A 144,179-nucleotide genomic window follows, 5' to 3' on the forward strand; every position below is an offset into this window, starting at 1 on the left:
AAATTTGGCACTATATAGGTTCAGCTCCCAAAGGCCAGATACCTGTTTCTTCTGGTCCCTACCTATTAGGGGAGTAATCTTTACAACATAAAACTACAGCCTTGTCATGAAGACACAGGACTCTTTGGAACCTGCTTAGGTGGCCACGGTGGCAGAATCCAGTGTCCCAGACCGGAGGCCACGGCAGCATCCTCTGCACACTCGGCTTCCCGTCCCAGACCTTGCCCTCTGGTCATTCCATCAGTCTGAGAACTACCAGCGACCCTTCCAATTATTCCCTTTTTGGCCCAAGTTAGCTCATCTCCATTTCTTTTGTTTGTAACTGAAAAAACTGGAGTGGCACATTTTGCTCCTTCTTTTATTTCATTATGTCATGGAAACGGCAGGCTCATTACAGTGAGAGGGACATGGGATCAAATTCCCCCATTTACTCGGTGGCAACCTTGGAGAGTTCAGTTAGCATCTCTGAGCCCCAGCCTTCCCATCTGAAACAAGGGAAAAGCAACAGCAAGCTCACAGAATTATTGAAGGCGTTCAATGAAGCTTTATGTGGAAAACTCTTGGACTTTTCTTACAATTAAAATTTGGTTTTGACTTTCAGAAACTTCCAATGTAGTTGGGGAACTGTGGCATGCACACATATCAATTGTAGGCAGCGTTTACATGGATGCCTAACAGTATCTCATGCTGTCGCATTTATTGGCCCACTTCACCTTGGCAATAACCCTATAAAGTAGGTATCAGTACTTACAGTTGAAGAAACGGAAGCTTGTAGACAGTCTAGGAGGTAGTGAACTGTCACACAGGTGGAATTCAAACCCAGAGCAAATCCAGGGACCTGTCCCCCAGACCCTGTGACCCTAACTGGCTCACCCATATGACAAGTTATTCTGCTTCCTGAGGATCACACAGAAGGGCCAACAACAGATGCAGGCGACTCATTCTGCTGAGTCCACAGCACAGAAGAGAGCACAACGGTACCAGAATCCCAGACTATTGGACATGATGTTGTCGTGTTTTTTTTCTTCTGTCAATTCCTTCCCACCTTTCTCATTTATGCTGAAAACTCAGCCCAGCACCTGATTTTCATGGACTGGGTCAGGTTTTCTTCTAGGTTCACCCATAATGTACACATCCCTACACGCATGTCCTGTAAGTAGTGGCTCATTTGTCTGCTTATAGCCACTAGTCAGTGGACCCCATGAATACAGGGACCACATCTGTCTAATCTCTCTACTCACAACTTCAAACACAGTACCTGGCACACAGGAAGTTGTCAATCAGTATTTGTGGAGTGAAATCCCCAGCAGAGAAAACCACACAGACAAATATGGCTGTAGATAGACTGTTTGGAGTAAAAATATTTTGCAATTTCACAAAGTCAAAATATCCTGGTCCCTTCCAGAACTTGATTGCAAAAATATAGATGATCAAGATAATTAGAACATAGGCCAAAGCAAACTTAGGGGAGGGTGTATACAAGAGATAAGGAAATGAAGTTTTATGAGCGTGTTTAATCTGAAAATAGAAAGCTACCACTTTACCTCACTATGATCACAAACAGTCATTTTGAACAGATAGTGGGAATTATAAATTTAGTACAGGTGTGTGTGTGTGTGTGTGTGTGTGTGTGTGTGTGTATGCACGCGTGTTTATGTGTTCCCACATTCTTCTATGAAATTTTGTGATTAATCATTGTGTAGACAATTGGAATTTCATGAGCCCTGGTATTTTTGTCCTAAGCTATTCTCCCGAAAGTCTCACACTCATAGAAATAATTTTGGCTCTTTTTTCGACATAACGTTTTGATTACTCTGGCTCCAGCAAGTCTGGGGTTTGTCCTCTATCTGCATGCTTTTTGAGGACAAAGCTTTTTGGTCATGACAGACCAATATATGCACCTGAAACAGTTTTTGAATAATCAAAGTGTTAGACTATGTGCCAAGAAGAAGGATACAGAAAGAGTTATAGGAGTGGAGATCAGGCAGGGCAGCCCTGGCTGGTATGGCTGAGTTGGTTGGGCATCATCCCATGCACTGAAAGATTACCAGTTCGATTCCCGGTCAGGGAACATGCCCGGTTTTTGGGTTCGATCCTAGGTAGGGAGCATACAGGAGGCAGGCAATTGATGTACCACTTTCACATTGATGTTTCTCTCTCTCTCTCCCTCTACATTCTTCTTTCTATAAAATTCCATTTAAAAGTCTTAAAAAAAGACATGGTAAGTAGCCAGCTGGAATTATTAGGGAAGTCCTCCTGGGTAGGAGAGTAGGGGTCATGAATGCCTTTGTGTGGTAATTTAGTGAGACAGAGAACAACATGGCAAATATTCTGGAGTAGGTAGAAGAAGTGGGTGTGGATCGCTTTTGGAAAAGATGGCAATGTAGCAACAGAATGTAAGGACAGGATGGCATTTGGTGACACAGAGAGCCTGGGAGGGTGCTGGTTCTACCACTTTTATTATTGTTAACACACAGTAAAATTGACTTTCATCATGTGCAGTTCTGTGAGTGTCACACATGCGAAGATTCATGTAGCCCCACGACAGTCAAGACAGAGAGCTGTTTCAGCACCCCTGCTAACTCCTTGTACGGGATACCTCTCTGTCCCTACTCCCTCTCCCTGTCCCTAGCCCCTGGTAACCACTCATCTCTTTGTCACTATACCTTTGTCTTCTCAAGAATATCATACTGATAGGGTCACACAGTACGAACATTTTGAAACTAGCTTTTTTCCATCAAATCATAAACAAAGGCTTGAAAGCCATCTCCCAGGCATCGTCTACCAACTGGTCTACAATGCCAGGGCATTCCACCATTCATTGAAGCTCCCCTTGCTCACTAGCATATGACAAAGTCAGAGCAGGTTCTGAATACAAGTCTGCTTGACCACAGAATCAGTGCATTTTTATATAGCAAAGAAAGTAAAGCCAGAGACCTTGTAGCCACAAAGAACCCTATTTGAATCCTACCTCTTTCACTTACTTTGATGGATTTCTTAAACTCTCTAAGCCTCACTTTTTTATGTAAAAAATAGGGATAATAATAACTACCCCATGGAATTGTTAAGAGTAGGAATGGAGTCAGCATGCAAAGTTTTTAATCCTGTCCCTTCCTCAATAAATGTCAATTGCTATTGATTTATTAATTAATAATTATATTTTGAACATATTAGGTAATATATTAAATATATACTTGGACATATTAGATAAATTGTATTCAATATATCTTCTCTTTTATGAGCAAGAATACATTATCATGGGTAATAAGTTTCCACAATTCACGTGGTCTCCAACATTTGCAATTAAATCAATTTTGAAAACAGCACTCAGGGTAGCTCCAAATTAGACTGCAGGGTAGGATTCAGGAAATGAGACATAAAGAAGAAAGTTTCCTCAAAAAATGAATTAAAATCTGGTTAGGATTTATGCCATTCAGGATGTATTGGAAATGATAGAGGGTTAAATCTCAGCCATCCTTACTCCAAAGAAGTATATGAAGCAAAAGTTAATTTCAGAAACGTTTTCATTTCAAAATATTATTTTAAAATTTCATTATTAGCATTCTCACTCTGTTTGCTGCTGGGAAGTAAAATAAAGCCATCAGCCCTGTCCCTCAGAATCAGCTGTTCACACCCTTTCGGCAAACGCTATAAGCGAAGGCTTTCCCTAAGGCACGTGTCCTTTTTCTTTTCTATTTTCTGGAAGAAAACAACTGATGAAGAAACAAAAGACCCCTTTTTCTAATAGTCATATTTAGTGACTATAATCATTATAGAAAGATAATGTTGAAAATCAATCTGTAAAGAATTTATCAGGTGCACTTATTCTGTGTTGAGCAATATTGTGAATTTAGATTAATACAGTACAGAGCATTACTTGTTTAGTTAAGACAGGACTGGAACACATAAAGCAATAAGAAGAAGGTTTTTTAAGATAATTAAACACTGGAGATGAAACATAAAAGTAACAGAAAATGGCCCTAACCGGTTTGGCTCAGTGGATCGAGCGTTGGCCTGCGGACTGAAAGGTCCCAGGCTCGATTCCGGTCAAGGGCATGTACCTTGGTTGTGGACACATCCCCGGTAGGTGTGCAGGAGGCAGCTGATCGACGTTTCTCTCTCATCGATGTTTCTAACTCTCTATCCCTCTCCCTTCCTCTCTGTAAAAAAATCAATAAAATATATATATATTTTTAAAAAAAGTAACACAAAACGAAGGCCTCAGACCTCCATGAAGCTAACTTGGAGAGACAGAACCACTCCCTGACCAAGTATAACAAAACACATAATGTGTTTCTAAAGGGAGAAAATGTCAGTCGGAAGGGACAGTCTGTCAGATCATAGACGTCTGAAGGCACAATGGGCTGCATTGGCTTAGGGATCAGGCAACAATGCCAAATGGAGAACAGATACATTTCCAGGAATGACATCTTATCATATTCATGTCCGTATCTCCAGTGCATAGTACTTTAGAAGGCTCTGAGGATACAGTGCTGGACATGAGAGATAAGTCCCAAACTCTCATAGAGCTTAGATAAATAAAGAATGTCTCAGATAGTGCTGAAAGCTATGAAAGTCCATGTTATTTAAAAAAAGAAACAGAGGGGAGGAAGATGATCAGGGTGCCTACTCTGAGCAGATGACAGATGTCTCTACTGAGACCTGAATGACAGAAGAAGCCAGCCAATGAAGGATCTGGACAAGTGCTGCAGGCAATGTGAACAGCTAATGGGAAGGTCCTAATAGGGAACAAGCTTGGTGTGGTGGTGGAACAGAAAGAAAACAACTGTGATTTTGATATCAAGCAAGGAGTAATACAAAATGGAGTTGGAGAAAGAGCAGGGGCTATATCTCTAGGTGCTGATGAGTTGAAGTAAATTATTCTAAGTGTGCTAAGGCACTGGACATTAGGCAATGTCCTGATGTTATTAATATTTTTGAAAGACGACTTTGGCTGATGTCTGCAGAATGAATTATAGATGGGCAAAAGAGAAGGTAATTGCAGTGTTCAAAGGGAAAGCTGATGGTAATTTGGACAAGGATGACGATTTGTTGCATAAATGAGTAATAAACACGTATTGGTACCCAGACACATAAAGAAGAATCAAAGATAATGACAAGATGTGACACCTGGGTGACAGACATTTGAAAGATTCTGTGAAGGCTAGGGTCACAAAAGTTGGAAGGGTGGGTGCCATCAGGGAAAAAGGTAAACCTTGTTTGGGATATACTAAGACAGAAGTGGTGATGAGATACATATTCCAAGGAGTTTGTGGTTAATACCAGATTGAAACTCATAAAAACTAAGAAAAAAATAGAAATGGTTGTTAATAAATCATTCTAATAAATGTGATGGTAAATTCAGGAGAGTGAAAAGGGATTAAGGGACAAGAAGAGAAAGGGAGATCTCCTTAAGAATACGTTTAGATATTTAATAAAGAATGTTATAGTATTTCATGTAAAACTACAGAATCATTTCTCTAGTAGGTGAGGGCTGCACCTGTATCAGCCGGGCGTGCCAAGCTGACCTTGAATAGGGACCTGCCATTTGTTGCCTTGTCACTTTTTTACCCTAAGAGACAGTAGGATCACAACAGTCCCCAATTTACATCAAAGATATTATGTGTCCAATCCCCCTCGATGAAATGTTAAGTTCTTTAATGTCTAGATTTATATTTCATTCATCTTTATGTACGCTGAATTTTCTCACCTAGGGCCTTGCATATCAGGTGGGGCAAATGTAGGTTTACAGTTGTGAGGGTGCAAAACACAGTTTATTTATTAATGATTGTATTATTTTGCAAATTAACAACTGTAAATCTACTTTTGCCCCACCCTGCATATTACCAAACAAGATGCTGACTTAAGCTGACACAGTCTAGCCACTCTTTAAATGGATAGTTCTCACTATGGATATTGCTGCCAACCTAGGCTATTTTTGACCTGATTTGTATGGATAACGGAACCTTATGAGGAAAGATGTCAGGTTGTTATAGAAGTCCTGAATAGTTGGTCCTGGGCAATACAGAAAAGGAATTAAAGGTCTGTCCTCCTAAAGGATGATCCCAAGAGAAGGTAAGAAAAATACCACACTAAATCAGGCAATACTGGTAACCCAAGAGTCTTACACACAAAGAATTGAGAAAAAGTCCAGAATGCTACAAATATAACAGTGGATGCAAAATCTGAAGACTTGGACTTGTGTCTTAGACTTGTGACTGCTATTAGGGACAAATAAATCCAAGAAATGGTCAAAAGTATGTCCACTGCTACTTAGGAGTACCACCTAAAAATAAGGTGCTAACAGGAGACACGCAATATCCCCATGAAATTCAGAGATCCAGGTGCCAGATGGCAGTGGCCACCAAAATGTCACCCAAAAGCACAAGCAACCACAACCCTTGGGCCTCCAAAGAAGCTATTCTTGCCTCATGGATTCCTTCTACATTCACCCATATTCATTCCTAGCTTGTGACTCCCTGGGGGCCTTCCCATGATGAGTCAGAGAAGAACTTACTCTTTTCTCTTGAGTGATGTGGCCTCACTCAGAGAGGATGTTGTCCAGTTACCTTACTTTCTCCTAATCCTGGCCATGCCGAGGGGTTCAAGTGGAAACCAGCCCAATGGTAAATATGTGTTTCATAGTCGTATGCCTGCCATTAGAAGGTGTGTTAGACACCACATTCGTATCCCATAATAGAATGTGTTTCTCTCCGCTGGTATGTGGCTTAACCTTTCCCATTTCTCTGTGCTAGGAGCAGTTTATCTCCCAAAGAAAACAAATAACACTGTCAGAAAGTTTATCCTAATAATTAGCTTGAATTTATTGCTCTAAAAGCACTGAATCGTTCTCCTTCATAGGCATTGGGAACTTGAAAACATTCGTGCACCATTACCCACATCCCTCCTGAATTATGGTTTAGCCATGCAGAGTTGAATCTCTCATTATTTCCTCAACCCTACTCCCAATCCTGCAAATCACTCCTGTTTTTCTATATGTTCTCCATCAATCACCAGCATCTCTGTGCATTGAGGGCCCCAACATTTAAACCTCTCAGATGCAGGGCCTCATTGGAAAGCCCCTATTTCTTTCCCAAAACTCAGCAATGCCCTTAATGATATATCAGATGCTGACTTAAAATTCTCTGTAATGTACTCCATGGGTGGTTTCCATAACTCACATTTCTTGATGGATAACAGGATAAAAGGAAGTCTGCTTTACTGTAATGCCCGAGAGAAGGAACTTCTGATATACCCATCTAGCTCTTTTTCCATTCTGCTTTGTTCATTTACTCAGTGAGGTTCACATCTTTTTGTGTCTCTAGCTTTGAAATATTCCTAACACTCTTCCCTGGGCGATGCAATCGGTGTATTTTATTTGTTTCTTTAATCCAGCTTCAGGCTGTGTCAACTGACGCAGTCAAGTGAAACTTCACCTTCAAGACTAAGCCATACTGATTGGGACAGACACTTGACAGTTTATCAGTTCACCAGTATTCTTGGAATTCTACCAATGGTGACTTTTCTTACTTAAAATGTCTCCCTTATTGCTCTGAGCGCATTCATTTGATTGGCAACACTCCCCGCTGTGACATTATTCCTTAGTTTTGCTTTGCTTGGCAGAAGCTCTCACATTATTTGACACCACCTAATCACTAATTTAAAACTTACAGTCAAAGATGACACACAAGGATTTGAATTCTGTAGCAGCAACTCCAGTCATTAGCTTAGATCTTTGTTTCCCTTGGAATTCATCGAGTTCTAAATATTCTGACCAAAAACTTAAAAACAGAGAAAAAAAATATTCTCTGTGGTCTTCTTTGCTTACCAACAGATAAATGTTCATTTTAAATGTGTAAGTTGAATAATAGCTACCAAGCCAAAAGTGGGATGAAATCTAAACACTAAGGGAAAAGAAAATCCGTGTCTGACCAGCTTGTTATTTGAGACCATGAGAACCTAGATTGTGCCAAATATGAGATTCTTACTAACCTTACCACATACCTGACATCAGAATAAGTCACTCAGAAAGAGTCTAGCCAACACCACGACTTTCTCTAAACATTTCCTTCAAGCATCCTTTAGTGGAAGTTTAAATTTCACATCTTCAGGCTAAAATGAAATTCCTTAAATCTTTCCTTGCATGACTTGTTTTGAAACACAATAAGCTTTCTCCTGATTGACCAAAATTATTATGCCTGTGTGCAGTTTCCAAGATTTAAATTGGAAATAAATCTTAGCAGGATAAAATGTCTGGCACTTTTCTTTGCTGGGTATACAGAAGGGGATGGGTGGGGAATATGCCCCTTGGAGATTTTAAAGGGCATTCAAAGTCTTGGACACTGACTGCCCCGCCACCTCTCGAATACCTCCGCCATCACTAGCTCCAAATCACTCAGGTTTGAGCAACGCCTGAGCATTCCTTCCCCACAAGCTCGCAGGGACATTCCATTGTCTTCATGTTTAAAAGACTTTATTCATTCTCAGATATTTCCAATACTTTTTTTCTAAGTTTTTTTTCATGGTTCCTTTTTTAAAAACACTATCCTTCCCCCAGCTGACTAGTCTTTTTACTTTATCGGTATAGAGATTTTAAAAAATCAATAGTTGAGCCATCAGATTTCTAAGTGACCTACTAACATATCAATCAAAGCCTTTACTAATAAAACAATCTAAGTAACTACCTATTTGCACAAGGATGGTTGAAAAAGTCATTTAAGCCCGTATCTATAATAATAAAAGCATAATATGCTAATTAGGCTGGACGTCCTTCCGGACGTCCTTCTGGATGACCTTCTGGATGAAGCTGCGGTGACGCGGGCTGAGGCAGAGGCCCCTGGCTGCCACACTGAGGCAGAGGCAGCTGCAGCAGTGGCAGGAGCCAAGCCTCTTGCATGAATTTTGTGCCTCAGGCCTCTAGTCTATAATAATAAAAGCATAATATGCTAATTATACCAGAGGGCCGAACGACCTTCCGGACAACATTCAAGATGACCTTCCGGATGAAGCCGGGCTGCGAGGGCCGAGGCCAGCCGCTGTGGCTGCGAGGGCTGAGCCCCTTGCACGAATTTCGTACTTTGGGTCTCTAGTATGAATTATAACTGTCCCAGCTCCTGTTATTAAATAGTTCCTCCTTTCCCATGGAATCTGTCATACCACCTCTATCATGTATTGAAATTCCATGCATACATGCTCTGTTTTGTGAGCTGTCTAATTTGTTCTATCAATTAGTCCATTCATATACAATACCATTTTAACTTTAAAATAACTTTCTGATCATTATATTCAGAACCACAAATATTGCCTCCCTTTCTTTTAGAAACAAATTGGCTATCTTTTTGCCCTTTGTTGTTTTACGTAAATGTTAGAATCAGCCTACCAAAAAATCCTGTTAAGCTTTTTTTAAAATTTGAGAATACAGAGCTTATTTATCTATATTTATAATTGTTATACACTTATGTTATTTCATCAGAAACATTTTGACGAAATTTTGACACTATCACTAATTTCTTAGGACAATTTCCTAGAAAATAAACAGTTAAGTAGAATATGTTCGCTCCCACACCAAATAGTGTGCTATGAAAAAAAAATAAATGTGAAGAATGGGTTGAAAGAGTAATATAATACATTTCATGCATCAAACATCTAGATGGAACAAGTGGTAATATTTTGCCATTTTAAAGTAAGATGCAGACATTGTGACACTCCTAAAAATTAAGATATCCTGACATCTGTTAAAAATAAGGAAATTTTCCTTTATAACTATAATACTATTATTGCCCTAGATAAATTAATCATAAGTTTTTAATATAACTTAATACCAGTGCATATTTAAATTTTCTCATATTTTCCACAAATATCTTAATATGTTGGGGGGCTTTTAATGAACAAAAATCCAACTGAAGTTTAGCCATCGTATTTGGTTCGTATCTTTTTTAAAAAAAAAATATTTTTATTGATTTTTTACAGAGCGGAAGGGAGAGGGATAAAGAGTTAGAAACATCGATGAGAGAGAGACATCGACCAGCTGCCTCCTGCACACCTCCTACTGGGGATGTGTCCGCAACCAAGGTACATGCGCTTGACCGGAATCGAACCTGGGACCTTTCAGTCCACAGGCCGACGCTCTATCCACTGAGCCAAACTGGTTTGGCAGTTCGTATCTTTTTAAATCTTTATTAATTGAGAACAGTCCCAATACCTGTTTTCCTTCTTTTTAAAAAATATATTTTGTCTTGATTTCAGAGAAAAAGGAAGAGGGGGAGAGAGAGAGAAACATCAGTGATGAGAGAGAATCATTGATTGGCTACCTTCTGCGTCCCCTACTGGGGATCAAGCCCCCAATCTGGTCATGTGCCCTAAATGGGAATCAAACTGCGACCTCCTGCTGGCTCACAATGTTCAACCACTGAGCCACACCTGGGACACCTGTTTTCTTTTTAATAATATTGAATTTTGAAGAAACTGGACCACTTGTCTTGTAAAACACCTCCAATCTGAATTTGCTCGGCTAATTCCTTCCATCTGGATGATAATTATCTTGCTTATTTTATCTCCTATTTTCCTATAAACTGGAAGTTGGGTTTAAAGGAGTAATTAGCTTCAGGTTAGACATGTTCAGTAAAGATATTTTTTATAGGGAATGCTGTGCACAACACCTCATATTATACCAGGTAGCACTTACTATTGGTGATGCCAAATGTGAGCACTTGATTAAGATGGTGAGGGTCAGATCTTTCCATTGTGAAGTCATTTTTTTATTATTACAAATAGGAAGTTAAATGTGGGAAATAATGTCATTTGTTTTTCAGTTTTATTGAAGTATAACTGACAAATAGAATTGTAAGATATTTAAAGTATGCATGATGATTTTATATACATATGTAGCAGGAAAGGATTCCCATCATCAAATCACTTAACATATTCATCACCTTACATATTTATTTTATTTTGTTTGTGAAAATACAAGTTCTACTCTCTTAGCAAATTTTAATTAAACAACACCGTATTATCTACTATAGGCACCATGTTATGTATTAAATTTTCACTCTTTATTCATTTGCTAACTGAATGTTTTTACATTTTTATCAGCTTCTCCTTTTCCCCTCCTCATCCAACCCCTAACAATAAGCGTTCTACTCTGTGTTCCTGACTTTTTTTTAATCCGCAAAAGTGATACCATGTAGTATTTGTTTTTTATCTGTCTGGCTTATTTCACTTAGCATCATGCCCTCCAGATTTACTCAGGCTATTGCAAATGGCAGATTTTCTTTCTTTTTAAGGCTGAATAATATTCCATTGTATAGTTATACACCACATTTTTTTATTCACTCATCTGTTGGTGGACACTTAGGTTGTTATATTTTATTTTAAAGAAAAAATACAGGTATTGGGGCTGTTCTCAATTAATAGAACATGCCTTAGCAATTATGAATAATGCTACAATAAACACAAAAGTACAAATGTCTCCCAGATAGTGATTGTATTTCCTTTGGATTATACCCTGAAGTGGAATTGCTAGATCATATGGTAGTTCTATTTTTAATTTCTTGGGGAACCTGCATCCTGTTTTTAGTGGCTAAACCAATTTATATTTCCAGCAGTAGTGCACAAGGATTCCTTTTCTCGACATTCTCTCCAGCATTTGTTCTCTTGTCTTTTGATAATAGTCATCCTAGCAGGTGTGAGGTGATATGGTTTTGATTTGCATTTTCCTGATGATTAATGATAAGTACATTGTCATGTGCTTGTCTGCCATTTGAATGTTTTCTTTAGAGAGATATCTATTCAGGTTCTTTGTCTATTTTTAAATTGCGTTATTTGTTTTCTTGCTATTGAGTTGTATGAGTTCCATTTATATTTTGCATATTAACCCCTTATCAGATATGTGGGTTGCAATTATTTTCTTTCATAGGTTTCTTTTTCATTTTCTTGTTAGTTTATTTTGCTGTGCAGAAATGTTGTTTGATGTAGTTCCACTTGTTTATTTTGTTTTGTTGCCTTTGCTTTTGTTGTCAAATGCATGTTATCAAGATGCATGTTAAGGAAATTACTTCCTATGTTTTCTGCTAGGAGTTTTAATCTCATCACTCTAGACATGTTTCCTTTCTTTCATAGCTTCACTTTCCATGTCTATGCTAATGGTTCTCAAATAATTTCCTAAACCAAGATCTCTTATCCAAATCTTAAGTCATACACCTAACAGCCTATTGGACATTTCTATTTTGTGACTCAAAGACACCTCAAACTCATCATGTCCCACATAAATTCATTACTACCTAAGCCTTCAGCATTCCCAATCCTATGCATCCTCATAAGCACTGCACTGAATGGTTTATCTGCAACCATACAATTATCCAAGCCCAAAACCTGGTGATCATTCCTGCCTCTTTCCCCTCTACCTTCCTTAATGCCTATATAATTCTTCCTCTTTGATATCTGTTGACTTTGTCCACCCATTAAAATTATTACTGCCATTACCTGAGGTGATGTCTTCATCATTTTTCAGCTGGATTATATCACACCCTTTATCTTCTTGTCTGCAATAATTTCCCCTTTCCAATCTATTACTCATACTGTAGTCAGAGTAAATTTCCTAAACCATGACTTAATCATGTTCCTCAACTGCTAACAATTTTACGACTCAATATGCCCTCAGAATAACTTCCTTAACAGGACTTACAAAACCAGTAGTTTAGCCCCTTTCTAATTCACTACTCTCCTACCTCACACTCTACATTATAGTCACACTGAATCTTATGCAGCGTTTATGAACAATTCTAGGACTTCATTCATGTTTTTCTTCCTTTTTACATAGTGAATTCCCCATAATCTTTTAGGTCTCACTTTAGATCTTCCTTTGTCTTTAAAACCCTTTTTGATCCCCTGTCTCAAGAATGAATTAGGCTCACTTTCTGTTGATTCCATTTACTTGGTATTTATTTCTCTCATATATATTTTTTATCATATTCTATTTGATAATGAGTTATTGGAGATAAATGGCATCTTCACCAGTTTCCTATCATCTGGCACAGAACCTGACATGTGATAAGTACTCAATGAATAACTATTAAATGAATAAATGAATGCATGTATACATATACAAATGAATTACTAGTCTTAAAATTTTATTCCCAGTTGGTAAGCTATCTATTGGTACGTCCCTTTATATATTAAAAAGTATGAGCATTATTTCAGGTTGATATGATTTATAAAACTCAAAATGTCAAAAAATTCAAAATTATCTTTATTTTGGTCTGAAAGTTTTCTAAATCCTTTGAAGTTGCAGGAACATATTTTCAAATGAAAGTGGAACTTTGCTAAGTTCTTTGTAGATAATAGTAAGTAATACTTATTGAGCACTGTTTCAATCAATGTTCTTAGCACTTAATATGTACTAAGTTATTGAATCCTCACAACAGCCCAATGATATTGCTGTTATACCATTTTATAGATGATAATTTGAAGCAGAGTTAGATTTAGCAACTTCCCCAAAGTTACACAGCTAGTAAGCAGAGCTGGGATTTGAACCCAGCCAGTCTAGATGTAAAATGCTTTTGGCTTGAGAGCTTTTATATGTGAATGCTCTTGCTGTCCTTTGATTTGTCTTCCAATCCTTGCTATAGTTACATATGTGGAACCTCTTCCATTTAGTCTCTATAAAACCAACTCAGAACTTTATCCTTTGAAACCAAAAGCACAAGTGCTAATATGTATTAATTATAAAGCAGAGTAATGCCTCCACATTATTTTCCATAAATTTGAGCAAGCATGCATGCAGCGCTGAATTTCCTTCCTAAGTGTCAGGACTGACTAAATACTTTGCAGGGACCACTGCAAGATGAAAATGCAGGGCCCCTTGTTAAACAGATTGTGAAGAATTCCAAGGTGTCGACAGCAGAGCACTAAAACCAGGAGGGGGACCCTCCTGAGCACAGGGCCCTCCACAGCTGCACAGGAGGCACGCCTATGGAGCCAGCCCTGCGAAGTCTGCTTCCTCAGATGCATGGACAACAATCCCCTGCCTGCAGGTGACAGTCACCTAACAATGCTGCTTAGCGTTTCTGCGCGTCAGACTAAAAATTCTATCCTCTCCTTTAGAATGAGACCTTTAAGTTATTGGAGAGAGCAACCCCTCATTGCCATGTTCACAACACAGAACTTAGGTAATCTAGCACACATAAAGCATCTACATCAGCAGTTCTCAAGCTGTGGGTCGCGACCCCTTTGGCGGTCGTACGACCCTTTCACAGAGGTCACCTAAGACCATCCTGCATATCAGATATTTACATTACAATTCATAACAGTAGCAACATGACAGTTATGAAGTAGCAACGATGATAATTTTATGGTTGGGTCACCACATGAGGAACTGTATGTAAAGGGCCAGAAGGTAGAGAACCACTGATCTACATGTTTTACCCACCAAAGCACTTCTTTCACAACTCGTGTGACAGAAATGTGTTCCCATTTTACAGATGGAAAAGCAGACAGAGATTAAGTCATCTCTATAAGAGCACTTAGCTAGTAAATTTGAGGAGCTGCTAGTGAAGCCCAGAGCCACCTACCCTCAAAGACCATGGTTCTTCCATTATACCAACTGCTTTTGTGGCAGTGGAAAAGAGCCCACTCTGTTATGGACTAAGAAGTTGGGTTCTGAGGAAGGTTTTGTCCTAAGCCGATAAGACCTTCCTCTTATTTGCCCTGTGTATCTTCCCTGTCAATCCCATAATTTTCAACCATGGGTGCCTGTGCACAAGACAATGTATGATTTTTTAAAAGAGCAAGGCTATCTTCTGAGGTTTGGCGAGATCCCTGCTGGGGTGCTGTCACGGTCACTCGTAAATATCAGGGGCAAATGCAGACTATTAGGAATTACAAGGCCAGCTGTTGTGTTATATCATTAGACTTTTGAAACCAACTGGGGAAAATCTACTTCTGCCAAGAGGCAAGTCTCCAGGCTCTGCAACAAATATCAATTCCAATTTGCTTGAAGTTGTGCAGGGTTATTATTTCTTCTTTTCTGTTTCTCATGGTTCCAGAAGTGAATTCTCTGAACATTGGTGGAAGTTTAACCTGAACTATGTCACATTTTTCATCTAGATTGAAGAGGATGGGCATTTACTTGTGCCCTCTAAAACAGTGCTGGGCACACATTTTCCATTTAAATGGAGGAAAATGTGTGTTTATTCCTGCCCTCTAAACCACAGCTGGGCATAAAACGAGAACAGTGCATAATTTGCAGAACCAATCATCTGGCCTTCGACAATGGAAAAAAGGAATTGTAATTTGTTATTCTCTCTTGCGAACAGTTATGTTGTCCAGTTAAGGTTATTAGCCATCCAGAAATTCACACGTGGTTCTCCTTGGCAAAACTGGATTGTGAGTCTGACGGCAACTCTGATGATTTCATAGTGTTTTAGAATCATGAAGTGTTACCACTGGAAAAGATCTTGATGATCACATAACCAAAATACCTCATTTTGCAGATGAAGACATTGATGTTCAGAGATGTTTCAAGGTGGCTGAAGTCATAAAGCCAGCATCTGAGCTGGTCCTGGAAACCAGAGCTTCTGAGCCCAGTTGAGTTCTCTTTCCACTACCCCAAAGCTGCCTCACTGGACTTAGCTGAGATGTCAAACTCCATTTGCTTTTACTCTGCCAGTGATTTCCAGTTTAGCAGAGAAACCCTTTGAAATAAGAACACATAAATGAATCAAGTGTTATTGAGCATATACTTATTTTTTTTATATTAACATAGCATTCAGTATGGTGCCTTTTACATAAGGAGACTTCAGTAATTCTTCTGTTTATGTATTCAGTCAATGCATAACCCATAACAGGTGCTTATGAGGCTGGAATTTGTCATGCATTTCTAGGAAGATAAATAAGATATGATCCCTGCCTTCAAGGAGCTTACCTACAGTCCAGTGGGACAGAGGCTAAGCAATTAATAATTGTTAAATTAATAGTAATTACATGAACATATAACCAATAATAAAGACACAATAAAAACATCACAGGAAGAAAGATGAACTTGGCAAAGGGCTTTACTGAGTAAGTGGCATGTGGAGTCAAGTAATGTTCCAATCCAATGAGACGTGAGGAGTAGCCCCACAGACAGGAAAATGCAGGACCAAAGGCACAGGGCATGGAGGTCACACGATATTCTGGAATCTGGGAGGAGGAGAGGCTGAACAGCAGGTGAGCTGGATGGTCCCATCAAGTTCAAAAATAGCTCTGATGTGGCACAGTCAGAATGATTGCTGGACACCCTATTCTAATCCAGTGCCCTTTGCATTCCCTTTCTCATCTTTCTGTAGAAAATAGGGCCACTCTTCAAAATAAAACCGGCCGCTGCAAGAAGACATAGTAAAATCTTGAATAATTTGCTGTAATGCAAGAGTGAGGGACATGACTGCTCAGAATAATAAACTATTTTTTTAACAGATTTTTAAACTCAGGTGGTAACAAAAAGTAAGTTTAAAAGGTGTTAAACACTGGTGCTTCAGGGTCTATTTTTAATTAATATGCTATTGTTAATATATAAATACATCACATCAATACATAAATAGTTGCTATCTAACTATTCTTTCATAAGTAACTAAAAACTGCTTTCTTTCTTAAATTTCAAACCATTTCCATGGGCTCTGATCTGCCTCCTAGTCTAGCAGGTAGGCACTGATATATGTATGTACCTTGTCTCTGAGCATGCCAGGGATATGAACTCATTTCCCAGATTCCGAGACTGCCCCACCCATGTATATTTATGGCCATCAGAGCTTTGGGCAGGCTGGGCAGGTCCTTAGCATGAAGCTGCTTTCCAGAGTACCAGGTTCTCCTCTCCTCTCTGGAATTAGGGATTCCACTCTGGCTGGGTGAAAAACAGCCATGACTGCTACAAAATGGAAATGCAAGAAGGTAAGAATGGATCTCTGAGGACCTTCTCCTGGGTTCAAGTCTCTTGGGTGAAACTATAGCACAACACTAAGAAATATTAGTCTCTCCTCAATTAATTTTCTATAGAACAAATCAGAAAAAAAATGCTTTCTTCTCAAATTAAATAAGCTAATGCACCATAAAGTGTTACTTATGGTGCACTATAAGGAATGTTTCTTGACCTCAAAAGAAAGTCGGCTAGGATATCTGCTTCCCTGGAATAGGGCATCTATCCATTTTTAATTTATATAATATGAATATCCTTAAATTCGCTTGGAATTATACAATGATATAGTTGTACCATAATTATACAGTGATATAATTTTCCTGTATTTTGCACCTACTTGCTCATGGGGTAAAGACCTTTGGGGAGACTCACTTCTTTTGACAAAACTAAATAAACTCTGGCTCTAGATCTAGGACATAGAACTTTTATTCTTAAAAAGCAAGTTTGTTAAAAATAAAATGATAATAATAAGATTTTAAATGTCTGGGAAATGTAGTGATTACAATGTCATTGGAGATGTTCAAGAGTATGATTAGTTTCTGTAGTATAGTGGGTAATTAAAGCACTTTGGAAAGTTTAGAGTATATCTTCACAGTGAAGAAATGGAAGGAGAAATTAATTTGAGAATTTTTATAGTAAAATGAAGGAAGAGAAAAGATTAGGTTGATGGAGTTGCAGGTTAAGGAAATATTTTCAAGTCATAAATTTAGCAGCATATTGACATATGCAATAAATGAAAGATTGAAGAAAGGTAGGCTAGGACAATGACATAGACACAGTACAAGGTGTATCTTCCTGAAGGGGTGATAGGAGAGGAGGTCAGAATAAAGGACAAGCCCTGGCTGATGTTGCTCAGTGGTTAGAGTGTCAGCCCACACACTTAAGGGTCTTGGGTTCGATTCCTGGTCAAGGATGTATACCTGGGTTGCAGGTTCAATCCCTGGTGCTCTGGGGCGAGTGCGGGAGGCAACCAATCAATATGTCTCTCTCACATTTATGTTTTTTTCTCTCTCTCTTTCTTTCTTCCTCTCCTGCTCTCCCTCCCTTCCACTCTCTAAAAATTAATGGGAAACTATCCTCACGTGAGGATTGGCAAAAAATAAAATACGAAAGGAAAACATGGTCTAGAAAGGGAAAATTAAAAAATACTTCCTTTTTATTTCTTTTGGAAACAAAAATACTGCAATCACAAGTTTTAAAATAAAAAAATACAAGCAGACGTTTGCAGATGCAAACATTCAACAAATATTAAGTATCTGCTATATACTTAGCACTGTTCACCCATGAACTTATCTTCCTGGCAATGACTCTGAAGTATTTCTTCTGCTCCCCACTTTTCCAATTAAGAAACTGAGTCTAATCAGGGCACTATCCATGGTTTTTCTTTCTGAAGTTTCAGTCATGTGCAGTCAACCGTGGTCCAGAAATATTAAATGGAAAATGCCAGATATTTTGAGAGAGAAACCATATTCATATAACTTTTATTAGCGTATGTTATTACCATTGTTATTATTGTGGCTAATCTCTCACTGTGCCTAATATATAAATATGAAGTTAGGTATGCGTGGGGAAAAACATAGTATATATATAGGGTTTGGTGCTATCTGTGGTTTCAGGCATCCACTGAGGGTCTTGGAATGTATCCCCATGAGTAAGGGGGGGGGGGGACTACTGTACCTAATTTTCCTAAGGTCACACCGTTAACTCTGAAACAGGCCGGTGTCTCCCAGGAGCTTTTTCCCCCGAACTAGCCTGCCTTTCAGAGATGAAGGACACAGTGCTGTCCTCCATGGACTCACCACCTACTGGGTGAGAAAGACAAGTGGGCAATTACTATACACACCCGTGCTGGGAACTGCTAGCCACCTGGGGACCGTCAGAGAAAGCCCCATAAGATATAATTGTTCAACCTATTTCTTTGAAATATTTAGTAAGAAGCTATTTCTGCTCTTCAGCACATTTTGATTTTTAGCTGCACCTGCTTTTGTGAAATTCTCGAAGCCTTGGAGAAAGGCGCCGTCTGGGGCAACTGGGTTAGACACCTTGTCCTCCCCATGCAGTTCTCCCTGGAGCCACCGTGTGGTATTGTTGTTCAATTCAAACATCTGCTTCTTTTAGCCATGTGGCCTTCCCCAGGACTGGTTCTCATCTAAGGAGCATCTTTTCTGAGTCGTGTCTGTCAGTTTTGTATGGGCGCCTATATTCTCCCCCGGAAGTGGGCCTTTTAAAATCTCCGCGTTGTCGAATTTCTCTGGAAGCTGAGGGGAATGGCTGACCCAATGTATGTGTTCAGACAGAGCCAGCCGGGCACATTTGCCCACGTCACAGCTTCAAGGAAGGAGGCCAGCTCTGTATTTGTTGGCTGGCCACCTTTCATCACAGCAGCCTGGGGATAGCAGTGCTCGGCCTGCAGTCCAATCGGGGGCGCCCTCATGACCGGCCCTGCGTAGCGCTATGTGGATGCATGGCCAAGCTGCTTCCTCAATGCTCTTCAGCTCTTCCCTCGTGACAGCCATGGAACAGCCCATGAAAAATGAGGTCTCACCTGGTAACTCCATGAGGCAGGACTACCGCTGGGAGTGGGCAGTGCAGTAAAAGGAGCACCCTGGGCTTTGAAATTGACATCGAAAGTCATGGAATCTCCTTGGAAAGCTCTGGAATATTTCAGGCCTCAAATTGCCCATCTATGCTCAAAAGATTACCATTGTTTCCTACCCACGGCCATCACCAAAATTACTGTTTATTAAGCTTTTATCAACATAGTATCTTGCTGTTACCTCTGACACCCAGGGGACAATTACTCAGATGCCATCTCTGCTTGTTTGTGAAGAGAGCCGACACGTGCATGCACTAAGGCTAATAATAATGACCCCTGGTACTCTGGTTTTACTCAGGAGTCTTCCAAGTGCCTCTCATGCCTCCTCCCAGCAACTCTGTAAGGAAGGTATTGCTAATTGCAGACCAGGACACCGAGCTTCTAAGAGGTTGAATGACTTCTCAAATCACCAAGCGACAGAGGGAAGGTGGAACTCTGGCTTCCGATTGTCAGTGCGCCTCAGCCACACCAAGCTAAGAGGCAGAATGTTACAAACAAAACTCCTAATATTTCAAATAATGAACAAATGCACATTCAATAAATAGAGTTTGGGATCAAAGACAAAGACATAACAAGGGGTGGGAAATGAGGGAAACAGACTTCCATGAAATGAATGGGATTTTAATAATCAAAATGTCGTACATGCTTTGAACTTCCTTTAAGCAGAATTCTTATAAAAAAAACCAAACCGTAGCTTGGGAGGCAGCAGGCAAGTTGATTCCATGGTTAAAAAAAAAACAACACACACAAAACCTCTCATCCGCTAATGTTTGTCATGATGTCTTCCATTTGAAAATGTGCTTTGCACATGTGAGTGCCTAATAAGTGCTCGTTGCTAATGACAATGAAGACTGATGAACTGAAATCACCTTTGGCACCAAACTTGTCAGCTTCCCCGTGAGTAGCACATGCGGAAGAACGCTGCATCCCATTAACAGCTTGCTGAGCGTTCGGGTCTGCAAGAGTCACTTTTTGAACCCACTGCGGTGGGGGTCCTAGGGCTGATAACACAAGGCCCTATACGCACCGTGCCAATCATTCCGATGAAAACTGAAAAATTCCGTCAGTCATCTGGGGTTTTATCCACATGACGCGGAACATCTGGATGAGTGAGTGTTTCCAGTTCTCACCGGGATAGTGCCATGTCCATGCTGACATCCACTCTCAGAGACCGGTATTGCTCCAAGATAAATAAACATTTACATAGCATGGCACGTTTGGGGCCACAAGAGTATGCTTCATGCATTCATTCCCACAATAAACATATTAGTAGGAGGAAGTGCCATGTGTCGCCAAGCGTTCTGTTGATACAAGAGAACAAATGTGCACAAAGCACTCCAGCCTAGTGGAGGAAGACAGTGATGCCAATACAAGGTCATAAAGGCTGTGATAGAGGCATAAACAAAATGCCAAAGGAATGCAAAGCAGCAACAAACTCTTTGTGCCTAAGAGAGTTTGCAAAGCTTGGAAGATGGGGTAGCATTTGAACAAGGTCATATGATACTAAACGGAGTAGGTGTGAGTGTCCTAGGTGAAGAAGAAAGGCAGACAGAGTGATGTACATGGAGACAAAGAGATACTTGAAAACACTTCCTAAGGAAAAGGAGAAATTCGGAGGTGGGGAGGGAGAGCATAGGGTATATCTGCTTGAGGGCCTGTGTGTTACAGGGCCAGGAGGTCCATGGGCAAGAGGACATGCTCACTCTCTCCTCTCCCCTCTCCTCACTCCTGCCCTTTGCAGACCACAGTCTGATTTTCCAGTATGCACAATGCCTTGCCCAAATGGCCCCCCAAGTATGCTTGAGGACCTACACGGTTCTTGCCCCAAAATTCATCTTCCAAAGGTAGATCATGCTACACAGAATTGAGAGAGATGAACGAGCTTGGATGTGTGAGCTGAGTCCACATGGTGTGTATGAGATCCCTCAGACATGGGCTGGAGCTGGATTTAGTGAGGGAAGGGGAGCAGGCTGGGACCTGGGCTGGGAGCCAGTGATCCCCACTCCACCATGAGCAAGAGTGGAATTCCCAGGAGTCAGGAAAGCTAAATTAGGGCCTAGCCTTGCAGATTGTTATAAAGGTAAGATAATCAACATCAGTATTATACGACATGTATTATTTAACACTTTGTTACCTTGCTTCATAACTTGTAAGTAGCTAAATACATGGTACATGAGCCTTCACTGATACCCTGGACCGGGGTTTTGTCAATTTTAGGAATAGTTTGTATTTGAGGAAACTGATTAATGAAGAGGCTGGGGAGATATGTCGGGACTAGTCTGTGAAGGGTTTTATGAGACAGGCTTAGCACAGACATTTATAAAACTAGATATGATATGTTACATGGCTCAAATCTTTCCTTTTCATGTTCCCTCCAACTGCTCCTGCCCTCAGAGATACCTCTCTTTTCTAAACTATTGTTATAATTATTATCCACAGCATACAATTTGGTTCTTAATTATGGAATATCCAGTGGATTAATGAATATCATCTTAATTTCCCAACCTGACTATAAGCTCTAATATAAGATAAGAAATATGTAGCATTTTTTAAATCTTCCATGAATATCTTATATAGTTTTAGGGTGGTGGTTTTGCTAATAACTGCTTAACAATCCATTGCAAAAAGTTGTTGATGAAAAACAAATTTCAGGGTCACAGCGGAGCCATGTTACAGTGTCAACCCTACTATATTCCTTTTTCCCTTCTGGACTGGCTATATAATTTGCAGCACCTGGTGCAAAATGAAAATATGGGGCTTCTTGTCCAAAAAATTATTAAGAATTATCAAGGTGATAGTAGAGCATTAAACAAAGTCTGGGGCACTTCTAAGAGTAGGGTCCCCTGTGACTGACTGCCTCGGTCTGTTTCCCTTTATGTGTTTAAGAAAAGATGCCTTTCCTTTATGCTTTGTTAGTAAACTTGGTGGAAATGATCTTTATAAGTCTTTCCCAAAGGGTGGTCCAGTAGGAGGCGAGACAATTTTCCATGGTACAGAGATGGGCATTTGTTTAGTATCATATTTATGTACCAATGTGTTATGATATATATAAATAGAGGCCCAGTGCACGAAATTCGTGCACGGGTAGGGTCCCTAGGCCTGGCCAGCGATCAGGGCCAATTGGGGCCTTCCGGCTGCCAGCCAGGGCCTCCCTTCCTCAGCTGCCAGCTGCTGGCCGGGGCCTTCCTTTGTTCCAACCTGCCCCTGGTGGTCATGCATGTCACAGTGAGCGATCAGTCTCCTGGTCAAACTCCCGTAGGGACAATTTGCATATTAGGCTTTTATATATATAGACTAGAGGCCCAGTGCACAAAATTTTGTGCACTTGGGGGTGGGGGTCCCTCAGCCCAGCCTGTGCCCTCTCACAGTCTGGGACCCCTCAGGGGATGACCACCTGCTGGCTTAGGCCCGCTCCCCGGGGGATTGGGCCTAAGCTGGCAATCAGACATCCCTCTGGCAGCCCGGGAGCCCTTGGAGGATGTCCACTTGCCAGTGGGGAGCAGGCCTAAGCTGTAGTCGGACATCCTTAGTGCTGCTGAGGAGGCGGGAGAGGCTCCCGCCACCACCTCTGTACTGGCAGCCGTCAGCCTGGCTTGTGGCTGAGCAGAGCTCCCTCTGTGGGAGCGCACTGACCACCAGGGGGCAGCTCCTGCATTGAGCGCATCTGCCCCCTGGTGGTCAGTGTGTGTTATAGTGACCAATCATTCCAGTCGTTCTGCTTTTAGGGTCAGTTTGCATATTACCCTTTTATTATATAGGATAGAGGCCTGGTGCATGGATGGGGGCCAGCTGGTTTGCCCTGAAGGGTATCCAGGATCAGGGTGGGGGTCCAGCTGGGGTGCCTGGCCAGTCTGGGTGAGGGGTTGATGGGTGTTTGCAGGCTGGTCACACCCCCTTCAGGGTGGAGGGTCCCCACTGGGGTGCCTGGCCAGTCTGGGTGAGGGGCTGAGAGCCGTTTTCAGGCTGGCCAAGCCCCCCCGGCGACGGAAGCTCCCAGCCTCTCCTTTTTTTCTTTTTTTTTTTATTCTGGGATTTATTTACCTTCTGTAATTGAAACTTTGCAACCTTGAGAGGAGCTCAGAGCTGGCCAGGGCAGGCGGGAGGGAAGCTTGGCTTCCTCCATCATTGGGGCAACCAAGCCTCCTGCTTGCTCCAGCTCTGTGGCTGCCGGCCACCATCTTGGTTAGGGTAATTTTCATATAGTCGCTCTGATTGGCTGGTGGGCGTGGCTTAAGGCGTAGCAAAGGTACGATCAATTTGCATGTTTGTCCTTTATTAGTGTAGATAGTTATGCAAATGTGCTATGGGGAAATATAATTTGCACACTAAGCAATAATTTCATGTTTATTATTGTTTGGGACAGGGCTACTTTAAAAAAATGGACTGAATTAAAGAAAATATTAAGTAAGAGTACAAATGCTATGCAGATGTTATGGGGAGTATGATATGGTGCTTGACTGACTGAAGTTTGGAAACAGTGGAAAAATTGCTTAGTTAAGGTGGCCTAATGACCTAAAGTAATTGTGGCGAGGCATTCTTAGGCCACAACTGACCTTTGATTTTCTGTTCTGGCTGATCCATTTTTTTGTGTTTGCCCGTTTGGCTGGTAAGATGTTTTAGTTTTGAAAAAAATAAAGGCCACTGAATCTAGGGCCTGGGGAAGGCAGTCACCAGACATCTCCAGGACCTCAGAGTCCATCAGCCATTCACCACGCCCTTTCCTGATCCTATTTTGTAGATGGAAAAGACTAGGAGCAGAATACTTGAAACTAGCCACAAAGCTCTTCCTACCAATTTTCCAATAAGCCCGCCACCCCAGTTTTTGCTCTTTCCAGTTTTATACATGTACATGCAAAATTTAGCAGAGATTATTTGAGATAATTGTCTGAATTGATACCTCTTTTAAAAATCTAAAGTGCATAAAAGGGTACAAAGTGAAATTCCTAATTGTATTTGATCTTATCAGCAATCCAGTAAAGTATCAATATATTCATATTGCCAAGTGGCTTGCCCAAGGTCACCTAGAGGGCAAGTCTCTGAGGGAAGGCTTATACCTCGCTCTTCTAATTCCCAAGTTCAAACCATTTTCACCATTCTTTGGTAGGCCACTGAACACCAAGGCCCCATTATTCCATCCTAGAATGATGTTTCTTCCTAAATTCACCTAGGACTAGTGCTCCAAATTCCTAACAGATTCCCATCTTCCCTAAAGACTGTACCTTCGCTACGCCTTTAGAAACAAGAGACCAGAATTCCTAGGAAATCTTGGGAATTCCCAAAGTCACATTATTCTTCAAATATTCTCAATATTCTTTATGTTCTTTACTCATCACTATGGATGTCTTAAAATATTTAATAAATTCACATTGATTATCAATTATGAATTTATTGTTAAAAATAATAGATATTAAGTCTGGTACTACTAAAAAGAATATAGCCTTATGGCAAATATTCAAACACTGGAAAATACCAGAAAACATAATTAGGTAATATTTGAATAATATAACATTTAGATCTTCTAACAAGGTTAACAGGAGTGCATGAAAATCACATGTCAATATTATTAATTTAAAGGCTTATTTTGCTTCCAAAAATCTGCTATTTTTAGAAATTCTACTCACAGAATTTGTATAATTCCATGTGATTAAACTTGCTATTATTTATTTTATTTCCAAGAATGACTCACTATTAGCAGCACACAGGGTCACGAGCAAACACTTGGCTTGGAAACAGCTACAAGCAAGACTGACGAGGCTGTGATCTCTCCTGTGCGCTCCTGTCCTGGTCCAAAAACGCCTGTCTTAAACTCCCACACCACATGTCACCATTTCCTGCGATTCTTTTGACTCAGCAACTTCTCTGTGTTGTTTATTAATTTTAATTCTCTCAGGAGATAATACTTTTCTTCCCATTTTCCTCATTCCTCAGCCTATTTTGCTTGGGATTCAGGATTTAGAAGAAACTATAAAGGTGTAAAAGAAAGGCTGGGAAGAAATTTCCATGTGTAAACACTACCTAGGACAGGCAGTGATCAGGGTCATGAGCGTTTGGATGGAGCAGTCAGGTCAAATTATTTGTGTTCCAACAAAGAGAGGAGGAACAACTACATAAGGTTTTTAACAGCACTTCCTCCGTTTTGAAATAAAGAGCCTTTTAAAACTTATATTAGGCAACGAGTGTTCTACATAGATTTAAAATGCACTGTCTTCCCAAGAAGAACTATTATTTAGGAGTTAATTGCTAGTTGCTTGTTTAGTCTTTTCTGTCGCTGTCAGATTACTGCTGAGTCCCCCCTCATAAACAAGACACTTCCTAGCATGTCCTCTGCCGACCAAACGGACATATGTTTCCCATTTAGACATTTCATTACCCCAACTGAAAACAAATCAGCTGTGTCTTTGGGATCTTATGGGGAGAAGGTTGGGATTTATTCCTGGACAAGCCTGAGGAAAACATTACCCTAATGGATGAAATATGTTTGGACTAAAGGTTTCTTAAAAGTGTTCAGTGGGTCTTTCCCAACTTGATCTGCTGTTCCTTGAAAAGGCAGAAAAATGCAGAAAAGTCCATTGGCATTATCCTAGCTTTGTCCTTAAATGAGGATTAATGGATAAACCTTGCTTTGGTTTAGATAAGCATCAGCAAGAGTAGTCACTCTCTCTCTAGAGGTTACTCACACACCGTGGACAACGTGGTCTAGAACTCCTGTTCTCTCTTGGCTGTCTACAGCAACAGAAACCCACTTCCTGTTTTCCAAAGCCAAATTCCTTCTTCAATTCAGTTTTTTCCAAGAAGACTCTCACTGATGTCTCAATGCTCAATGTGGTCAGCAAGAAAATTAGTTCTGGAAAAAATATTTGACTTTCTGCATAGAAAATAATAGTCTCCTTAAGACTGCAAGCCCACTGTGGAGGAATTTTGGCTTGTTTTATGTTTTGTACCCTGATGGGGCACAGGAAATAGGAAAATAGATTATTTTCCTTGGCCCCCTGGTGTGTGTTAGGTTTAGCAGTTAGACAGTTTTTAGAGCTCACGCTGGGCAACAACAACATGAAGCCACTCTGAAAACGGTGTCGGGGTCTGAAGCATAATGAGGAAAGTTCATCAAGGCTAATGGTTTTATTCTGAAATCTACGTGGTAAGAATACCCAGTGAGCAAAATATATTGGTGGTGTGTGTGTGTGTGTTTTTTACAGTGGGGCCTTGACTTACGAGTGTCCCGACTAACGAGTTTTTTGAGATACCAGCTGTCTCTCGGCCAATTTTTTGCATTGAGTTGACAGAGTAATTTGAGTTAACGAGCTCCTTAACGAGCTCGGTCTCGGAACGAATTAAACTCGTAAGTCAAGGCCCCACTGTAGTTTGATTTTGCCGTAAAGAAACTTGAGAGCTGATATACTCTTCTACCGTGCACCTGGAGAACAGCTAGCTACCAGGTGCTGGCATCTTGCTGGCATCCTGCTCATATTGGTGCCATGCCATTCAAGCACTGGAAATACATAAGGATGGTGGGAAAAGTGTATTTAAAAATTAACCTCAGATAGATATTTAATTCAAATTTGGAATGAAATGTAGACGTCCTTTCTCTGTCACTCGCATTGGTGAGCCTCCATCTGGAAAGAGTGGAAAGAGTACAGGATACAAGTCTTCCCATTTCAGGCAAGGCCCTACAACGAGCCTGCGTCTCTTAGCCGAGAACATTTTAGCAGAACCATTTGTCTGTAGTTTTATCTAAATTATTTTCTAGCTTTCATATTCCATAGTTTGAAATCTATCCTTTTACATTTTAATTTTTAAAAGTAAGACTCAGCTGCTCAGTTCAGGTTTCCTTATAATTGTCATTCTGTGTTATCAGGTGACACCTTACTAACACCATGACTTGCATTCATGTGAAGTGTAAGCATGTTATCAAGTACATTAGCTATTCTCTCAAGGCATGGATCATTTGAAATTTCGACAAGCATAAAGTTTTTGGTTTTTGGTTTTTGGTTATTGTTTGTTTTTTACCTTTGCACAAGTAATTGATTAAAATATTGAGCAAAGTGGCCCTAGCTGGTTTGGCTCAGTAGATAGAGTGTCAGTCTGCAGACTGAAGGGTCCCAGGTTTGATTCCAGCCAAGGGCACATGTCTGGGTTGTGGGCTCGATCCCCAGTAGGGGGTGTGCAGGAGGCAGTCAATCAGTGATTCTCTCTCATCATTGATGTTTCTATCTCTCCTCCCTCTCCCTTCCTCTCTTAAATCAATAAAAATATATTTTAAAAAATATAGAGTATATTGAGCAAAGTGGACCTACCACAAAGTCTTGAAGTATGCTAATGAAGAAAGACAGTCTTTGGCTATGGTTATTCAGCCAGTCAAAAATTATAGCCAGTGATACTATATTATTATCTATCTCAGATTCCTTTTATTTTTTCTGTTGAGAAATACAAAACTTACTCAAAATCCTCTTGGACATTTTCAATTTTCTAGCTACCCACCTGAGGCTAAAACCATCGAGTAGAATGCAGAAGTCCTGCCATAGTGAATTTCCTAATTTTTAAAAGGCTTCCAAAAATGAAGATGAATATGTACTTTAAAATATTCTAATCTACCAGTTTGCTAATCCTGACCATTTGAAGGGGTATAATGAATACATCCTATCTTAGGAACATATTCTCTCTCTCTTCTCCCCCCACCCCCGCCACCCCCTTAAAAATCACCCATTTAATTGTTTTCTAGGAAGCAAAGTTATACAGGACTTCATTTCAGCAGGGCCTTGGACTAACTGAAAGATCACAGATGTTGCTTCAAGCTGGGTTCACTTTTCTAAAGGATCCTTAAGAAAGTTAGTGCTGTCAGGATGCACAACAGGACAGATGGAAGGACAAATGTCCACACCCAACGATCCTGCACAGTCACGGGTTATAGTGTCTGAGAGTATGAGGCTAACAGCTTTTAGGAAGCTCAGCTGCTCAGTTCAGGTTTATATAGACCAGAGCAGGCCTGAGCATAGGCTGGTCTGAATATTTGCCAAGATGATCAAACTTATTGTTATACAATATATTATACAATACTAGAGGCCCAGTGCACAAAAATTTTTGCACTCGGGGGGTGGGGGGAATCCCTCAGCCCAGCCTGTGCCCTCTCACAGTCTGGGACCCCTTGGGGGATGACCACCTGCTGGCTTAGGCCCTCTCCCTGGGGGATTGGGCCTAAGCTGGCAATCAGACATCCCTCTGGCAGCCTGGGAGCCCTTGGAGGATGTCCACTTGCCAGCGGGGAGCAGGCCTAAGCTGCAGTAGGACATCCTTAGTGCTGCTGAGGAGGCGGGAGAGGCTCCCACCACCACCGCTGTACTGGCAGCCATCAGCCTGGCTTGTGGCTGAGCAGAGCTCCCCCTGTGGGAGTGCACTGACCACCAGGGGGCAGCTCCTGCATTGAGCGCGTCTGCCCCCTGGTGGTCAGTGTGTGTCATAGTGACCAGTCATTCCCAGTCTTTCTGCTGTTAGGGTCAGTTTGCATATTACCTTTTTATTATATAGGATAGAGGCCTGGTGCACGGAAGGGGGCCGGCTGGTTTGCCCTGAAGGGTATCCAGGATCAGGGTGGGGGTCCCACTGGGGTGCCTGGCCAGCTTGGGTGAGGGGCTGATGGCTGTTTGCAGGCTGGTCACACCTCCTTCAGGGTGGGGTCCCCACTGGGGTGCCTGGCCAGCCTGGGTGAGGGGCTGATGGCTGTTTGCAGGCTGGTCAAGCCCCCACCTCCAGTGGGGACCCTCACCCCATGGAGGTTTGGCCTGCTTGCGTGAGGGGCTGATGGCTGTTTTCAGGCTGGCCAAACCCCCCGGTGACGGAAGCTCCCAGCCTCTCCTTTTTTACTTTTTCTTTTTTTTTTTTTATTCTGGGATTTATTTACCTTCTATAATTGAAATTCTGTTGCCTTTAGTGGAGCTCAGAGCCAGCTGCGGCAGGCGGGAAGCTTGGCTTCCTGCTTGCTCCAGCTCCGTGGCCACGGCCAGCTGAAAGCAGGTATCTGGGGTTTATTTATCTTCTATAATTGAAACTTTGTTGCCTTCAGTGGAGCTCAGAGCCAGCCGCGGCATGTGGGAAGCTTGGCTTCCTCCATCACTGGAGCAGCCAAGCCTCCTGCTTGCTCCAGCTCCGTGGCTGCCGGCCATCATCTTGGTTGGGTTAATTTGCATATAGCCGCTCTGATTGGCTGGTGGGCATGGCTTAAGGCATAGCAAAGGTACAGCCAATTTGCATGTTTGTCTTTTATTAGATTAGATACTGTATTATTATTATTGGGTACAGTTAAGTACAGTACATTCGGGCATCTCCCTCAACCTCCAAGGCTCAATGTCCAGGTATGTTCCTGAACTTAGTACAGTGGGATAAGGACAAGGGTCTTCCATCACTGTTCTTTAGAATTTCTTTTGGGGAAGGGGACTTCTAAACTTTGGAGGGACATTTTTGTATCCTGGCAAAAAAAGGGGGGAAAAACCAACCCTCCAGTTTAAGAGTAGCTAGGCAACAGGAAAAACATCATGTGTGTGCTACTTGTGGGGAGCAGGGCCACTGTGCACATTCTATACATTCCTTCTTTTCCTTTCTGCATTTTCCTCCTCTTGCTGCCTCACTTCCCTTGTCTTTGAGTCCCTTCTGCTCTGATGCTGCAGAGAGAAGCCTGGGCCTCCGAACCTATGTCCCAGGTCTCTTTCCTCTGCGACTGAGCGGTCCTTTGAGAGTACGGAAGAAAATGGAAATCCACGATGTGATTCAAGTAGTTCATTCATGCTTTGGGTATGTTGTCTCACTTCTGATCTGTAGCCTAAGTATCATTTTACAAGAGAAGAAAAAAGACTCATAGGGGATAAGCAACTTCCCAGGATTACCGTGCAGTGACACAATAAGCAGGGACTGGAAACAGGGCCATGCTTTCTTATTACATCACCGGATGTCCAGAAACCTCCTATAGAGTGCCTGCAATGTCTGCTCTGCAATGGGACTCACACTTTTGCCACAGCTCATACTTCACAACTATGTTCTTCCTGTTCCTTCGGGACCATTCGGGAATGATAGTGGCCAATAATAACTTCTAGGTACGAGTGCCTGCTGCAGCCCAGGTAGTGGGAGACCCCTGGAAACCCAAACTGTGAAGGCAGGAATTCAGGTGCAGTAGTTAAATGTGGGAGATATTTGTGGTAGATGTTTTTCAGTTTGTTTAGGTGAGTTAGATTATAGGCAGGATTCTTTTCTTTTTTTTTTTTTTTAGTCTTCTTAAAAATGTATTTAACATACTTCCTCCCTGCCTGACTAAGGCAAAGTTTAGGGTTACAAACACACCCATCCTGGCCTCACATCTCCCTCTGCTGAGGTTGCAAGGTATACATTACCCATTTTTTTTTCTTTTCTTTTCACATTTAATAAATTTTGAAACATCATAAGCACAGAAAAGTACAGGGCTGACTATCAGGAACATGCTGTGCTTACCACCAGCTATTGTCAAACTTTAATAATTTGTCATCTTTGCTTCTCATATTTCTTTTATTTACCTTCTTTTTAAAAAATTATTTTTTGTTGATAGTATTACAGATGTGCCCCATTTCCTCCCCCCCCCCCCACAACCAGGCTTTGTCTCCCTTCCCCCAGCCCCTGCCCCACCCCAGGCCTACAGGGAACTATTGTCTGTGTCTATGGGATATTGTCTGTGTATGCATATGGGATATGCATACATGTATATAAATTCTTTGGTTAATCTCTTCCTGCCCCATCCAACCCCCTTCCCTCTGAGATCAGTCAGTCTGTTCCATGTATTCATGTCTCTGGACCTATTTTGTTCGTCAGTCTATTTTGTTGATTAGATTCCACATATAAGTGAGATTATGTGATATTTGTCTTTTTCTGACTGGCTTATTTCACTTAACATATTTCTGCTTCTCATCTTTTTAAAGAAATAAAACATTTCAGATGTATTTGAAGCACCCAAATGTGCCCTTCCCAATCCTATCTCCTACCTCCTCACTCAGAAATGTTTTTTTCTGAAATTATTATTCTGAAATTGTTTTCATTTCTATTGCATCTTTTTTATATTTGTATTACATATATGTTCATAAACAATATATGATAACAGTGTGCATCTTCACATTTTATATAAATAGTATCATATATCTTTCTGCAATTTGTTTTTTATTTTTCCCCTTCAAAGTTATGTTTCTGAGAGATATCAAAGCGCACGTGGGTAGCCATGGTTCATTTATTCATTTTTTAAATTTCTGAATCGTATTCCATTGTATGACTATATCCCAGTTTATTTATTCTCCAGCTGATGGACATTTTGTTTGTTTCCAATATTTTGCTATTGCAAACCATTCTGCAATGAACATTTCTGGTCATGTGTTCCTGTGCACATGTGTGAGTTTCTCTAGTTGTCCAGTTTTGCTAGCCTTATTTTACCTCTGCTGAACTGAATGACACTAAGCAGATAAATATGTGAGACTCCACAAAATAGTTTTCAGATGCCTTCAATTTGTAGATGACCTGTAGAAAAAGGATTCTCTCTTTTTATAACTACAATAATATTTTGAGCCATTTTGTAGGGACTCTAGAGTGTCAGGCATTAATTTATTGAAAGTGTTATTTATTGAAAGTGTTAAGTATTTATTTGCTATAACATTTAATTTTAATACCCAAAGGGCACAAGATGCCAACTAAATATTACAATATTTGAATACTCAACGTGGAAAAATTAGAATGTGTGGTCATTGAGAGTTGTAAGTCTATGAATTACAACAAGGATCTTGAAATGCAGGTGGTATAGAAGGAAGGATAAAAGGAAGGAAGGAAGGAAGGAAGGAAGGAAGGAAGGAAGGAAGGGAGGGAGGGAGGGAGGGAGGGAGGGAGGGAGGGAGGGAGGGAAAGAAGGAACAAAAAAGAGAGAGAAGAAAAGGAGGTGTGTTAGGTTGGGATGAGTTGCAGTAACAAATAGATGTTGTCATGCAATGCTTCATAAGAATACAGCTTTATTTCTCTGTCATATAACACTCAAATATGGTTCCAGGTCAGCGAGGGTAGCAGCTTTGCTTTCTGTCGTCACTTTTCAGGGTCCCAGGTTGGCTGCTGCTTTTTTGTCTTTAAAATTTGTCCCCCAACTTTGATCAGAGGTTGTCAGATCAGTCAGGCAGATGGAAGAAACAAAGAAGAGTTCTAATGGGAGCCAGGAGCCCGGGTTGAAATCATCAAATAGCACTTTGGCTTGCATTCCATTGGCCAGACATGAGTCACAAGACCACATCTAACTATAAGGGATGCTGGGCAATGAAGTGTACCTGTGCGCCCAGAAAGATGAGTAAACTGTCCAAATTCTAGTTCTCTCTTCCACAGGAAAGAGGAAAGAAGTTGGTATGGTTTTAATTGAAAATATTGCAGCCGACATTTGTAAGAAGAAATAGTTAATACCAGTTGAAATGGAAACCAATTTACAGTTAACGTGCTTTCTCTCTTCCTCCTTGCTCTGTGCTATTTTTGTCTGCCTACATTTCCTTTCCTTCCTCTTCTGGGCAGAAAAGGTCCCACTACTCAATCCACATAGTTTTGGTGAGAATGCCTCTGACAAAAGAGAATAGAGCTTTATCTTAGCCTGGGCCCCATAGAAATTATAATTGGTGGTAATGGCTGACATGCCGGTAGTTTATTTGGATAATGATCCCATGGAACAGGAATGAGCAGCCAGGGGAATAATAAGGTAAAAAGGGAAAACCAACACAGGGAGGTGTTGTCAAGGTGGACACCACTGCTATGGGGACTGTAGTTTGTGTGCCTATAGATGGACGTGGGGAGCATTTATCCATTGGCTCATTGAGGTTTTGTTTGCAAAGCTGATGGAAATAGCCTGGGGACTGAGTGCTACAGTAGCGCTACAGTAATGACTAGAACTAGAGGTGGCGACAAGAGGAGCTGCACTGATGCACCGTGGTGCCTGATGCAGGCAAGTAGCCCTGCTCCGGATGCTCAGTACACCTCCACCCCCAGGGCACAGTGCGGGTCATGGGTGTGCACCAACCAAGGCAGGATGCTAGAGTTCTCTCCCAGCATTTCTATAACAGGAGCTTGTTTCTCAGATCTTTCTTCCAAAGCTGAATGGATGTCAGTCTGCATCTGCACTTGCCCTACTACTACTTGGAGAAAACCTGCCTGCAGACGTGAGAGACAGACAGAGAGTTCTGTGGTGTCAAATCTCATCTCCAGCTCTTGAGGTTCTAGAGCTTCCATGATTCCTATAGCTCCTCCTTTCATTCTATGACCTACTCCCATCCATCTAATAAATCCCCTAATTAAACCATCTCAACCTAATTTGAATTGGGTTTCTGCCAGTTGCAATGGAAATGTCCCTGGCCGTATAGAAACTGATGGGTAAAAGTGGAGTGTTATTTATCAATGGCCTTCTATCTCTGTCCTTGGTTCCAGGCCCAACTTTCATATCTTCACTTATTCGATATTTATATTTCGGTTTTCAAATTCAATGATACATCTAAAACTGAAATTGTCATCTCCTGTTTTTGTTGATTTTTTGTCAGTGATTCATTCTCCTACTCCCCAGGTTCGAAACCAGTGTTGCCTTGGACTCTATTCTCTTTTTCTTGCCATGAAGTCTTATTGATTCTTTCTTTGCAAGATGTTTCCAATTCATCTTTTTGTTGTTTTGTTGTTTTTGTGTGTGTGTCCCCTCTATGTTCTTCTGCTTCTAGTTCCTGTTCTGATCTAATTTGCCTTCATTTTTTACCACAATAATTCTGCTAAAAAATTTTTTTGCCTGACTTTTTTTCTGCTTAATAATTTTCAATGGATCTCTATAGCCTGAGGAAAAGTCCAAACTCCTTTGACACACAGTACCCTGCAAGATGAAGGCTCTACCTCAGTTTCCAGTGTTTTCTTTCACTCTGCTTCAAAATTAGCTCTTCATCCCATTAGCCATGGTCCCTGAACACAAATTCCCCATTCCTGTATCTCTGCCTTCATCCCACTTCACCTTCCCACTTGAAAGGCCACTCCCTCCTCTTCTCCTGCTCAAATCCTGGCTGATGAAACTCAGGTCCCTGTGCTGCTCCAGCCCATAATGCTTTCTTTCTCTCTCTTCTTCCCTCCTGTCTGTGTTATGTGTTTAATACATTTATTATCTTGAACTGTGGCATACATTTTGTTCTTGCCAGAGTTGCCCTTTATTCAGACTTTAATTTGTATGAAAACAGAACCCATGTCTCCTAACTTGGGTTTTCTATTCCTCCATTTCTACACACCCAACACTATGCATAATAGGTGCTTAAGAAATTTTACTTTGTTATTTCTTTACTCTAAAATAAAAGGCTATGCTTTGTCTGAGGTCTGTTTTTGTCATGTGATATCAGTATTGTGGATGATAAAGATGTAGGTGGAAAAATAGCTAAACACCCCTAAGTTTCTCTCTATACTTCCCTGCTGTACTAATAAATGTGCCCTGTTCTTCCCACCATTGTCTTTGCTTTTTAGGAACAACAGGCTATTTTCCTTTTAAGGAAATAATATCACACTCTGATAAAAAGTTCTCTTGTTTATAAATCTCTCTTCCATTCACTCTTCTCCAAATGTAATTTTAGACAGGCAGATCTGTTTTTGAAGTTCAAAGAGAAAAGAATCAGCAGACTCAATGGCACATAACGAAAGACAATGTGTGGTATCCTTATTTCTTTTTATTGGAAAGGAATCATTTCTATTCTAGCGCAAACAATGTATATTTTACATCATAAAGCAAGATATAATTTACATATTACATTTCTTACGAGACCTTTATACCCTAAATGTCATTCCCCTTTTTATTCGGTCACCTCTTCTGGTTCCATTTAACGTGCCACATACCCCATAAATCAGCACCTTGTTTCCAAGGGATTGGGGACACCGACAGAGAGTTTGTAAGTATTCATCCGTATCTGAGTATAATGATGGTGAGGAGCAGGGGTATGCCTTTGAACTCTGGCTCTGAGACCCTCTCTTGATGCCTGGCTCAGGAGCCAGAAGGCTACTCCTCCAAATCACATATGAACTCCTACTTATGTCAAGTCAATAATAAATGAACAACACCGAGTGCTTATACCATGGGTATACTTCTTGATCAAGTGCTTAGATAATAGATGCTTGTGGTATGCATTCACCAACAATGCCAGTTCCTATGCCTGACCAGTACTGGTTCTTCCATGATATTCCCAGACATCTCTTGCTCAGGGAATATTGCAATATTGGGTAAAACTGCCCAGTTTCACCTAACATTAGGGTTATGGGTTCAGACTTGTCTGTTCACCACTAAAAATGGATGTCAAGATAGAAGCTTCAAGTGACTTTACATGACCCTCTATCTCTTGGCTGCCTCTTCTAAGATTTCGTCCCTTTTAGCAATTTTTTAAATGTATGATTTCTCTTCCCTGCACTGTAATCCAAATCCTCTTTCAGCCATTCTTCCCAAACCTCCAACTCCAAAAGTTTACCAATTTCTTGGGTTGCACTGATTTCACAAAGAATGTTTTAATCTGTTAGGATGCACTGTTCCTTTGAAACTCAATAATCCACAGCAGCTAATGGGACAAAAGAATCCAGGGACTCTTTGGGAAGCAAGTAATATGTGTTGTTAGCCAGCTTATGTGAACCATTTGGTAAGAAATGTTTGAATAGTAGGTGAAAAGAAACATACACAGGAAATTGGTTGATGAGAGCAAAATGCATCAGATGGGCTTCCTTCTTGTTATAGAGAAAAGTACAGAATCAACATTCAAAATACATTTTCAGATTGGGGGATATTTGACTGAAAAAATAACGCCATGAGCTCAATCTGGTAGGCCAAGGCAAGAAACAAATATGTTCTCAAAGTGCATCTTAAACCCCATTTCCTTGCCTGTCACTGAAAGTTGACATATTTGGCCAAAATATATCTGAAACTTTTAAATCACTGCTAACTAAAGTTATTACAACCAAGCTGGCGAGGATGAAAATGTAAATTGAAAATGTGTTTGTTCTGTGTATCTTAAGGTTACTTTGGTCAAATGATGTGAATTCTGAGAGGTCTATAAATATAAACCTACTTCTCATTTCCAAATGCAAAATGATAAGCATTAAAAGCAAGGTAGCATTTCCTTGCTAGAAAACAAGGTACTGTATCCTTCCATTAGCCTTGAAAACTTTTATAGTCCCCTTCCTTTCATGGCTACAAAGTGCTGGAAATACAGAGAATATGGGAAAGAATGAAGGAGCAAATGAATAGGGCCTCACAACACCCCTGTGAGGTAGGTAAGTATTGTTAAACCCATTTTACAAAAAGGTAAACTGAGGTACCACTTGGTAATGGGGTTTGGTCAAGTCCACCTGACAAGTCACAAAAGCACAGCTGGAAACAAAGAGAAAGAAACAAAGAAAGGTCAGTCCTGGCTCCCAGCCCTAGCCACTAACCTTTATTTCAAAACATTAGAAAATAAAATAATTGCCGTTTTGAAGTTTAGACAAACCTTTAAGTATTCCAATAAACATGTGTCTTTCAGATTCCTGTTGAGTAGAAAAAGGGCAGATGGCCAAATGGCTTTTCCTCCGCTCTCTAAGTGTAATTCCCATGACAGATCAGGACGGACCAGCATTCCACCAGAGCTCAGCCTCTAAACTCAAGGACATTCTTAAAGCTTCACATACTTTCTCATTTATTTAAAGCCTTACTGTGAAAACAAGACCTGTTCTCCAACAGCTGCTCTATAAGTTGCTCTGTGGACCTTAATGAGAATTTTGTGGAGAGCAAGAAAGGAAACAAAATCCCCAATAAAACGTCTCATCACTGTAGAGAGAAGGACAGTGGTGATGGCGTGAAATTTGCTTTTTGTTGTGTTTGAGAAACTGCAAACTTGAGCTTGCAAGAATATTTTATATATATATAAAATATATAAATATATACAGTATATATATAAGTGTGCATCTGATGACCCTTAAGGCATCAATGAGATATAGGCTATGCCTTTCACAACTCGGTCTTTGTTTTCCGAGAGAAATTTCTCTCCCTCATTAAAATGAAAAATAGTTCGTCTACCAAATAGTCCATGACGGCAAATCCTTCAAAAACAACAAACATCTTTAACTTAAGATGGCTGATTATTAAGATAGGGAAGATGGTGATATCATCTATAGCTTAGAGCTTAAATCTAGAGCTTAGGTCTAGAGCTTATTGCTTAGAATGAGCCAGGCACAGCCAATCAAACTGGAACAGACTGGCCAGCAACCAGATGTTGCACATGACTATTTCTCTCCCCGCCCCCCTACTCCCCAGTAGCTGATGGAAAAACCTTTCCGCGACCAACAGAGATGGAGACAGGGAGAAAGAAAATCATGTCTGGCACAGATTCTTTAGAAAGACTGGCTTTTCAGAGGTTCCTAGAGCTTCTGGGCAGAGAACTGGGAAGGAGGACGGGGCAAGGCACTGAGGTTTCAACTCATCGATGAGGAGACTATAGGCAATTATTCTGATATATATGGCTTCTTTAGCTATCATAGACTTTTTAAAACCCATGTAATCATAGGGAGGGGTGGGGGGCTGAACCCAACTGAGGAAGCTCCGAGTATATGAAGCAAAGCATGGAAAGAAGGGAAAACAAAACGAACACACCCAGAAACAAGTGTTGCTGGTGTCCCAGAGGGAGGAGGAGTGTTTGGTAACTAATTTTCATTTGGCTCCTCTCCTGTGCTTCTCTGCCATGGTCCCAATAGTTTAGTTCTGTTTTTTTGGTTTGTTTATTTTTATTATTTTTTCCAGCAGATGAAGAAATGACAGAACAGGATAGGTGTCTTATGGTTTTGTGTGTTTTTTGATTTCTTCTTAGGCCTGTTTAATTATTTTTTTCCTCAGTTGACTGTTGGCACCTGGTTCCTCTGTAAACTATATTCCTTGGCCTTCAGTCTCAGGTTGGCAATGCTGTTGGCCATGTTGATGCCCTGTGCAGGGCTATTGTTGGCACATGTGGCAGAATAAGTAGCCATGGCACTGTAGGGACAAAGGAGAGAGCAGGGAGAATAACAGGCATTAGTTTCACAAAGCTGTAAGTCTGTGCCCCAGATGGGTGTGACTCTTAGAACGGGGGGCCGGCAGGGGCAGGAGGGTTGGACGAGATGACCTCTGAGGTCCCTTACAGCCCCAGATTTCCATTAGTCTAAGGCACTTGGCGAAGGGTGGCAGTGTTTGAAAGGGCAGGGCAGAGCAGAGGAGAGTGGACCAAGGGATGGGGGAGAGAGGCATTCACTGTGTTGGACTCAGTGAGTCATGATTTATTTCTGGGGTGAGAGAAGAAAGCTGCTTGTGCTGAATAACAGGTGTGCGATCAGCTATCCAATTGAAACCTGTTCAAAACCCTCTTCCTGCCTACATCCCTGGCATATGGGAGCAACGAGAAAGAAAAGGAGGCATTTGAAAAGAAAATTTTTGCCTTCCTCACTCTAGGACGCCGACGTTCACTCTAACTCATTTTAGATGATCAACAGATACCACACTAAATACCACTCTTGGAGAATCAGTTAAACAGCCCAAGATAACTTTTGTGCTGTTCCCTGCACAAAAGCATTGCCCAAGCAAGAGGGACCCATCGCGTTTGGCCTTGATTTGATAACTTTTCAAAAGGACTTGAATAGCTCTGGACACTGCTTTTGGGTCAGTCATTTTGGAGATGTTTAAATCCCCTGATGAGCTAGCAAAGGCTTCAGCTTTAAGATTCCCGACCTGTTTCTCACTGTCTGTATTCCTGAGAAGAACCTGAAGTTTTGTTTTTTGTTGTCAGAGATTGTAATTAAGACCTAGGAATACTGGGAAGAAATTTGTAATTGGTGGTTTTGTTACTTGTACCCATGAATTTCTTTTAAAGGAAAGAGTAATGGTTTCTTTGACTTGGATGCAAATTATCCATTACTTTATATAAACAGTTAAAATGGTACTCGTTTTAATTAAATGAAAATGTTTCTAGTTGTTTTTAAGAGTAGCAAAATCCCTTTCTTCTGAGATAGACTTACAAATAGAAAGATGTGTACTCTTCCATTGCCTGCATTCCAGTGCAATTTTGTCAGCCACACAGGGGTTTGTGGTTCTGGGGATCAGGTGATAGACCAGAAAGAGAGAAAACTAAAGCTACCTGCACAGATAGAGCGACTGTATCATTAATACTTCTTTGGGACCCCGCATTGTCAAGGCTTATAGTCAAGATCCACAATAGCCTATTTCAGCTCAGATACTAGCAATTAACCCAGGAAGACTAGGTTGAAGAAATATAATTAGTCCCCGGTCACTAGGTCTTTCCAAAAATACACATCCTTAATGTAAAATCCTTATAGCACTGGTGTGTGTGTGTGTGTGTGTGTGTGTGTGTGTGTGTGTGTGTGTGTGATGGCAGAAGGAAGAAGATTTAGAAGGGTTATAAAAGATCCCTATGCTCTTGTATTTCATATTAGCCTGCTTTGCTCTTACTCATTTCTGGATTGATGATTTTAACCATCTTTACAAAATTAGGTTCTCCTATAGCTCCCTGGACTTTTCCTTTTAGCACTTATTTTAATTCCTCAACTGTAAGTTCCACAGATGAGACACCATATCTGCCTTGTTCACCTCTGTCTCCCCAGGTAGAGTTAACATCCTATCTACCACACATTTGGCATTCAAGAATGTATTTAATGAATAGATAAGTAAAACTAAACTGATTCCAGCTCAATGTCACTTTTCTCTGTCATCCTGCTGTGAGTAATGATTCTAAAAATATTTCACCAATATGCTTTTATTCTTAGGAACTTATTCCTCCCTGTTAATTTTGCTATCTTAGTAGAATATACAAAATCAGAAAGAACATGACAAAACAGGAGCTGGTGGTTGCATATCCTTAAATCCATAACAGTATCTTTTAAGAGAAAAAACATGAACAAATATTAATACAGGTTAGACTAATAGAATAGACTCTCACTTCTACCACTGTCTACCAAAGGCAGAGGCAGAAAAAGAGTCCCAGTTAAAGGTTTCAATTAGGAGTGAGATAAGTGACCAGAACAACCCATTAAAATTGAACAAGTTTTTTTTTTTTTTTGTCTTTCCAGTATACCAAGAAATTTCATTTATTTTCCAACCCCACATACATATAATCATTTAATTTCTATATGAATTGCCTGCTTCCATTCAAGAACCTGCCAGAAATACATGTGCATCTATAAATCCTCTATTCAAGGGTGTTCAAGGATACACTGAAATTTAAGATTTCAAAGAAATCAAAGATCTACTAGTAAATTGGTAGGAAAAGAAACACTTGGATTGGGGACATGTACCTGAGTCATAGACCACAAAATCAATCAAACAGGCTTTCTCAACCAGGTTTTTGCAAGAGAAGGAAGCCCTGGAGATGGTACATAGAACCATTTTAAATGCATAGGAGAGGCGCGGGCATTGTGAGTTATCTGTGATATCTGTTAAGTACTGAGAATGGATTTGGATGGCTTCCTAAAACAGAAGACTAAAACTTCTTGAGAGAACACTTATAAAACTGAAATTGCTATAGTTGTGATTTCAATGTTATCTATTATAGAACCATGCTTGCTGTATTTTCTGCAGCGTTTACTAGTGTCATCTGATAGTTTAGTCTGAAGACTGACTGTGATAACAAATGTCTTGGAAATACTGAGATTCTCTCACTATGCAGGCCAGATATTCGTATCCCAAAGGAGGTGAATATTGATCCACTTTCCATCTCAATACCAAGTTAGTGTAAATTAGGGTTCTGTCTTGCACAGGAGATGGGATTTTCACTGAGATATTTCCTCTTAAATGGCAACCTGTTATTAGAGTTGAAAATAGCGTCCTGTCCGACTCTACTGTGGTCTGTTACAAGGACATCGCTGTACCAGTGAGGCCTCAAGCTAGTGGTTGATATTCATGAGTAAGTTTTGAACTTTCCTAGGAACAAAGCAAATAATGGCATTTGCACTTGATAAGTGCTCAGGAAAGTTAGAAACTTTCAAAAATTGGTCTAAAATATGCCAGCATTGCATAGCCATAAGAGGTAAACTAAGAGTGAGTCTTAATTCAGAGCCTCTTAACAAATGTTTAGACCATCTAACTGTACAAATAGAGACTACAAGTGAGGGTTTTGTGCACATATGAAAGGATTGTGAATCTGTGTTCCCTGAGTACTTGGACATGGGTTTAGATTCTCAACTTGAATTAAAAGTGCCATGTAGACAAGTAGGGAGCAGTCCTTTTATGTGCCAGTGAGGCCTCAACACTTGTTACAAGTCAGAAAAGACAGAATTAGTGAGTGGGTACTCCAAGAGCAGTTTCGTCATGCTTTTAAAACGGCATTAGAAGATGGAGAGGACCCACTCGCAAAAATGACAACAGGTGCAAGAGAGCCTTGAGTGGCTGCCAGTCAGAATGTTCATGACCACCTGTTTTCCATGTCATCAAAACTTACACTGCTCTGTGTTAGGCAAAGAAAGAGAACCCTGGAATGTTTTCTCACAAGACAGACACCAAAGGCAATGAGCTGTTTTCAACTAAACTTACAGGACCATTGGAACCATGTAAAGCGCCCACTCCTTCCTATACAGGAGTAAGCTTCCTGGGACAAAAAGATGAGATGGAAACGAAGTGACTTATAGAGAGTAAGCACATGGACCATACCAAGAGCCTGCTGACCAACACCCAGAGATCCTGCCCCTTGGTCTCGCTTTATGAGTAAGAAACATGTACTTTTTCTAACATGATAATGCCGACATGACCCTGAGACTGGGGGTTCATGGAGGTGTTTGGCTCAAGCAACGTTTTATTTCATTTCAATGAATGTCAAGTTTGTTATGTCCACGACCAAGAAACTAGGTTGATGAATAAAGTGCACTGAAGAATTAGAGATGAAAAGGAAATTCCCATATCCCATCTGTCAACTCAGCAAGTCTACCCTGAGGCTCACAAAGAGCGGACACACGGACGTGAGCTTGAACGTTTTCCATCTCCTTATTTGGAGATGCCTAACAGATGGTGCTCAGCCATACAATGCAGCGTGCTAACCACCAGCAGGGACAGAGTTGTTTTCACTGGAGACAAATAATTTTTGATGACTTCAACCTACCCTGAGAGGTTATTGTGAGGAAAAATGTGTTACAGTGGCTGCCAAATACCAAGAAGTCCGGGAGATATTATACATAATATGATTTTGAAGCCAGGAAACTGGCAGGCATCTGCCTCTCTACTTCCTCAGCAGCCAGGGTGTAAGTCCCATAAGTCACAAAACAATTGAGGACAGTGGGGTGGGGTTGGGGAGGGACAATAATAAGTGACTTAGTTTTCAACTCTAACTTTGTTTTTCTGTTTGGCCCTTTTGGACAAATGATGACAAGCTGTTGAGAATTCCATCCCAAAGACAGATCCGTTAGCCCAAGACATCTATGTGCTTTCTGAGATCCCAGGGTTTCCCAGCTCAGGAGTTTTCCAAAGGCTGTGGAGCTGGAGGTTTGCCCCGACTCTGTCTATAATGTGTAGAGGTTGGAGACTGTCTCTTAGGTTTGTTCATCTGTCAGTGTAAGAACACGGAGGTATACTTGCTTCATCGAAGAAAACTTAGTATGAGTTTTCCAAGGGAAGTTTATCTTAGAGAGGAAACTAAAGTTCCCTTTTGGAAGTGATCTTTTGTGATTTAAATAATCATTTCTAATTTCTGTTTTTAAAATCCAGAAGTTAATTTTTGAAATTCAGCTTTTTAAGTGAATACACTTGGACCCTATTTCATTGATAAGCCTTCAGTTTGCACTGTGTGCTCAGGGATCCTTCTGCCATTTTTAACTCTTTTTTCTACAGATGTGTTACATTGGAAGCCTTGCATCCCTCCTTTGTCTCAACAATTTTTGTACTTCCTTTTTGAAATGCACATTGCTTATCTACAGATTCCAAACGCCCCTGAGAAGTAGGTAATAGGAAAACTGTAACTAGCTCATCTTAGATGCAAGGTTACACGAGAGATAGATGATCCAACAGGAGCCAGGACAAGAACATAGTTCTTCCGACCTCTGCCCTACACCCTACGGTCATTTAAAGCCTCACTATTCCAATTATGTCCCAAGTGTCAACAGTGTGGCATGACATGAACGCCTGTTAGCACTGCAGAAGCTGAGTCTGCATTGTAACACTGTGCCTGGCAATCCATATACCCAGTCATTTTTGAGGAGCCCTGCTCTAGGCTACAGACTTTACAGACCCATTTTCTTGCAGCTCCGGCTGGTTTCCAATGGTATCCCCCACTTAAGGTCCTCTCTGCTTTCATTTCTAGGACCTTAAGTCCCGCTTTCTTAAACTCTTATTTCCCACTTAAACCCTACCCCCAGCAGCCACCCTCTTCCCCCTGACAAGTTACCTTTTCAGTGTCTTCCGTTAGAATCCGTTATGAAGTCCCTCGTGTAAACAACATCTTGGGAGGGACGAGGATCTATTTTTGAAAGTGTGAAAGGGAGACATGAGCCAAATGCGTTCAGCAGATGTCAGGCAGCACCGTGACCACGACCAAAGGAGGGGAGGAGGAGGAGGAGAAGGTTAGAGGAGAGAAACTGTGGACAAGGATAGCTGGCCTCCCTTTTACTTGTCATAGGTTCTCTTGGAAGCCCAGCCCTCCCTCTGAATGGCCCTCCAGACCGATACTGCAGAGCCTGACCACTCTCTAGCTCTTATAGAAAAGGGCGTCTCTGGGGAAAGACTTCTCTATTATTCTATCTAAAACAGCAGCCCAAAGTCCAGGACTTGGTTAATTAGTGCTACCCAGAGGCAAAGCACTACAAGATAGGGAGTCTTAGTAGCTCTGGTGCTGGTATGATTTTCACAAAGGAAAACAGTTCTGAGCTAAGCAGTGGGCGTGTGTGCCAAAAACAAGCTCTCTTCCTCGGGCTGCGGGTAGGTAAAGAAGACACCTACCGGGCTAGTAGTGTCCGTGTGAGGGAATGCTTTGCTACTTCTGGTAACTCGATTGCCTGCCTGACATCACTACCTCTAGCACGCTCACGGGAATGAATGAGGTCATGACGTGCTAAAAATATAGTGTGAACCATATGTCCCAGTTTGCCAGGGACAATCCCAGTTGAATGCCTGTTGTTCTGGTGTTATTATTAATAGCACGCCCCTTTCACTCTCAGAAGTGTCCCAGTTTGGACGATAAATTATACAGCCACTACTCTAGATATGGAAGACACCCAGAAATAAAATGTGTTGGCTATTTCCTATCCCATAATCCTGAACATATGCACACAGTTGCTTTGAGTCTTATTATTTTCCTGTCTTCTCTGTGGGAGTCAGCACACTGTCCTGTCCTGTCTGACAAAACTGCCCTCTTGCTGTCCCTGGGTTACATGGCCAAGCCCCATCAGTCATCCCAAGGGGATGTCCACACACCTCGGTGTCTTGTTAGACCCAGAACCAAAGAGCATGTTTACATAGTTTCCCAGTCTTCCACTGTTACTATTTTCAATATAATGTCCGGTTTAATTTAAACGAAAATATGGCCACGTGTCCTACAATTTTGGACAGAAACGGGGATCATGCGCACTGGGTCTAATTCTGCTTTCTGAAAGCTTAAGCTTGGGCGAATGTTTAGTTTCTTCTTTGGAACCAGAGCAAGGACAGAACTACCACACTAGAGCATTCCAAGGGTTGACCAAGAGAAATGCCTTTTAATCAACATCACATGGGAGGTAACTAACTTGACATAATAGTACCAACAAAGAGCGAGTTAATTTTCCATAACACAAAAGGTCTATCATTTGCTTTGCTTTTCATCACTTGTTTGTTTGTTTTTATCATCCCTTAACAAAACTTCTATTTCAAAATGCAAAATCATAAAGTATTTTGTGTCTACTAAACATCGCAGAAAGATCTCCAAGAAACAGAATAGCTTTTTACCACTTTCAGAAATTAATCAAAAATAGAAACACTTCAGTCAATAGTGGGTCAAACAACATTATTATTGATTAAATTACTGCTTTAAAACATTATTTTTTCTACTTATAGCCGGAGATTAACTTATTCTTCATACAGAATATGAACAATCAGAGTCTATAAATTTTTAATGAATTATATTTTACAAACTCTGTAGCTAAGAGAGAAATGATATAAAAGTATACCATGAAACGAGTAAAAAGTACTAGGTTATATAATTTTAAGTGAAAAAAGCAGGATACAAAATACTATGTACACTAAGTCTACACTATATAAAATACTGAACTCTAATTGCAAAAGTAAACAAAACTAGTTATGTCAAGATGGTGGATTTATGAGTATTTTTTAATGTTTCTAATATTTCTACATAATCTCTCAAATTAAAATAGAACATTTCCCAAAAAGGCACACATAAATTGTGTGTTAATAATTTCAGTTAGTTGCCCATATATATAATATATATGATGCTGGCCCCGGGGTTTGAACTTCTGCTGAGGTCCGGTAACCTAACCCAGTATAAATTCAGGAAGGCTTTCATCCCCATTCCTGTAGGGGACTGCCCTCAGCCTCTCACGGGTAAGGACCACATACAGCCATCTGGATTGCTTACAGCTGGTATGAGAAGTTCCTAGTAGGACCCAGGCAGAAAAGGGAGCAGGACTTCCTGGCTGTGACCAAATTCAAAACAGGAACCTTGAAACATCAAGCTTGGAACCACATCCATTTCCCAAGACATTTGATGAGCCTGTGAGCTATCAATATTTATCAGAGAAACACAGCAGTCTTCCGGGTATTTAAAAATATTAAAGACTAGGTGATTTCACAATGGTCTTCAAAATGGGTCTTTAGTAAATTCTATGGGAGAGGAGTCTGAATTTTAAATGGGACCCAAAGATATGGCCAATCTTTTGAAATCAACAAGGCGTACCATGTCTGAGAGCAAGAAGAGTTTCCAGTTTCCTACGGGGTGGGTGTGTGTGTGTGTGTGCGGGGGGGGGGGGGGGGGGGGGATGTTCTCTGTACTAAGATCAAAGTAATTCAGGCTAATTTCACAATTCGGTGGTGGTGGTGGGGGGTGTTCAAAAGAGATTTGCAAATGCATTTCTGGTGTTTCTTTCAAGAAACTGACTTGGAAGAGAAAGAACATTTAGGTGAGGCCTTTTGCTTTGATTAGAGTAATCAAAGTTTGAAACATATTTGGATTTCATAATGTAGCATTTTACATCAAGAGTTCAGCTTCCACTGGGGGATAATCTATAATTAATTTAAAACATCTCCTTAACCCATTAGTGAACTTTAACAATAAAAAGGTAACCAAAGCACAATAAATGAATTTGGAAATAGTTCTTTCTCCACTGCAATCAGCCAGAGATAATTGTGATCTGGTTTCTAAGAGTACCCAGGTTTAGGTTCAAAGAAAGGCACTTATATAATGACAGTGTGTTAGGCACTTGTATTATATCTCAGCTTCCCTTTGGCATTAACCTGTAATTCTGAACAGCATAACAAATGGAGGTTAAAGGCCTCTCCAAGACATTGAAATAGTACTCTGTTATTTGCTTCTTTAAAAATATTCACCTTTTTAATATAAAAGCTTAGTGTAAATTATACATTGGTTTTATACTTTAAAAACCCCACACAAACAAACTGACCCCCAAAGAACTTCAGATAGTAGATAAGATTTAGCAATTGAATAGGAAGGCATTTTGGACCATAAGGCATCCCTTACTAACAAAGAACTGTGACCATGAAACTGATCAAAATGATTTTGGATTTTCTTTCCTTCTCTCTCTGTGCCTCTCTCTTTCCTTCCTCCCTCCCTCCCCTCTCCCCCTTCCTTCCTTCCTTCCTTCCTTCCTTCCTTCCTTCCTTCCTTCCTTCCTTCCTTCCTTCCTTCAATTCAAAATTAGTTTTACTGTGAATTACAGCCTTACAAATTCAATTATTACTTCAACATAGAAAAATGGATCTATCTTAAATTTGGAAATGGAGTAAAGTTTTGTTTCAGAACGGTTGCAAGGGGGACTCTGAGAATAGCTTAGTGATCTTTTCTTTTAGGTTCTTCCCCATCTTTGAAACCTTTGCAAGAGTTCCTGAGTTCAAGAGGAGATTGCTGATGGCCTGCCCCTCTCTCTTCTGCCCCAAACCCTGCTCCTGGGGCAACTAGTAATCTGTGAAAATCTGGGGATGTCAGCAAGTTGAGTGTCTCTGAAGAGGTTAACCCAGTAAGAAATGTCAGCCAGCTGCACAAGCAACTTTGAACGTGATGGAGCGCTGAGAAACATTGGAAGTAGAGCAAGGGAGAGTGGGCCAATCATTCACCTGTACGGAGAGGCCGTCCCCCAGGAGAAATAATCGGTGGGTCTTGGAGCAGGACGAGGTACGATGGGCTGCTCCACAGCAGTCACGTCTCCTGAGTAGGATTTGAGGAGGGAAGCGTTTTTATTGGCCAGCATGGCTCTCTCGTTCCTGCGGAATTTGGCTCTTCGGTTCTGAAACCACACCTGGAAGATGGTTGGGAGGAGAGGAGGGCATAGGAGGGGGAGGAAGAAAAAGAAGAGGAGGTTACACTAATGAAGTCCTGGTTGATTCTACTAGACTATGCCTTCCAAAGGAAGATGTAGGGAAGGTATGGACTTCTCCCGAGAACAACAGAAACCTGCTGTAATCTTCCCGTGGTGAGCCATGTCACAGGACTCTTAAGGGTGAAGACTTATAATGGGACCCTGAGGAACTTCCACTAATCAAGACTCCAGAAGTGAGACCATAACTAACCCATGAGATAGCAAAACCTGGTTATAATCCCTTCCCTGTTGTAATTATAATCAAGAGAAAAAAGAAAATCTCATTAGACGTCTGCCAGAGACGATGATATTTTTTAAGTTCCTTCAAAACATAAAAACTTCCTCTGCTTTCATAATACGTATTGGCTACGTAAAGAAAATTCATCTTCCCCCAAAGTGGGCCTTGCAACACACTTGAAGAAGGAAATGGTTTATTTGGGAAATGCAGGGAACAGCAGTTGAAGAGTGAAGATACAGCAGAGAAGAACAGCCATGGAACTGTGTGTTCAGCCCCGTGGGACAGAAGGGACTAACCCAGGACACAGACTCCCCCTGAGGGACACAGACTGCCACTGAGGGGTGAGGGAGCTGAAGATTCCTACACCGTCATTATTGATTATTAATGTCCCAGCGCCTCTGACATGCTGAACACAGGCAGGGAAGCTTCCTGAACTTCCAGAGAGAAACTTGTAAACAGAAATGAAGGTACTGAAGGTTGGAAGTTGAATGGAGTACATTCAATTGTAGGGCTAGGGAGATGGCTGGTGTTGGCAGCATCATAATCAACCTATCATTTATTAAGTGCTACCAGGGCTAGGAACTTATAGAAGCACATTGCATACATCGTTTCTAGTTATCATGACAATTCCATATATTAGGCCTTATTATTTCTATTTCAGAGTTGAGGAAATAGGTTCAATGAGATGAAGCCATCTGTCGAAGTTCACACAAATAATAAAATGGCTGAATGTTTTAACTCAAAGACATCTGACTCATGATCCTACAACTCTCTGGATGGCCATGGGATTTTATTCATTCATTTACTCATTCAAGAGATCTTTATGGAGTGCCTGTTTTGTGGCAGACTCTGTGCTTAATGCTGGGAACAGAGATGAGGCTTCAGCAGCACACAGTCTATTAAAAGAAGGCAGACATGGAAATTTGAAATACTATAAAATAAGAGTTTTAGATGCAATTATAGAAATGCATGACAAGGTATGGGAGAAAGAAATTCTATGGTGTAGAGTGGAACATTTGCAAAACTCTAGGGAGCAACTTTCACAGATACTACTGTGGGACGGGTGCCCGGTGGAAGGCCTGGGTGGAAGTCAAGGCAGAATCTGGACACATCTTTCCTGGCTCTGCAGACTCCTAGCTCTTTTGCTTCAATGTGCCCTTCACATTGCTAATAGAGCTATCATTTTAAATGCACATATAATTGTACTAATGCCCTGCTGTGTACCACCCACTGGGTCCCCATCACTTGAGGAATCAAATCAAAATGTCATAGCATAGAACAAAGACTGTTCGGGAATGACCTCTTTGTCCACCAATCTGACTGCACCCTACACAGCTTGGATCATATGCACTGGCCCCCTATTTTTCCAACTCCTTGCCCAGACTCAAGTCTATTGACATATTCAGTTATTTCCCACCTATGTCTATTCACACCCAATGCTCCCTCTGCCTGTGACATTCTTCCTCTTTGTCCAGGTGTCAAAAGACATATCTTTCAAGATTCGACTTTCACATCACCTCCTTTGTGAAATGTCATGGAAAGAATATGACTTTAACGTCATACAGAGCTGGATAAAATATTGGCTATAAAATGTTAAAGATCTGTCCTTGGATATTTATTTAATTTCTCTGATCCCTTGTCACTCAATCAAATGAGCATAATGATACCTACTCAGAGGGTCATTGTGACAGTTGGCACAGTTTCAGTGCTGAATATATGTGAATTCTCTCTCTTTTCCCTGGTAGATTTGATCATTCCTTCCTCTGTTCTATCATTAATTCTTTTGTTTTGTTGCTTTTTTAATCACGATTTTTAAAATATATATTTATTGATTTTTTAGAGGCAGGGAGGAAGGGAGAAGGAGAGAGAGAAACATTGATGTGAGAGCGGAACATTGATTACCTCCTACATGCCCCCTACTGGGAATCCAGCCTGCAACCTGGGCATGCGCCCTGACCGGGAATCAAACCAGCAATCTTTCGATGCATAGGATGATGCTCAACCAACTGAGCCACATAGCTAGGGCTTAATCCCTAATTCTTGAACATTTCTTAAGTATGGGGATTATCTTACCACATCATAACAGTATGGTATACACATCTGTTTTGTCTGCCCCCAGTTCGTGATATCCTGAAGGGAGGCCATTGTCTTAGTCATTCCCGGAAACCCCAGAACAGTTCCAAGAGCATAATAGGTGTTTGATAAATGTTTGAGGGGAGGAAAAAGTAGAAGAAAAAAAGATGAATTGTGCAAAGATGATAAGATATGGCTTCCATCCAAGAAAACTTCACAGTCTAGTGGGGGAAGTTGGCTCACATACAACTCAATATAATACATGTCATGTTGTGATACGTGCTGTACTTTTAAAGAAGAGCAGAGTCAGAAGGGCGTGGTTCAGAGGGAAGGGGTAAGACTTCCGGAGGAAGAATAAAGTCGTGGAGGGAGAATTCTGGCCTGCTGGCACAGGGAATGTTCACAGCTCCAAAAGCCATTAGAATATAGTCGGGTGAGAGAGGAAGGAGATAAGGTAGTTTCTGCATAGAAGAAAGACATTTAATCATGGTTTTGATGGGGCAACAGAGCTCTCAACCCCAAAATTGTCTTTTCACTTTTTCCCCCTCCTATTTCCAGCATCGCTCTGACCAGGTTTCTTTATGTAAAATTGAGATCGGCACCGTAAAAGTGGCACTTTCCGATACTGTGGGTTAAGCAGTCTTCACGGACGTGCTCGGAGAGGGGAGGGCTGGGCTTACCTGCACTCTGGCTTCAGTGAGGTTCACCCGGCGGGCAAGGTCTTCTCGCACAAAAGCATCGGGGTAGTGGGTCCGCTCAAAGACGCGCTCTAGAGCCTGCAGCTGGCTGCTATTGAAGGTGGTCCGGTTCCTCCGCTGCTTTCTCTTTTTCTTTTCCTCTGAGTTCAGCTGATCATCTGGAATGGGAGGCATTGATGATAAGAAGCGAAAGCCATGTTGAGGAGGGATGGGGTCCCCCCTTTATACTTCCTCTCTGTGTCTCTACAGTGAGATATTGTTTCCTTTGCTCACTGCTTTCCCAGGGTGCTAGAGCCAAATGCCACCCATAGGTGCTCATTAACATCCTGTGCCCAGAACCCCAGCAGGTCTGATGCTTGGTTGCTGCTTGGAAATCTGAGACCAGACCTGAGCTGTCACAGGGATACTTCTTGCATGTTCCGTGAGGCCTGTTTGTCAAAGAGGCTAAAGGAAAATTTTACTATTGTCCATGTTCTCTAGACTTCTCTAGAGCTGGGGGAGGAAGAGTAGATGGCTTTGGACCTTATTTATATTAGACAATATTGTGTTCATTCAGATAGTTTCACAGCCAAGGAGACCAGCTATCCCCTTGTTCTCTCTCCTCAACATACCCACCTAATCACACATGCAGTAAACTGATTAGAGAGGTTTCTGTTTTACTGTATATTCTCCTAGAAACAGCCAGTGATTCCTAATTGCATTTGCTCAAGGCTCCGTGTCGTTGCTAAGGCCTCAGCCTAGCGCAGAACTAATGCTCACAGCACCGTCCACCTAAGCTGACAGGGGCCCGGGACTTGCCCTGTCACCCTGTGATAACTTAAGAACAGGGAACAGCACAAAAAGATCTCTTATAGTTTCACCCCCAAATTGAGGTCTAGGGTCTGAAGACTTTACGGTCCTTTGGAGAAACATGACCCCAAGTTTTCACTGTCCAATTCCCTCCTTGGTTTCCTCTGAGTTCCCCCAAAAGTATACTAGCAAGCTGATCACCCAGCCGTCTACAGTAGGCAGAGAGTCGTGTGCTCCTGTCTTGCCGCCACTGCTCAGCCCAGGAATGATGGATGTGTGTACTGAGTGGAAAACCAGCTGTGCTAAGACCCCATCGAGCCGTCACCCGAGGCCCACGCCACTGCCAAATCTGTGTAGCAGAGACCTACAGCATGAACTGCTGAGGCCAAAGTCCCATGCCTGGCCTGATGAACTGGACATCCACATCGAAAAGCTCTCTGTCCTCAAAGAGATTGGCCCAAAGAGAATTATGAGGGTAAGAGAGGATGGAGAGAGAGGAGGGCTTGGCTACTTGCTTCACATTCCACAGGAAGGAGCTCTTAACTATTTTTCCAACATGTAAAGTCTCCTGATCTTCTCTGACCGTATGTATACAACACACTCAAGAAGACTACTAGCTCCAATTATCATGTCCTAATGACACCTACCTGAGCTCTAATATTATCCTTATTACAAATCTAGGAATGTTCTAGATGTGGGTGCACAAAGTGTAGCTCAAATCCAGGAGCTCCTCGCCCGGGTCTCTCAGTGCCTAACAACTGAGGCTTCTAAGTCCTTCTAATCAGAGATCTCTTCCTCATGCAGGCTGCCTTGTCAGCAATGCCCTTGGAACTTAGAAGAGAGAAGGCACATTTCTTAAAGTATCTAGATATAGCTTGTTGTGTTTGTTTTCAGGGGAAATGGCAGACTTTTCTTGTCTTTACACACTGTTCTGTAGAAAAAACAACCACCTGTATGATCTCAACCACTTTCTTCAGGGTAGGAAGCCCTGGTAGTCATTCTCTTGACTTCATGGTTGGTCAGGCCCACCACCTCTCTGGTATTGTTTTTTTTTTTTTTTTAAAAAATATATTTTTATTGACTTTAGAGAGGAAGTGAGAGTGATAGAAACATCAATGATGAGAGAATCATTGATTGGCTGCCTCCTGCACACCCCCTACTGGGGATGAAGCCTGCAACCTGGGCATGTGCCCTGACTGGGAATCAAACCCATGACCTCTTGGTTCATAGATTGATATTCAACCACTGAGCCACACCGGCTGGGCGTCTGGTATTGTTGAACCTTGACCAGGAGCTCTGCTTCCAAGTCACCGCTGTGACACTCAATAGCAGATCGGTGGCATCTTGAGAATGGAACCAATTTAAGGGTCATGATTTCTGGGATCTCTCAAGGTCTGGAATACTCTAACCAACATCCCAGTTATACCACTGTTTAGTTATGAGCAAAATTCATTTACGACAATGTCAACACTAGAATGCAAGCACCTAGGATCAAACACCTGTGAGCAGTTAATTGCATTGCATTTGTATTCTTCTTCCTATTTGCATATTTTGTGTCGTTCCTAGTGTTCCCATTCTCTTTCCCAAATTTCTTTGTCTAAAGTTCTATATGTCCTATACTTCAGGTCTTTCTGGGTCATCCAGGTCTTTACGACAACACCACAACCTGCATTTTGTGTTCCCATGAAACAGAAGTCTGCAAAAAATCCTCAGCCTCCATACCTACCCCAGACTGAGACCAGCCAGACCAGAGGCTATTTTTTTTAATCATATAGAGGAACTCCTTTATTAAGCCAATGACATGATTTGTTTTCTTCCCTCAGAAAAAAAATGCTTCCCCGATATAACCACAAAGTCTCAACCCTTTGTGCTGTTATGTAAGCTTGTTTCTTCTTGGACTGCCAAACTGTGATCGCTAACAAGAGTATTTTATGTTTTGTTCTTAGTTCTACAATCTACTACAGAATCCTTGGTAGTTCTTTGTCATCTTCCACTGTTCACTCAAATCCCACTGACTGTCCACCATCAACCAGCAGCAGCTCCCCTGGCGTGGGAGCCAGGGAAATGGAGAATTAGAGTTTCTGACAGAGAGTAAATAGCTATGATGACCTGAGACCATTCCAGCAAAAGTTTCCCAGCGAACATTCTTGTTGTTTTTAACAAATGAAAACACCAGTCCAGATCATGTCGAAGGTGAGAAAAGACACACGAATGACAGGGGTCCAGGGAGTCTGGGTCTGGCCAATGTCCTTCGAAGTGCGTGGATAATAGAAAGAGACAGTGAGGGGGCAACAGGGACTGCTTGAGCGGCAGCCCTTGGCTCGTCTGTCTTTGCTCACGAATCACCAAGTGCGAGCCCCCATTTCCCCCCATGTACACGCAAGCACAGGGTCCAGCACAGTCTCGGCAGCAGTGTGAGAGGAAATGTAAACACTGTAGAGGTTTAAGAATAAGGGCATTGGCTCAGCTGGTGTGGCTCAGTGGTTGAGTGTCCACCCAGCAACCAGGTCACTGGTTTGATTCCTGGTTATCAGGGCACATGCCTGGGTTGCCAGCTCAATCTCCAGTAGGGGGCGTGCAGGAGGCAGCCAATCGATGAGGTCCTCTCTCATCAATGTTTCTGTCTATCTCTCTCCCTTCCCCTCTTTCTAAAAATCAATAAAAGCATATTTAAAAAAAAGAAAAGAAAGAATGGGGGCATTGGAAGGACCTGCAAATAAGCTCATCAGATTCTAGACTGAACATAAGAGAGAGAAAGCAAAGTGTTTTTATCATTGCTGGAAGATCATCTTGCTTGTGAAAACAGCTATAGTGAAGGTTGATTTTGAAATATGTATTCAAGGATATTGACATCTAATCAGGAAGCATCTCATTCCTTGGAATTTGGAAGTGAGTAGAATTCACTGAGCTGCAGAATTACCAAAAGGGGACATGCATGCATATTTACCAAAATCATAATGCTTCAAATCCAAGGTGTTTACAGGTTTTATGGATGATTATGTATATTATGGATGACAACTAGTTGCAAGCATGAAGTTATCAACAAGCTTTCAAATAAAAACAAGCCAAAATGACCTCATTAACTGGGTGCAATCATAAAATATTAGCACCAAATGAAACCAGAGAAATAGTCTAATTCAGCCCTATTATTTGATAGATGAGGTGAATAACACCTAGAAGAATAATGTGACTGCCCCAAATAACAATACCAGCTGTGGCTAAGCCAGGACTCCTAATGCTACTCCATTCTCCAGAGCAGATGACAAGTGCATGCTGTGCATGAGAGGAGCATGGGAAGGTTAGGGATGTAAATTAAAAAAAAAACACTACTCTGGGAAAATTTTATGGGGAAGACAGGTTCTCAATCATTTATGATAATAAAAGCATAATATGCTAATTAGCCCAGACAGCCAAACGACCTTCCGGATGACCTTCCGGATGAAGCCAGGGCTGCGAGGGCCAAGCCCCTTGCAGGAATTTCATGCATCGGGCCTCTAGTAGTTATATAAAGAGGGTCTAAGAAAGAGGGTCCATGTGCATCACATGATGTCATTCCGGTCAGAATAGCCATTAAAAAATGCAACCATTCTCTTTCTTCCCCCATTGAAAACATAAGAGGAAGAAGAAGAAAAAGGTAAAGATAAAAATTATGAACAACAAATACATATCTATCAACAAGTGAATCTAAAAATCAAGTGAATAAAAAATCTGATGAACAGAGTAAACTGATGAATATAATAGAATCAGGGGCATAGAAAGGGAGTGGACTGACAATTCTCGGGGGGTGGGGGAAAGGGGTTAGGGGTGTGGGAAGAGACTGGACAAAAATCGTACACCTATGGATGAGGACAGTGGCGGGGGGGGCGGTAAGGGCAGAGGGTGGGGTGGGAACTGGGTGGAGGGGAGCTATGGGGGAAAAAAGAGAAACAACTGTAATAATCTGAACAATAAATAAAGATTTATTAAAAAAATTTCTTTGAAAGCTAAAAGAAAAAAATAAGAAAACATAGGACACATCCCTAATACTTTCAACAACAAAGATACACTTAAAAAAAATAAAAGCCCTGACCCAAATAAAAAATAAAAAGCTAAAAAATGCAACCATTCTCATCTAGAATAGCTACTTTGATCCAGATGTTCCTGAATTTTCCTTTTCAGTGGCCTCCATAGGTTCTTGCTTCATCAATTAAATATGTGCAAGGTTATTTCATCACAGTAGCACACCCCATCTTCTCCACACACCCACATTTGCACTTTTCTTCACTTTAGGACCCAGTTCAAAATCTGTTTGCTATGACACATCTTAATTCTTACCTCCTCTATAAAACTTCACTGATAAGTCCATTCTCTAAATTCATATATATATATATTAGTATAGAATCAAATACTTGGTTAAAATTATGGTTCAGTTCTTTGTAAATGTTTTGTCACCTCAGGTATTCCTATAGAAAAGAAATAGGGTATCTAGCTAAGTTAAATGACAATAAAATGTGAAGGAGTTATGACAGTATTGTGGTATAGAAGCCGTTCCAGAAAATCGGAATCTTGGTGATTCATCTGAATGATTTCTGAATTCCAGTTATTCTTTTTAAACAATGCATAGCAAATAACTGGGCTAACATGATCTTTTCTCTGTGGATAATTGTACCTGGGAGGTGGGAGACACCTCTTACCATGTTTCTTTTTCAAACAGGTTAGTCATCAGATCTAGAGATGGGTGAAATTGTGGTGGTTCGGATCCCTTTGCAAATGCAGGAATTGGCCCTTCATTTTTATTCCTCAATAGAAAAGCAGTCCTCAGTCAAGGATGGATTGAAGCAAATAGGAACACACATAGAAAGAGTTACTTTTCAGAGGGTCGGGATGTTAGCATATGTGCCAAGCACTTCTCCAGGAAAGAAGCCCTAGGTCCCAGGTAGGATGCCCCTGGTGCATTCGATCACAAGTTCAAGAGAGCACTAGCTCTGACCTTGGTTCTAGCATGAAATTCACTCTGGACTCCACATGGGGCTGCCAGAGTCAGTGGAGAAGACGGTGGGAAGTGCCATCCTCAGGACTGAGGACCAGGCAGCAGGCCATGATTCCCTCCTCACAAAGGCCTTGCTCTCACCACCGGGCTTGGTTAACTCCCAGAGACCCTGACCCTCTTCTGCTCTCTGTTGTGTGGGAGGAGCCTTGGAGGGTCCAAATTGGGATGCCAAGTGTAATTTCAAGGTACAGCAAAAACATATTTTAAGATTAAAATCCGAAGAGAAATGTGTTGTGTGTGCCCAAGTCCCATCAATTTGGGAAGCATTCTGATGCAAGAAGGTAAAATGCCAGCTTCAGTAGCAGAAACCAACGGCCACATCAAAGCCCGTCTCCTGCCTTTTGGTTGAAAACATGACAGGCGAGCGGATCTAAAGAGCAGCCCGCTGATCATTTTATGGGCATGGAAGAATGTTTTCAAAGGACCTACATTGCACAACAACTACTTACTTTAATGGGATTTGTGTGGTTCAGGCCCTGTAACCTTAAGAAAATTGAAGGGAGGTATAATTGCAAAAGCCACTAAGAACTGTTTTAGCTTTTATTGCAAGCCCTATGAAAAGCAGCGCGATAGAGCTGCGGCATCCACTTGCGTTTCTTTGGTTACACTGAGTTCCAGTTGCAATTAGGACAGCATCCTTTTAATATGGGCCCCGGTAAGTGGCACATGGGTCGCCAAATGGGGCTGACTGCTGCATTGTAGACCGAGGTTAGTGCATCACAATGACCAAAGCCAACATCAGCAGCACATCCATGCCTTCTCAACAGCATCATCTACCCATGAGTCCTAGCATCTGTCAAAGGGGGCCAGGCCTCTGCCTATACAGATGCCTAGCTGTGGGACTATTGTCACCCCAGGATATATTATCACCTCCCAGACCCTGAATGTTACCTGGTAGTCTCTGATACACATTTTTTTCTTCTTACTGTCAACTTGGCCTAGACATGGTTTATTTTTAGTCAAGTATTGGTCCTAAAGCTTATAAAATAGCATTAAAACACCTTAAATGTAATTTGGGTAACATATTTTCTTTGGAGAATAGCATGCTCTAAAAGTGTAAAATAACAGTATTTTAAATGGTTTTGACCAAAAAGCTAAGTCAGTGGCTCCGGCTAACGATGTAGATACAGCTCACAGTTGAGCTCTCTCAGTATAGCCCGCCTTCCTCTAAAACAGATAACACTGGAGAATGTGAGAGATAGCATATTGCAATTGGTACTGTGTTTGACTTCTTCACCTCACATTTCCTCCCACCTCTCTAGGACCAATAAGTTCCACAGAACCAAAATGTTAACACAGTTCATACCACATTTTCCACTTTAACTCTCTTAAGACATTTTTCTGAAAGGATTCAGAAACCTCCAGGACACCCAACCACATAAAACAAGCCTTTCCTGCAATCTTCTATTGGAGCCCTAACTTCCTTCTGGGGCTACATTGATCATTTCTCTCGTGCTGGCTTGTTCCATATGACTCTGAATCTATTTTAGACTGAGAGTACAAAGTTGATGTTTGTATTTAATCAAAGCTCTTAGCAATGCTCAGTAAATATAAATGAATAATCAGATATAAAATATTCATATATTGAGATTATTATTATAGGAGTTGAGCTACTGAACAGAATACCTTCCCTTTTTGATAATAATCAAATTCTGGCTTTAGACATGTAACCTTCTCCCAATTTCTCAATAGATGAATCACTTATTGACTCACTTTTCAATTCATTTCTGGAGGTAAAAAAAAAAAGTGAAAAATGAGAATGTTCTAATCAGACTCAACTAAACCGTAATTGGGGGAGGCGCAGTGGAAAGTTAACCGGTTTGGAAATCAGAAAACCTGTGTTTTCCTATAGACCCTGCTACTTACTAGCTGTGTAAAAAGAGTGCCTTCTGACCGAGATTTTAAAACCTCTCTAAACTTGTCATAAGATACTTGGGTAAGATACTTCACTTCTCTGAGCCTCAGTTTTTGAAACAATAAAATGGAACTAGGGTCATTTGCAACTTCGATGAACACATACCGGGCAGATAGTCTGACTCGTCATAGGCATTTGGTCAGATGTGCTGCAATTTCCCCTTGGACAGGGACTCGTCAACGTCCATCGCTCCTTGTCTTTCTGTTGCCTCTGCTGGTGTTTAACTATTCACTAAGCTTTCTATCACAGCATAACTGGGGAGACAGTACAACAACCTTTCAAATATGTTGAGATGACAGCTTGGATGGAGAGCATAATTGATATCTAGGGAGTTTGAACAATGAAAAAAAGCTTTAAAAATCAAGAACTGAAACATGGAAAATTGCACATGGAAATTATGCCTAGAAGTTTGTCTAAAAAGCCCCATTTGGGACACTTCTGCTGCTAGTCAATTCCTGGCTTTCTGACAAGCCAATTTTTTCTTTCTCAATTTAGGTTTTGAAAAGAAACATTCAGAAAGCATGCAGATTCTAGCACTCAAAAACAGGTAAGCAATTGGTGCCTTTAACAAGTAACCTCATGAGAAATAAGTTTTTTTTAAAAAAAGGCAGGAAAGAGAAAGAAGGCCAAGGGCTAAAACCAGGCCATGAAAATTCAATGGTTTCCCTGCCTATTTGCTTTGGGTTGACTAATTTGGTGGCCATATGTCTGAAAACACAAAAGTTGGGTCATATTACTCAATATTTGCTCAGTGAGGGGGTTTTTCTAAATGTCGGAGTGCTTTGATAAATTCTAACAGGATACAAAGAAACCCAGGAAGGCAAAGTTCTGGGAAAAAGAGTGCCTTCTGACCGAGATTTTAAAACCTCTCTAAACTTGTCGTATTCCAGGTGTGTGGTCCCCTGGCAAGTGCCTGGGGTTTGACTAAGATTACAAACAGAGCTCTAGATGAGCCGTGCGCTGCTGCCTTCTTCTGGTAGCGGGTTCCCTTTGTAGTGAGGCTGTTGTCATTTCCTACAAGACATAACATCAATCTTGACATCAGCGGTAGAGATTGGTGTCTTCATGGGAGGTGACCGCCCTAAGCCATTTTGTTTTAATGATTCATTTTTAAGTAATAAATGTTAATGTTCTAAAGACAAATCTGATAAAGAACAGATTTTTTTTAAACAAAAAAACAAAACTGAAAGCAGATAGCAACAAAGGAGATGTGCGTAATGAATGAGTAAGCTCAGCTTTGGAAGGCCAGTGGTGACAGAACAGGACTCTCTTACTTGCCTATAAGGACAAGTGTGAGGCATTTGAACACTTGAGAATAGAAGCATGACTTGTGCTTCCTTGTATGTCTTCATCTCAACATAAAAGGACAAGATGCCTATAGCAGAGAAAGCCGCAGGGAACAGAGAGTTAGCTTTTCATCACAGGAAGAGGTGGAGCCAAGGGAAATTCTGAATGGAGTAGATGAGGAGAGCTGGAGAGGAAATTAAAGCCCCTTCAGTCTTCTACACCAAACTAATGAGGACAGAAGAGTGCTAAAATGATCCATGTAAGAAGCTTGGTAATTTGTAAATAATGTTTAAGTGACAGGAAATTGAAATCCTCTTTCAAGAATAAAAAAAGCCAAAGTGTCAACTGTGGTTGAAAGCCAGACATTTTTTTTGAGGAATATGTCACCCTGTAACATCTCTGGGTTTCAGCTTCTGGCCTGTCAAATGGTTTGCTTTAAGAGAGAAAAGAGCCCTGACCGGTTTGGCTCAGTGGATAGAGCGTCGGCCTGGGGACTGAAGGGTCCCGGGTTCGATTCCGGTCAAGGGCATGTACCTGGGTTGCGGGCACATCCCCAGTAGGGGGTGTGCAAAAGACAGCTGATCGATGTTTCTAACTCTCTATCCCTCTCCCTTCCTCTCTGTAAAAAATCAATAAAATATATTTTTTTAAAAAAAAGAGAGAAAAGACACATGGTTTTAAAAGTGTAATGACGGGGTATAAGCATTTTCTTAAGTTTTGCTCTAAATTCTGTTGTGAAACAGATGTGGAAAGAAGTTTGGATTGGCAGTCAGGAGGCTCAGGTTCTCATTCAGAAGGATGACGGACCAAATCTGCAATGTTAGGCCACAGTGGCCTCACAGGCAAAAATTATAGGTTGGGCTAGGGCACTAAGATCTCTTTCAAATCCAGCATCTGGGTTTTTAGGATTGTTTTTATGTTTTCAGCAGAGAACTTTCAATAATTATTTGTTTAACAAAATGACTGAATCATGCCCTTCTGTTGCTATGTTTTTGGTTTTGCTTTGTTTTGGTTTTGTCTTTGTTCTAGAAGACCTTTGGCTAGAAAATATATCAGATGAGAACTGTACTCTAATTATCCATGCCTGGAGAAAGCTTAAGTGACTGACCTATTCCTCCATGCCCCAGAGCACTCTGCACAGATAAGTCTCCAAATTGAAATTAATATGAATCTTTATTTTAAATTAGTTTACCTAAAAGCACAATTGAGAGCAGGAGGAAACCAGAGAGGTTTCTAAGAGACAGATTTCCAAGAGAAAAGTTATTCTAACCTTTAAATTGACTAAGTAGAAATAGAAATATCTGCTCTTTCTTTGCTTTCTTCTACCAGCCTTGATCTTCTTTTACTTTGACTCTTTTTGCCAAACAACACATTGTAGGCCTCACCCTATCCACTGACTCATTATATTGATGGCTCCTTCTCCTGCCCCAACTCTCAGTTTACTGATCAGCTCTTCACAGCCACCTTCTCTGATCAACAACCAAAAGTATCCTTTCCCTCATTATTCTCCTTCCAGCAGCGGAACCATCTGCTTTGTAACACGTGTAAATTGGTAATTATTGATATTGTCTCACACTACAATATGCATTTCATGAGGGCAGGAGCCTTTTCTGACTTGTTAACGGCAGTATCCAGCATCTAACATTAGTTCCTGGCCGCCTTCAGGTACCTTTCTGTGAATGGCAAAATAGACATGTTAACTGTGCTTGGTGAAAATGCCTATTGCCCACACCCTGCTCAATTCATGCTCAACCAAACCCAGCAGTCCTTTCAGGGATGCATTCCTGTAAATAAATTCTTGGCACACAAGTGTCCCTGTTATAAAGATCAACTGCATTCTCTCTTTAAAAGTTCAACTGCATTCTCTCTCCGTCAAAGTTGCAGAAGCATGTGTTACCCAGGTATTTCATGCACCTTCCTTGTGCATGATTTTGCATCAGTAATTATCTCCCCAATGAAAAGGTAAGCCTGAGGGCAGGTGAGCAAAGTATGCGGAAGAGAACCCCATTCATCTTAGTAGCACTCAGTACATCCTTGACTTGGATAATGATGACACATTTGGAATTACTGACCATGTAGAGGTGACCTAGTATAGTTATTTCTGTTCCAAAAAAATATATGTTTAGCTTTAGGTTGTATCCTCTTCTATTAGTCATTTCAAATCACTGTGTCTTCTATCCCCTTTTACCAGCAAAGAAGCATGGGTAAAAATGCCTGGCTAATTCTTTCTCCAACATACAGGAACATTACTGCCTGTCAACCACACCTAAACCTAATTATATGGTGATTTCCTCTCCAGGGATATATGACTGTTTAGTAAGGAAGATGATGCACTAAAATCACATGAGAAAAAAAGTTTTTGGGCAAAACACCCCAAAATCCATGTGGAATAATCTTATTCCACTGAATCATGTCCCCTGTTGCTGAACAGCCCTAAAGACCTCCTTGTTAGGTGATTCTGTCTGCTGGGAGTGGAAACCTATGAGTAATCTATGTGTCACTGTGACTCATGTCATGACCACCACTTCCAACTCCCCATCATCTGCAAGCTGGCACGAAGAATTCATACTGCTCAACTCATAACAGGAAGAAGTCAGGATGGAGGAAAAGTTTGGTTAACTGTTCTAGTTAAATCTTCATTAAAAAGAAGATTTAATTAGAAAAGTTAACCAAAGCTAAGAACAATGACTTTTTAGTCACCACCTAAATCATTCTTTTCCTTGGCATCTGTTTCTATCATGCCTTCAATGTCAGTACAGGTGTTCTTGCATCTTTGCTCAGATGTCCGCTACTTTAAAATTTTTCCAACTTTTAAAATTACTTTCAAAAAAGGACTTTGATGATAGCATGTCAAACCAGGAGGAAGAACAAACTGGGACAAGCTAGTGTGTAATTCCACTATCCAACCATTCCCCAACCATCAATAGGACTTTCATTTGCCAGCCATCTTCTCATTTCTTCTCTGTTCCTCTGTAACTCCAATTAAAATGGCACAACATTTGATGGCATGGTTAACCTACTGGAAGTCAGCACCTTTAAAACAAAGTATCTTAGGAATACTCAGCGGTCCTCAACCTGTGGGTCGTGACCCCTTTGGGGGTCGGACGACCCTTTCACAGGGGTCGCCTAAGACCATCGGAAAACACACATATAATTACATATTGTTTTCGTGTTTAATCACTATGCTTTAATTATGTTCAACTTGTAACAATGAAATTGAGTGTCACCACAACATGAGGAACTGTATTAAAGGGTCGCGGCATTAGGAAGGTTGAGAACCACTGCTCTAGAAGATTTTACAAACTCAGAGACTCATAAGAATCATCTATGGATTAGGTATATAGATAGAAGAAGATATTTTAGATATCAAATTTTATAATAACAATGTTGCCATAAGTTGGTTAAAGTGTGTGTAGTGGTAACTGATTTGGACAAAAGTGGGGGCATAGTAAGCTGCAGTTTAAAAAATTTTATTTCACCAAAGAGGGAGTTACCTAGAAGGAAAGCTGCCCCCTTGTAACTATTCAGATGTATTTCAAAGACCCTTACTGGGGTCCTTCACTTTGTTCTATGTGGTTATTTCCATACTAGGATTTTCTAGGGGTAGCAGTCAAACCACCCTTTATAGCATTATTAAACATCTTTCTCTACTACAGATCTATTAGTTTGGGGTAAATCTTCTTGGCTAGAGAATTATTATGATTTTATTTCCTGGAGACTTCCAGTTTTAGCACCATTTCCAGCTCTTCTCAAAGCCAACAGGGCACTAGCTTTGGTGGCCAGAGAGCCTGGGTTCTCACCAACTGATATGATGTCAGTATGGTTTACGTCTTGACTTGAGAAAACGCATTTTTTATATCAAAGATTATTTCTAATTAGTCATAGGCCACAGATCAGATTTACATAATAGTGATTTTATGCCCTTTCCTATGTTTTCAGCAATCCAGTGTTTATAAACCAGTGGATTAGAAGTCAGACAGCCTGGATTCTCACTCTGGCCCTAAAAAGTCATGTGATTTTTTTTTCTTTCCCAGTCATGTGATTTTAAGAAAATAACTTTGCCAGTCTGGGTTTCTATTTTCTATGGCTGTCAAATTGGGCATGGTATTAAACTGTTTTTAGTATCTCTTTCTGATTTTCAATTATAAATTCCTCTTCAAATACTTACCAATTAATAAATCTGTGCACTCTTAAGAGGGATATAGTAAAAAATATAATAATCTATTTACTAATTATCTCTGATTTTGGAATTTATGAATTTAACAGTAGAGTAACTAGCTATTATATAATTTCATGGATGCACATTTCTGCAGTCAAATCTGCAGTTTTCTTGATGTTTTAAATAACATTACTGATGATCTTTGTGGATATCAGGGTTATGTCAACATTGCATGGATGCTTATATTCTTTGAGGTATTTTTAAAGAAAATGTTCAGATTTAACAGGTTCAGATTTCAAACAATGGAGAAGAGAGCAAAGATGAAAAACTGTTTTATAGTGCCCTGGAATTTTAAAATAATCCACCGTTTAAAGATGGGGGACGTATTTCTCCTGAAATGTCTGTGTGCGTGTGTGTGTGGGTGGGTGCGGATGTGTGTCTCTGTGGTGTACGCGTAACTCAGCTCAGAGAATCCTGGGTTGAACTGTAACAGTGCTATAAACATGAGAACCAGAAGCAGACCCGGCTGCCCACAGTGGCAAAGACCAACCTGTGGCATTGGGAAACATTTCACTTGTTTGGGCTTTCTGCATAGCCCACTAAAAGTGCTAGGACACATCATCGTTACCTAGTCTCATGCCAGCTCTATCTGGTAACTCACTTTGACAGATCAGTTTCTAGGCAGGAACTCCCAGTCAAAAACCCATGTGATATCAGTGCCAGTTGGCCTCAGCTATAAACAACAAAAAAAAGAGAAGCATTTTAAAAAGATATTTCAGATGTTTAAAATTTAAATAAACTAAGGCAGAAAGTGTAATGTTCCAAGGGAAGCCAATTCCCAAGGTGGTGTTGGTTGGTTCAAACAAGTACTATATCAGTGGGGTCTTAAATTGCAGCATAATGCAGACATGGAGGAGGAAAAGTGGCAAAGAAAAAAAAAAAAGAAGCAGGACGTTAAAGATGAATCACTAAGAATGATCTTCTTTTAAACTCTGAGAGTTCATACATCCCACTAGGATCCAAGTAATATGTGAGACTTTGGAACCATTGCAGTATATGTTTCAAAGTCCAGGGCAAAGCCACTAGGTAAGTTTTATGACTCCCTCTACAAAAGCAGTTTCTTGTCGGAGCTGGAAAAATAATGTTACCGAGGATCCAGTAACAACAGAATCTAGGCCTGTTTGTTAGATTCCAAGTTGCTGCCTCCTGCAAAAGGAGAGCATCCAGAAAAACAATTTATTTCCCAGTGCAAGAGAGAACGTCTAGTATTAAGGATTAGGAAAAGTTTGGTGTATATCTACTAGACACAGGCTGCAGATCTGTTGGGGCAAATCTGTCTGCCATTTGTTTCAACAAAGACATCACGAAGGTGAGTTTCTCCAAGATCATTCCTTATGGGGGCTCAGGACAGGAGACAGGAAGATATATGCCACCAGCTTTCCAAAGTCTCTCCTGCTTCTTGAGGTTCCTTTAAGGATATAGCACAGCGGAGAAGGCAAGTTAGCATCCAGGCCTATACAATGACTGCAGTGACCAATGGCCAATAAATCAGTTCCATCTTGTGTACCCTACTTAACCTTTGGACATGATGAATATGTGGACTGTGTTTTTTGTGGTTTCAAGCCAAAAGTTAACCACAGCCTACAGATTTTTGAACCTCAGGGAAAGAACTAGAAACCTATGTTCTCTACTTTATTCTCAGGGCAGCTGAAGGGAACTGAATTCCATTAGCCAGAGACAATGTAATTGAGTTCATAACTTCTGAGGGTTGTGAGGTTGCATTTCTATGGTACCTTTTTCCCAAGGTCATAAAACACCTCACATATGCTATTTCATTTATATTCCAAATGTCTATGGCATAAGGAAAAAAAGCACTCATTGCAATTTTAACCCAAAAAAGGTATTAATGATTTAATACAGATTAGCAAAACTAAGGAAAGCAACATTTATCTAATTCAATGTACAGGGAATTCAATGTTTAGTCACATTTTATTTTTAATTAAAATTTTATTTTACTTTTCCCAACTTCTCTAGATCACATTAATTATTCTAATTAATTAATAACTGTAATTGTCCCAGGTGCTTGATTTATGTAATTTAGCACATTGTTATACACGGCCATATTGTTGACTTTGTTTTCTATATATTTCAGTCTTAATAGCTATCCAGAGGGAGAGACTGCATGTATTGGGAATGACACTAGGTAGTAGACAGAGCCCTGAGACTGTCCCATTTCTGTCACTCACTGTCAGCAAACTCACATATCCTTCCTAAGCCCCAGTTTCTTTACTAACAAATGAACAAACTCCTAAATGTCTTATAGCAGTGGTTCTCAACCTTCCTAATGCCTTGACCCTTTAATGCAGTTCCTCATGTTGTGCTGACCCCCAACCATAAAATTATTTTCGTTGCTACTTCATAACTGTAATTTTGCTACTGTTATGAATTGTCATGTAAATATCTGATATGCAGGATGTATTTTCATTGTTACAAATTGAACATAATGAAAGAATAGTGATTAATCATGTAATTATATATGTGTTTTCCGATGGTCTTAGGTGACCCCTGTGAAAGGGTCATTTGACCCACAGGTTGGCGACCCACAGGTTGAGAACTACTGTCTTATAGGATTGTTATGAGGCACAAATAAGATGATTTTCTAAAAGCATTATGCATAGAAATAAGACATTATTAGATAATTATTATAGAATTTTATTATATAATTTAAATTGTATGATTATACCAGTGGCCCAGTGCACGGATTCATGCACATTGAAAGGAAAGTAATTAGAAGAAATATTTTAATATTGCTATTTGCCCTTTCTCTGTAATGGAAGTGTCAGCACTGCCCCCTCACCTCACCATCCTGCCTACGGGGTGATCGATGGGAGCTGGCCCCCTGCCTGGCTCCCTCAGCACTTGAGAGTTGGGTAGCAGGCCTGGTGCCCACGGTTCACCTGCTCCACCATCCTGCCGCGGCCCAACTCTCATCAGGGCCCATTGGGGCCGGCAGTGCCTCCACTACCGCCTGCTACCAGCACTGCGTCACCGAAGCCCGCCATGTTCCGTGCCACCCCCTGGTGGTCAGCACACGTCATAGCGAGGAATCAAACTCCTGGTCGAGACAATTTGCATATTAGGCTTTTATTATATAGGATAATTATCATATAATGCTATCACTCTGTGAAGGCAGAGATAATATTTTGTACCTTTCTTGCATACTTTCCAGCTAACGTGATGTTAGGTCGACATGATACCCCAAGGAAGTACTTCATACATATTTCTTAATAAAACAGTTTCAGAGTAAGTACTATTTGCCAGGAACCACTGTAGGCAATTATTTTACATTTCACTATCCTAAGAGGTCATGTTATTATCATCCCCATAATGCAGATGAAGAAACCAAGGCTGAGAGAGGTTGAGCAGCCTGACCAAAGGCGCACAACTAAAATGCATGACTCCTGGTCATTTGGCTACAGAGGCCAAGTTCTGAAAAGCTTCACTCTACTTGCCTTTCATAGAACCAGAGATCCTGCGGAAATGCAGAGGCCATGAAATTTCCTTCCTAAAACTATTAAAAAATGAAAGAACTTTTAAGAAGTGGATAGGGATTTGTGAGAGTGTGCTTGGTATAATTTTAATGCAGAAATTGAAATAGATAAATAGACCAACTTCTTGATATGATTGGGCTGCAATCGTGATTTTCCCGAGGAGTGTTTAGTTTGGAGAAACGCTTCTGAGCATTTGATTTAGCAAAAAAATTGAGACTTGAACTTATAGCCTGCAAGCTATTTCTATTCTCCTCCTGATCAACTAGTTAAAAAACCCTCCCAGAATGGTGGGAGCATAAATCTGCTTATGCATGAGGCCAATGGGAACGAGATAACTGTGTAGATCTAGGACCCATCTGATACCCTCAGCATCATCAATCACTGAGCTGCTACAGCCTCAGCTTTCTGGAATCCCCAACTTGTTTAGAATACTTTACTATTGCCATTTATGGAAAAGCCACATTATACCGTTTTTGTTTAAGTGCTATAAAAATAAATAAAATTTGAGTGTTATCCTTCAGAGGGTGCTCATGTGACAAAACAGTAGAAAACACGAGAAAACAAATCAAAAGTTGATATTTTCCGACATGAGCATGGGCAAGCACCTCAATGTAAAGAACTGGTTAGCCCCATTCAGAAATTAAGTTGGGTAGTTCTTTTTAATCCTTTTGTGATGGAAATTACATTCGTTAGCAGAAATGTGAGTCTTTTTTACACACACACACACACACACACACAAACCAACTCCATGGGGGGAGTCTGACATATGTATAATTCTTGAACAAAACCAGCAAAGCATTTGGCCTGAGTAGAGATGGGAGAGTCAGATGCCCACAAATAAACTGACTTCATGCTCAAAGCTTATTATGAGCCTTTAAACCAGGGGTGGAGAATGTCCGGCCCTTGGGCCATGTAAGGCCCATGAAATCTTTTGATCTGGCACTGCCAAGGCATGAGGGGTGAGTTAATTAAGTGTTTGACCAAATATAGCAGGCTAATGTTTAACTTGATAATTTGGTATGGCCTGTGAATGATGTTATAAATATTCAAATGGTCCTTGGCAGAAAAAAGCGTTCCCTACCCCTACTTTAAACCATGGGATTCAAATTAAGTTCCAATGATGAATCAAATCAGATCTCCTGTCTTCTGTATCCTTTCTATTCCTATAACATATGTTTATTGAACACCCACTGGCTGGTGTATAAGAAGGTGATTGGCCTCCACCTTCCCAAGGAGTTCACCATTTAGTGAGAAAACCAGGTATATAAACAAGTCATTTCAGAAAAAAAAAATGAGCTAAGTGAAATAATGGAGGGCACACACTCTAAAGTAGTGGTTCTCAACCTTCCTAATGCCGCGACCCTTTAATACAGTTACTCATGTTGTGCTGACCCCCAACCATAAAATTATTTTCGTTGCTACTTCATAACTGTAATTTTGCTACTGTTATGAATCACAATGTAAATATCTGATAGGCAGGATGTATTTTCATTGTTACAAATTGAACATAATTAAAGCATAGTGATTAATCACAAAAACAATATATAATTATATATGTGTTTTCCGATGGTCTTAGACGACCCTTGTGAAAGGGTCGTTCGACCCCCAAAGGGGTCGCGACCCACAGGTTGAGAACCACTGCTCTAAAGGGTAGCACGAAGGAAGATCAATTGTATTTTAATACGTGAGAAAAAAGTCACAGAAAAGGAAGGCCTAATTGCACTGGATTTGGAAGGAAAAATATACATTTTGACCAGGGGAAAAAGACTGTTTGTAATGGATGGAGTGGAGAGATAGAAAGCAGAATTACTCATTTCTCAGAGAGGCTTTTCACCTCATTTATTCCTCACTGCAGCCCCACGAAGGAGCATGTGCTCATTTTAAAGGTAAATGTCTCAAGAGCACAGGGCAGGCAAGTGACACGATCTTGACCCTCCTGTGTTGTCACAGACCAGTATTTGGGAGCGTTGAGAAAAGAAAGATGAAGCCATGGGGAAGGCAGGGCCAGGTGGTGAGGGCCCTCCCACAACACGCACTTGGACTTCAACCTTTCGTGGGGGGGCGGGGGTGGGGTCAGGAAAGGCGTTTTTCAGCGGGAGAGTGGGTGACTGGAGCAGTTTTGCCTTTCAGATAGCATCCCGGTAATTGCATGGAGGTTGGTTTTGGCTGGGCATGAGACAAACGATGCTCTATAGATTCAGAAGGTCCATGCTAAGAATGTGGCCCTGCCTGCTCCTCTCCATGGTCAGATGCTGGGGCTGCTCTGATTCTTAAACTTCCACCCTAATCTTACTCTGTCCATCATCTCCCACTTTCTCCCCTGTCTGTTCCTCTTTTTAACTCTCCTGTTCATCAATCTATGAAGTCTGTGTGCATCCGAGTTACTAAAGATACAAAGTGCAAATTCAGAACATGAAAAAGTATGATTTTTTGAGTGTTTGGGGGACCTCTGAAGTACTTTCCAAATGGGCCAAATATACACCCGAGAAGTCCAGGCAGCCCTCTGTTGGGAGCCTGCAGTAACTTGGCCCACCAAAGGCTCCCTCTGAACTTCCCAGGCTCCTAAGGAGCCTCACTTTAAACAACCTGATGCAAGTTTCCAAAAACATAATACCAGATAGGACCCAAAAAACCTGAACTTAGGATATTTTTAAATTGCTAACTCCACTGGGACATTTAGCATATAATTACGTATACAAAACTCCCAGAACTGCGTTCATCTGTACTTTGAGGCAAAATGGTATTTCCCATCGTATTTCTGTGTCGCTCTGTTTCATTTTTAAAGGCAGTCATCCCAATTCAAATCCACGCCAGCCTGCGCCCTCTGGAGCCCCCCAGAAACCCTTGTTTCTCTCCTGTTGGCCATTCTCCAGCCCCTTTCACTAAAACCCTCCCTTCCCTCTTGAAGTGGGCAGAACCCTCCTGACCCTCTTCCCCAATCTTATTGCTCATCATAGAGTTTTCTTTGCAATGACGAGGGTCCCCTTCTGGCTGTGTCCCTAGAGGAGCTGTGTGCAGACCGGAGCTCCAGGATGGAACAGAGAAAGAATTGAGACACTTAAAAACTCAAAGAATTGTCCAGGAATTACCTCTCTGAATTTTATAAAAGAATAAAAATTAAAAGCACAGCTTTTTAAAAAAAACCTTATTAATGTTTGATGGTGAAACAGGAAAGCTTTTTCCACCAGAAAAGTTCTTTCTGTACTAAGTTTGGCAGCCAGACGGCCTGAGCATTTATCTCCTGCACAGAAAGTGCTCTGTCAGGCAGGCTGTGACTAACAATAAGCTGAAAAACACGCCACAGACTTCCACTGTATTTTATTTGGCACGGAGGAATTATTCCTCAGCACAAACTATTTGCAACTGGCATCGGTTAAACAAGAAATTACAACCTTTAAAAGGCCTATTTATCATTAGCTGCAAAAGTGCAGACTTCACCGTCAATTACTCTGACAAAGGATTATAGACCGTCAACACCGCACACAGGATAACAACAGTCTTGGCGGCCAGCAGGCCCCTCTGAAGGGAGGATTAGAAAGTTAACAGCCTGGAGCCCCTTCTCCAGAGACCCCCTCCACCCTTCCTCGCCCACCCCCTTCCCCGCTACAGGCCGACTCTTCCATCTCTAGTGCTCTCCCTCTGTTACCTCGGCTAGCAGAGGCTGGTAGACCAGCAAGCTTTCAACAGAAAGTGGTCATTGTTGTGAACGTTGTTGCTTAAGAATCATTGGTCAAATCAAATCGGCAGCAATGTTGCCCCAATTCTGCTCTGAATGTGTTCTGTTGATAAAATGGAAATGACAAGATTGATTTCTGAAAGCTAAAGAAATAACACAGTGTTATTTCTCCCTGCTGCTTCATTTAGAGGCTAAATGGTCAGAAAAATTGTGATTTTAATAAGCCAAAGGCCTCTACTGTGATTGTAAAACACCCACCCAAACCCTGAATGGTGCCTGTGTGTACTGGAAGAAGCCTTTTCTCATTTCACTGGGCATTTCACTGGGCATAACCCATCTTTAAATGATTGCATTTCTCAGGAATACAAAAACCGATACTTTGTTTCCCAGACATTAAAATAAAATTTTAAAAGTATTTTCAAGTGCTTATATAAGTGATAATACACACACACACACACACACACATTCTTATTCTGCTTTAACTTTTCAGAGAAGTATGAGGTCATTACCCATGTTACTGTCACCTTGTTGCCAGTTAAATTAGTTTAAATGGTCCTGGAGTTTCTCTCAGAGGCTTACTGATTAATATTATCAGTCTCTTCATTCAGTGTTTTGATTTTATTGGCTGTATTCACCTCATTATACAAACATCTTTCATGAGAATGAAATAAAGTAACATAAATCTATGTACACCACTTACCCTAATATACATGGTTCATAGTGTTCAATTATTGCCGATGATAACATTGACTATAATGTTGATAAAGATGATGGGGGAATGTGTGTTACTTAAAGTCATGTTTTATAGAGGGTTTCTAATGATATGAAAGAACACTCGTGAATATACTAGTAAATGTTCATATATATGAATGCAAGTTATACATATGGCATATTATGAACAATATTGAGCAAAAAATGACTTGAAGGAAATGAATTGAAATGTTAAGTGTCCACCTCTGAGTAATGCAATGATGGGTTATTTCCCCTTATTGTTTTGTTGAGACTCTTCTCTAATTTTCTATAATGAGCTTGTCTTACATTATTCTGAGAAAAAAAAAATAGAAAAGGTACAAGCGAGGAGAAAGCAAGACTGTAATGTTATCCATGTAAAGTGATTGTGGGCGTATAAACTGTTCACATCCAATATGGTAACCCGTCAAGGGAGACAATCATTTTCCATTTCCAATAAAGTAACCGAGGTTCAGAGGGATTAAGTGATTGGAATGGAAATGAGTTAGGTGCAGGACGCAAACCAAGACACGGCTTATTTTACTTCTAGGCCTTTGTGCTTTTCCTTCATGCTTGCCACTTCCTGGACTGGTGTGTGTGTGTGTGTGTGTGTGTGTGTGTGTGTGTGTGTGTGTGTGAGAGAGAGAGAGAGAGAGAGAGAGAGAGAGAGAGAGAGAGAGAGAGAGAGAAGGGTGGGGGAGGGGGAGAGAGATTAATGCATGCTTAAGAAGTGGTTCTGTTCATACATACCCTCTTTCTGGTTAATGTGTGTTTAAGAAGTGGGTCTAGTCATATATGAGGCTCCCGATCTCCCCAAATCAGAGGGTGTTCCTTCACACTGGGGCTGCTGGGTTCACAAAAACTAGCACAAGGGCTATCGCTTGTGGGTGACCTCCAGAAACTACAGGAGTTTGCATCGCTTTATTTAGCTCTATTAGGTTCAAAGAATGTGCCAGGCAGATTCTCAGTCCAAAAATAATCTCCTTTTATTGGTGCTCCAAATGCACTCACGGAGGAGTGAGCTGAGCTAAATGAAAGCTTTCGAGCCGCCAGGCACAGGGATTTTTACTGAGTGGTGAACGTTTTCCCCTCTGTGAGAACTTTACTGTTTCCTTCCTCCGAGAGAGCCTGTGCTTAGATGCAAAGAAAGTTGCTCAGAGCAGATCTTCCAGAAGTCATTTTATTTGACAAAGACTCTTAGTTTAAGCCCCCGGTGTGGAACGTTTAAAATTTTTATAGGTTTTTCCTAGCTTTTAGAGTAATTTGCATTTAACTAAAGAGATACTGATCTCTAGCGCAAATGCCAAAATGTGTTCTTTGCCCTCTTTTTAACTGGAAAATTTGGATTCATATTTTGTCACTGGGTGAGGTAATTTTCCCTATAAAGTACTTCTAATAGCTTGACAAATCTTAACCATATGCCTTCTGGACCAGGAGCTACACCTTACGTTATCTTTTCCTGACTATTGCAATGCTGTGGTACATTCCTCTCGGAGAGCTGCACACTAGGAAATAGGCAACGTAAGACATAAGAACTTGAGATTCAAAGTGGCCCCTTTGTCTCTAACATGTCACCGCTGGTCATGGCTAATGATACATTTGCTGTCCTTCCTGCCGTGTGGGAGGAACCCTCACTGAATTTTCCAAATGCCATCGATGCAGTGGGCGTGTCTTACTGTCCGAGACCTGGATTTCATGTCTCTCCCTCCTTGGCTCCTGCCCACCTTGCACCTGGATAAGGGACCAGTGCAGGTGTGAGGTATCGGTCCTGTCTGTCTCTCTTTCGGACTGGATTTTGGACGCCACTATAGAGGCAGGGAACCCAAGCGCCCAAGTCTAGTAACAAGCGTGTGTATATTTTATTTCCCCACACTAAGCACCTAGAACAGTGGTTCTCAACCTTCCTAACGCCGCGACCCTTTAATACAGTTCCTCAATGTTGTGGTGACCCCCAATTTCATTGTTAAAAATTGAACATAGTTAAAGCATAGTGATTAATCACAAAAACAATATGTAATTACATATGTGTTTTCCGATGGTCTTAGGTGACCCCTGTTAAAGGGTCGTTTGACCCCCAAAGGGGTCGCGACCCACAGTTTGAGAACTGCTGATCTAGAAGGTCCCAGAAAAATCCTCCTAAGTGGCTCTAAGCTGTGTTTCTACTTCAGTGGAGGTTCCTACAAAGGTCCCAGAGAACAGAGCCTAAGAAAAGTACCTCAGAAAAAAAAAGAGTGAAAAGAGAAGATGGGGTCAGGATAGTTGGGGGGAAAGATATTGTTCCTACCTTTTATAGGTTTCTTGTTGACTGGAAAATGTAAGTGACTGGGAGTTGGTCTGTCCATGTGAAAAGAACTCATGCGCAGCTGGCAGAATAGGGGGGCTTTTGGTCCTGACTCTGAGGAGGAAAATACTCGCCTCTAACTGTGTCTGAGAACCTCATATGTGTACATAGTCCCAGCGTGAGAGAATGACCTCTCCCCACAAGGCCATGTGAACAGACAGAGGACACTAGCATCAAGTATATTCCATAAAGGTTTTGCTTTAAAAAAGGGAGGGGAGAACAAATGATTGTAGAACTTACACAGCATCTTCATTTGAGTGGTGACAACCATAATGCAGGTTTGGGAAAGCCGTTGGTGGGACGTGATGGCATAAAACAGGAGCTCGCGTCCTACCCACAGTTGTGCAGCTAGCGAGCCGGTCTCATGCAAATCACCTTAGTTTACTCATTTGCAAAGAAGAGGCTCCGAAGGACACCCTCTCTAGCCGCTTCCAGCTCTAATTGTCCAACGGGCGCACCTATCACATCGAGCCATTCTAAGGTCAGAGTTTAGAATCAGACCTCTGGAGACATCCCAGTGGGCGAACCGGACCCTTCCACTGCAATTTCTTACAAATACACGCAAGGTCAGAGTGTCTCAGTAGCTCCCCCAATCATGGGATTGTTGGGTTCTGCCCGTTTCCCAATTTATTGCATGAAGAGACTGAATGATAAATTAGAAGAACTGATGCCTTTAGCTACCTCTTAGTTCCTACAATCATTGTTATTCTAACAGCAAAAAATTCTTAGATGCTATCATACTTTAATTGGTATCTATAGAAACGGTTCAAGTACAGCTGTTACTCATTAGACTCCAATACTACAGGAAAGAGGAAAACATGAGTAAATTTTTATTTACAGCCAGCTTTCATAGTAGAAGTCCCTGAATCAATAAAAAGATATGCTTGGTACTAAAAGCAAAAATAAATAAATAAATAAATAAATAAATAAATAAATAAATAAATAAATAAATAAATAAAAATGCTTTCTTAATACAGTGGTAAAGATGGTGGGCACATTTCCCAGATTGTAAGTACCATTCCACAGTTTTCTTATTTTCCTCATAAGTATGCTCACTCTTCTTAGCCCACGTGACTGAGTTTTGAATAACAAAATGCAGTTGCACAAGGACCAGGCCTCTCCTAATGGGACATGTGTACTATACATGCACGTAAGCATACACACGCATTCCTGTACATTGAAGATAATTTCCACCTGCAAAAGAAGCAGCTGTGCTGTGAGACAGTGCACTCTCTAGCTGTGAAAATCTTGAAGCGAGCCTGGATCCCGTCTGCCAGGAATACCGGAGGAGAAATTCCAGATCCCAGAAAAGGTTTGATGCCATCACTGAGGAGCTCTCTTTCAACTCTGAACCCAGCGATGGTGCGCGTTACTATTCTTCCTCCCTAAATTCATTTAAAAGATTGACTTGACATTTCTACTGTGTTTCATGTGTTGGCAGGCACTTTAACAAACACAAGAGAGAAACCGAACGACGCGTTAGAAGGTTTGCGGTGCTGACATCTGGATACATTTGCACCTGGGATGTTGGACGCGCTTGCACCTGGAAACCAAAGTCTATGGTAATAAAATCCTTCATGGCAGCGACCGTTCTCCGAGAAAACGGCACATGCTTTGGAAAACTAAAACTCTGTTTGCCTCATGGAACCTCTGTGTGGTGAACAGTCCTGTTCCCCCGTTTCACAGGCAGAACACATGAAAACTAGCGATCAAGTATTTGTAAATAAGATGGAATTATTGCTCCCAACCATTTGACATTGGGGACAAAAAACCCACCTCAGTTTTATACTCTGTAGACTCATCACTTAGTTCAGTGATGGCGAACCTATGACACGCATGTCAGAGGTGACACGCGAACTCATTTTTTTGGTTGATTTTTCTTTGTTAAATGGCATTTAAATATATAAAATAAATATCAAAAATATGTCTTTGTTTTACTATGGTTGCAAATATCAAAAAATTTCTATATGTGACACAGCACCAGAGTTAAGTTAGGGTTTTTCAAAATGCTGACACGCCGAGCTCAAAAGGTTCGCCATCACTGACTTAGTTACTGATGCCAGCCTTCCTCCGGGAAGATCCGATTTCTGAGAGAAACGATTTTCTTTGATCCCTTGTCTCATCTCAACACTTAGTTCAATTCAAGACTTGAGCTCCTTGTCATTTTTATTTTATCTCCAAGAAACAGCAAGGAATAAATTGCCTTGTCAACCCCATTGCTCATCCTACATCATACTGTGCTTAGGATCAGACTTCTTCCTAAAAGTTTTCCCTTTAAGAGCCTGGCTGAGCAGGTTTTACCTAGCAACACGAAATTTCAAAATTGTTTACGATGGTGAATGTGGAGTTTAGTTGAGGGTAGGAGATAGGGGAAGAGGTGATTGCAGCCCAGCAAGAAAGTCCCCTGTTGTTCTTTCCCAGGCCCCTTCCAGGGAAGGCAGTTCTGCAGTACTGAATATCCTGTTTCCTGAAAGCCAGCCTCTGAGATCAGTATGCTCAGGAAATTACATCATCGCAGAACTCACTCACACTGACCCTAGGTGCACCCATATTCCAGCATTTGCCCTCTAACCCCATCTCCTTAATCACATTTGCATGCTGTCTCCACTCTTTTTAGTTATATTTAGAACCTTTCTACAGCATATTCTATTTTGCAAGTCATTTATCAATGCTAATTCATCTCTTCTCACCTTTTTATTCCTTTGGGGTAGAGCCCTATGATTAGTAATAATAACAAAACCCTGGTATTTGGCTTTTCTATAGCTTCTGTCTCCTGAGAACGCTACAAATATTAACAGCACATAGTGGTGTCCCAGCACGGCGTAGGTCACAGAAGGAGTGGGGAAGAAGGCAATGACTCGTCCAAGTGGGGTAAATTAAAGGTTGGGTTGGACCTGAATCAAGATGCCGGTGTTAATACCCCTGGCTACTCTGGAAAAGTTCCAGGATTGCTTAATGATGAAAAGCAATAAGGCTGTCAAAATTTGCCCTGAATATATATGGGATTAGGCCAGCTCCTAAAATTCTCCAAGGTGCCTTGGGGTCAAGGGCTTTCGGCAGAAGGTATGCCTTTTTGATGATATAAAAATTCCAATAGCCCCAGATGCAGAAAAATGCAAGATTGGTAGGGGTGTGTGGGGGGGGGAAGGGAGGGAGAAATCAATCCATGAAGGTTTTCTATTACACCCATTTCAATCCTCAATACTTGTAGATTGTAATTTGTTATCTCGAGAAAAAAAAAAAGATTCTACAACTAAGACAAATCTGACTCTTTTATAATACTAGTGGCCTGATAAAAACAGCTTCAATTTTTCATCCAGTTGTAATACAGCAACTTAATCATAACGAAAGGTTATGATGGTTATGAAAATGTAAGGTTATGCTTAATAACAGTGTAAGGATATCCTTTAACTGCATTCTAGAAAGACAGCTACACTCTAACATATAATTCAATAGTGAAGCAAGGAAGGATTACCGACAGGTTCACGAACTCCATTTATAGAAATTTTTAAGGCTCTTCTTTTGAGTGAAACCTTTCAAATTAAGAATTTAATCAAAATTGTTGAAACTATGGGAAAATAACAAATAGATTCTAAATCTATAAGGATTAATGTCAGTTATTAGGAAGAACTTCCTGATCTTGAACAATCGTTCATATAAATGCATACTCTTTCCTGGAAATGTGAACCTGAGTAGATCCTACTCCCATGTGGACTGCCAAGATAAAAATAACTCCTGCATCATATACTTTGTTCCTCTGTCACGGTATCACTTTCCACTTGATATTATATTTATTAGTGTGTATATCTAATTTAGAGTCTAGGTTCTAGACCCATCGATCAAGTTCAAGTTTCTTAAAGGACAGGAAACTTTGTACCCTTCAGAGTACTTAACACAGAACCATGCACACATATTGAGTAAATGTTGCAATAAAGCAGCCTTACACGCCCCTTACCCCCGACAGAAGGTACCAGAGTCTCCAAAACTTGCTGTTGGAATTCTGATTGCCACCCAGAGAATAAGGGGTATAGTTTTCCCACTTTACATTAACCCCTTGGGATTATGTTTGTCACTCAAACAAAAGTAGGGGAGGAAAAAGAGGGGGAAGAAGAGACAGGGGAGAAAGGAGAGGGAAAGAATGGAACAGAGGAAAACATCACAAATGCATACAAAAGAAGGAAAGGAAGAAAGAAGGAAGGAAGGAAGGAAGGAAGGAAGGAAGGAAGGAAGGAAGGAAGGAAGGAAGGAAGGAAGGAAGGAAGATTTCATCTCAATGATGCCAGAATCCACTTGAGTAACTCTATAAAAACTAGTTGGTTCTCAGGACTTAGTTAAATTTGGCCTGATTAAATCCATCAGCAGTCTCTAAAAGACATTACATTATATATCATTCCTAGGTTGGTTAATAAACATTTTTTACCCAAGTTTTGCTTGCTGGCTGGCACCCAACCCATCTACTTTATTTCATTTATTCATTCAACAAATACTTTTTGAGCATTGACTTTCCAGATTTGTGATTGACACTAGAAAGACAGTGCTCAACAAAACACAGTTTACCCTCCTCTCTCTACAGTCACCTGAACACCCAGTTAGTGTTATCATCCATCCCCAAATGGACTTGTCAAGCAAGTCCCTATTCTTTCTTTTATAAAAATATTTTTATTGATTTTGAGAGAGAGAGGGAGAGAAACATCAGTGTGAGAGCATAATATTGATCAGCTGCTTAACCTAGTCATATGCTCTGACCAGGAATCGAACCGGCAACCCTTTGGTGCATGGGTCGACACCCAACCAACTGAGCCACACTGGCCAGAGCAAGCAAGCACCTTTTCGTTATCTTCTGTTGCCTAAACAAAACCATCAGTACCTTCTCCCTGAAACCCAGCCTTTTCTAATGGACAGCTTCTGACCCACTCATGCATCCTTCGTTCTGATGCCGATGGCAGTGCCTACATCTAGCCAACCTACTCGCTCCCTAGGCCTTTCATTTCCTGAAATTTCCATCTTGCTGAATAGTTTCTAAAATTTTATTCCATTCATACTCTTCCCAGAGTCACACTTCCAGGACCTCTTTGGAACATGATCCAGGTGGCCCATATCTAATCTTGACCCAATAAGAACATTTGAATATTTAAAATCTAATATATATTATAATTACTCTTATCACAAAATTTTTATATATAAGGAGTGGTGAGGAAGTCAAGTTTTGCCAAATGTATATCTCTCACATTTTCACATTTAAACACTAAGTTACTAATGGTAACTCCTGATTGTGTTTTGGATGTTTGACTATAAATCAAAGCTAAGAGCCAGCCCACCTTTCTCATCCACACCACACACTTGAACTGTTCTTGGTGGCAAAATTGACTATGAGAATAATTCCCCTTCCCTAGTCTATTCACTATTCAGCTCAATGTTCATGGCTTCCTTTGGCGTGGCAACTTCATCCTTTGCAACTCTTCTTTATCTTGTCCTGATCATGACTCTATTCTGGAACCCATAATACCTTGCTGATTTAGGGTTCACATACCTGCTTCTTCTAAACTTTGAGCTCCTAGCGGGCAGGGACCAGACCTTATATGACAGTATTTCTGGTGCCTAGAACACTAGGTTCTCTGCAAATGTTGGATGAATGGAAGGGATGAGAGGAGGAAGAATGAAATACTAACCAAAATTGGCTAGCAGGAGCTAGAATTTCCCAAGTGAAGTATTGTCCGGAATCTGGTGAGAAAGGTGTTTCACTCTGGTGATGAATGCCAACATGGTCTTTCTCAGCCAAATGTAACCACAGCTTTCCCTTTTTGGATCTCTCTCTCTCTCTCTCTCTCTCTCTCTCTCTCTCTCTCTCTCTCTCTCTCTCTCTCTCTCACACACACACACACACACACACACACACACACACACACACACACACGTATTAAATCTGATCACTTTGCTCTCCAGCTCTCCACATGCTTCCTCTTTTGCTAGGACAGGATCCAACCTCAGTGCCCCAAGCTCCCCACACCTCACCCCATATCGCCACCTGGTGTCTAAAAGCAAGAAAAATACCTAATAAGTGAAAATTATTTTTTTCTTTATTTTTTTAAAATTTTCAATTACAGTTGACATACAATATTTTATTCATTTCAGGTGTACCACATAGTGATTAGACATTTCTATACTTTATGAAGTGATCAATAAGTCTACTACCCACCTGGCACCGTACATATTACAATATTGACTATGTTCCCTATGCTGACCTGTACATCCCCATGACTGTTTTATAACTGCCAATTCATACTTCTTAATCCCCTCACCTGTTTAAAACAATAAATATCAGAACCCTGGAACCATATACTGAAAGTTTTAATTATATCAGTCTGCAGTACCTTTTAGCCTCGGATAGCCAGGAATAGCATCATTCATTCATTCTGCTCTTTTTTTTTTTTAATATATTTTATTGATTTTTTACAGAGAGGAAAGGAGAGAGAGATAGAGAGTTAGAAACATCGATGGGAGAGAAACATCGATCAGCCGCCTCCTGCACACCTCCTACTGGGGATGTGCCCGCAACCCAGGTACATGCCCTTGACCGGAATCGAACCTGGGACCTTTCAGTCCGCAGGCCGACGCTCTATCCACTGAGCCAAACCGGTTTCGGCCATTCTGCTCTTTTATGAGCTCCTCCTGTGTTCTAAGAGCTTTAGACTCACCCTAAATTAATATCAATCCAATCAGAATACCTTAAAAATTTTTGTCTACGTATGTATAGTAAATATATATTTTTTCATTAGGCTTTTGAGATAACAGAAAATAGTAAAGGTTCCCTGTACTGCCTCTGAGAAGCTGAGGAATCTGAGATTTGGTTACCAATGGACTAGGGGGAAAGTCTCCTGATGGATTTAGTACAACCTCAAGCAAAATATTCCTGGAGAGAAAAAAAAAAAAAAAGCTTTCAAATGACTACATTTATCTGAGATTATAATTCATCCGATTTTAAATGTGCACTGATGATAATTTCATTGTCACACAACTAAGAACCCAAAGATGCAAAGCTAAAGAATAATATGGATTTTGCTTGAACTTGAGTCACCACAAAATCATCAGAATAGTTTGAATAATAAAATCAGCAATTATACAGTGAAGCTATAGGAGGCAAAACAAAACAATAACACCTCAATCAGAGATTCCCAGTCAATAGTCCCCAAAACAAAGAGAGTTTTCAGGGTTCCAAAATAAAATGGGCAGGGAGGGGGTGAGGAAAAGTACAACACGATGAGGTTTTCGTAAGTTAAATGCCCCCATTGGCTTAATTTGAGATTACAGTCATTATATTATCGTGGTGTTCTACTGTCCTTTCTTTTATGAAACAATACAGTCAGAAAATGGCAGGAGGTTTCTTCAAATGAACTTACTTGGCTAAATAAATAAGGGTACCGGATTTTTTTTTTTAAATAAAATTTTACTAGCAAATACATTTTTAAAGTCTGGATAATAACCCTGAGCAAGACTCTGACATTCATTTTGAAGAGCTAAAGTTGGAAACCTTTGAAACATACCTGACTTTATATTATCTTGAAGATCAAATTTAAAAATCCAATTGCTCTTTCACATGGATCAGTGAAATAAAAGCAGTTTTCAAGAAAAATAGAAAAAAAACCAGATACCTTAAATTTGCCACAAGTATAGCCCGATTCCAGAGATATCTCCCAGCACCAGGTAACATAACATTTTTCTGGCCCACATTTTACTTTGACTTTTATTGTTTCCTTTAATTCTTAATTTACACTGCTCTCTGGGTCCAAAGTCAATAGGGGCTTGTAGGTTTTATCTCCCAAGATCTCTAGGTTCATAAATTTAATACCAATAATTATAATTAATTTTTAGAGAGGTATTGCAATGGATCTAGAGGTCATTCTACAAATCAATGTATGTAGAGCCTAGATGCTTTGACTACTGAAGCAAAGAGTAAGCAACATGTTGCTCCTCAAACAATATATACTTCAGCTTTAAGCAAAATCATTTATTTCTGTCTTGCCCCTTCTCTTTTTCCCTCTTTGTTTTTTCCCCATTCTCTCACCACAAAGCTTTCTGGATTGAGTAGAAGTATTTGGTCACTTGCTCTTTGACCCCAGAGTCTCCTGAGACTATATATTCATTTTAAGAATGAGTCCCTTTAGTTACCTAAAGTGTCCTCAGACTAAATCGTTTCCAGATGCTTACAAATATTTCAAGGACACAGCCACACAGGTTTTATGGCTGAGTGATAAAGGACTCCACGGTGTCTGGTCCGTTGTAAAAAAAGGATCAAGTACTTATTAAAAAATAACTTCCATTTGGTATTTGCTACATGCCAGGCCCAGGGCCAACCATGTTGGACACATTATCTCATTGAACGCTCACGACAACCCTAGGTGGGTGGTGGTGTGACCTTCATTTTTTAGAGAAGGAGGGTGAGGCTCTCCACGGGACAAGCAAGTGAGGGAAGGGGCGGCTATGCCAAGTCTGAATTCTTAGTCCCTGGCTTCTGCTGCTGTCTCAGAGCAAAGCTCTTCTAATGTTGGCTTAGAACAGCCAAGAAAGGAAAGAATTCACCCAAGTCATGGGGTAGCCCTGGGCATCCAAAGAAATTTCCTTTGAGAGACGAGGGAGGGAAGTCTGTAGTCTCACCCAGTACCTCCAAAGGACTCACTCACCGAATGTGACTTCTACAGACTGGAAATATCCTACGCCAAACTTTTCCCATTACTTAAAACCAGCTTTCATCGTTGGCATTTCAAATTTGCCTATTTAGCGCCTGTACTGCTCCTTACACTATTCTAAATGATCGAGGTGACCTTTTCAGAAAAGGGAAAACCCTCCATGTCATAGAAATGTTTTTTGTGTAACTCTGTGTTACTCCAAGAAGAAGCTACTGTAAATAAGAAAACTTATATGGCTTGCACTGGGGGTGGGGATGGGGAAAGGTCCAACGAATTCCTGATTTTTCTGACTAATGGAGAGAAGCAAGCCATAACCGTTTACAAGGCACTCAAGCAGTGTTAGTTCCGTTCCCCAAAACACAAGGTAGTCAGAAAGCCTTCCTTATCTATGCTTGGGAAATATGCTACAGCTTCCCTGTTTCCATGTAGCCAGGAGACAGACATTTCTCACCTGCTTCAGCTGGGCTTACTTTCCAGGGGAGTCCCTCTGATAATGAAGTGAAGGGACTCGAGTGTGCGAGTTAGAGATACAGATTTTAAAAGAATCCGCCATGTGGGAACTCCATGTGCAGGCAATTAGGAGGTGACTGTGTGTCCTGGACATGTCTCCCCGGAGTGGACTGAGCAAGCTGCCGCCGTCGCCGCGGCCCTCCCCTACCGATGTTAAATGTCATCTACCCATGCCACCTCTTCCTCTGTTCTCATCACACTGCTACCCCCCTAAGGCTAGAATCTGAATGAGTGTCAGACATTGCTGACCTTGGAAAGTTATATTTTCCTTAGTCCCCTCCCCAAGGCACCACAAAACTCTCAGACATTTGACCTTGCTGAAAACCATGGGATTGTTTGAATGAGAAATTCTCTTGCCCGCTTCTCTTCCTTCCCCTTCTGCTCCCTCCACCTTCTCCCGCCCCCCCCCCCCCCCACCGCCAGTCCCCCACCATGGCCCTTTTTAAAGAAAAGCTGGTCCTCTAAGCCAGCATTTTTTCCAAGCTGCCATTCTCCACTCACCATACCATATTTTTTAAAAATGCCTGGAACACAAACAGCAACTTGTTTTTTGTACCCTTGACTAAAAATCGACAGGGTATCTTTTTTTTTTCTTTTTTGAATACGTCATGTTGTTTCAAATCATTTTTAAGTGGGTTTAACGCTGGTGAAAGGTGCCAGATTGACCACCTGGAGGCGGAGGTCCGTGTTTTTAACTGAGTGAAGCAACTCCGGCCAAGGAAACTCACAGGCCTCCCCTCCTGCTGGGAGGGGCTCTTATGGGATTGAGCAGGTACATTTGACATTTGCTTGCTTACTGTTTGTATTGTTATTAACTCACACTATTCTGATTTGTAAAAAAAAAAAAAAAAAAAAAAAAAGTTCAGGTCTCGTTCAAATGCGGCCTCTTCCCTGAAGCTTTTACTCGTGTATTCCTGCTCAGTATGAAAACTCCACCCTCCAAATCCCTACCATTTTATTACCCTCTTGTAGAGTTTTACAGTTGTGGTGATCAGGCCTCAAACCATACATATCCATTTTCCATACTGTGCCCCCTCCAGCCTCCATGGTTAAAAAAAGATCACCATTCCACTTACAGACAGGTAACAGAGGCCCAGCGTGGTGCACATAGGCAGACATGCAGGCAGAAAGCAAATCTATGATTTTCTGATTCCACATTCTTTTATTCTCCACCCATGAAAGCAAGTATTTTCTAAACTTCCTCATCTGGGTCCAAGCACTGTAATTCCCAAATCCCCTTCCCTCTACATGTCTTGCAGGGCACCTTCACAGCTCCCCAGGCTTGGAGTCTGCCTGCTGAGGGCTGCTGAGCTGTGCCCTAGTCCACTGCTGGTCCAGATGTGAATCACCCTTGCACAGGACTTCCCAAGCCCGAGCCGACCCTGACCGGCCTTACCCACCACCCCTCAGTCCCGGCATCAGGACACGTGCTGGGCTGGTGGTTCCAGCCACAGTCAGTGTAAACTGGTTTATCCTGACCCAATTTCCTCTGCTCTGTTTTTCAGATTCTTCACAAAGACTTTAGAAGAAGCTCAGAAGAAGAGGTAAGCCTAATAAAACCTCAAGTAAAGTTCTGTGGTAGAGCCAATATTTCAGGAGAAAATACCGATTAAATTCCCTGTGCTAAAAAATTAAGACGCTGATTGTCTCCGAGTTGGCATCTGGAAGTCAGGGGACTGTCATCTTGTTCCAAGATTCATTTTATATGAAGTCCAATTTTTCCTGTCGAATACTGAAACTTTCTGCATGATCTGCATAATCAATTGCATAATTATACACTTATGCTGACTCTAACCTATCATTTGCCAAATTACTTAAAATATGAAAAATGTTGGAGTATTTAGAATGCTGAGAAAGATGAGCTAGGAAGGAATTTCTTAACTCTCATGGTGCTGCAGGCGTCAAGAATTGAGGGTTCGAAATCTTCTTTAAAAGCTAGAGGTATCTATTCAGAGTTTCTTCTGATAGTTTTCCAACTAATGGTTTCTAACAGGTTAGGAATTCTTGCAAAAGCCTGGAATCAAAAGTTCCATCTGTACAGGGAAGGGCCAAGCCCCTATGAGACAACATGCCCTAGAAGCAGGGGTGTAGAATGAAAGACGGGAGGGATTGGGGGTCACTGTTACAATTTTGAGCTGGTTCCACCCAGTAGCTTGAGGTACCGTTGAATGACTGGTTTGGAGGGTCGATGATGTCAGGATTGGGCATGTTAAAATTACACTGATGGTGAGCTATGTGAGGGCTGGTATTCATCTCCCCAATTCGGTGATTGGCTCTTTTGGCAAGAGTCCATCCTTCAGAATGTTTGGCACATGCTGATCACAATATTCGTTAATCCAATGGCCGGTGTAGGTAAAATGTTCTGATTTCAGCTCATGAGGTATGATGACTGTTTCATTGTTTGGAGAGAAGATCCTTTAGCTGTGTCCTGAAGACACACATATGGGGAGGCACTATGACCTAGGAAATACCCAAATCACTTTTCGAGGCCTTTCCGTTACCCAAGTCAAGTCTGCACAGAGCTGAATTGTAGTCGTTAGCAAAGCTGCCTTCCGATGTTTTGCTAAATTACAAAGAGGCCACTTTTGCAGAACTTAAAACAGAACCCTTCCTTTCTGGGCAAATTATAGGCAGTACCTGAATTACAGGCTCTATCTTTTCAAATAACAAACTCAAGACAGAATTGCTTCCATTTCACACCCTACTACATCCACCCGACTCCTCCTTTGGCAGCTGCTTCTAGGGACCCAGGGAACAGCTGCAAGTTTGAGCAAAAACCTGGGTGCTAAAACAAAGAAAAGATGAGGCTAAGAAAAGTAAGTGTCCGGGGTCAGTCCTCCAGGTACCTACCAGTGCAGTGGGCTCCTGTCCATTGCTGTCACACTGAGAATATAAGCCCAGCTCCTCACTGCTTCCTACATGGTCCCCATCACCTGACCTCTCCGTATCTCTCTGAACTCATTTCCCAAACTGCCATCCCTTGCTACCTTCCAGTCACACAGACCTTCTTTCTTGGACATATTAAGTTTGTTCCTGCCTCAGGGCCTTTGCACGTGCTGTTCATGCTGCTGCCTGAGAGGCTCTTCACCCTGATCTCCTTTTCATCCCTATCCCTGCTCAAATAAGCCCATTTCATTTCTTTTATGGAACTCGTCATTATTTACAATAGAATTATTTACTTAGTTGCTTGTATGTTTTCTTGTTTATGGCCTCTCTGTCCCAGGAGAATGTATGGTTTATGAGAAAAAGCAGTTTGTGTTTTTCACAGAAGCGCAGGACTCAGTCTGTATTTGTCAGACAGATGAGCGAATGGGTGAGAGAAAGGCAATGGAATATGAGTCTGTCCTGCGATCATAACAGACGTAAAACAAAGTTTCCAACTGTGTTCTATCAGCAAATCCCAGAAAATGGGGCCTTCGGGTGCCCAGGACTTATTGAATGTTCGTCCCAATGATGACAAGTCAGTACATTGTTTTCCATTCAGCTATTGTTCTAAGTGTTTATCTTCCTCCCTGGGACCTCTAAGAAGAGGACTGAGTGGGATGCTCAAGGCACCAAAACCTTAGTGGCATTTTTAAGAAACCATGCAACATGATCATGACACAAAGGGAGACATGAGAGCATATGGGAGGAGGGGTGGCTTCGAACATTGGTGGCCCTGGATGGGTGTTGAAGAAGATTACCCAGAGATTAAGTTCATCTAGTTCTAAATTTTTCCCAGCACAGGTCCTATACCAGTGATGGTGAACCTTTTGAGCTCGGCGTGTCAGAATTTTGAAAAACCCTAACTTAACTCTGGTGCTGTGTCACATATAGAAATTTTTTGATCTTTGCAACCATAGTAAAACAAAGATTTATATTTTTGATATTTATTTTATATATTTAAATGCCATTTAACAAAGAAAAATCAACCCAAAAAATGAGTTCGCGTGTCACCTCTGACACGCGTGTCATAGGTTCGCCATCACTGTCCTATACCAATAAAGAGGAAAAGACATCCCTCACAACTGAGTCGCTTCTAGGATTCAACACTCTGGCTGCTTCCATTGTCACGAGAGTTCTTCTGTATCATATGTTGACTTGTCTTTTGGAGGCTACCTGGGAACCTAATCACCACTTATAACATTGCATTTGGAAAAATTAATTTCCAGACAACCAAATCAGACTATCTGGTTGAATCTTCAACCGACTTGTCAAAAATATGTTGCTGTTTTTCCAATTTCATAGGACTATTGAGTAGGGGGCGGGGTGACCTGTCCAAGGCCAGAGCCATAATCAGCATTAACTGCTGATCTTCAGGAAAGCTTTCCGGCTTACCTAGTTTCTGCTCTAGGACTACCTTCCAACTCACTCTTTCATTCAAGTTCACTGAGCCCCATAATTAACCTCAATTTTGCTGCTTAGCCGTCACTGAAGTACCCAGTGCCATCAGGGCTTTTCTTGGCAAAGGTATAATTTTCTGAAGGATTATTTGCATTCTTTTCATTTGCAATCCCAATACTACAGTTGCAGGAGTTCCATGTTCCACGGAATAAGCATCACAGAAAGGCCATTTAACTCAATCACCTCTTTCCAATTTTCTAGCCACTAGAGGTTAAATGAGAGGATAATGGAATATGGGGTAACAGCGTAGTGAAGACAACTTCTAGTTTTGTCAGGAATAACTTTGAGGCTTCAGGCAAGTTGCTAAGCCTCCTCTGAATCTCAAAGCCCAATTTGTAAATGGGGCAGGGGCATAGTACCCACCACTGAGCATTACCGTGAACATTTAAAGAACGTAGGTAGTATAAATCACCCAGCACAGTACCTGGTCAGAACAGGTGCTCCATACATCGGAATTTCTTTCTTTTGCTCTTTCCCCATTGAAAGACCCAAGGGCACTAGATAAGTAGGGTCATCTCTGAGCTTCAGGGCCAAACACAAAAAAAATACATAGAAACCAATATCGGTTCCCTTTGCTAACCCAGAAACCTTCTTTGTTATCTGATATAATTTAGGCATTCTTCTGGGTTAACAGGAATAGAACCACACGTTCACAGGCACATTACAGAAGCCAAAACCACATGGGGAATGATCTTTCTATGGAAGCATTATGCTTAGTACTCAGAACACTGTATTACAACTAGGAAGCCCTGCTGTCTTTGATAACTGTTGCCCCACCATCACCAACCACCAAGGCCAGCATCTGCAGGGATGTTATGACACTTGGTGAATTACTTCTGATGTACTCAATTTTGCAACAACAGGATTTGCGGGAGCATAACCCACAAAGCTCCCCTGGGTACGCTGCCAGTTTGCTCCACAAATGATGAAATACAAAATAAACAACAGATAGCTGGGAATTTTGAAGTTGTAATTCCACCAAGGGGGTTCCCATGATGTCATAAACCACCCAAGCAAAGATCATGTCACATAAGGACCCCAGGAGGACCTGGAGGCCTGTAACTTCGCAGTGGTCTCTGCCACAGACGTGGCCCCAGGGCAGCCTTTCCCCATGGGTTTGGTGCCTCTCATCTCTGCGAGGGCCCTCCTTTCTCACTCTCCCCCTCAGGGCTGTCCAAAATCACCATCTCCCTGCTTCCTTAAATGAAGTTCCATTCTAATTAGTTACATAGTCTGTCATTGAAGAGACCCACGCACTCTTTGGACAGCAATCTAGGAATTGCATGTACTTCATTCAAAGAAACACACACCAAAGCCTGATATTTAATAGAAAATCCATTTAGGACAAAAACCCTGGAACATACCTTAAAAGGAGATATTTTCGGTGGAACGTTAGTGTGAGCCAAGCCTAGTACCCCTCTCATGGAATAAATGTGCCTTTAAACATGGCCAACTTGGAAAGGTTAGGTTGAGGTTTCAAATACAACCTTCCCATAGTCAGTGTCTGAACAGGGAGGGAATGAAAACGTGGCTTTCTCAGACCACATAGGAGAGAAATCAACCAAATTGTGGACATATAAGAAAAAATGCTTTATCAGCCATCAGAAAGGAAGGAAGGACTCTGTTAAAAAAGACGACACCAAATACTGAACTTTAACTTCCTAAATATGGCGCACTTTCATCTGAAAGCTTACTTAAAACTAAAGGTCAATTGCAAATATTCGTACCTGTGTGATGATTGCCCTTTCGTTGATGTTGATGCGTGCTTTTTCTTCTAGAATAAGGGCTGAGATAATGATTACCTAAAATTAGCCATAGGGTTTTTACAGTCCCCAATCATTGCCTCCATCCTCTTTTCTTTGTTTTATGTGAAAAACTTAAAACAGGGCCCAGCACCTAGTAAGTGCAATATTAAAAGCACCAGGATCAGTGCTCTGAAGTATCAAATGTCTGCCTCTTTGCCCTTGTCTTTGCAACCTTATGTATCTGGTGGAAGAGAAAAGACGAACACTTGCAGGGGTTGACAATGGACCGCAGGAGGCACAGTGGAGGGCATGAGGAAATACATCCTTCCGTACCAATTACTATGTGAGAACATGGTCGAAGAGAATGTTTTCAAACTTTTCAATATATAAAAATCATCTGGGATATTTTAAATGCACGTGGTTTAGGAGATTCCGATTCACTGGGTATGGGCCGGGCCCTGGAATCTGCAGGGGAACTAGGCATCACACTTTAAGATATATAAGATCAGATTGTAGGCACATCAGAGAAAGAGTCAGCTTATCTGTCATTTCTTTTATCCATTGTTTCTCAATAGTTAGAAATGAACCACATGTAGGAGAGACATAGAAAGAAATGAAGGCAATAAAGGTCAAGGGAACGTTTTCCTAGATGAGGAAGGACTCCATGCTCTCTCATGAAGAGTCTATACCCCCAATTTAGAACCCCTCTTCAGCAGGGGTCCTCAAACTTTTTTTTTTTTAAATATATTTTATTGATTTTCTACAGAGAGGAAGGGAGAGAGATAGAGAGTTAGAAACATTGATGAGAGAGAAACATCGATCAGCTGCCTCCTGCACATCTCCCACTGGGGATATGCCCGCAACCCAGGTACATGCCCTTGACCGGAATCGAACCTGGGACCCCTCAGTCCGCAGGCCGACGCTCTATCCACTGAGCCAAACCGGTTTCAGCCCTCAAACTTTTTAAACAGGGGGCCAGTTCACTGTCCCTCAGACCGTTGGAGGGCCGGACTATAGTTTAAAAAAAAACTAGTCGGCTGCTAAGCAACAGGCAGCGGCGGCAAAAACACCCCGCGGGCTGGATAAATGTTTTTGGAGGGCCGCATGTGGCCCGCGGGCCGTAGTTTGAGGACCCTTGCTCTACAGAATCCCCTAAAACACAGACAGCATTTTTAGCAAGCATACGCTTTCCCATACGTCAGAATTCATCTTCCCAACAGAGCTGTGCTCCTGGTTTCTAATATCCACTGGTCATGTTTAAGAGACAACCTGACTTTCTCTTGCATAAGGCACATAAAACACATGGTAAACTGCTTCTCTAGACACAGGCACACTGGTTGTGCAATAAACCGGCGTCTAACTGCTCCACCCATGGTGATCCATTTCCTTCACATGAACCACAAGTGTTAGGCATGCTGACGTGCTACCGAAGAACACCAGGGAGATTTCATTGTTAATTGCTTGACAAAATAATAATAAAGAGTCCTAGATGCTTCATGATATAGAAATGCAGTCTGTATGTCTCCCAGGTTTATCAAATTTCAAAGCCATCCATATGAAAGCAGGTCACATGTCAGACTGAGGACAGAATGTTTATCTTACTCAACTGGTTAGGAAATCTAAGTTGGCAAAACAATGGCAACTTTATGTATAATCACAGTTAACATGGTGAGTATTATTCATGTACAGAAATTTAAGTAAACCACACAAAAATCTCAGAGGAGTGGTGAGACAGTGCTATGTTAGAGACATTCTACTTACGGAGGAAATTGAACATGGTTGGTCTCCTGGAAACTTGCTGGCTGTGGTAGGTGTGGGATAAGAAGTCTTGACACCTGGTGTCCTAAGCACAGGCCATATATCCTCCATTAAATTCAGTGACTAAATTGGGGGAGGGCATTTATCTCCAATCACTACGAAGTCCATGGTGATGGGTGAAGCAAATGGAAATATGAAAGGTTGGTGCCATCTCAAAGTTTAAAAAGATGTGCATCACTTTCATGCTCAAGAGGGGAAGGGAGACCTGAAAGAGAGGACCGTAGCCAGGAACTCCTGGGCCAGACTCCTGGCTCTGCCGGGCACATCTGTGTGGCCTTATGAGTGTCACAAAAAAATCACAAGGCATCAGTTTCTAACTGTAGATCAAAAATGGATGTCTACTGAGTCACTCAGTGGGTGACATGCTATCAGAGTGTGACTTTTGGAGTAGGGGAATATTTCCAATTTTAGTGACATTAAGTGGCATTAAACATTGGTTGGGAAACCACATTGAATATATATCTGAGCCTGGAATAACTGATTCTTGTCAGAGGGTCTGTGGCAGTGGGGGCAGGAAAGGGGAAAGCATCTAGCTGATGCCTTCAATGGGAGGAAAAGTAGAGTACTGAGGTCTTTGTTTACATTATCTCATTATTCCAAACAAAGTCAACCAGCAAGTACAGTATCCCCGCCTCCTTATCCACATGGGGATATGTCCCAAGACCCTCAGTGAATGCCTGAAACCATGGATAGTTCTGAGCCCTATATAAACTATGTTTTCCCCTACACATACATTCCTTTTCACTTAAAGGAAGCACTTCCTAGCTTCTGGTTGGCATATCCAAATAGCCAGCATCACTACTCCTGTGCTTGTGGGCCATTAGTAAGTAAAATAAGGGAGACTTGAACACAAGTGCTGCAATACCAAGGCAGTGGATCTGACCACTTGGAAAGCTGCTAGATGACTAATAGTAACATCAACAGTGTGAATGGATGCTGGATAAAGGGATGATCATGTCCCAGGGGCACAGAGCACAACCAGTGAGATGTCACCCCACTACTCAGAATGGCATGCGATTTAAAATATATGAGAATCGTTTATTTCTGGAATTTTCCATTTAACATTTTTGGACCACAGTTGACCATGGTGAACTGAAACTAAAAAGTGAAACAGTAGATAAGGGGGTCTACTGTGTATTGTGCAACCATAAATTCACACAGGATTCTCTGAATAGAAAGTGCAGGGCTTTGAAAATCCTGATGTCCTTAAATCTAAAAATTCTTGCCTTTTGAGGTCTGGGTATATATTTATTAAATTGTATTCTTGGGTTTTGATCTTTATATGATAACATAGTTTAGAAAAATCTTCATTTGGTTCCTATGGTAGAATAACATACACAAATTCAGTCCTTTATTTCTCACATATTTTCACAGATGCACTATCTTTTTGGCCTCCTCCATGCCCATGAGGAAGCTAGACAGAGCAGTGACATGCCCACTTTGTAACCAACAATATGAGCGAGAGGCATAAAAAGAGATTGTGTAGCACGGCCATGTGTTGTGAAGTGACAGGCTGGTCTCCCTCTTCTTAACTCTGAATTGTTTCACTGGACTATAAGGCATCTCACAGAATTGAGCTGACGTCCAAGATGGTGGGATATAATGAAAAGAGTTACAGTGGGGTCAGGAGAGAAAGATGCAAGTCACCTATCGGCCACAGACTTCTTATCTGTCAAGAATCGTGCCATCTCTGCCTGCTTCTTAGAATTGGCCTTTTAAAATGTAATTGCATCTGTAGATGTCCTTCGAGTGTGTGAAGCAATTTCATATTTAATCTCACTTTGTCTTTCCTGTTATAATTATTAACCCTTTCAGACAAAGTAATGCATCAATTTATTAAAACAAATCAGGGGAGAGAATTAAAGAAACCAGCAGTGAGCATATGAATTCAGCTAAAATGATTGTCCTTAAAGGCCTACCCCAAACACCGCTGGGATTTCCTGGCTGTTCAAGGTATCCCGGAATCTCCAAAACAAAACAAAAACAAAAACACCCCTCCCCCTCAAACAGCACAGACAACAGATATTCTCACCGCCTTGGGAAAGAAGAATGTTGGAATGAAGAAAAAGGAAAAGAAGACATACATGTAAATAGCACTCATATATTGTGAGTTAAAATAACCAAACCCGGGAAAATCTCCTTCCCCGAGGGACGCTGAGAACAGACGCGGAGCAGTCAAACTCGAAGGGAGATAATTCTTTCTCTCGTCAGAAGGGAGTCAGCCTTTAAAATGTGTCTAGCAAAACTGCAGATTTCAGCTTTTGTGATTAATGAACTAAATTACGTTTTATTTCTAAAATGTGTTGAGGATTCACCCCGTGGTCTTTCCTCGAACTTGAGGATTAGAGCGCTGAACGGCACATCTGGGTACAGGCAAAGAGCTCACTGGGTGGTTCTTTTTCCTTCCCTTAGAAACAGACAGTGAGGGGACCAGCAGGAATTTTGATTAGGCAAGTGTGGTTTTTTAATCCTCAAAAATGATGATTACGCTCTCTGTTCCCCCTTTCTCATGAGGAGGAAGATGAATTATTACAACATCTAATTCATCATTTAAAATTTCTTTCTACATGATTTCATGCCACTTGTTAATACTCTTCCCTAAAGAAAATATTTGCATTCATCAGGCAGATGTTTTAACCTCAACTAATAACAAATTATATTTTCTCCATAATTATCATGTTACCTAAAGGCTAGGGTACTATAGACTTTCGTATCTAGATAAATGCATTGTCTTTGATTTTTATAAATGCTCCTTCCTCTGTGAAAGCGTACTTCTGCCTCCTGGCATCTGTTCCTGTCCTACCTGATCATCATTCTACCAGGAACAGAGAAAACACATGCCATTACATGTTTGAGTATTTTCTTAATTTGGGGGAAACACAACCTTTGAAAATGGGATTAAAAATTCCCCCCATCAATTAAAGAAAAATCAGGAATCGAGAGTGTTAATAAGAAAAATTGGTAAAAATCAAAAGGAAATATTTTAGCACCAAACTATTAACTGTGTCTCCCACAGTTGAAATACAGATGGCATTATTTTCCTACTTAAACTTTTAAATGTGAAATAATACAATTCCTAAAATGAGTAGTATTGCACTTGGATATTACTTTTATATTCGAAAAATTACTTGCAGATCGAGATTGCAAAAACAGCACAACCAGACTATACCCAAAAATTCTCTATTTATTTGCTGACTGCAGCTTTGCTATATGCACTGTGGAACATGCTCCCCCCCCCCCCAAATAAAAGTCTCTAACCTTAAGAATTTCTCAAGATAAATTCATAATCATAAATATTTAGAAAATAACTAAGCAATATTTGTTGAGGTGTTGAATATTTCTACAGAAAGCACCGAGAAAGGAGTTTGCTGGGTCTGAGATGAAGTAGTCAAGGAGGGTGTCACACAGAAGTGTGTTGGGAACAAGTCTCAGAGGTAAATTTGAAAAAGGGGCAAGGAGCCGGCCATTTCATATCAGAAGTCAGAGAAGCAGAAAGGAGACTAGAGCCTCAAGAGCATATTGGGGCAAATGGGGAAATAGTCAGATCTGCACATGTGTGATGGACAGGTTACTAGGGCAGGGATGGAAACATAAAGGGTGATTTAAAAAAAACACACAACAGGACAAATAATTTGGTCTTGCCGTAGAAAAGAATGAAAGCAGTTGTGAGTTCTATAGAAGGGGAGACCCATGGATTTTTAAGAGTATGCAAAAGAGCACACCATCATTGAGCATCCATTCATTCAGCAAATATTCTTTGAGGACCTATTATATCTGCTCAGTTTGCCACCTGCACACAGAGGAGGACTAGCATGGATGCAGGGAGTTAGGAGGCTGGTACAGCAGTGCAGGTGAGCTATCGTGGAGGCTTGGAAAGAAGATGGATTCAAGTGATTTCAGAAAGTAAACTTGGGGTCAGGGGATTGCTTGGACCGAGGTGTAAAGGAAGGAGCCAAGAATGAAATTTCTAAGTTTTGTGCCCACATGATGTGGTGCAGGAAGATGGGGAAAGCTATAAGAGGATCAGATTGGGGAAAGGGAGCTCGTTTGGTGTCATGTTTTCTTGTTTTTGAGGCCTAAGCACTTTTATGTTTAAATGGAAATGTCCCCTAGGTAGGTAGCTGCTCTATGAATCTGTAATTCTAAGGGGACCATGAAGCTATAACCTGGGAGTCGTCAATATAGGGATGGTTATTGAAATGGGCGGCCTCAAGGAGGCAAAGGGTATGGAGGGGATAGGGGAGGAAAGAAGGCCTAGAACTTAGGCCAGATTGGAAAGGGGGTCATTCTATCACTAGGTGAGCATGTGTGGAGCACAGACAACAGGTTGACTGCTGTCCAAACGATATATGACCGCTGTAATTCAGACAAGGATTTAGGGAAATAGCACTGGTAAAAATGGAAAGAAAAGCCACAATGTACCTAGTTATTTAATGCCCCCTCCCAATCTGGATTAATGGTGATATATATGTCAATGCCCAGATATAAAGGTTTTGATTTAACACCTATTTCCTTTGGTACTTTCCACTTCATATATTTGTGTGTTACCTGGAAAACAAATTGAACTCAAGTCCCCAAACCTCAATTCCCAAGAAGTTGCTAACCAGGCTATTGTAAAATAAATTACCAGAGCAGAAAAGTACATGAAAAGACCTGATACATGACATGTCATTGAGCTCAACAGCTGTCTCCTTTTCTGAGGACTCTGCAAAAACAGTCTTTAGGGGGATTCTGTGGCCTCCAGGCACCAATTTCTCTGCAACAAAGAGGTCTTGGACAACCAATTGGGGCACAGAAAATGCAAAGAAGAGGACAGTAGACAAGGACAGGAGGCTTGGGCACCGAGTCCCCTACCACCTGCCAGGTCCTACCCAATGCTACCAAACCCTTTGCAGACTAGCAGGAATTTGTGTGGGCAAATATAATGGAAACTTGAGAAAATGTGGTTCTCTCTGTACATCTGAAATGCTGGCTAGGCCTTTCACTTTGCCCATAGTCAAGCTGATTAAACTTAGCATATCCTGGCTCCAACTTTGATTGACTTGGGCCCCTTAGCCTTGAAGTTGTATATCTGAATCCCCTTTGAAAACATTTGGCCTCCCCATATGTATTTAGAGTACTGGGAGAGTGCCCGTCTGTTTTTATGCTTATTTATAACTACACCACCTTCCAGCACTGTGCGTCCTCTAAAATATAATGACATGACTAATGATGAGAAATTAAGTGACTGGGGTGAGTGTTTTTACTCCCAGACAAATGTTTGTGGGAAGGCAATTTCCTTTACCGTCCTGGCCTTGTGCTTCTGTTTCTAGTGAGCACGCAAGCTCAGATTATCTTGGGAGGTATGTAGTAACCACCACCTACACTAAGAAGACAAAATTTTCATCCTGCCGCTTTGCAGCTCCCAGCGATGCTTTGTCTTGTTGGCCTCCCATGTCAAGGAGTGGTAAGAAGAGAAGTAGAACGTTTCAAGATTTACAGAGAGGGATTAAGAATTTTAGTCTCTTATGTCCTTTGGAACTTTTGAAACTCTTTCCCCAAAAGGGAGGATCAGTGGAGGCCAAGAGTAAGATTTGGGATTTGCAGATGGGTTTGGTACATCCCACCTGTCACACCCAAGACTTGAGGCAGCCTATTGTTCTTCCTTTGAGGGAAAGAGGGTTACCCTAACCCCAGGGTTCATCTCTAGGGCGGCTGGTGTTCTGCCTTATCTGAGATTCCTGGTACTGTGAGGGTTTCTGTGGAAGTGTGGCAGCACCTCACTTAATACTGCAACTCTCCATCTCTCAAATCTGTCCCACTTTCTTTAAATACTGGGAGTTCGTAGGCACAAATGTCTACCTCCCTCCTCAGGGACAAACCCTCTCCTTCCCCAGGGAACCCAGGCACCAGGCCTAGCACCCAACAAACCCAAGTGGTCTACTGCACTCCCCTCCTGCCCCTTCCAGCTCACCCTGGAATCCTGACACCCTCATTCCAAAGAGAAAGGCAGACTGCCTGCCAGCTATCTCCATGTCTCTGTAGCTTCTATTTATGCTGGAGTGTCTTCACGATATTGATATTTCCCATCATTAGCTTCTTGTGTAGAGGGGTCTTCCAGCATGCCTCTCTTCCCTGCAGGAGGCCAAGGGCTTTTGAAGGTAGGGTAGGTCCCAGCCTGGCCTGGGAGAAATTCGCCCCCTTTAGGTGGGAGAAGGCAAGGAGAGGCGTGCCTGGCCATCCCACCCACCCAAAGCTATGCCCCAGTGCCCTTGGAACTGGGAGGCCAAGGGCAGAGGTGGGCTAGGTGTGCTTGCATCTTTTCCTGCCCATCATGAAGATCATTAAAATCTAAGATATTATGGGCTGTTTTAAAAGTTAAATTCACTAAGTTAATTAATTTCCCCTCACCCTATTTTACTCCCTTCCCACTCCCACTCCCACTCCCCAAAAGGTAAGATTCAAAGATGCCTGCTGTTCAGGCCCCAGAGATATCTATTCCCGCCTAGAAATTGCCATGTAATCTCCCCGTGCTGCCAGCCCTTAAGAAAATTTTCAACCACTCACAAACAACTCCAGGAAAGGAGACACAATAGGAACCAGCAAACCTGTCCTTGCCCTTTCTCATAACTCGGATTCGAATGAATACACATTTTTACAAATTTATTTCTCATTTGGAGCTGAGTCTGGGGAAATCACTGTTGGTAAAAAATAAGTCCCACGGTTCTTGGGAATTACAGCCCCCTCGTTACTTGGTGTAGAAAAGGGGTCAGGGCATCCCGTAGCCAGGGCTGCATTTTGGGCATAACTAAGACCTTTAAGGAGTCCTATATGTGAGAACTTCAGGAACAACAGAATCCTTCAGAGTCTGAGTGTCCGCAGACTCTTCTGAGAAGTCACGTGTGTGTGTGATTGATTTGTTCTGACATGTTTTCTTTCTTTTCTTTCATAAAATTTCCTTCGCCGACCACCCTTTGTGTGTTGTTCCCCTCCCGTCCCCACGGAGTGGCCATCGTCCCTGTAATCAGCTTCCCAGATATCTTTTTCATCAAGAAAAGTGGTTCCAGGACAAGTGAGTCGTGGTGATTTTTTAAGTCTTAAACCTAAAGTCGATAGATAGCCCGCCATTCTCTGTAAGATTACTTCCGCGGGGCTGCCTTCCGAGATTAGACAAATGACACCAAGGATCGACTAATATTAAGACCATTGTGGAGACTTCTTACTCAAAGACTTCTACACATGGAAAACAAACGCTGACCGCCCCCCGCCCCCACCAACACGATGACTGTCCCTCCTCAGATGTCTCCTCAATGCATCTCCGTATTGATTGGTTTAATAAGAAACAGCCTATGTAGAGAAAAGGAGGCCGTGGCACTTTGTGGATATTATTCTTGCTGTTTGAGGCGGTTGGTTTTTAATTGGGTGTTGTTAGCTTGCTCACTGAGCGATTCGATTTTACAAGAATCCAAATTCTAATAATGCTGTCGAATGCATCCTCTTAGTATTATTGAAAAGGGAGATTAAAGGACATCTACGCGGTGGGATTCGGGCCCCTGCATCAAATTAAACCGCAGAATTCTCGACAGAGAGCCCAGTGATTGCAAGGACAGCGTGTGCGCTCAGGTGAGTGGATACCAAAAGGCCGCAAGGAGTTGTCCCCTTATGAAATAGTTCCTGTGAATGCCTGCTCTCTGGCTCAGAGGAATACTCCGAGGATCCTGTTATGTGGATTTAGGAATCACTTGGAGAATGCTGGCCCCCCTGTTTCACTTTTTCTTCCGGGGAGATTCTTTCCCAAAACACTCTTCTACTCCTTGCAAAAAAAGAAAAAGAAAAGAAAAAGAAAGAAAGAAAGAAGAAAGAAAAGAAAAAAGCAGAACGCAAGCCTTGTCTCCTTCCTTTCTTAAAATTGTACCGCCTAAAGGTTTTGCTGACTCCTCTCCAAAAGGGTAAAAAAGAAATACGTATTTTGCGAACCGTGCTAGCGGGAGGCAGGCGGGGACCCTCGCGCAGACTTGCAGCATCCCGGTATCCGAGGCGCCCGCTGGCCTCTGTGATGGAGATTTTCCCGGAGCTGGGGTGTCAACTTTTGGTGGGGTTCCCTGCTGCAGGGGGTGGGGGGGAGGAATTTGTAAAAGAAACAATGTCTTTTAAAGTATGAATCCAATAGTTTGGAGGTCCTCCTGGTTGGAAACCTACTGATGCCATTTAAATGTGAAAAAGCATCCGGGAGGTGGCTGCTGGCAGGAGCGGCGTTAGGAACTCGGAGCCAGTGGGGTAGGAAGAGATGTCTCTGAAGTTGCTGGGGGGCGTTTCGCGTGGAGTGGGGTGGCGTGGGGTGGGGGGTGGTACCTTGTTGGTTTGGAGATGATTTATTCGCTCGGGTTGTAAAATCGAAAATGAGGCCCTGGGAAGATGAAGAAACTGCAGGGACCCTTGTGACCTACTGCTGCCCGCCTGACGCCACTGCGCTCTGACCTGAGCGCGCCCGGAAGGCTGGGGTCGCGGAGCCACGGGGCGAGCTTCGGGCGCCTGGACTGCGGGAGAGGCGCTCCAGAGTCTTGGAAGGGCCTCAGCGGAGAAATGAACGTGGAGGCCGTGACTGTTTCTTTGGGTTGGGCGATCTGGAGCAGGGAGCATCGGCAGCCTGGCGCCTCGGACTTTGTGCCCCACCTTCCCGACACTGCAAACTCCAAGCGGTGCTTGGCCCTAAAGCGGTGCAAGTCACCAGACTGTCCGTTTCCCCAAAATTAATTTAAGAGACGGAGGCCATCCAGCCCCTGCCCCTGCGTGTAAGATAAACAGGATTCACCACCTCTTCTCTGAACTTGACTTTGGACTTTGGGGTCACCCTCCCTTCCCGGGATCCTGGATTTCACTACCTCCTCTATAGATAATTTTCTTCCCAGGCTACCCTTAAGACGATGTATTTTCTTGACTCCCCATTGAGTGGAGATAATTGAGGCCCAAATTCAGAGTGCCACACCGGCTCTAGGTCCCAGGACGGTGCCCCATAAGAAAACTTCTTGCACCGCAAAAGTCTGTAAACGCCGAGACTCCGGGGGAAATTGATATTCTGATGCAATTCCAACTGCAGTGCGCCTGGGGAATGTTCAAGCCCCCCTAGGAGTTTATCTCGAGAGGAGTAGTTGGCGGAGGTGGGCCCCCGGTGTGTGGCGGAGGGATTGGGCGAGCGATTCCTCTGCGCCGCGTTTACACCTCTCCCTTTGTGACAAATCAATTTCCCGGGCCTCTGTGCTGTATTTGCATCCGCCCTGGCCGGGCCCCAGCTGCGTCCGGCGCACACTTAGCACCGGCCTGTGCGTGTGTGCGTGTGCGCGCGCGTGTCTAATTGACTTTCCGTCTACCTTTTTATGACTACATGTGTTTCCAACAAAAGGTCTTATTAGGACAATCTGGTTTCACTAATTTAGAGGCTGGGAACGTGGAAGGCAGGGTGTTTTTTTTTAAGAGTTTGCAGAAGTTCGGATTAAGAAATGACAGCGGGATGCACAGTCCTCCTAGGAGTAGTCTGCCTGTTTTATGACCTGTTCCTCTTTCCTTTCCCTGGCCGCCCCTGATCTAACACCACCCCGCCTTCACACTCCACACTCCCCCACTCGCCACTGCATTCCTGACAGTGTTAAAGAACCGTTCCTTTAAACCCTTCAGGTATTGGAACCTAGAAGTTTTAGAAATTTACAGGCTGGGAGAATCTGTAGTGGAGGAAAGAAAGGGGAGCGAATCTCAACCAACAGGGAAACAGAATTTCAGGGGGTGGGTGTGCAGGAGGTCAGCAGAAGCCCTCACTGTGGACAGGATACTTAGCAGCTCTTTGCCAAGGCTGGCCCAGGTTGTAATTCAGCATTTTGCAACATGAATGATCTAAAATTGCGAACGTAAATGGAGTCTGTTTTACTCATTTCAGCCCTAAAGAAAATTTAGGGAGGACCTGTTTCCATGTTGCCGGAAGAATAAAAGGTGTCTCGGGAGGTTCCCCATCCCTCTGAAGGAGCTTATCTTCAGTCCCCCACTTTGCAGTGGCCTCCCAGCAGGCTGCAAAAAGCACCTGACCCTCGGTGAGGCCTCTGGCCCTGGCGGGCTCGGAGCCCAGCTCTAGTCCTCTGCCTGGAGACTCCCCTGGTCTCTGATTCACTGTCTCCAGCCGACTGGAGACCCAGCCAGTGCAGGCTGCCAGGTAGCCCACAACAGCCTCCTGGGCAACTCCTGAGGGAGGCTGAGAACGGAGGGCAAGGGTCCTCCTGGACACTTGCCATCGCCCAACTTACCAGACCCTTCATTCCAGAGATGAGGCAGGAGGACGAGGGAACTTTATTTCTAAGAGCAACAACTGTTGGTTAGAATAGGCCTTTCGCCATCTCTGGGAAACCAGGCCTGCCGTGTGTGTGTGTGTGTGTGTGTGTGTGTGTGTGTGTGTGTGTGTGTATGTGTGTGTGTGTGTGTATCCAGCTACTTTCCCAGCCCCAGGTGAAGGTGATCTTGTCCCCATCACCTCAGCTCTGCTTTCTGCGACCTCCTTTCGTAACTCTATGGACCTTCCTCAACGTCCTCTCCCTGGCTGGCCTCCGAACCTCCCTCTGTTTCCTTTGCGGGCCTACTCCCCACTGGGCCTTGTTACTCCATTCTCTGAGATGTGCACACTTATCAAGCAGGCAGGTTACTACAGTTCTCATCCCTTTCCCTCCGATACACAGTCCCCAACTGAGCCCACTGCTCTTTGCCGGTCCTCATGCCCGCAGCAAATGCCATGTGGGCAGCAAAATCTGGGCAGCGAGAGGCCTGGATCCCAGGAGCTGTCCCAGGGTCGCCTTCCTCCACCTCAGGCACAGCCTTCGCCTGGGCTTGAGGGCGCTTCCCAGGCAGCCTCCTTGGCCCAGCCTAGCTCTGTAGCACCCTGTGCCCACCGCTGCCGGCCTGGGCCCTGAGCTTGCTGTGGCCTGCTTTTCAAGCCTTCTGCTCACACTTCGAGCTGGACACACCCGCCCCACCCTCTTCTAAGCAGCGCTTTCTTCACCAGTCTGTTTTCTGTTGTGGGTCCAGCCTCCTGGGCTCTGAATGGTGATAACTTTTGGAACAGAGCATTAGCCATGGGGAAACGGGCAGAATCGCTGAAGCTGGGCAGTAGGTACATGGACGTGCGGAAGACTGTTCTCCCTGTTCTTCGTGTGTTTAAATTTTCCCTAGTAAGACCTTTAAAAAGCGCATTTCACAGTGCATTTTCTTGGAGCTAAAAGTGTCTACACAAACAATTAACGCTACCTGTGTGTGCAACAAGAGCAGTCCCCGGCACCAGTACCCGCTGATGAGGAATCCCCTGCCTTTGTGTCTAGCCCTTGGGGACACCCGGTCTTCATTCCTCAGAGTTGGCCATCTTTCCCTGGGGACAGGCCAGGCCAGGCCAGACGCCCCATGGCCCTCTGCCTCTGCAAGTACCTAGGTCCCAATTCCATTTGGGCTCAAATACACTGCGGGGAGCCCACGCCTGGAGTGCGAGGGCAGGCTTCCTGTGGCCGGCTCTACCCCCTTGGGGGCTCCCACTGCTTTGCCCAGGCCTTGCTTCCAGCTGTTTCTGGGTCTGGTTACTTTGTCTGTTTTCTGAAAGTCTGACATTGGCTATGTTTTTTGAAAGTCACAGAATGCCTGGTTCCACAAGTTCCAAATTTGACGGCAAAATAGCAGTTGGCAAATAGTGACACAGAAAGGGATCGGCCTCATTTTAAAACTTCCAGCCAAGTTTAGGCTCTTGCAGACCTCAAGGAGGAAATCTCCAGTCCCATGTCACATGGGATGAGCGAGGTGTCAGGTCTGTTATAGACTCAGGACGTGTGGACACACTGGGAGTCACGCTTTAAGGCTTGGTTAATAACAACCGGCGACATTCCTGGGGGCGCTCCTACCGGTCCGGGAGGATGGGGAAGGGAGACCGCGCTGGAGTTTTCTGAAGGTTTTGATGCCAATAGGGAGAACTCCTCCACAGTGACACCGGGCTCCACACGGGAACCCAGCTTGCCCCGCGCATCTCGTGCGGGATCTTGCGGGGCAGGAGCTGGGTTTCACACCAGAGGAGTCATCAGGCGTTTGACTCTGCCAGGGTCTCCCGCCCATTTGCAGGTAGAGGGGGCCCAGGGCAGCTCAGGAGGCCGTCCGGGCTCCAGTGCAGCCCACCCTGCACCCCAGGCCTCCCGAGCCCACCACCTCGTGCCACCGGCGGCGCCGAGTCCAGCTCCCTGTGCCCCTGCTGCCCCCTCACCCGCACACGCCGCTGCAAGAAGCCCTCCTGCCCTCCCCGCCGCGGCTTTAACCGCTGCCTCCCCAACAGGGCGGGCTCCCCGGGTCTGCACCCCTCTAAGCCCCTTCCCAGCCCTGCCGCCTGCCAGCGGGGAGATCGCGCCGCCTGGCTCGCCGGGGACGCGGGGACGCAGGGACGGCGCAGGCGGCCTCAGCGACACTCCGCGCACGCAGTGCCCTGACCCCGACCGACCGACCGACCGCAGGGCCTCGGGGTCTCCCTCCAGCCGTCTGCCCTGGCGACGCCTGCGGAGGAGCCCTCCTCTTCTCATCCCGCTTCCCATCTGGGACCGGCCCTTCCTCCGGCCACTGCCACCGCCTCGCCTGGTCCCCGACTTCCTCCCCTGGGCCGCCCAGCTCGGCCCCCCGCCCTCGGTCCCGGACACCCCGGCCGCCCCGGGGCAGGCGCCCCGCACTCACTGTCCTGCTGCGGGGTGTCGCTGCCGCTGGTGAGCCCCGGCGACTCCAGCAGGCTCCGGCCCGCCTCGCCCACGCTCTCGTCCGCCTGCGCCGCCACCATGTCCCCAGCCTCCTCCAGGTCTAGCAGGTGACTGACGGAGAAGTTCTTTTTCGCCTGCAGGGTGTCGAGGTTGCCCGGGCTGTCCAAGCGGCCGCCCAGCGCCGGTTGCCGCTCCAGAACGTGCCCGTAGCTGGAGGTCATGGTCTCCCCCTCGGATCCCACCCACCCCCCTCTTCCCGCTCGAATCAACACCAAACGCTGTGGGCGCGAGGGGGGAGAGGAGCCGAGTGGGGAAGAGAGAGGGGGAGTAGAGAGGAGAGAGAGAGAGAGAGAGAGAGAGAGAGAGAGAGAGAGAGAGAGAGAGAGAGAGAGAGAGAAGGAGGGGAAAAACAGGAAAAAAAAAAAAATAAAAAAAAAAACAGTGGAAAGAGGGCGGGGGACCCCTGGTGCAGAGCAGAGCGCTCTCCCACAGCAGCTCTGACAGCCTCGGCTGCCTTCCCGAGGCCAAGTCCGGCGCGGTCCAAAGAGATAACCCACACCAAAAAGTAAAGTCCAAAAGTCACCCCGCGTTCAAGTCAGGAGAAAAGAATTCCTTCCACCTCTCTCTCCAAAAGCGTCCACACGCACACACTAAAAATAATAGTAAGGGGGAGAGGAGAGAGGGGAAGCCAGCAGGGCGGGGGAGTTAGGCAAACACAAGAAGAGAGGAGAAGGGGTGGGAGAGAAGAATCAAAGTGGGTGTTTTTTTTTTTTTAAGGTTAAAAAAGTTATTCCCAGGCAAGAGTTCAAGCACCAACAGAAGAAGGCTTGTTCCAGCTTTAAAACATCTTCAAGAAAGCGCGTTCCCCCTCTCCGCACTCCTGTGGATTCTCAGGAGTGACTAGAGTTTCAGGAGGAGAGGGTGATGTCTTGCAGATGTACTGGAGAGCAGGATTCTCACTTTACTTTTCGTTAGGAGGAGGAAAGAAAAAAAAAGGGCTTCAGGAGTCCGAAGGAGGGTGGTGGTGGGTTTCCCCCCTTTCTCTTCTCTCTCTCTCTCCCCCTCTTCTTGCCCAGCTCCTTTTCCTTCTCAGTTGGATCAAGAAGCTCTCTGGCACTTCAAAAGGCACAAACTGGCATGCAGAGGACGCTTTGTAGGGAATACAAGAAAATTGGAGACCCCTGGGAGGGCAGATCTCGACTTAATAGGAGCCTGTAATTACGTGGCAAAGCCTTTGTGCGGTGCCTGACGATTTACAGACCCCCTTTCTCCATCACAATCTCCTTCTTCCTCCTTTTCCCTCGGACCAAAAAACAGTCTGATGAAGAAAAACCCCTTTGCCAACATCAGAGCAAGAGAGAAAGAGAGAGGGAGGGAGCGAGAGAGGGAGAGGGAGGGGGAAGGGAGGAGGGAGGGCAGCGAAAGCAAGCGAGCCCCTTTGGATTTTTTCAAGTAAAGGTCTAATTATCATTCCCCTGCAATAGTATCACAGGGAGAACAGGCAAACTGAAACCCACAGTCACTTCAAACGGGAAGATTATTTTGCTTCGGCGCGTTAACTCCTCCGGATTCGTTTAGGATCCTGTTGGGGGAAAATCTCATTTGCATGTTTTGATAACAGCTGCAGGAAAACTTGTCGGAGAAAATCCACAACGATCTCAATCAAATTTTCTCCTCTCTGCCTTTTAAAAAAAAATTTTTTTTTAAACGTTTCCCGCTATTCTAACAGTTTTTGCGGTGGGGATGGAGGAGCGCCTCAGAGGGAACGCGGGAGAGAGCAAAGCATAGGAGGGCTGCGTTCGGCCCTGCAGAGACAGCCTAGGAAACAATGTAATAAAGTCACAGGAGCGATCATAATGGGACTCTCCCGCGCCTCTTCCGCGGACTAGGGCAGATTGGGGGCGATCTGAAGGCGCCGAATCGATTCGAGGCTCTCCGCGCCGCTAGAATTCCCACCCCAACCCCCGCCGGGGCGGTAGGAAATTTACATATTTATTTAGCTGGAGGAAAGGACTCCAGGAGTCTATCACACATGCTCCCCGTCTCCTTGCCCCCCCCCCCCCCCCGAGTCTGCCCAATTTCGTAACCTTGTTGGTGCGGCCAAGGTCGCTTCCCCAGGCAGGGACGCTATACCGAGAGGGTCGCGCTGCCCAGATGCGGAGCGGGCTGGGCGCTCCACGGCGGAGGCTCCTGCGCTGTGCAGGGTCCGGCCGGGTGCCTCGCGGCTTGGGGGAGGGGAGGGGAGGGGAGGGGAGGGGAGGGGGCCCCACCTAAGTTGACAGATAACGCTCTGTCGTCTGTCTACTGAGCCCTAACTTGACAGAGGACAGGGAGGTGCTGAGCGATTTTTTCATGACCTGTTGGAATTTGGTAACAGCTTTAATAGTCTCATTAGAAATGAGTTACTATATGACGAGTAAGTAAAATATTAAGTGCTTATTTGTGGCGTTTTATGTTCTTTAAACACACACACACACACACACACACACACACACACACACACACACCATCTCCCTTGATTACTAGGTGTGTGTTTTTTTTCTTCTTTCTTTCTTTCCTTTTCTCCTATAGCCGAGACTCGACTGAAGAGAAAGGGTCCTAGTGTGTGTAAATGGTTTCTGGGCTCCAAACGACCGTAGTTAGCCCAGAACTTCCAGCCCTGATCTGGGAAAAGAACATTTGATGCCATCAAAGGGCTGCAGATTGAAACCAGATGTGTACGCCTCGGTTCTTTCCATGCATTTAATTAAGGAGCCGGGATGGAGGAGACTTTTTCATCATTAGTCCACCCACTCCCCCCTCCTCTTTCCACCCCCTCGCCCTCCCCACGGCCCGCTCGCACCCCCGACCGGGAGCCCAGAGCCCCGCCAGCGCCTCGCGGAGCGCCGAGCCCGCGCCCGCCGCTCCGTCTCCCCAGCGGCCCTGGCTCCGGGCAGTAAACATCTGTCCTCCGCGGGGCCCTGGAGCGGGATGCCGGCGGGAGGCGGACGCGCGCCGGGTGGGCCCGCGCCCCGTGGGAGTGTTGTGGGGGGTGGGGGGCGCTTCCGCGGGGATTTCCACCACGGAGCCTCCATCAAGCGTCACACGTGTCGGTGCCACCGGCTCCAAGTGAGGCGACTTAATCGCACGGAGAGGTTTTCGCCAGGCGTCCTGCTGGGTGAGCCTGGGCGGAAGGCCGATGGCAGCTCTTCCCTTCCCTCGGTGCGTGCGAGGCACTGGTGGTTTCGTCCCCAGAACCGGAGCAGGCCCTCGCCAGTCTCCCCTTCTCCACATAGTCGTATTGCAAACGTTTCTTTTCGTCCCTAACACCTACTGAGCTGCCTTTTGTGACAAAGGTCTGGGTAAGGGGCCAGGGGCTTCTGACACCCGGGTGCGCTGCTTCCTCTGCAGACCCGACGACCTTCCCAGCTGGGGGAGATGGCCCTTCAGAGTAAGTTGCCTGGTCCCGGATCCGCCGTCCGCTGGGTTGGTGACGGAGAGGTAGCGCCCCTGAATTCAGGCCAGAGACGCAGGATTGCAGACAGAAGCGGACATCACCACTGAGATTGCGCCGCGTTCCTTCTGCAGAGGAATCAGGGGCTCCCTGAGCACGGTCCACTGGGCAGTCGTGTGACAATACCAACTGATCTTACCAACACCACCTAGGATGCTAGCGGTTTCAACACCAACACCAGACCCAGCTGCCTAACAATTGTCGCCCAGATATGTACATGTCTATACGTGATTATAAATTGCTACGCACAGGATTTTCCCCAAACTTCTATCAGAACGAAAGCTCAAATACCGGTGACTGCGTGGAGCTGGTCCAGCCTGGGGGCCCCTTTGAAGGAATGGGGGTGGCCATTGAGGACTGCGGGAGGGAGAGGGGCAGGGTGTGCTCCAAGCCCAGAAGCTGGGATCTGGGGGCACACTCCCAGGGTGTCCAGGGAAAAGGAAGAGCCCTCCAGGCAGACAGCAGGGCCCCTCTCGCCAACGGCCATCCCTGAGCGCTTTTTATTTGGGGGTGAAGGGGAGTAGTTGGGGGAATCCTGCGGAGGCCACAGGAGCGCAGAAGGCTTGCAGGGATCTTAACCCCTCCAGAAGGTGTCTCCTTCCCAGGGTGTCCCGTAGGCCTCAACTGCAGGGGTGGAGCCCCAACATCCTCCAGCTCCTGCGGAGATCACCAAAGGGAGTCGGTGAGGCAGGGTGGTTGGGGGATATACGCTGGGAGGCTCCCCAAGAAAGTCAAAAGCTCCAGGCATAGACCCTGCAGGATTGATTTGTGTTTTTCCCCCTCTCTCCTTTCTTTTTCAATTAACAATTACTAGTGGATTGAATCCACATCCTGATTATGTTTTCATACAACATTTGTAATTTTTTGAGATTCTGGGAGATTCACCCAGTAAATAGCAAAAGGTGAAAGGTGTGGGTTCCTGCTACCAGCTGGCCTGAGGGAGAAGGCTCTCTCCATGCCCTGGAGCCAGTGCTTTAGGTCCAGAGCGCCTTCTCGCCTTCTCGGGGCACCAGCGTTTCCCTGCCCAGGCCCTGTGCCTGCCTGCCGGAGGGGCGGAGGGAGAGGAAGTTTGGTGAACCAAAGTTCTCTGGCTCAGGTTGCATGAACCAGGAGGGCCAAGCACCTCTAGAATTTGAGAGCAACCATCTGGCAGAAAGATGTCAGGAGAGAAGAAGCTGTGCCTGGGGCCAAGCTTATCTCCCTGCAGGCCTGGCCTGGGAACTTAGAAGGCCCCAGAGATCCCTGGCCTGTTTCGTTCCTTAATCACTACTTTGTGACTTCCCCAAGGGCCTTCCTTTATGAAAGAGATGGAAGGAGAGCATTTCTAACTCAGAATCTCTGGACACGTGTAGCTCTTCCCTTGGCATTTGCTTTGACTTCCATCCATCAATCAGTACTTATTAAAAACGTGAAGCTCTGGGTGATGTCGCTAGCTAGAATCCTTTTCCTTACGATCCTTCCCACAGCTGCCAGTGGCTGTCCAACTCTTACCCTCTTTAAATTAACTCCTGTTTGTGGACTTCTCCTCAAGTGAGTGGGAACAAAGCTGGGACCAAGGAAGGAAACTTACCAAGAGGTCAGACCAAGGTAGGAAGATTTGGTTCCCTGCCACAGGCCCTTGGGTAGTCCTCTTCATGGTCAGGTTCCGTATTGGTTACTGTCCAGGGTTTCCCAGGCACTGGAAACGGGTAGAATTCTGCCCCATCACGCTAGCAGAATGCCGCCCACCCCAAGCAGTTTCCCCTCTGAGGCGGAAGCCAGGAGTTATACTCTCACACGTTAATAAGCTGACATGACTATCACATGTGATAGGTCATAGATTCCATGACACATAACAAGACACTACCACCCTCGTGCCGGTAACATGCTGTGGGGCAGGAACGCTTTTCCACTCATGGTTGACAATCTAGTCTATACATTTCATTAACAATAACATGGTATTCTGCAGGGTTCCCCTAGTTTAATGTTCTTGAGGACACTTTATGCCAGACTTGAAAGGAAACTCTCCTTTGCCCTTCTACTTGTGGTTCTTGTAATCATAAGCGGCATTTTAGGAACGTTCCTCCTATGCATGGGTGAATGCTCTTCGCCCACCCCATCTCCATCTAATGGTCCTATTGAATTATTTTGATATTTTGCAATAATCAAATGAAATAGGACTAAAACCACATTTCCAAGCAGTGAGCTGGTAATGCGTACATGATGTAACAGGCTGAGAGGCCCACCAGGCGGGGACCTAGCGGTGTTCACTGGGACTTTCTGCTCTTCTATCCACTGGGCACTAGCTTTGTATTCACCATAAGCCAGCTTTAGCTAAAGACATCGGTAACCGGTATATTGGCAAATGCAATGAATATCCTCCCACCTTATTTTACTAAACGCCTCTGCTGTGATTGACACCATTGAGCACTCTCTTTTTGAAATTTCATCTGGTCCTCTATTTCTCTTATCACTTCTCCTTGGTCTTCACTCTCTGAGCCTTTCCCTCGGCTCACTCCTTAAATATTGATATTCTCCTGTGTTCTGTCCTTCATCCTCACTCTCTTTTCCAATAAACTGGTTGTTAGACGATCTCATGCATTTTCATGGTTAATTACCATCTGTGTCAATGAGTCTAAAACCTAAATCGCCTTGAGCAAACTGGGCAAGTTACTTCTTTCAGTCTCCGTTTGCTCATCTTTCCAATAAGGCTACGCATGACCCCTACCATGTACATTTGTGGGAATTAAATGAGAATGCATGCAAGTCATTTAACACAGTGCTTAGCACATGGTAAGGCCTGAGAGACAGTGAGGAGGAAGACAGCTATCTTCTTGCTGGACACGCACATTCATTGAGGAACTTGGAACTCATTGTGTCCCAAACTGAACTCACCTGCTCTCCCATGCTCCTCCCTGTCCCACAGTAGGAAACCTAGGCATTATTCCATCTTCCTCTCTCTCTGACACTACCTCCAGCTCATCTAAGTAATCACTAAGGCTTGCCTATGTTATCTAGTCAGCATAACCTATAATTAAAAAGCCAACAAGTGCTTGTCAAATTGGAACCGAGGATTCAGTAACACTGGAGCAAATGAATAGGCAAAACTCCATGTGAGTGTGTAGCTGTGGTATTAGAGTATGCTCATAACATTTAGTAATCAGGTTGCCCTCAGGACATTTGTATGTGCAGGTGGCATACCTCTTTGTCCTGAGGAACTCAGCAGGCAGGCTCAGAGGGATCACACATGGCTGTTGGGAGGATAAGAAAGAAAACAAAAGTAAAATGCCTTGCCACAGTCAATATGCAACAAATGTTAATTCCCTTCCTCTGCTGTTCCCTTACACTCAGGTTACAGGTTCCTCTGGAAAACAGGAGGCTAAATTCTTGCTACCTACCTATTTTAGAAAAATCCTTTAGGGGTGGACATATGCATGGAACTAAGAAGCTTAAAACTGGGAATGGCAACCCAGAGCTGCCAGGGGGAAGCACTGTTGACCCTTCAGTCCTGTGCTGGGAGAGCTCAAGCCTGGGGGGTTTTGTATCACAGTCTGAGAATTGGAGAACCTGCATGCTCCCTGGATTCTTGGCCCTACATAAGGTATCTGAGCCAAGGTCGTGAGCTGGCTCCCTGCCACTGTGAGCTCCCCAACTTTTGGACCCGAGAGCTCTGTTTCCGGGATGACCAAAAGTGGGATGGGATTTTAAGATTAGGTACAAAATGCTTTGGGCCTGGGTAAGTTGGCCAATTTGAAATCCATAAGGTGCTTCAGCTAACTTTAATGCTCATTATTTTTGCAAACCCAGTGGGTGGGCCATGTAGGATATAGGCAAGACTGTCTAGAAGAGCAGTTGCAGCTATCATTACTTCTAGTGTCACGTTTTCCTGCCATTCTTCTCTCACTTTTCATCACTACAGATAAGAAGGATGAATTTACATAATGGCATTTAGAAACCTGATTTTTTTTTTAAAAAAAAGCCTGAAATAATGTATTATTTCAATACGTTGAAGATCATGCACCTATTACTTCAACCTTTGGTTAAGTCACTGTTCACCTCTTTTATGCAATATATACCTTTTGCTTGTCATGAATCTGGTGTCCGGCTCTGTATATAAAGCACCAGAGCCACCTTTCCCCAATACACAGGCTTAAAAAACAACAAAACTCCTTTTCCCACTCACTGCTTTAGCCTTTCTACTTTCTACGTTTGTTTTTCTTTTGAGCATCTTCTTTAAACCAGAAGTCTGAATTATTTCCTTCATACTATTTTTAAAATATTTTTTATTGATTTTAGAGAGAAAGGGAAAGAGATAGAAAGATAGAAACATTGATCAGCTGCCTCCTGCATGCCCTCTGAGCCTGAAACCTGGGCATGTGCCCTGACCAGGAATTGAACCAATGACCTCTTGGTTCATGGATCAACACTCAACTACTGAGTCACACACGATAAAAGGATAAGGAGAATAGCATAATGTGAATAAAAAGCAGTCAGAGGTTTTGACAACCTGGAAGACCAAAATTGAAGTTCATGACATATCAAGGAGGAGAATCCATAAGAAACACTGCAGGCTACCTGTTAGGAAATCCAGAAATCCAGAAAGCCTAGGAATGCAAGCAAAATTAGATGTAAACTGAGCCTTACTAAGACTGAGTTCAGTCCCAGATTGAATTGAACAGATTTGCCTCACTGTTGTCTTCACGAGGCTGAATCCTCTCTGCAAGAATATAGCATTCAGGGTCACTATAATTTTCATACAAAATATCCAGCATTTGAGTTTTAAGAACCCATCCATATGAAGAAACAAGACCAAGAGAAGCAATGCACCACAGAAATGGGTGGCCCAGATATGGGAGGTAGCAGACATGGACTTAAAAGTAACAATAATTAATATAATCAAAGTAATATATGATAAGATGAGAATTTCACTGTTGAAACTCTGAGAATCAAATGGAAATTCTAGAACTAAAAAAAATATAACAGCAGAACTTAAAATAGTAGATGGCTTTAATTGGATATTTGGCACAGCTCAAGAGAGGATTGGTGGGCTTGAAAATAGATCAGAAGAAAGTGTCCAGACTGAAGCACAGAGGGGAAAAAATAACGGGAAGTGAAGAGGATTCTAGGAAGACGGAGAAGTAGGAAGCACCAGGAAACTGTCTCCTTACCTAGACAACAATTGCACTGGCAGAATCTGTCTAATGTCATTAATTTAAAACTCTGGAGTCTATTGAAGGCTTGAAACTTCCAGGGAAAGGCTTGGACAGTAAATTGAGGTTAATTTTGGTCAATTTCACTCTTAACACAGTAGCAGTTACCCATCCTCCACCTTCAGCCCTATGGCAGGCAGCTGTGCACATGTTTCTGGAGCAAATACAAACAGCTCCTGGGAGCCGGAGTGGGGGAAAAAAGGACCCTAACCTCCAACCATCAGGGATCTGTGCTCTAACTGCTGATTGTTGTTTCTGATCACAGATGTGCAGCCCAAGAGGAAGGTAGGAATGGTTGTTACACTTCCCCCATTGCTGCAAGCCCCTCCCCTTAAATTGAAGTAGATTTAAATGGCCAGCACCCTACCAACCCCTTCATTTTAATCTTTTTCCCATTTTTTTGGAAAGCCATTAAAAAGTAGAACATTCAAAAGCAACTGCATATATGGTGAAAATTAGAAAGTGCCCATGCATGCCCAGGGAAAGGTGTGGGCTCAGAAAAGATCTGAGAAGATCCTAAGTTTATACCTCAGGCTGATTCTTGGACAAGAGATAGTCCATAACAGTGAAAACTAGCAAACAGTGGGAAAAGGAGAGAATCTGATTTCCAGAGTTACCACATTATTATATACAAATGTCCAGTTATCAATAACAAAAAAAATATACAAGGCACACAAAGAAAAAGGGAAGTATGGCCCATCCAGAATGGAAAAAAAATAAATAGACAAAGATGTTTAAAAAACTGCCTTGAAAGTGCTCAAAGAACTTAAGATGAGGAGAAAGTCAAGAAAAAAATCTGTGAACAAAATGGAAATATCAATAAAGAGATAGAAAAGATAAAAAGAAACTCTGGGGGAAGATCAAGGCGGGGGAGGGGGGGAAGAGGGGGGGAGGAGACATATGTAATACTTTCTGTAATACCTTAAGCCAAGTGGTCGGCAAACTCATTAGTCAACAGAGCCAAATATCAACAGTACTTCTTCAAAATAGACTCGCCCAGGCCGAAAACCGACTTCTGCGCATGGGCCACGACGTTTCCATCGCACTGTACACGCGCCCGCATGTGGTATTTTGTGGAAGAGCCACCACACTCAAGGGGCCAAAGAGCCGCATGTGGCTCGGGAGCCACAGTTTGCCAACCACGGCCGTAAGCAATAAAACAAAATTTAAAAAAAAAGAAACTCTGGAGCTGAAAAGTACAATAATCAAAATGAAAAATGCACTAGAGGGGTTTAAAGGCAGTTTTGAGCAGGCAGAAGAAAGAGCCAGCACATTTAAATAAATGACAGTGGAAATGATCAAGTGTGAGGAACAGAAAGGAAAAAGACTGAAGAAGAATAAACGTCCTAAGTGATCTGCAAAACACTATCAGGCAGACCATTTTTGCACTGGAGAGTCCCAGAAGAAAAAGAGTAAGGGGCAGAGAGACTATTTGAAGAAATAATGGCCCAAGAAACAAAAAACTGCCAAATTTGGTAAAAGACACGAATATAAATGTACACAGTAGTCAATGAACTCCAAGATGAGCTCCAAAAGACCTATAATATTATAATCAAACTTTCAAAAGCCAAAGATATAGAGAATCTTGAAAGCAGCAAGAGGGAAGAGACTCATCACATCCAAGGAACCTTCAATAAGACTGTCAGCAGATTTTTTTTCATCAGAAACTTTGTAGGACAGAAGGCAGTGGGCTGATATAGTTTAATGGCTGAAAGAAAAATAAACTGCCATCAAAAACTTTGAAGGAATAACTTTCCTTCAAGAGTGAGGAAGAAAGTAAGATATTTCCAGGTAAATAAACGCTGAGGGAGCTTTTTATCACTAGAAATGACCTGTAAGAAATGTTTAAAGGAATCCTGCAGGGTGAAATGAAATTAGACAATAACTTGAAGCTGTAAGAAGAAATAAAGATCTCATAAAGTTACATAACCTTGGAGCTGTAAAAATAGTAATACAGTGGGGCCTTGACTTACGAGTGTCCTGACTAAAGAGTTTTTTGAGATACCAGCTGTCTCTCTGCGATTTTTTGCATTGAGTTGACAGTAATTTGAGTTAATGAGCTCCTTAAGGAGCTCGGTCTCGGAACGAATTAAACTCGTAAGTCAAGGCCCCACTGTAATAGTATTATCATTTGATTAGTATTTTTTAATTTGTTTAAAATTTATTTTAGAGAGAAACATCAATTTGTTGTTCCACTTATTTATGCATTCTTTGGTTATTTCTTGTATGTGCCCTGCCCGGGGATCAAATCCACAACCTTGGCATTTTGTGATGACAATCTAACCCGCTGAGCTACCTGGCCAGGGTTTGATTACATGCCAAACACCATGCTAAGTGTTTTATATCTGTTATCTCATTTAATCTTCACAGTAACCCCAGATAAGGAAACCAAGGTTAAGCAATTTCATAAGGGAGGTCACCCAGCCTTGATTAGAATCTGGTTCCCTCTGACCATAACACATGTGCTCTTCACTACCTTGCTGTTGGTATGTTGGTATGCATCAGTGATTTAAAGAAACACCAATTCAATGGTCTGAAACTATAAATGTAAGCTTTAGTATAAATTTAGCCCCAAGAATGTGTTTCCCTTCCTTAGCCTCTATTTTACCTTCACTTGACCTTCTTAAGTCACACTCCATTATAGGGGCACTTTAAAAACTAGAAATATCATGAGGAAGAAAAGAACATCGATCCCTTTGCTTACCTCACCAAGGGTCCATATCCAAAATAGGGTTTGTCATTAAATGTTTGGGACCCTGTCTTTGCTTCCTTCTCCTGGGGATGAAGACTTACTATTTTCCTTGGTAGAACTATGGAAAAGAAAGAATCATCACATATATGTTTAGATATCCTATAAATCAGAGGATGCTTGAACTTAGATTATTTTTTCTCTTTACCTTTCCATCCACCCCTTTTTTGGGGGGGAGAAAGGTGCCAGCTTTTTGTTTGCTGTGAAAGATCCTTTGCCAAGTCACAATGATATGCATATTGTCATCAACATGTTCTCATCTGCCAGGAGCCAGACTCCTGTTCTTAAACCTACGGAAGACTTGTTATCATGACTGCTTTTGGATTGTGTTGGTGAAAATGTGTTCCTTCTGGAGATAACAGCTTTAGTTGCAAAATGGATTTGTACTTACACAGGTTGAAGAATTTTAGCAACCCTGCTGCAGCAAGAAGACAAATAAAAACCTTGAACCTATTACGCCTGAGAACAAAGGGAGCTTTATTTAAGAGCAAATAAAAAGTACAAATAGCTAGTTAGTCAGCACCTGAAGGGAAGATTCCAGCATTTTTTTTTTTTTTGCTTATATTATTTTTATTAGGATTTGAGATTAAATATCAAGTAGAATTCAACACAATGGCCCTTGTTCGGCTTGATTTTTCTATATGTGCAGATTCTAACTATTCACCTCTTCATTCAGATCTTCACTTCTCAACAAGCTGTCTCTCTTCATTATACTTTTCAAGTCTGTTATCTCAAATACTAACCAGCAAACGGTCTACTTTTAAAACAATCCCTCAGATCTTTCTGCATTAGATGCTCATTCATTCACTTATGTACTCACTCAACATGTGTTGAGTGCCCACTAACCCTGAGGATTTAAAAGAAAAAAAGGTCTGAGCACAGTATGTTCACTGTCTAAGAGGGGAGATAAACAGTGATATTCAGAAAATGATTTGTGTGCAGAGCTTACTATTAAACACTATATTTTTCAAATTTTAAAAAAAGTATTTTCTTTGATTTCTAAAATTGATATATTCCCCTAGCCCTTCATCCATCAGGGCCAAAATAAAAGTTTAAATTCAATAATTAATGGTATCTCGGCTTCCCAGGGATTGAACGGTCTTTCAAAGAGAACTCATGTTTTTGCGGAAGTTGATGCTCAATATTTCCATTTGTCTCCACCCTGCTGGCTTTCCTCTAGGATAGCATGTGAGTATATCAGGGAGGGGTTTCAAGTCTCAAAGAGTAGACTTGGGCAGACAGAGTCTTAAGTCCACAAGTTAGATCCACGATCTTATATCTTTTGAGTTTAGTTACCTCCATATCTCAGGCAGAAGTGAATTAACTTGTTAATGAATGTGTAACATTAATTAACAGAAGACCAACAAGTCTTAGACAGTCAAAGAATAGTCTTTTGGTTTCTGTGATTGGTTGAATAAAGAGGAGTCGAACTGGTTGTGGTTATCAGAGTCAGGTGCCATTTATTACTATAGTAGAAGCCCGTTGCACGAAGATTCGCACAATAGGTCTTTCTTCCCCTGGCTGCTGGCACTGGTTTTCCTCTGGCACCTGGGACCCAGGCCTTTGGTCTGGCCGCAGTGAAGTAGCCAACTCTCTTCAGTCTTCAGTCTTCAGTCTTCAGTGTTCTTCAGTCTTCAGTCTTCACTCCAGCCGGAGCCTTCAGTCTTCGCTCCCCGCCTACATATGCAAATTAACCACATCTTTGTTGGGTTAATTTGCATAGTCACTCTGATTGGCTGGTGGGCGTAGCAGAGTGACACCAATTTGCATGTTTCTCTTTTATTAGTGTAGATTGTAAGCCAAAAAGAAAGCCACAAAACTAAAACAGATCTTTTCAGACAATAAAGTTAGAAATTACCTTTAAATAAGTATGAAAATAAAGTAAAGCTAATGCAAAACATTTTAAATTTGTAAAAATATATGAACCTAAGTATAATTAAAACTAGAATTACAAAATATTTAGAAAATTGTATAGACTTTGGAGAAATAAGGCAGGTTGAGTAGGCAAACCCAAAACCAAGGAAAAGGAATCCCTAGAGTCAGAAAGGAGACCCTGAAGAAGTCCCATGGCCTGGCTGGTGTGGCTCAGTGGTTGAGTGTCAACCTATGAACCAGGAAACCACTGCTTGATACCTGGTCAGGGCACATGCCCAGGTTTCAGCTCAATCCCCAGTGGGGGGTATACGGGAGGCAGACAATCAATTATTCTCTCTCATCATTGATGTTTCTATCTCTTTCCCTCTCCCTTCCTCTTAGAAATCAATAAAAATATATTTAAAAAATAACTTCCAATGATTTATGTTTTTTTAAATATTCTCCCTGCCTTAAATTTTCTTAATTTCACTAGAGGTAGGCTTGTTTTATGCACCTACTAAGGATTTTATATGTTCTTTTTCAATTCTAGAAAATTCTTAGTTGCTATCTCTACCATAGTTGTCTTTCCCCCACTCTCTCTGTGCCCTCTTTCTGAAATTTGTTTGAAATGTGTATAGGAATTTGTGATTGCACCCTTCATGTTTTCTAACTTCTCTGTCATATATTTTCTCTTAATCTCTCTGTGTTCTGTTTTGATTGGCTTCCTCAGATTTATGTTCCAATTTATTCTCTCTTCAGTAGGATCTGATGTATTTTTCAACCCATCTACAGAGTTACTTTATTTCAATGACTGTCTATAGGAATGGATTCTTTTTAACTGTCTCCTCTTCTTTCCTAATGATTCCTGTAACCTTTTATTTTTAAAATACTTTAAACATATTTATTTAACATCTTTCAGATTGCTTTTTCTTTTTTAACTGTAAATGATTTTTTAATTTTTCAATTACAGTGGACATAGAATATTATATTAGTTTCAGGTATACAACCCAGTGATTAAACATTGTATACTGTACTAAGTGATCTCCTGATAAAACTAATACCATCTGACATTATATATGCTTATTAAGATATTATTGACTATATTCCCTATGCTGTTCTTTACATTTCTATGACCGTTCTGTAACTACCAATCTGTACTTCTTAATCTCTTTATCTTTTTCACCCATCCCTCAACCCCCTCCCATCTGACAACCATCAAAATGTTCTCTGTCTATGAGTCTGCTTTTGTTCTGCTTGTTCATTTATTTTGGTTTTTTAGATTCCATGTATAAGTGATATCATATGGCATTTGTCTTCCTCTATATGACTCAGCACAATATCCTCTAAGTCCATCCATATTACAGATGACAAGATTTCATTCTTCTTTATGGCCACATCATATTCCATTGTATATATGCACCACTTCTTCTTATCCATTTATCTATTGACAGATACTTAGGTTGCTTCCATATCTTGGCTCTTGTAAATAATGTTGCAATGAACACATGGATGTATATGTCTTTTCCATTTAGTGGTTTGGGTTTCTTCAGATAAATACGAAGAAGTAGAATTGCTGGATCCTTCTTTGTCTCTTGTTATATAGTCTTTGTTTTACAGTCTATTTTGTCTGGCATAAATATTGTTATCCCAGCTTTTTGTTTGTTTCCATTTTCATGAAATATGTTTTTCCATCCCTTTACTTTCAGTCTGTGTGTGTCTTTCACTCTGAAGTTCGTTTCTTGTAAACAGCATATATAAGGGTCATGTTTTGTGTTTTGTTATCCATTCAACCTTCATATGTTGTTTGATTGGAGCATTTAATCCATTTGCATTTAAAGTAATTGGTAGTAGATATGTATTTATTGTCATTTTATTATAAATATTTTTTATCTTTTTTTTTCTTCTCTTAAAGAAGCCCTTTAACATTTTTTAAAATATATTTTATTGATTTTTCACAGAGCAGAAGGGAGAGAGATAGAGAGTTGGAAACATTGATGAGAGAGAAACATCGATCAGCTGCCTCCTGCACATCCCCAACTGGGGATGCGCCCACAACCAAGGTGCATGCCCTTGACCGGAATCGAACCTGGGACCTTTCAGTCCATAGGCCGACGCTCTATCCACTGAGCCAAACTGGTTAGGCAACATTTCTTAAAATACCGGTTTCATGGTGATGAACTCCTTTAGCTTATTTTTGTCTGGGAAGCTCTTTATCTGTTTTGATTCTAAATGATAACTTTTCTGGGTAGAGTAATCTGTTGTAGGTCCCCCCGACCCCCTGCCAACAATGCATAAGCCTTAGAATGATTTAAGTTCACATTCTTATTTTTCATGACATTATCCTTTAAATCTTTGGTCAAGTTTGATTTTTAATTACACCAGTTTACTGATTATTTTTATAGTTACTCATAAAAGGGTCACATGCACTAAAAATAAATAAACCAACTTGAGGGAAAGTCACTGGATCTAGTGGATTCCCACTCTCTAATCTAGAGTTTGCTAAATTAAGTTAAATTAATTTTATATGGTACAAATTTGTGGTTCACCACTAATTAATATAAATAAAATGTATAATTTTGAAACCACTAGGAAAAAAATAAGAAAATTCGATAAAGCCAGTAGAAAGTAAAATACAAGAAAGTATAGAGGAGCATCCTATCTAATAAAAGAGAAACATGGTAATTGGCGTACGACCGCTACCCTTCCCATTGGCTATTCAGCGAGATATGCAAATTAACTGCCAGCCAAGATGGCGGCCGGCAGCCAGGCAGCTTGAAACTAACATGAGGCTTGCTTGCTTCAGTGACGGAGGACTCCAACGTTCCCCGCCTGCCTTGCTGGCCTCTGAGCTTGCAGTTTAAGAAACATAGTAACAAATATAGAAGCTAAACAAAACCCCAGAAACCTGCTTTCAGCGAGCCCGGGATTTCAGAGCTGGAGTTATACATTGTTTCGATTATAGAACCAAAACAAACCAGATACCTTCTTTCAGCAGCAGAAGCCTCAGAGCTGGAGCCAGAGCTAAAGCTGGCCCAGAATAAAAAAAGAAAAGAAAAAAAGGAGCAGTTGGGAGCTTCAGTCGGCCTGAAAACAGCCCTCAGCCCCTCACCCAGACTGGCCAGGCACCCCAGTAGGGACCCCCACCCTGATCCAGGACACCCTTCAGGGCAAGCCAGCCAGCCCTACCCATGCACCAGGCCTCTATCCTATATAGTAAAAGGGTAATATGCCTCCCAGCACCGGGATCAGCGGAGCCGAGAGGCCTCCTGGCACCGGGATTAGCGTGACAGGGGGCAGCGCCCAAACCCTCTGATCACCCTGCGGCTTTGTGTGTGACAGGGGGCGGGGCCACAACCTCCCTATCCGCCCTACCCTGAGCATGACTGAGGGTGGCATCGCAACCTCCTGATCCGCCCTGCTCTGTGCATGACAGGGGGCGGCGCCCCAACTCCCCAATCAGCCCTGCTCTGAGCCCGACCAGGGGCTGCACCTAGGGATTGGGCCTGCCCTCTGCCACCCAGGAGCAGGCCTAAGCCAGCAGGGCGTTATCTCCCGAGGGGTCCCAGACTGCGAGAGGGCACAGGCTGGGCTGAGGGACCCCCTCCTCCCCCCCGAGTGCACAAATTTTTGTGCACCGGGCCTCTAGTAGTAAATATAAAACACAAACCCAAGTACATCAATGCTCACATTACAAACAGATTAGACTCATCATTAAAAGTCAGAATTGGTCATACAATATTTAAAGGAAAATTTCAGTGATATGATACCAAGAATAAACACAAAAAAATTACACCAATATGATAAATAAATCCTGGGGATGTAGTGTATAGCCTGGTGATTATAGTTTACAATACTGTGTTTTATATTTGAAAGTTGCTAAGAGAGTTGATCTTAAAAGTTCTTATCACCAGAAAAATTGCTGGGAGAGGTCAGTGGAGGAAAAGGGAGACACATGTTATCCTTTCAACAATAAAGAATTAAAATAAAACAAAAAAGGAAAAATTATAACTAGTTTGATGATGGGTATTAACTAAATTTATTGTGTTAATCATTTCACAATATATACAATATATCAAATCATTATGCTGTATGCCTAAAACTTATACATTGTTATGTCAATTATATCTCAATTTTTAAAAAGTAAATTATACTTAAAAACTGAAAAATGAAGAGGATAGAAATATTAATAAAGGAAGAGATTAAGTGAACTCTGATTAGCCATATGATAGAATACCACACAGAAGTTAAAAACAAATGAGCCCTCCATATCCATATGTATAAATATATGAATCAATTCATAGGTCCATTGGCATAGTTCTTAAAAATACACTGGACATAAAAGATACAGAAGTATTCATCAGTGTGGTAGTATGTATGTACTTTAAAAACATATAAAACAATACTGCATATTAGTCATGAATTTGTAGATTTGTAAGATTTAAAAGTGTAGAATTGACTGATTCACATCAAATTCATAATAGAGGTTGCCTTATGGAAGGAGGGAAAAATTATCATGGAACAAAATACAAAGATAACTTCAACTTTAAATATTTTATTTTTTGCCATGAAGTAAAAAGTTAAGAAAAATAAATACACTATTTAATAAAGTAGCAATAACAATAATAGGTACACTTAAAGAACACATTCTGTGTGCCTAATATAAGTATAGATGTAATATATGCAATATTATAATTTATATATGTTAACAAATTTATAATAGTTTATATGGATCTCAACCTGGATGCAACCAAAGCTGTATCCAAAACAAGTTTATAGACTTAAATACATTTATCACTAAGACAGTAAGAATTAATTGCCTACAAGAGGCTAGAAAAGCAAAATCTAGCATAGCTAAGGAATACAGAAGAAAAGAACTTCCAAAATAAGAGCAAAACTTAATAATTTAGAACAGAGACTTAATAAATAAATCCAGGAATTATTGTTTTTTGCAGAATAGAAAACAAAGATAAAACTTACTACCTCTATATAGGAAAAGGTAACCATCAAAAGGAGTTATAATTATTGATAGAAAAATGTAAAATAATTATAAAAGAACACATCCAACAAGTCTATGTTAATGACTAAAAAATAAGTAGGCGATGTTTCAGGAAAATAAAGATAAGATATATTGCTCCTAGAAGAGGTAGAAATATTTACTCGATCAAAATTCATGGGAAATTCAAAGAAATTTATTAAATAACTGTCCCTTCAAAAGACACTAGAGCTAAGTAATTTTATGGGCACATCCATCCAAACATTTAGGAATGTGTAATTCTAGGCTATTTGAATTGTTCCAGAACATAGAGAAGGAAGGACTGTTTCCAATTGCCATATATATATCCAACACAACCCCAATAACCAAATTTTACGGAGACAACACAAAAACCAATGTACTCACCAATTTCCTAACAAAAATACTAACTAGATCACCTAAAATATTTATTCAAAGACTAAGCTACAATGACAAAATAGGATTTGTTCCAGGAAGAAATGAGTGCTTTGATATTAGGATATATATTACCATTATTCATGAAAGAAAAAGCATCAAAAGAGAAACTCAAGAGGTATTTAATAAAATTCAGGATCTATTCTCAATCGAACTTTTAAAAATAGGATTAGAGAGTGGTTTTTTTAACATGTAAGATGCATAGCTTAAAATAATTGAACAATATCATGCCTCATGATGTAACCCTCCAGAAATTCCCATTAAAGTCTGGAACAGTGAAACAAGCCTATGATCGCAAAGATTGTGTAAGACTGTTCAGGAAATGCCAGCAACACAATTAAATAAGAAAACTATGTAATGGCTTAAAAATATTGGAAAAGAGAAAGCAAATTTATCAAATGTTATAAAATAATATAATTTTCCACCTGAATAGCCTGAGAAACTCAACAGAAAAAAAGCTGTTAAAACTAATGAGTTCAATAATGTAGCCAGTTGCAAATTAAATATTAGAAGTTCCACAATTTTCCTATATTTCAAATATAGTCCGAATATTTAGTGTTTAAATAAAATACACCATCCATAATGGTAATAAAATGTCAAAACCCAAGGATAAAATGAAAAAGAACTCCATAGGGCTCACAAAAAGGCAAACTGTAAAGCACTATTAAAGGAAATTAGAGTCTTGCTTTGATGTATAGAAACATAGCTCGTCCCCAGGTAAAAATACTCAATAGGATAAAAATGTCAAGTATACCTAAATTAACCATAAATTTAATGGAGTCCCAACACAAATTACTTTTTTTTTTCTTTGCTATTTGCCAAAATTGTTTCAGAGTTCAGCTAGATTAGAACAACAAAGGTACAAGAAGAATTCAGTTTTCAAAAGCGCATTCTGGCAAACTGTATCAGAAGCACTTAAAAAATGGTATGTTTTGACATAATAATTCAGCTTGGAGGACTATCTCCCTGAAACATAATTGGACAGGAGCACAATGATCTACATACTAGAATATCCATAACAACATTTCTAATAATGCAAGTGTGTGAAAAAAATAATGGGGTGATGATCAATGCAGCTATTAAAATAATAAAGTCATTGGCATATACTAGTTTGGAAAATGTTCACAATGTAGGTGCTTTGTGAAAAATTAGGCAAAAATATTTATAAACTATGTTTTCATATAGAAATGAGACTAGAAGAATGCACACAACATACTGAATAGTCATCTGTAAGTGCTGCAATGTTTCGTGATACTGTCTTATTTTTTGATTGGTGTTGTTTATGTCTTCCAAAATTCTGCTGCCCTAAGAATTTAGGTCTTGTCAGTTTCCTTCCTTGATACAAGCACTTGCATCAACCCTCTCTCCACTGACGAGACCTGCAGTTTCTTAGCCGGTGGATAATACCTCTCTACTCTGCCAAGAACGTGGATTTCCTAAAATGCACAAATGATCATATTTGTCTCTTTAACCATTATGCTGTGGTTCCTTATTGTCTAGGAGAGAGAGGATAAACACCTTCATATAGTGATGGCACGTCCATTCACTGGACTAACCTCCCCTCCCACCCTCCTCTCCACATTTCAGGACCTCTGCCATGTGCCTGTCTATAGTGATCATCCCACCTACTTTATTTAAGATGCTCATTCTTCAGGTGTCAGTTTCAAAGTCACCTCTCACAAGAGCATTTCCTGGCCTTTAAAGAATATTTCTGTCCCCCTCATCTCCCTTCCTCTAGTTTATATCGTAGTCCTCGCTTTTCTCTTTATAGGCACTAATAATCTGTAGTTACCTGATAAACGTATTTACAGAGTACTTGCAAAATCGGCCTCCATCACTGTAAAGTAGTCTCCAAGCAAGCATGGACTGAACATGTCTTGTTCACTATTCTGAGGAATTTGTTTAATAAATGAATACATGAATATACCCTTGTTCCAAATTCAGCCAGCTTCAGCTCTCTGAATGTATTCAGCCATTTCATTCTCTGCCTTCCTATGTTCCGTTTCCTGTCTGGAGCATTCTCTGGAGAGTCTGGTGACTATCTGGTCATGTTTCATGACTCAGCTCAAGCACTGGATCCTTTAGAAAGGTTGGTGGAGTTGACCACTCTTTGGGCCCTGCTGGAGCATAGTTCACCCTCTTATACTAGGATCTATCACATTCTATTGCTTTTATTAGTTCCCATGAATATGTCCCCCTACTAGAATGTAAGCTCCTACTGGGAAGGGTTTGGTCCTTGCTCATCTCTAGTCTCCCAGCATTTAGCACAACACATGGTTGGCCTTCAGCAATCAGTCAAAGCTGGTTGGGTAACTGAACAAATGAGTTTCTCCTAAATGCTTCATAGCATTTGTAACTGATAACTTCATTTGATTCCAAATGATTCCTATTAAAAATCACCACAGGATTATTTAATCTATAGTAGGAAGAAAAGACAAAAGCGTTCCAGAGGAAATTTTGAAAGACAATCCATTTCTCTGTAATCAATAGGATTTTTTAAATTTTATTATTATTTTTTTTTTTGGTGCACCATTCCCAGAGGTACTGCAATACTGGGTCAATGTGTGGAGTGGACGAAGCAAGCTCCTATTCCACCTCCCTGCCCCCCAAATCCATCTATAATAATAAAAGGGTAATATGCTAATTAAACCAGATGTCATTCCGGATGTCATTCTGGATGAAGCCAGAGCCAGAAGGAAGCCCGGCTCCCAGGTGCCTGTGGGTGGCAGGAGGGAAGCCAGCCCAGGTCCTGGGTGCCAGCCGGAAGCCAGTGCCAGCAGCTGGGGTAAGGAAGGCCTACTTTTGCACGAATTTTTGTGCATCAGGCCTCTAGTTTAATATATTGTCCTCAGATAGAGGACGTATTAGATATTAAACTGATAAGAACAGTTGCTTCACTTTTGATCTTAACCAAAAGGCTGAGAAGTGATCATCAATAGTATTTTTAAAAATAATTCCAGATATCAGATGGTCCTTGAGTAATACCACCAATAATTATAGCAAGAAATATCAGTTGAAGGAAAGGTTAAAATCATTGACCAGCCTCAGCCAAGCACTCTCCTGGATTGCAGCTGCATGGCCCATTGAAAGGATTTAAATTGGTCGCTGTCTGGAATTCCCAAATCTTTGGTTTATATTTCATTTTTTAAAAACTGCACTTTCAGTTTCTGCTCACCACCTCCAAACTGAAGGCAGTCTTTTTAAAAAAATTTTTATCTTTAATGTTGAAAGTATCACATATGCCTCCCCCATTGACCTCTTCTAGGCCACTCCCACCCCCTGCCCCTGGAGGTAGTCTTGACCCCTATGGGATCAAGACTCAGAAAACTGGCTGTACCTCAGTGGGACTGGATGCCTTGCTCTTCTGGTTTGGGGATCATCGTTGTACTTTCTGCCTCCAGCCCGCAGTCCTCACATGGTTACGCACAGACAGCCTCTGGCGCACAGATGAGCATAAAACAACCATCGCTGCAGGTGCAGAAATGCTTTTATAATGAATTACAGCCTCCTTACTGGGACCCAGGAGAGACCTGCTGTGTTTGTCACTTTTTAGTTATTAGGCCACGTCTGCAGGCACCCACGATTTCTATTCCATGCTTACCCTCATCTGGAACAGAAAGCAAGTGCTGTAGCAGCTGTGTGTATATTTGTTTTCTTTGGGGCAGAATATAGAGGCCAAGGAAACCACAAAACATACTGAATCAAAGTTCTTCCTTCTCTTACATAAGGATACAGAAGCAGGTGCGCAGTGCTTGTTTGTTCTGGATGTATAATAAGGGCTCTGAGCTTTCATGTTAATAAGTTGTATGCAGCCTCTCATTAGTGTCATAGGTACAGTCCGAGTGCTGTCTTAGCTCCATGATTGGACTGCTTTACATAAGAGACACACCTCATATGTCTCTGCCCTATAGGCCCGATTCATACCAGCATCACTCTCCTTACTCTCACATTTGAGGACACACGTGAAGAGTCACAGCCACATGGACGGGTGAAGTCTTTGTTTGACTGAAAACCTCATTCCAAACATACTAAAGCCTAAGGAGCCCAAAGGGGCAAACCTTTTGAAGGATCATTGCACTGAAGAAAGAATTCTAAATTCGTAGATCTTTTCTTTCATCACATTCAATATCCACTTTCCCTCTACTTTCTTCTTACTTCTGAAGTCTTAGTAATTCCTATCCTTGCTCCTCTGTAAGTAAGGCATTCCCCCACACCCCCTTGGGTTTTTTCATGATTTTTTCCCCCTGCGTCTTTGATTTTTTTATAGCTTGATATATGTGTTGCTGTAATTTTGGGGATTTTATTCTGCTTGGGGCTCTCTGAGCTTTCTGAATTTTTGTTTGATGTCTATCATTAACTTTAGGAAATTCTGAATCATCGTTGCTTCATTTATTTCTTCTGTTCTTTTTTCTATCCCCGTTGTCATATATTACTCCTTTTATAGTTCTTGAATACTCTGTTGTCTTTTGTCATTCTTTTTCTCTTTGCATTTCAGTTTTAGAAGTTTATATTTCTTCTAGCTCATGGACAGTTTCCTTGGTTGTGTCCAGTCTATTGAAGAGCCCATCAAAGGCATTCTTCATTCCTCATACAGTGTTTTTGATTTCTAGCATTTCCTTTGGATTCTTTCTTAGAATTCCCATCTCCCTGCTGGTATCATCCATCTGCTCTTGCCTGTTGCCCACCTTTTTCATTAGAGCTCTTAGCATATGAGTTACAGTTGTTTTAAAATTTCAGTCTGATAATTTCAGCATCCTTGCCATATCTGACTCTGGTTGTAATGCTTGCTCTGTCTCTTGAAACTGTCTTTTTTGCCTTTTAGTATACCTTATAGTTTTTTCTTGTTGAAAGCTTGACATGATGTACTGGGTAAGAGTAGGCCTTTTGTGTGAGGCTTTATGTTTATCTTCCTAGGAGTTGGGCTATGTTTACTGTTTGTTGTAGCTCAGGTGTCAGAAGCTAACATTTCCTCTGATGTTCTTGTGTTTGCCTCCTCTGTTGTATTTGGGTTTCCCTAGAGATCTCTTCTTAAGTAAAGTCTGAGGCCTGCAGTTCTTTCAATTATATTTCCTGGTTATAATACCAGAGCCCTAGTGATGTGATGGTGAGGTGGAGAGCGGGAAAGGGTTCTATGGTCCTGCGATTAGGTCTCAATCTTTTAGTGAGCCTGTCTGTGACTTTCATGAGTGCCTCTTAGTCAACTCCTCCCCTCCCCACCTGCTCAGGTGAGTCTTTATGAGAGAAATACCAAAGAGTTTGCAGCCATGTTTTAATAACTGCCATACTTATTTTATTTTTTTAAAATATATTTTATTGATTTTTTACAGAGAGGAAGGGAGAGGGATAGAGAGTCAGAAACATCGATGAGAGAGAAACATCAATCAGCTGCCTCCTGCACACCCCCTACTGGGGATGTGCCCGCAACCAAGGTACATGCCCTTGACCAGAATCGAACCCGGGACCCTTCAGTCCATAGGCCAACGCTCCATCCACTGAGCCAACCGGTTACAGCTGCCATACTTATTAAATGTGTTGTGAGAATAAAGTGATTAAGATACACTAGCTATACTAGTATATTATGGTATGAACTTCACTTAGAAAAACTTGTGCTAGAATTAGGTTTCCAATGTTCAGAGGTTGTGCAAAGAACACCTAGATTCATTCATTCATTTCAAAAATACTGACAATACTGTGGTGAAAAGACAAGATCCTTGACCTCATGATTCAGGACACTGGTATACTTCTGAAGAAATCACATCAGATTGATAATGATTCGATATGTTTAGTTCCATGCTAGAAATATGGATCTAGCTTACCACAACCATGAGAACATGTTACGTGAGTTATATAAGATCCAGAAAATCTACAGAAGGAGGAAAAAATGGAGGTGACAGAGGTTGAGTGCTGAACAACATTTTTGGGGAGCACAGACTATCAAAACTTCTAAATTCAAATGTCATATAAAAGACCAGATCTGGGGCCAAAGCAATGAAAACAAGGAGCAGAAGCAAGTTATCTCTGGACTTGAACAAGAATGGGGTTGATAGAAAAGCAAAATGAAGTTTCTATAAAATTTCTTTGTGTTCATTAACTGTGTATGATGGATGTGTCTGTCTTGAAGAATAAAAGTAGGGTGTTATAGTAAGTACAACTACTGACATATAAATACTTTTTTAAAGAGACATAGTAGACGAAAGTTACTTGCAAGGCATATAATTGTCAAAGAATTGCTAACTAGAATATACCAAGAACTCCTACAGATTTTTTAAAAATCAAACAACCCCGTGGAAATATGGGCAAAAGATATAAATAGGAAAATCACAGAAAAGGAAACCAATCTCACTATAATCATGAAAATGCAAAATAAAAATAATAAAATCGCTATTATTAAAAGATCCCCCCATGAATAGACTAAATTTGGTGGTTATAATGATGAAACTAGATACATATACCAATTTGTATAAATGACAAAAACAATGAGGAATTGTAAAATGTAGACATGAATGTGAACAACATTATACCATTTGGTTCACGTTTTAAAATGTGCAAACTACATAATGATTTTCAATACATCCATATATAATAAAGTATGAAAAAACAACAGAAGACACAAATCGATTTCAGATTCCTCTGAGGAGAGAGTAGAGGAAATTGAATTCTGGAGTAGTTCCATTATGGACTTTTAATGTATCTATGTCTTCTTTCTCATAAAAATTAGATCTAAAGCAAATATGACAAGAAGCTAACATTTGTAAAATGTAATGGTGACAGTACCATTTTCTATGTACTGTTGGAAATATTTAATAATCATTTTTTTTCAAATATTAGGAACACAAACTACATGGAATATTAACATTGAATTCCTCTTTGCGGGACAGTTGGGGAAAGCGATTTGTTCAGATCTGGCTGAGGGACATGTGTCTGTCTTTGTCCAGTTTGGGACATATTCTCCTTTAGTAGACTTTTCCTTTATCCACTGAAGGTTTTGTCCTATACCTATGATTTCGATATTTACTTCCATACATCAGGGCTTTAATATTAATGATAGAAAATTCTCAGTTTCTCCACTTTAAATATTTCAAAGTTCATATAGGAAGTGCTTGGTTGGTTTGTTTGCTTTAAATAAACTATATAAGCAGATTTACTTACCTGGCCATAGGCACCTTTTGAAAAATACTGACTATAAGTGTTTCCCTCATTTGAGTTTTCAACTTTACTCTCTTCTATGTTGTGGTGATAGAAGGCTTTAAAAATTTTTTTTAAACTTTTTGTTGGGAAAAGAACAGCTATCAGTTTGGGTAAGATTTGCAAAAAGACTCATTCATTATTCAGAAATTAAGGACTTCATGATATTTCATTTCTAAAACTGTTTGAACATCTGGTTCCTACAGTTAAGCAGCATGCTGGCATAGAAGTGTAGCTTCATCCTGTAACTATGTGGACTATGGAAGAATATACAGGAATATATGGAAGCAGCCCCCTGCAGAGTATGATGAAGAGGTCCTACCCTAGCCTGAGCTTTTATAATGATTTTGCAAAGGGTAGGTTGTTAGCTAAGAGTAGAGTTTGCAGCAATTTAAATGCCAAATCCAATGTCCCAGTATGAAAGCCAGTTCATCCTTACCCTGTCTTCCTCCTAACACTCACAATCGTAACAATCATTTTGGAAATTGCTTCTAAATAAGATTTTGCTCGAGTTACGACTAAAGTTTAATTTCTTCTTCTTGGTGACATCACATGCACATCAAGCAAGCACTCATGTTCCTGAATAAGCCCGAAGCTTTGGCTGGGGCAACCTGAGCCTTGCTTTCTGCCAGGCTCACTGGAATGCACAGCTCACAATGGTTTCCAGATATATCAGTTCCCTTCCTGTCTAGGACATTGCATTGCCACATGACCTTTGCCAAGTCACTTCTTTCTGCTCTCCCATAACATAAGGTTGTAATTATGATGATCTCCCTCATAGAAATGTGATGAGAAGCTATTCATAACAAAGACTGTAAAAATCGCAAACATGATGGGAGAGGCAGATATGAAATGTATGAAAAAGCTCTAAATTGAATATTCATTTCCTCCCTGGCTCAGCGTGTCCTTAAACTTTATTTGGAAGAACAACAGCAGTGAGAGTGCTTCATTAGGTCCTCCTGTTAATGCCATCCATGTAATATATATATTTTTAGCCCTGAATATGGCCTTCATTTTCAGACAAATGAACTTTGTCTGAAAGTGTGTGTGTGTGTGTGTGTGTGTGTGTGTGTGTGTGTGCAAGATATCTTTTCATTGTTCTCTCATCAGCCACATGCTCTTTCTTTTTTTTTCCCCAGGAGAACTGTGGTCATTTAGTTGGTTTTAAATTGGCAATGCGTTGTATTCAGTGCCAGACACATGACATGTTCTAGTAGCCCTCAGGACCTGGGTCTGGGATCATATTTCCCTCCATCCCCAATCTATGTTCCAAACACTTGTGAGCGCGCTGCAGGGCAGGAGGTTGGAAAGAGGTGAGACCAGGCCAGGCTGGCATCCACTCTGTGGGATTTAGGGATAGAGTCATACTTCAAAGTAGCGCGCGGGAGTGATTGACAACGCACCAGGGCTGCTCATGGTAGGCGAAAGGGCAACAGAACACAAATCAGCTGCCTTGGTACATTTTTTCAAGTTTCTGTTTATCTTCCATCTGTAGACTCTTTAAGCTGCCTTCATATTTGGATGTGGACATTGAAGTATTGCTGACCAGTGCCAGAGTCACAGGGATATCCCGCTGTGCTTTTGATCTTCCCATATGATTAGATTTCCTGGATCATCCTGTTCCAGTGTGCGCGCACATATGTGCACACGGGAATCTTCTGGCACATCTCCCAGGTGTGTTAGTGCTGGGACAAAGGGCCTATTGGTGCTCTCAGAATGCAATATTGATCACTTTGGTTGGCTTAGAGCCAGACTGAAGATGGCTGCCACGTCCATAGGCTTTTGTCATTGCAAAGTGATTGACAGTGCTTCCTGAAAAGCAGAGTAAATTTTTTTTTTGAATTTTATTGAATATATTTTATTGAATTTTCACAGAGAGGAAGGGAGAGGGATAGAGAACTAGAAACATCGATCAGCCGCCTCCTGCACACCTCCTACTGGGGATGTGCCCGCAACTAAGGTACATGCCCTTGACCGGAATCAAACCTGGGACCCCTCAGTCCGCAGGCTGACGCTCTATCCACTGAGCCAAACCGGTCAGGGCCAGAGTAAATTTTTAGATGCCTTGAAAAAAGTTGTTTCTAAATGGAACTTTGTATTTTTGCCAACTACGGACAGTGCTTGGAATTTGGCTCTTGTCTTTCAACCCTTATGATCTGTGGTACATTTTATATTTAGTTACATTATACTTTCCAGTATTCAGTGGAGTTTCCCCCACTCCTCCCATGGTTTTTCACAATTTACTGTCTAGTACTGGGCTTAGGCAAATCCATAATTTTAGCTTCAAACTTAATGATAGTTTGCTGGGGTCCAGCCCCAGCGGGTCCAGGGGTCCCCAAAGGTATGGATGGAGTCGGCGAAGAAGGAAGGACACGGAGACAGCGTTCAGTTGATCAGCAGTCTAGCCAGGATCTCCAGCCAAGTTCTGGTCTGGATCTCCAGCGAAGTTCTGGTTAGGATCTCCAGCCAGGTTCTGTGGCCAGTTGTCTTGCTAGGTTCTCCAGCCAGGTTCTCCAGTTTCTCCAGCCAGGTTCTGTGTCCATGTTCTCTTGCTAGGTTCTCCAGGCAGGTTCAGTAGCCATGTTCCCTCGCTAGGTTCTCCAGCCAGGTTCAGTCACCAGGTTCTAGTCAGGTTCTCTTGCCAATTTCTGTAGTCAGGTTCAGTCCAGGATCTTTTGCCATGTTCTCTCGCTAGGTTCTGTCTCTAGGTTCTGAGGCCAGTTTCTGTCCAGGATCTTTTGCCATGTTCTCTCCAGCGAAGTTCTTCTGTCTCTAGAGAACGTTCTGTGTAGGTTCTGTGCCTCCTGGTTCTGTCTTCTTCTCAGTTCTGTGTTCTAAGTTCTGAGTCTTGCTGTCTTGTTACAACTGTATTTATACCAGTTGATTCAATCCTATCAATCTCTATTACAAAGGTTAGGGCATTTCTTATCTCCATTCCAGGGAGTAAAGATTATGTAGCTTAAGCATGATTGTTCATAGTTAAAGTGATTAATTACCCGCCTGGCACTTAGTTAAGAGGTTTTATTCCCTCCCTAACTTCAGGGGAAAATCCCTACCTGGGGAAACAACCTTTCTCAGAGACCTTGGTTAAAACACATAGTGCCAAGAAGGTGAGCAAACATATTAAGAACAGTATGCCATATATGCCAGGTCCCTTGAAACAGCAAGGATGGACCGGCTCCCGGCAATAGTTCAAAGGTCAAATTCACCAGGATGAGGGGGAAGAAATGTCCTCCTAAGTCTTAAAAGTATACCTTTTGTGTACAGGATTATGAAAATTACAAATTCAATTAATTCAGAAAAGACCTTGATGCCAGTGTTTGACCTTTAAAATGATACAAATCATCAGTGACCACCAGAATAGAATAAAAAAAGTATGACTATCTTCAGGATGACTTCCTTCAATCAAGAACATGGCTGCAAATTTCCAGCCCATTCATTGCAAGCTTCTCCATTACCCAAAGAAAAATACACCAGAATTTTATTTTCTCCTCCCCCACCCCAAATACTGTACCTAAAATTTGACCTACGCAGGCGATAAACCAGAGTGTTCTCTCATTTCTGGAGTTCCATTGTTTTCACCCCCACCACCTTCCACACACCAAAAATGTGTTGACTGCCTGCTCTCTCCTCTCAGAAGAAGGCACATTTGAATAATCACAAAATGCCTCAGTTCAAATTTATTTCATGTATAAACCTTTCCTGTCTTCTAGAGAAATCTTTTTTTTTTTTTTTTTTTTTTTTTTTTTTTTTTTTTAACAAAGAGGTTATAAGGAAGGAACACTCAGAGCAGACTTCAGATGTCATGGCATCTTTAAGAGGGAATAGCTGAGGAGAGAGCTTTGAGTCCCGTCATGATTTTTATTCCAATAGTGACACCCTGTCCCTTACTACTATGGGGTGTTCTGCTGTGTCAGGGGGGCGAATCGGCTGTTTTCATTAGCTTTATTTTATTGGACTCCTGAGAGAGGCCACAGAGCAGGTACTTAATCCAGGCTGAACAGAACTTCATCTGAATCCCAGACATTCCAGTTGTAATGGAAAGAGCTTCAGAACCAGGTAGCGTGGGTCAGCTTCCTCGTCCCATCTCTGATTCTGCGGAGGACAGCTCATCTCTTCAAACCTTCAGTTGCCCTTGTATGGAGCAAAGATAATGGTACTTAGTTTACGGGGTTATTATATGGAGGCTAAGCGACATAATGGGCGCGGAAGGCCTGGCACAGTATTTGACAGAGCCGATTTCTTTAATATAGTAAAGCGTGGTGTGTTCTTGAACGTGCGTGGTCTCCATCAAGCTCCGTGGAGCTCACTTCGCCATGACAGTTTATGAAATCTAACGGCTCAAGCGGTGATATTTTTAAGCAACTATTTTGCATGGTTATGATATCACCAGTGTCAGGTGGAAACTTGTGATGACAGCACGGCTGTGAACTCTCCGGGTGTCACATCCCTGGGAAGTGGGGCGATGTGACAGTCCCGGAGGAAATCGCCATGTTTGGCCTTTTTTAGGTTCACTTAGATTCTCAAATTCCCAGACAGGGCTGATTGAATCTCTTTCATTTACTCTGAATAACACACCTCAAATCCTTTCTTTGAAAGCAGACATATTATCAATAAATGTGTAGTATGATTATCTACTCTGTATTTCTATCATGTAGAAGTGGATCTTTTTTTTGAGGTTAATAACAGTCTGTTTTGAAACTCATGTTTCAAACTCTCTGAGCAAGAAGCTTACTAACAAAGAAATTTGAAATTAAAGTGAAAAATGAGAGGGGTTCAATGACCAGTCCAAGACAGCCCGTTGATTCAATAGAATGATGCTTTTTTTTTTTTTTTTTTCAGAATAGTAACAGCAGCCTTGAAAGTCTAGACATTAATATTTTGACCCAAGGAAGCTACTTACTCTCCACACCCTTGAGGGAACACAGCATTTTGCCACAATTGCTATGCAATGTGCCTGGTACTGTCTGTTAATCCTACACATCTTGATGTCATCCAGGGACACTAAAAGCAGGTTGTAATTAGGAATAGGGCTCAGGTTAATATAGGCAGCACTACGGTGAACAGACCATCAGAGCCCAATCAAGGATTAAGTAGGTTTGCAATTCAAAACCTGGATTTATGGCCTTTCTCCCTCAAATTTTGAAATCTCATGTTTGAGTTCTCATCTCAGATAATCACTTCTCAGCATTTATGATATTAAGACTCCATGCCTATAAAACATAGGACAATGATTTTTTTGTTTTTCTTTCCCTACCAAAGTCTTGTAGAAAAAACACGGCAAATGGAAAAAAAGGGAAAGCCATCATTCTGAGTTCATCCTCAGACTCTCTACTTTATTAGGCCCGGCTTTGCGTTGAGGTGGTTGTTAGACTATAAAACCTTCAAATCCACATGGTTGAGACAAAACTTCCTGTCTTCCTCACTAAACAGTATTCATTGTTCAGCTAACTCTTTGCCAAGAAAAGTTGAACAGTTGAGATTTTGAAAATATTCTGGTCTTGTAGAAAACTCATAATGGTACAGTCTACTGACCCCACCACATGCTAGTGTGGGGAATTTTGTTTTGAAGACTCCATGCCTCCTCCCGCCCACATTTCAATCACCACATTAGCAGCTTCCTTTACCGCATGAAGGTTTGTGTTCACCAACGCCAGACCAATGACCTGTTAGACTGACAATGGCACCAAGAGTGCATCTCTTCATTTGTAAATATATATTGAATGTCCCATGCATACCTTGTGCTGTGCGTGGAGCCCTGAGGAATACAAAACTAGGTAGAGAACATGGCTCTGCTCCAAGGAGCTTGCCTAAGAGAAAGCAGGATAGTTTCCCTCCAGGAAACAGAACTTAGAAGTCAGAAGTGACCATCTATCCCCCAGCGTACCGTCTACTCCTGTGGTCCTAACCTGGAGTAATATTTACAGAACAGTTTTAACAAGTCCTCAATGTTTTCAAATGAGAAGATGTAGCATAAAGTTCTGGATTTATGACTTCTCTTAAAAAATGAGGAGTTGTGGCAACACAGATTCTTCCTTCCCACATGGCAATCATGGGATAGAGAGCACAGTTTTTCACAGTCCCCATCAAAAATATGCCACACACACACACACACGCACCAGAGGATAGAGTAGTTCACATGTGAACGATGGAAGTTTGGAAAAGGCACAAAAGGAGGTGAAGCAATAAAAAGAAAATTAATAGATTTTTCACAAGTTCAAATAAAGGGCTAATCTGCAAAGACATAAGCCAGATAGGTTTCTGAAAGAAAATAGTAATATGACTAAATTTTTTTCACAAAACTGCTAAAGGAAAAAATAAAGCAAGAATAGATAATGATCAGGACTTTTAAAACATTTATAAAAGATGAACAGAATTATGAAACAGTATTTCATACAACTTTTAATAACAGCAAAAAAGGAATAATTTCCTAGCAAAATAAAATTACCAAAGACAACACAGGAAAACAGTAGTGGATTAATTATCACAGACGAGATTGTCCAATGATTACATATTTACCATTAAAACAGTACCAGAAACAGATGAACTCATAACTATTTTTACCTAACTATTTAAAAATAGGCCATTCCAATGTTGGTTTTACTCTTCCAGGTGTAGAAAAAGATGGAAAATTCCTCCAACTTATATTTCAAAGCCTGCATGGCTTTCATATTAAAATCTAACAAAAATAGTGCAAAAGAGGGAAAGTAAAGGCTCATTTCACCTACAGATAATGATGCAAAAAAGTCCTTATAAAATAGAAGCAAATAGAATCTTGTGATATATGAAAAGAATAAACAGTTATTTTATAGGTACAGTTTATATGGCATCTTATCATTGTTTTATAAATTGGAATATATATAGGTATTTATGAATATATACATTTGTATGCAGAGGGATGTGACTATACAGGAAATGGATAGTAAGTTATTAGCATGGTATGGCAGAGTTCATCATTATGTCTCCCTTGTTTCTCCCAGTTTCTTCCTCGTGTCTCCCAGTATTTCCCAACTATCTCTGCAGTTAGGTTGGGGCCATGTGACAAGTTTTGGCCAATGGACTGTGAGTAAAATGGGGAACTTAAGAAATAACATGCCTGCAGCATCTCTCTATTCCCTGCCTTGGAAAGCTAGGAGGAGACAGGTTCCAGATGTCATTGCTATAACTTTGAGGAAGACTGCCAATCCACATTAAACATTGCATGAGGGAAATGAAACTTATTTTGTTAAGCCTTTGAGATTTGGGCATTTTTCTCCTATGGAAACTACATTATCCTAATCCAGAGATTAATATTTTGAAATGAGGTATTGCTGAAATTAAAAACCTAAATTATATGCCTTGTATTCATGTGAAGCAGGCAGTGATAAAATTGACATCAGAGGAAAGAAAGGATGAAATTGTTGTTATTCAATGGCGGAGAGAGAGACCACCACTTGTGGTAACTTGGGCATTAGGCCAGACCACATGCATAGCAGAAAAGATTAGAAAAGATAACAGTTGCAAATAAATATTGGCTATTGCTGATTGCTTCTACCAAAATATTATAAGGAAGTAATAAACTCAGGAAAAAAATGGCCAATATGCAAGCAGAATTTTTTTAATGACAGAAAAAAATAGAAATTTGGGATCATACAGGGCTGGAAAAATTGTTTATCAATCTCAGAAAGTATGAGATAATAACAACAAAAGAAAATATAAGAGTAAATGTCCCATCTAACCTTCTTGTTGGCAAAAGTGATCACATTGTGATCTCTCACATTGAAGCCTGAAAGCCTCCAGGTGGCTACGTTAATTTAAGAAAGACAAGTGTAGAGATAAGAAAGCAACGATATAAAGCAGACTCAAACACTATGCTTCAAAATGATTTCGGGTGTGGTTCCCGACACATGGCACTGAGTATGTAGATGAGAAGCCTACTCCTTTTTTTATTCAGTGTTAAGCCTACCAAGCTTTCAAGGAACTACATTGCCAAACAAACTAGTGGCTTAGACTACTGTGAGACTTTGTTCACGACATGGAGACATCTACATCCCATCGAAATGGATTACCATCCCATGGAAACAACCAAGAAACAAGAGAAAAATACATAGAAAAATGTTTTCCACATCAGGCACAGGGCAATAAATGATCCTTAAGAGATGGGAGGCAATCAAGATGAGCCTTACAGGTATACAGTTATTCAAGCTTACAGGCCAGAGAAAGTTTCTGGTCAAGGCACAGAAGGGGGAATTTAGAAGCGCGGCAGGTCTCCCTGAGTTGAGGAGACCGAATGAGGAACAGGGATTGCAACATGGCTAGACTTCGCAGCCAGAGTACCAGAGAGAAGAGAGCTGCACAGAGAGAAAGTGCTAGACATCTGCAGAGTGCTCTTCCTGACTATTCAGCTAAATATTGACCCGCACATGCATGGACTGAAATACCCAAGCCTGAGGAAGAGACCACCTGAAAAGGTTGCAGCCGTGGGCAAACCACGGCCCTCGGGCCGGATCCGGCCCATTCGGCTATTCTATCCGGCCCGCGGAGCCGAAAGAGCGGAGGGTTCTCTTGCTCTCCCCTCCGCTCCTTCACCAGCAGCAGTGTTAACATGGCAACGTCGGGAAACACGGCCGCAGCTCCTTCTTCTGAGTCCAGTTTAAGAACCCATCGTGGCCCTCGAGTCAAAAAGTTTGCCCACCCCTGGATTAGAGGCAACAAACAACCCCACCAGCCAGCACGGGAAACCTCATAACGCATGGAGTTGCATCCATGGTTCTGTTGTATTTCTTTGTTTGAACAAAAGGGAGAATAATGCAGCAAGTTTTTCCAAGGGTTTAAAGAAAACACAGAAACAAAGGAAATGATTCCAAGAGTAACATCGCAATTTTTAGTCATCAGATGCTGATTAAATAGTCATTCATGATCCATTGGGCCCTCACTGTTGCCTTATTAAGGATTCTAGCTCGCGTGAGAATGACTGACACTCTAGACCAGCGGTTCTCAACCTGTGGGTCAGGACCCCTTTGGGGGTCGAACGACCCTTTCACCATCGGAAAACACATATATAATTACATATTGTTTTTGTGATTAATCACTATGCTTTAATTATCTTCAATTTGTAACAATGAAAATACATCCTGCATATTAGATATTTACATGACGATTCATAACAGTAGCAAAATTACAGTTATGAAGTAGCAACGAAAATAATTTTATGGTTGGGGTCACCACAACATGAGGAACTGTATTGAGGGGTCGCAGCATTAGGAAGGTTGAGGACTGCTGCTCTAGACCATGGCAGTATGGAGAAAACTGCCCGGCTCTTGGGGAGCCTGTTATTTGGAGATGAGGAATGCCAAGGGCTCCCCGCAAAGCGTATGGATCTGATCCAGCTCCAGGGTCACTGAAATGGGGACCTGACCAGCGGGAGGTGGGAAGGGCGCGTCCTTCTCCTGCTCTGTGGGTCTCTACCGTGGTTGTCCAGACCGCCACTCGCCTGGGGGCTAACTCCGGGCGTCAGATCTTCATCCTGTTGCCCAAGAAGCCGCAGGTAGCGTCTTACATAACTGAGCAGAGGGACATCTCTTGGCGAGTTTCCAGGTCGCATCCTCCTGCTCCGGCTCAAGGATGAGAACCGACCCTGCTGACTTACTTTCAGACTTTGTGAGTGGGGATGGAATCGAAAACATTTCTGATTTCCAAGTGCTAAAACGGGATTTGATGCACACATAGACATTCAGCTTTCGTATCAGGGACAGCCCAGGACTTGGTATTTCAGGTTTGCAATGGCACCTTCTCCTTTCAGAGGTGACTTCTCTGGCCTCTTCTGTAAGCATGGCCATGCCTCACCCTGGCCACAGAAATTCCCTCCACAGCGGATGGTGAATATCACAGATTGTGTCTCCCTTCGGCACTTGGCAGCCAGGAAAACAAACAGTTAAAGTGAGCCAGACGGTGAGTTGGTTCCTGCTGAGCCATGGAAGGATAATAACATATATCTTTACCTAGATGTAGAGACGCATAGATATACAAAAGCCTCTAGCCGCCGCGTGTTGCTTCCAAAAGCCAAGTCCATGTTTTTCTGGGAAACATTTAAGGAATATCTTGGTCTCAAAGATGCCTCATGCTCCCCTGTTAGTTATGCCTTGCTTTCCCCTGGCAAGCTAGTTCAGAGCCGGCATCATTTTAGGGCCGTGGTTCTCAACCTTCCTCATGCCGTGACCCTTTAATACAGTTCCTCATGTTGTGGTGACCCCCAACCATAAAATTATTTTCGTTGCTACTTCATAACTGTAATTTTGCTACTGTTATGAATCACAATGTAAATATCTGATAGGCAGGATGTATTCTCATTGTTACAAATTGAACATAATTAAAGCACAGTGATTAATCACAAAAATAATATGTAATTATATATGTGTTTTCCGATGGTCTTAGGCGACCCCTGTGAAAGGGTCGTTCGACCCCCAAAGGGGTCGCGACCCACAGGTTGAGAACCGATGTTTTAGGGAAAGAAAAGAGCAAAACACCAAAGGGTTTCTCTGCCCCCCCCCCCCTTTCCTTATGCTTCTGCATCTCCATGTCCCACTTCTGCGAAGTTGATTCCCTCCAGAACCCGGGCCAGCCTCAGTCTTCATTCTAAGGGGTTCCCTCCCTTCTGCCCAGCAGCTCCCCACCATCGACAAAGGCTGTGTTCAAGCCCTCTGCCCTTCCTTCGTGCGCTTGTTTCTATTTTCCCTGCCTGAGGTTGGGCTAACTGTGGGGCTTTCCACAGAAGAGGCAGGAGTTTGGATAAGCCAGCAGTTTAAGCAGGTTTTATGACCAGCCAGCGTAATAAAATGCATTCAGGGGTCACCTGAGGAACTTTAATCAGCACCAGGGGTCACTGGATAGCACTTCTAGACAGGAGAGACAGAAACGAGGAACAGGGATTCATGGACGAGGCAGAAGAGCTGGTGGTGGTGGTGGTGGGGGGGGACCTAGGGATCACAGGTCGTCAAGTTATCAGAAATAACATTTGAGAGAAAAAAAGTCAGTGTGTTTTGCAATCAGAAATGGCAAAAGGAGCCACTACAGCCCAGTGGGAACTAGAGCTCTGCTGCAAGTTTAGATGAGGATTTTACCCAAAGACTTAAATGTTTCCCCCTTGTGCAGTTTTGCACGAAAGTTTGGCCTTAAGATTGGTCTCAAGATGGATATCATATATCTCACCCTGAAGGGAGAAACATTCCCACCAAATCCTCCCCCGAAAGGAGAGAGAGAAAAAAATTCTGCATCCAATAATCAGAGCTTGGGCAGACAAATTGGCACCACTGTTTTTTTTCCCCCCCTCTTCAGCCTCACTTTTATTTTCTGTTAGAAATAAGACTGCAGACTTGAGTCACAATTCACAAATATTTGGTAGTATTATGTTGCAAGGAGCTGGGGGTTGGGGGGAGCGGGTAGAACCCAGAAGGTAATTCTTAAAAGCTTTGCCTTCACTCACGCAAACAAACTTTATGCTGCTCAATAAATCTCCTGTTTTGTAAGTGGCCATTAAAATAACAGATCATTTGATTAAATTTTTGTTTCCTTTTCACAACAGTCATTTGGAGTTTTGGGGGACCTCCAAATGTGGCCGTGGCCATGATGTCATTAGCATTTTATTAATGCATTCAAAAGGTTAAAAGCTCTTACTTTTTATAGGGCTTTTAAAAGCAAACATTTGATTGTCTCTTGCATAAACTGACTCTGAACCCATTAAAATGTGACAACAACTTCAGAACTGACCCTGTTTAAGGGTAAAAAAAAAATTGATCAAGGATTTGCCACATTTTTAATTGCTTTGAATGATATGGAAACTGAACAGAGGCCAATATTTGGGAATGGAAAGAATTAAATCCAGGCCAACACCTTTTGATATAATAATGATATTTTTTAAATTAGGGGTTCCCCCCCTTTTTAGAGTTGAATGATTCTTTATGGCACAAAAATAGTTTATAGTTTGAAAGGTTTATTTTTTTTCCTCTCTAGTTCAGTCACAATGTAGCCAGTTTGTCATTAAAAATAAGATGGAAATTTTAAAAATATATGTTTCAGGTGCCCTAGGCTGAAAAACAATATATATTTTAGGGTGGCAAATTTTTCTTTGTTATTTATTTGGCTGGAAAAGCAAGTGTGGCTGTGTAGATTTGGAATGATGTTATCAAACTTTTAATTTTAAATTGGGTAGTTTGGGGAATTATGTAATAAATCCACTATAAAATACTAAACCCAGTGTTTTTTGGGGTCTATGTAGCCATTTATTGTTATTTTCTATTTTGTCTCATTCTCATCTCACATATTTTTAAGTTGGAGTTACCCCATCGAATAATATTTTGCGTACAAAAGAGAAAATTCCCGCTCCCCAACTTCTACTCAAAATAAGACTGTACATGTTCCATTCCAATTTTTCCGATTCTTAAAAATCATTGACCAGGAAGAGCCTTCTACTTAACTTGATTGTTTTATTCTTTTTTGTGTGTGACTGGTTGCATTTCTCACTCTAGTACATTTGTTTTATTCAGAGCACAATCAGATCTTTTTTTTTTTTAATCCCTCACAAATGAACTACTGAAAAACCACCTTCCTTAGCCTTCTTTCTTTTTTCTTTTCTTTTTTTTTTTTTGGTATTTTTCAAGTGTTTCTTTTTTAATTGTGTCTGTATTTGGAGGCATATGGGGGGGGGGGGGCTACATAACTAGCAGGAGCCGATCAGCAGATAAGCTTGCATAACACACACTTAATTACACAAGCAAGTCTTTCTGGAGAAAGTCTTCTGACAATTACCTCCCGAAATAAATATACCTTGGTGACTGTCAATAGTAATAAAACCTGCACAATCGTTTCTTAAAGCTTTTATTGTTTGCCTGTAATTAGCATGCTGATGTGATTAAAGCTGCGTTTGACTTTTGATAAACCCCAGACGCCTATAGATAACATTTCCAGCAGTTCAAAGCTGCTTTCATTAGAAGCGATATTTATCTGATTTGTAACCAATCAATTGGAAATAAAACTTTCCTGGGGCATGCCGTTAAAACAGCCAGCAGCAGCCCTGGCTTCCCCAAGCCCCTCTTCTCATCTATGTCCTTGAATGAGATGGATTCCATATGGTTAGGCGCGGGAGACCCGGCAGGGATTGAAAAGGTAGAGAATGCAGCTCTGTGGAGAGTCCCTCCAGACGTAGTGCCTTATTTCTTCTCGCTGCTATTCGAAGGCACGGTAACTGCTGTAACCAATTTTCTTGAAAAATACACTTTCGTGTGGCGGCAGAAAAGCCTGCAGAACTGGAGGTTGTTAAGGGCATATTTGGGATGTTTACTCTGCGTCCATATTTTTAAGTTATGTCTGATTCTTTTATCAGACCCTTCTCATTCTGACTTTAACTGTGTCCTCTTTGCTCTCCCCTAAATTATCTGCCCCTCTTTTTCCATACTCTTCTCACCTTCTGCCTCCTTTCTTTCTCCCTTCCTTTTCTTCTGTTTTGTTGTTGTTGTTGTTATTGTTTTTGTGTGTTTTCTCTAATATTTGGTTTGCGATCACTTTAAACTTTCTTATTCAAAATTACAGAGCTCTAAATTTTGAAGTTTTGACAGACAGCAGAGATCTTCAAAAGGTTATCTGACCCAGCAAATAGATTGAGGACGTTCTAAACGTCCCTAAATGATAGAGACGCTAGCAGTACCTCCACATTACCTTGGTGACTTTGCAGCCTACGTCTCAATTTCTGTACAATTCCACCTTTGCACAAATCTACTTATTCTTGTTTTCAATATTAGGAAGAATAAAGAAAGGACAAAAGAGAGAAAGATTAAGCCAGCCTACCTTCAGAATCTGTATGTA

General features: G+C 41.9%; 1 protein-coding gene and 2 pseudogenes across 4 annotated transcripts; all 3 read right to left on the bottom strand.

The window, feature by feature from the left end:
• Positions 1 to 14,343: 14,343 nt before the first annotated feature.
• Positions 14,344 to 106,287, bottom strand: PRRX1 (paired related homeobox 1). 4 transcript variants are annotated; one of them, XM_036342819.1, is made up of 5 exons: positions 104,408 to 106,284; positions 51,066 to 51,241; positions 47,833 to 48,014; positions 43,943 to 44,014; positions 14,345 to 15,689 (listed from the first exon to the last, which is right to left on the bottom strand). In XM_036342819.1, exons 1-4 carry the CDS (start codon positions 104,646 to 104,648, stop codon positions 43,960 to 43,962), a joined length of 654 nt encoding a protein of 217 aa, XP_036198712.1. In that variant the 5' UTR covers positions 104,649 to 106,284; the 3' UTR covers positions 14,345 to 15,689; positions 43,943 to 43,959. The 4 variants fall into 4 exon arrangements, with proteins under 4 accessions (XP_036198713.1, XP_036198712.1, XP_036198710.1 ...); XM_036342818.1 differs by lacking the exon at positions 14,345 to 15,689 and adding an exon at positions 38,422 to 38,559 and having other exon boundaries at positions 104,408 to 106,276; XM_036342820.1 differs by lacking the exon at positions 43,943 to 44,014 and having other exon boundaries at positions 14,344 to 15,689; positions 104,408 to 106,287.
• Positions 106,288 to 125,677: 19,390 nt separating this feature from the next.
• On the bottom strand, positions 125,678 to 125,858 carry LOC118673859 (annotated as a pseudogene).
• A 109-nt stretch (positions 125,859 to 125,967) lies between these two features.
• LOC118673852 lies at positions 125,968 to 126,088 on the bottom strand (annotated as a pseudogene).
• Positions 126,089 to 144,179: the final 18,091 nt, after the last annotated feature.

Source organism: Myotis myotis, unplaced genomic scaffold, assembly GCF_014108235.1.
Source record: "Myotis myotis isolate mMyoMyo1 unplaced genomic scaffold, mMyoMyo1.p scaffold_m19_p_18, whole genome shotgun sequence".
Classification (NCBI taxonomy): Eukaryota; Metazoa; Chordata; class Mammalia; order Chiroptera; family Vespertilionidae; genus Myotis; species Myotis myotis.

Coding starts and splice junctions, on each gene's coding strand:
- PRRX1 (XM_036342817.1), bottom strand. CDS start 104,648: ATGACCTCCAGCTACGGGCACGTTCTGGAGCGGCAACCGGCGCTGGGC. Junction 51,242..104,407: donor CGACACCCCGCAGCAGGACA/GTGAGTGCGGGG, acceptor CTCCCATTCCAG/ATGATCAGCTGAACTCAGAG. Junction 48,015..51,065: donor TCACTGAAGCCAGAGTGCAG/GTAAGCCCAGCC, acceptor ACCATCTTCCAG/GTGTGGTTTCAGAACCGAAG.